We start from the raw sequence: 144,179 nt of genomic DNA, 5'->3' as shown, positions 1-144,179 counted from the left end.
TTGATTCATATCCATGAGAAAGCGAAACTCGGCTTCTTTGGTTTCAACCAAAAGTTGTCTTATTGGCCCTTGACTGGCCTGATATTTTTTAAGTGCTATTTTGGTCAGTTGAGGCTACTATAACATAGTACTTAGACTGGGTAGCTTATAAGCTACAGAAATTTATTTGTCACAGTTCTAGGGACTGAAAGTCTGAAATCCAGGTACCAGCATGATTGCGTTTTGGTGGGAACTCTCTGTTGGGCTGTATCCTCACATGGCAGAAAGAGCTAGTTAGATCTTTGGTCTCTTCTTATAAAATAAAGAAGGCTAATCCTGTTCATGAAGTCTTCATTCTCATGACCCAGTGAACTCCAAGAGGCCCTACCTCCAAATTGAATTGGGATTAGATTTCAATATATGAATTTGGGGGGAGGGTCACATTTATTCCATAATATGTACCTTTTCCTCAACCAATCACTGTGGCCAGGACAGAGGGGCAATACAGAATAGCTTGGGCCAGTCAGGACTCAGTCCTCTTGCTGAGGGTGGGAGCAGTCTCAGCTAAACTGGCAAGAAAAGTCATGGGGATGTTAGGAGAGGCAAAATGGGAACAGGTGTCCCCTAGAGCAAGCAACTTGACCTTTGCTCAAAATTCTGCCTTTGCCTTCAGAATTGATATGGCATTTGATGTGATTTCTCGGATAGATGTTTTGTGCGTTTTTTCTTTTCCCATCTTGAGAGTCCTTCTAATCACTCCTTCTCCACCTCTTTTCTCCTTCTTGGGAGTGTGGCCTCAGAGATGTTATGCCATGTGACCCCACGGCAGGTCACTGCAATAGCTTAGATATTTTAAATGCAAAAATGAACAGTGAGGTGGCCTTCCCTTGCGGCTCAGCTGGTAAAGAATCTGCCTGCAATGCGGGAGACCTGGGTTCAATCCCTCACCTTACTGTTCTTCTGCAACAGTAAGGTGATAATCATGATAGAAACTCTACAGGTTAATAGTGATAGGTGCATTGAAAGTGGCAAAACCATCTAAGCTTGCCTGGGAGATATTCTTATTGATTTTCCTTGGCTTATATATGTGACATTTGTCACAATTTATATCTCCTCCTAGTTTTATCCCTATAGAAGATTTCTGAGAATTATTGGACTTAAAGAAAACTTGGTAATGAGCTAGTCCAAAACTCTCATTTTTCTTGATAGAAATCAGACCCGAATAGGTTATGTGACCTGCCTAAGGTCACACAGCAGTATCCGTGGTTCAGGGTCCTAGTTCTTAGTTCTCTGTTCTCATTGTCCTTGTGGACAGAAAGGTGGTGGGGAGTGTCCAGCAAGTGGAAATCGACACCACAGGTAAGTGTTCTGAGCCCCATGTGCTGTACATGGCCTGACTTTCTTACGGTGGTTACTAAGGCTGTCGTACAGGTTTAGAGCCATTCCATCTCTTTTAAAAGAAAATACATAATTTTATTATTAAAATTAATAAAGGTAAACACCATATTTTTCTAGCAAATTAGAAATATAAGCCAAAAGTACAATCAGACATTTTCTTGCTATTCATTCATTATAATTTATGGCTAAATGAATTCTAGCCATGTTTAGAAATTCTAAAATTTTGGTTTCTAACTTACATTACCATGTGTAAATTAAATAGCCAATGGGAATTTGCTATATGGCTCAGGAAACTCAAAGAGGGGCTCTGTATCAACCTAGAGGGGTGGGATGGGAAGGGAGAGGGGAGGGAGTTTCAGGAGGGAGGAGACGTGTAAATCTATGGCTGATTCATGTTGAGGTTTGACAGAAAACAGCAAAATTCTATAAAACAATTATCCATTAAAAAATAAATAAATTTAGTAAAAAAGAAAAAAACATACACACACAATTTTGGCTTCTACATTACCCTTAGATATCTTTTTTCGAGATTTATAAGATTCTTTGGGACTTTCTTTAACTGATGACATTCAGTCATTCATTCAACAAATGTTTGGTGAGGTTCCTTAAACTAGGAAGTCATTCATGTAAGTGTTTTTGTTATCAGTTTGCCAAAACATCCCCGGGGACATGGATTTTCTTTTTCTTTGAATCCCCAGGCTTCTATTACATGTGACCATAGCTGTCATAGTAATGACAACATACATATGTGTATATGCATGTGTTATGTATATGTGTATATACCACGGGCCAGAATACTAGTGGGTAGCCTTTCCCTTCTCCAGAGGATCTTCCCAACCCAGGGATCGAACCCAGGTCTCCCGCATTGCAGGCAGATTCTTTACCAGCTGAGCCACAAGGGAAGGCCAAGAATACTGGAGTGGGTAGCCCATCCCTTCTCCAGCAGATCTTCCCCACCGACCTAGGAATCGAACTGGGGTCTCCTGCATTGCAGCAAGATTCTTTACCAACTGAGCCCACAACCTTCAGTAAGTATTATTATTATACATATTTTATAGATGGAAAGACAGAAATCCAGAGAGGTTACTTACCTAAGTTCACACATCTGGCAAGTGGTAGAGACGGAGTTTGAATGCAGGCAATCTGGCTCCAGGGTCCAGGCTCTAAATATCTAGAGAAACTCTGTACAGAGACAGTGTGGGACTGCACAATGAAGTGCCTTTTGAATGATTTTTTCTCTAATTAGAAGAGGGCAGTTTTCTACTTTCTTTTAAAGAATAAGACCAACACTGCTATTTCCAGCTTACTCTGGGGAGACTGCTAAAATAACTTAATAAACGGTTGTTTCCAGCTTCTGAATATAGAAGCCTGTGAGCTTCATTTTTTTCTTCTGTCTCTCTTTTTAAAGTGCTTGCTTCTCTCAAAAGGACTATGTCAACAGTTTTTGAATACATCTCCATCCAGATATGGATCCAGCTTATTCTCTCACAGAGCCCCTTTTATCTGGCTATCTGAGAAATATTTCTCTCTCTAGCTCATTCTAATCTTTTTCTCTTCAAGGCAGGCTACATGGAATCACAGAAAGCACTGGGATGAGAACTGAAGCACCAGCTTCGTGACCTGAGGCACATCTCTCGTCTGCTCTTTATTGGTTTAAAATGGTTTCAATTAGTTGATCTCTACAGGTCCATTCCAATTGAAACCTTTTTTAAAAATACTTTTGAGCTGTGGTGCTGGAGAAGATTCTTGACAGTCCCTTGGACAGCAAGGAGATCAAACAAGTCCATGCTAAAGGAAAACAATGCTGAATACTCATTGGAAGGACCGAAGCTGAAGCTCCAATACTTTGGCCACCTGATGTGAAGAGCTGACTCATTGGAAAAGACCCTGGTTCTGGGAAAGATTGAAGGCAGGAGGAGAAGGGGATGACAGAGGATGAGATGGTTGGATGGCATCAGTGACTCGATGGACATGAGTTTGAGCAAACTCCGGGAGACAGTGAAGGACAGGGAAGTCTGGCATGCTGCAGTCTGTGGGGTTGCAAAGACATAACTGAGGAGCTCAACAACAACAGCAACAGGTCCATTCAACTCCAAATGCCCTAAGTCTTGATTACCTTTTATTAGGGTATCCCCCAAATTAACTAGATCTTTAAAAAAAATCTCTTTGGTGGAAGATGATGGAAATCCTGATTCCAGTGGGTTAAATACATGATTTTTTCACACAAGGGCAGGTCCTAGATGGAACAGGATATCCATAGCCAGCATAGATGCTCATGCACTGAACACCGTGCCTTCTTCTGTTTTCTCTCCTTTTCATTCATAGCATGTGGCTTCAGCCTCGTGATTGAAAGATGGTTGCTGTATCTCCAGGAGTTGTGGTCACATTCCTGACAGAAAGAGAAAAGAAGAGCAAGTACTGGTATCAGGAAGATGACACACTTCCCAGAAATCCCCAAGGACTTCTGCATATGCCTCATTGACCAGAACTGGGTTACCTGACTATTAGCTGCGAAGGAGTCTGGGAAGGTTAATGTTTTCAGCTGGGTAAGTTGTAGCTCTGAGCGAAACTGAGGTTTTTGCAGGAAGGAGGAAGTCGAGCGTAGAATGGGGGAACAGCGTGAGGTTCTGGCAAGTGTCATGGTCTCATTCTTTGTTTCTTCCAAACTTAAAAACAGATGAATAAGCAAACAGCACCTTCTTTCATTCCCCATTTTCTTCCTTTCAGGCTGGGGACTACAGTTCTTCTTTGAATGACCTTTAGAAAAATAATGGCATTGTTATTAATAATATGTAATTATTCATAACATTGTTAACCACTAATTTATACACAAAGACATGAGCAATTAGACTAAGGAGTTCCTGACTTTTGTTTGTCAAGAATGGAGGAGAAGCAAGATTTACCCAGTGGAAGGAGGAATGGGGAAAGCAAGCATGAGCTGGACTGGAAGTTCTGACAAATGGGGCAAGGTGTGAGTCTATTTTCAGTTCAGTGTGTGACTTGGGAAATATAACTTCATCTGTGGGTCACAGGTTAGCCTACTTTGTTATATAAAAGTAAATGAGATGATGGACTAACACCATTTGCATACCTTGGCAAAGAGCTACTTACAATAGTCAATACAAGATAAAATGTACAGTCATTAACATAGAGCCTACTGAGGGACCACTAATTTGGAATTTGTCATAACTCAGGCAGAAGCTGGATTTCAGAGGGACTCTTTCATCTTCTTAAGGGAATAAACTGTCTGCAGGCACTGTAGAAGCGCTTTAATTTGCAGAAAGTAAAAGCAATACGGAATGAAAATTTTCTTGACTACTCAGGATTTTCACTTGGCAATACATTGTTACCTTAGGTCTAGCTTTATTTTTTCTTAAAATATAAAAGAAGTGAAAAAAAAAACAAATAAAAAAATAAAAGAAGTGAAAAAGTGAATCTTAAAAGTGAAAAAGATTGTTTTAAAATATTTCATAATTCAGACTTTTTAAATGAATTCAGATAGCTCTCTTTATTTCCATACTTCAGTGTGTTCTTGCTGTATTATTGTACCAGTAGGAAAACCCATCCTAATAACATGTCAGGATCCACTTATGGGTCAGTTGGAAGAATGATGACCTTCTTGAAGGCAGTGACATTTGTTTCCTTTACACTTAGGAAATATTTTGGCATGGTGTGTGAAGTTAGTCCTCAGTAGATGAAAGAGTTGCTGAATTACTCATCGTAACTGCCTATGTTATGAGGTGACATCCATAGTCAGCCCGCCATTGGCAGGTATTGAAGTGTTCGGTAGATGGTAGCTTTATTCGTTGGAAGGCAGATTGTAGGGTGATTAAGGGCACAGGACTTGGAGTCTGACACTCTAAAGACTGGAATACCAGTGCTAATACTTATCAGTTAGGCAACTCACTCCTCTCAGTTTCACATCTGTGTCATCGTGGTAACAGCAATCCCTACTTCGTGGGGTTGCTGTGAGGATTAAATTAGATACTGTAGGTCAGGAGTCTGACTGACTCAGGGTCTGGCACATACTCAGTCCTCAATAAATGATAGTTATTATTTTGGAGAAGGGAACGGCAACCCACTCCAGTATTATTGCCTGGAGAATCCTATGGACAAAGGAGCCTGGTGGGCTACAGTCCATGGGGTCGCAAAGAGTCAGACACGACTGAGCAACTAACACTAACACATCATTATTTTAGATTTTGTTGCCGACATGGGTGTGTGTCTCACCCGGCCTTTGATAGATTCCAATTCATCTGCACAATCCAAGTCTCACCAACATGGGATATGCTCCTCACTGTTCCCAGGCCAGACTTGGGGATGTTGGGAGTCACAAAGCTTAATGCTGAATCCCCCCTCACCATACAGGATGTTGGCTAACACTGACCTAAGGTCATCTGTGTGATTTGCGGTCCAAGGAAGACAGAGAGAAAGGAGCTTTAACTGTTAACTTTCTAACACCAGGTGGCCCAGTTGTCTTGAGAAACCATGACATACATTTTGCAAAAGGCTGTGCCAGGGCCTTTTGCTTGTTCTTGGCCTCTGTATCCCTTCTAGATTTTTGTCTCTGCCCCGTCTCCTTATCGTAAAGAGCACCTATTACCTTATAGGGAGATTGAGTCCTCTTTTGATTATTAACACGGTTTTGAGCAAAGAGACTATGAGTCTTTGCTCATGCTGCTGACGGGGAAAGCACTCTATTCCACCCTGGGAACACGTTATAGATCCTCTATTGATCACCCACACTTTCCCTTCCACATTAGGCAGTCAGCTAGGTGAGCACCACTCCCCATCTGATTGGTGTTTAATGCTGGTATCGCACTTTGTGTTTTTAAAAAGCTTCAAAAATCAATTCCTCATTAACCTGATTGAAAGAGAAGTTATGCCTCCTCTGCTATGTTTTGAAAAGGACATAGACCACTGCAGGTGCTCAGTAAATATGAAGCATTTAATCCTCACCATTCCTCCCATCCAAACAGGCCACTAGAACTCACTTTCTTGGGGATGAGAATCTTCGCTTCTAGACCAATGTTACTTTCTGTAAATCTCAAACTTTGAGAAATTTGAGAACTCTCACGCAGATGATGTAAAACGTGCCTCGTGGTCACCTGGTTCACGAGGTAGTGGGGCTCCTTTTGCTCTCGGCAAGCTCACTAGTAATTTCTGGAATGAAGGCTACTGAGCCCTGAGTTACTTGGAGTTACGTGCGTGCACTACCTGTAGTTCAGCAGCATCTCACCTGAAGGAAGAAGCTTATATTAAGGTGGACGGGATCATAGGAGGTTAGAGGTCTTCCATCGTACTGCTGCCAATGTGTTAAGACCATTCACACACACACACACACACACACACACACACACACACGTGCACACGATGACGCAGACAGGCCCTATCTTGTCTTCCAGATGGAATAACACTTTGAACTTTGGAATATTGTCCTACATAAGGAACTATGATGTTCGTTTTCTTTCTTTGAAGTTTCCAATAATGGGATCTCTCAGGTTGGAACCTCTCAGAAATTTTAACTGCAGAATAAAGATGTGCTTGTGCGTGAGTTTTCCAGGGTCCTGCTCAGTCATATTTTCTGGCCCCCAATCTCCACTTCTCAGGAGTAGGATAAGACGGTGACTGAGGTGGTGATAAGACCCAATCTGGAGGGGGGAAGATACATCTGGATAAGATGACTGCTTCAGGCGTAACTTCTCCGTGGAAATGCAAGAAGCAGTGCTGCTAAGGCGTTTTCCGGCTGCCTCTGTGGTGCCGCCTAAGCAGCATGTAATACGGAATAAGTGCTGTTTGGTTACAGCAAGAACACTGATAAATGTCTGGCCGTTAAGGTCAGACCATGGAGAAGGAAATAGCACAGAGCTCTGAAGCAGCTGGCTTAGAATTTAGCATCAGACAGGGACACTCTCTTACTTTTGGGGTAATGTAGTTTGGACAAAGCTTGACTTCAGCAAATGATATGTTACAGTAAAATATTACAATTTATTTTAAGCCATGTTTTTCTTCACTTGCCACCTGGGTCTACCCACCTGTTTGAAAAGAGTCAGGGGAGGGTAAACATTCTACTCTAGGAGCCCAAGAATATTCTAGATTTTGATAATGACATCATTTCACGATGTAATGTTTTACATGTGAGGTTTTGGAGAACTATCTGAATGATAAGCAGACAATACCCATGAGAGCTTAGAGTTTCTTTTTTATAAAGCAGATGGAAGGAAGAAGGGGCAGGTAACAATGATCAGACTAGTCAGTGGCTCTGGATGTTAGCAATGACTTAGGATCATGACTGCTAGACATCTCTCTCTAAACATCACAGCATAACATGCCATGGGCTGGATATTTGTATCCTTCCCAAAGTTGTATGTTGATGTCCTACCCCTCACCCCATTGTGACAGTAGCAGTAGGTAGGGCTTTGGGGAAGTGATTAGATCATGAGGATAGAGCCCTTATTAAAAACAGAAATTAGAGCTTTCTCATTCTTTCTCAGCCACGTGAAAACAATGAGAAGCTAGCCACCTGCAAACCACAAAGTGGGCTGTCGCCAGACACTGGATCACCAGCACCTTCACCTTGGACTTCCCAGACTCGAGGATGGTGAGCAACCAACGTTGCCACCCAGGCTTATGGTATTCTGTTATAGCAGCCTGAACAGACTGATATCACTCATCTTTGTGTGATTCTTTTGGATCATCCTTTTTCTATACTCTCTTGTATGGGACTCTCATATATTTCATGATAAAGCTGGAGAATTTTTTTTTTAATTTTACCAAAAAACTCATATCTAGAGCCCTTCTTTTACCCACAGGGAACAGATGTTCACGCTGGGTCATTGTATGGAATTAAAATTCTTGGAACCTTGTGTTCTGTTCAGGGCCAAGTCTTTTGGAGCGCAGTAATTGACTCTCTGGGCTTTCCTGGTGATTCAGCAGTAAAGAATCTGCCTGCCAGTGCAAGAGACATGGGTTGGACCCCTGGGTCAGGAAGATCCCCTGGAGAAGGAAATGGCAACCCAATCCAGTATTCTTGCCTGGAAAATTCCACTGATAGAGGGACCTGCCAAGCTACAGTCTATGGGATCCCCAAAGTCGGACACAACTTATTGGCTAAACAACAATTGACTTTCTGGCAGTGACTATGCAGTCACACCTTTGCTCACACTACAACACCTGGCTTAAATGCTATTATTTCTCTCTTCTACTCAGATATTTTACATTCATGAAATTTGTCTCATATTCTTTGTAAAGTCAGGCCCGTGGCCTATATCACCCATACATTTGTCGCTCATCATATCCCAAGACACTTCTTGTCCTGTTGTTTTATATTACCTAATTATAAGACAGGGTGATTAACACAAACTTCTTAGGTATACAGGAAGGATTGAACTAAGTTATGTGGAACTGATGATTGTAATCTGTTTCGAACAGCTTTTGAAGTATTCAGTTTTTAATGAGTAGGGCAGCTCCCCATGATGATCAGAAATTACCAAAGGCAGAAATCCCCTTTTACACTTGGTCTCCTCCAGGGTCTAGTACTGTGTCTCAGAAGAACATATGCTCAAAAACTGTTGGTTGGTTGGTTGATTTTTTTCCCATATTTAAAGTTCTGCCATCTGCTGAACTATTACCAGGCAAATCCCAGGATGCTTTCATGGTTTTTAGAAGACAGGGAGCCCACTGAAGTGTGGATGAATTCTTTCTAAAAGGTTAGATGTTGATTGACTGATTAGCTCCTTGGCAGGGAAAGTATTTCTCTCTCACATCATTATGGATGCACAGTTGTACCTTTCAGGAGTCTGTTTTTGAGAGGTATGGAACAGTTTAAAGTTGTTTCACAGTAGGAAGGCTTTTATTACCATGGAAGACATTTAGTGACTTTGAGGCTCCAGCACACCGTCTTGATACCCAGGTCAGCTGGAAAGGGAGCGCCCATAGAGCCCCCTATGATACTCCTCATCTATGCAAGCCGCCCAGAGTGGGTACCTTCCCCTTCTTTACCAGGAGTTACTTACTTGGGGAGAAGGGGAAATTTTATAGGGCAATTTTTCTCTACATCTGTGTCTCCTTTTTTTTCTTTTTGAAAATCAGGTTATTGAGGTGTAGTTTACATGCAGTAGGACTGCTTATCCCATTTTAGGGCTTACCTTATCAGCTAAAGTATGAGGTGTGGTAGACCAGCTGGCTCCTATATCCCTTCTTCCTAGTCAGTTCTCTCCGCCCATATAGTTTTCTGTGGAATCTCAGGCTTTTGTGAAATTTTAAAGAATATTCATTTCCTTATTTATCTGACTTCCTTGGGCCTTTGTTGTGGCACACAGGATCTTCTTGTCCCTGACATTGCAAGGTGGATTCATAACCACTGGGCCACCAGGAAGTCCCCATGAAGTTTTTATTGATGAAAAAAATAATTGAGTTGACAATATGTCAATCATTCCTCTTCTTCCCGCTCTGGTTCCCCACTGACTCCACAGCTGATCCAAGCTGTTTTAAGGTCACATCACATGGGACAGAGGTACCCCTAAGTTCAAACTTGCCAAAAACATGTAGGGCATTCTACAACTCTGGGGTATGCTCCTTGTCTTTGCTCCATTTCCCTTTTTTCCTCAGGAGTTTTTAAGGCTTTTTCTTGTTATTACTGAGTGTTCTTGGTGATTCCACATTAGAATGATTGGAGATGTTTTAACGAATTGAGTAAATGCGAGGTAACAAGAGAGAGAAATTTTGATTCCTGTAAGAAAAGGTGATTTGCTGGAAATTTGAAGAGCTCATCTCAGGCATCCAAGTGCTCCAATTTCTTTATTGCAAGAATCTTACCTCTCTCTTTCCAGTGTGGTCAAGTCAGGCCCTACCTCACTGCCTTTCCTCTGTCATCCCATTTGGTGGTCGGAATCAACGGTAACTTCATAGAGCATTTTGGATCTCCGAGCAATGGTTCCCTGACAAGAGGCAGAAGTTTCCATTTGCTTACAATCTTTGAAACACCCGGGACCACCTTGTCCTTCCAGCCACTGTTACTGTTGCTTCTTGCCGGTACCCTTGGATATCTTGTGTTACAGAACACTGGAGATTACATTTCAGATGGGGTCATGCCTTTTCTTCTTCTCCTTTAGAAATGTTTCTTGAGTGGGGTGCAGGAGCTTTCAAAGGAAATTCACTGGGGCCTCGCTCTGGACTGTGACCCCATGTAGCAGAATGACGTTGGGCACAATTCAGGCCTGTCGTGGGCCTGTCCTTGGGGGTTAGTGGCTGCACGTATTGTAAGGTCTGAATTACTATGCTTAGCTGCCACTAGCACAGATGGAATGACATTATACAGTGTGGCCCTAAGTTAATGGAGAGTAATTTAAAGAAACAACAGCAGACATAATAGAAGTTGTACGTCTGAATGAGGGTTGTGCCCTTCAAAAGTTGTAGCGTGGAAGGCAAGGCGTTTAATCCATTGATGCTTTCCTGAGCCAAGCATTGTTATAACTTCTGATCTGAAGTTGGGCACATTAAAACTCTATTTACGAAATATTTATTGTGCTTTTTCCCCCTGATTACAAAAGTGATATAGATTTGTTGCAGAAAGTTTGGAAAGTATAGGAAAACACAATTTAAAAAGGAGCTCATCCATAATCTTAGCACCCTAGAAGACCCCTATCAAAACTAATGTATATCTTCCTGGTAATTGTTTATGCACCTGCCTACATGGATATACACACACACACACTGACATATACATGTTTATTCACTGAACTGAGGCAGTAAGCTTTAGACTGTCATTTAGGCTGCTTAAAAATACGTTGTGGCACATTGCTTTGAACATTCTCGGTGGTCCAAATGTTTTTCTTAAAAAGGACGAATTTTATTTTTGGAAACAGCCAGATGTCATTTAGAGCCAAGCCTTGGTAACTCCATTATAAAAACTGGCTAATATGTTTTAGGAGAACCAACCAACTCCTCTGACTATAAAGTAATAAATTTGGTTTTCTTGGATGGATCAATCTGACTTAACATTATATCCAAAAGCAGAGTTCTGCAAATGCGTTAAGACATGAGAAATCATTGGGTTAAGTGTATGGATTTTAAAGGTGAGTTATTTGCAGGAGAGGGGCACTCTTTTTAACATAAAACTTCTGCTTCTATTTTTAAGGGACATGAACCACTCACTACAAAGCAAGGCAGGGAATTTTCTCCCATAAGCTTGGAGCTTATGGTGAACAAGTAGCAGCCTCACTTTTTTTTTTTTTTAATATGAAGGGTACTTTTATTTTACATCACAGGTAGAACAGTAGTATAGAGGACATTTTTCACAGTAAATCAAAACAAACAGCACCAAAAACATGTACACAATGATCTAGCAACTTCACAAAGATGCTCCTTATATCACTGAGTTTAATAACAAAGCCCAAATAAATCATCTGAATAGTCATTAATTGTGTGTTCTCAGTGGCACACCATTGTGGTTATCTGGGCCATGAAGATTCTTTTTGTGTAGTTCTTCTGTGTGTTCTTGCCACCTCTTCCTTCTCTTAGGTCCATACCATTTCTGTCCTTTATCGAGCCCATCTTTGCATGAAATGTTCCCTTGGCATCTCTAATTTTCTTGAAGAGATCTCTAGTCTTTCCCATTCTGTTGTTTTCCTCTATTTCTTTGCATTGATCGCTGAAGAAGGCTTTCTTATCTCTTCTTGCTGTTCTCTGGAACTCTGCATTCAGATGCTTATATCTTTCCTTTTCTCCTTTGCCTTTTGCTTCTCTTCTTTTCACAGCTATTTGTAAGGCTTCCTCGGATAACCATTGTGCCTTTTGGCATTTCTTTTCCATGGGGATGGTCTTGATCACTGCCTCCTGTACAATGTCATGAACCTCCCTCCATAGTTCTTCAGGTACTCTGCCTATCAAATCTAACCCCTTGAATCTATTTCTCACTTCCACTTTATAATTGTTAGTGATTTGATTTAGGTCATACCTGAATGGTCTAGTGGTTTTCCCCACTTTCTTCAATTTCAGTGTGAATTTACCAATAAGGAGTTGATGATCTGAGCTACAGTCAGCTCCTGGTCTTGTTTTCGCTGACTGTATAGAGCTTCTCCATCTTTGGCTGCAAAGAATATAATCAATCTGATTTTGGTGTTGGCCATCTGGTGATGTCCATGTGTAGAGTCTTCTCTTGTGTTGTTGGAAGAGGGTATTTGCTATGACCAGTGTGTTCTCTTGGCAAAACTCTATTAGTCTTTGCCCTGCTTCATTCCGTACTCCAAGGCCAAACTTGCTGTTACTCCAGGTAGCTCTCCTCTGTGGATGAGCGCCGAATTGCTTTAGTCGTGTCTGACTCTGTGACCCTATGGGCTCTAGACTGCCAGTCTCCTCCATCCATGTGATTCTCCAGGCAAGAACATTGGAGCGGGTTGCTGTGCCTTCCTCCAAGGGATCTTCCTGACTCAGGGATTGAACCCGCATCTCTAATGTTTCCTACATTGGCAGGGAGGTTCTTTACCACTATCACCACCTGAGAAGCCCCTAGCTCTCCTCTACTCTATGTAAATGTCTGGTTTTCCTTTGCCTTGGGGCAGTCCAAAAGACGGGCTGAGAGAGATGACAATTTTCAAAATAGCACCAGTTAAATAGATTAGCTTTTATCCATTCTGCAATAATGAATAAATAGGTTCTTAATGGACGTGAGTCTGAGTGAACTCCAGGAGATGGTGATGGACTGGGAGGCCTGGCGTGCTGCGATTCATAGGGTCACAAAGAGTCGGACATGACTGAGTGACTGATCTGAACTGAATAATTCAATGCAATTATGGAAGAAGACCAGATCCGTCAATAATTAGGACCTAGGGTTCATTTTTCCATCACTGTCCACCTCAGGTCTATTCTATTGATGATGGTCTCCTTGCTGGCGTCTGGGACAATTATTGAGATCCTCACAGGCCAGATAAGGCTTTACTAATGCAAACATACTGGCAGCCTCTCATATGTCATGAGTGGTGATTTAGCACCAGAAACTGATATCTTGGTCCCCAATCTGGCCAATCCCTATTTTGTCTCCAGCAGATGTAGATAATAACTTGGGGAAAAGGGAGTTGGGAGCTGGCTTGGTTCTGGAATCCTTCTAGACCAAGAAGACAAGTTACCCTTTCCTAACAGAGCAGTCAGATTCTCTGTAGACTCCTTCAACCAGTTCTCCAGTTCCAAAAACTCCTTTCACTTCTCTTCATGGGGCTCATACTTTGTTGGGATCCAGATTCAACCATTAATATTTATTAAGCCCCTATTACATGGCAGATGGTATAAAAAGCCATTTTACAAGTATTCTTATTTTGCTCCTACATCAATCCAGTTCTACATATGATTATGAGTTGAGGTTCAGAGGGGGTTAGTAATTGGCTCAAGGTCATACCAGTGATTAATGGGGAAATGAGATTTAAATATAAAGATTGTGATTTTAAAGTTATATGCATTTGTTACTTATTTATTACCTGTCTCCTCCCATTAAAATGTAAGCTCTGCAAAGGCAGGAACTTAGTTTTGGTCAAACTGTATTCCCAGCACCTTCAACCATGCCTTGCAAATAGTAGGTGTTCAGTGTGCAGTGGAAAGAGACCACCTGTGTTAACATTCTTGTTTAGCACTCTTTAGCTGTGTGACCCTGAGCAAGTGAATCAGCCTCTCTGTGCCTGTTCTCTCACCTGTAAAATGGCCATAATGAAGTGCCTATTTCACTGGTGGTTGTGAGGATCAAAGTGTTTAGAACTTGGTTCATGTGCTTAAGAAGCGTTAACTATTCTTAATATCTGTTGAAAAAATAAAATGTTTGGGTGCCTGTTACGTGCTAGACCTGGGATACAGCAGGGAATAATATGGGCACGGTCCCAGTTCTCAGGGAGCTTGCAGCCTAGTGAAGGACAGGCTGGAACAGAGAGGTAAGTGCTGTGAGAAGGAAGAGTAGGATGCAGGGGATGCTAATGAGGGAGGTCAAGGATGGCTTCTGGGAGCCAGGATGTCTCTACCGAAACATGAAGGATGAATGAACATCCCAGTGGAGGATGATTGTGGAGGAAAGAGGGCCCAGAGGAAGGAGAAGAGTGCGTACAAAGGCCCTGGAGGTAAAAGCTATCTGGTGTGCCTATCACTTGGAATGCTTTCAGTAGCAAGTAATAGAAAACTCAACTAGAAGCAGTTTTAATAATGAGAAAAATATCATGTCCCTTCCAAGAATAAGAAGTCTAGCTGTAGGCATTCCAGGATTGGTTGATTCTGTGGCTCCAGCGTGTCTCCAGATCTTTTCTCTCCTCCCACCCTACCATCCTTTGTGTCTTGGCTTACCCTGTTGGGTTGGCCTCTCCTCAGGGCCTCAAGATGGCCCCAAGGTGATGTCACATACAGACAGCCATATGCCAGTTTTGGAGACAGAAAGAAAGCTTCACCGAAGGGCAGGCTTTCCCCTCAGGTCGCATTGATCAGAATGATATCACACACCATTACTAGCAAGGGGAGTGGAATTCCCTTGTTGGCGTGAACTGAAATCAAGATCCACTTCCTAGGGCTGGGGCCAGTCTTCCATAAATCTGTGGCTGCCTGATAATGGAACAAAGTTGGGCTTGCTTTAAGAAGGAGGCTGTAAGGTGGGCTGGGAATGCTACTGGATAGGCAACTAGCAGGAATCCCACCATCCTCTTTGTGTTCTGAGCTGCACTGTTTAAGGATCACAAAGGGTACCACTTTGAATCAAGGCAGATGCTGCTGACCTGCAAGAGTCTTATCCCCCAGTAAGGGCCAAAGAATGCTCAGATGGTTATAACTGGGGAAAAGAAGACAGCCTCTGCACCTTCCTTTGGACTATGGACAATTAATAGGATTTTTATTTGAGAGGATACATCCTTGCATGTTAGTGGACTTTTGCATACTTTTGAAGCATTTCCCCTGCATCATCCAACCAATTTCTATTACTAACTTTGACTGTGGATTACAACAAACTGGAAAATTCTTAAAGAGATGGGAATACCAGATCACCTTACCTGCTTCCTGTGAAACCTGAATGCAAGTCAAGAAGCAACAGTTAGAACCGGACATGGAACAATGGACTGGTTCAAAATTGGGAAAGGAGTACATCAAGGCTGTATACTGTCACCCCTGCTTATTTAACTTATATGCAGAGTACGTCATGTGAAATGCAGGGCTGGATGAAGCATAAGCTGAAATCAGGATTGCCAGGAGAAATATCAATAACCTCAGATATGCAGATGACTTTAATGGTAGAAAGCAAAGAAGAACTAAAGAGCCTCTTGATGAAGGTAAAAGAGGAGAGTGAAAAAGCTGGCTTAAAACTCAACATTCAAAAAACAAAAATCATGGCATCCAGTCCCATCACTTCAAGGCAAATAGATGGGGAAACAATGGAAACATTTTATTTTCTTGGGCTCCAAAATCACTGCAGATGGTGACTGCAGCCATGAGAGTAAAAGATGCTTGCTCCTTGGAAGAAAAGCTATGACAACCTAGACAGCAAATTAAAAAGCAGAGATTTCCTTTACAGACAAAGGTCTGTCTAGTCAAAGCTATGGTTTTTCCATTAGTATGGATATGAGAGCTGGACCATAAAGAAAGCTGAGTGCTGAAGAACTAATGTTTTTGAAATGTGGTGTTGGAGAAGACTCTTGAGAGTCCCGTGGACTTCAAGGAGATCAAACCAGTCCATCCTAAAGGAAGTCAGTCCTGCATATTCAGTGGAAGAACTGATGCTGAAGTTGAAGCTCCAACACTTTGGCCACCAGATGTGAAGAGCTGACTCATTAGAAAAGACCCTGATGCTGGAAAAGATTGAAGGCAGGAAGAGAAGAGGCTGACAGAGGTTGAGATGGTTGGAAGGCATCACTGACATGATGGACATGAGTTTGAGCAGGCTCTGGGAGATGGTGAAGGACAGGGAAGCCTGGCTTGCTGCAGTCCATGGGGTCACAGTCAGAGATGACTGAGCAACTGAACAACAAATTGAGCCAATTTCTCTTCCTAACTTGATGACATGTGTAGTTGAGTGTAACTATGTCTATGGGGTGTAGGGTGGGGTATAGGGTGGGTAGGAGGAAGAGAAATGTAATGCAATCATGAGATCTTAGATATTCTTGTGGGATTGCTGCTCCCTTGCTGTAGAATTCTCTGCCACTCAGATGCTACTTGAATATTGCCATAGACAAGGAGCTCAGTCTCATAAAGCATCCTTTCTATTCAGAATTTAATCGTCTATCCCTTTGTTCTCTAGGTTTTCAGTAAGAAAGGTGCTTTCCTGTGCCATGATGCTCATCCTTCCTCTAGACACCTGTAGTCCCTCCGGTACCTACAATCTACAAGTTCACTAATTCACTGGATCCACTGCCCAAACCTGAGAGTCCAGACTTGCTCCTCCCAGTCACCAAGGCCTGCTGAGTCTACTGTGGAAGGCCTGCTACAGCCTTACCTTCTGCTTATTTTAACTGACTTAGCCCATATGCTTGGACCCTAGAGCTTCCCTGGTTTCAGGCTTGGAGCACCACACACCTCTTCAGATCTGTGTTTCTGACCCTCAGCTTGCTTTGATCAGGCTGTGATGACTCTAAGCTTCTCCACTCTGTTCTGCTATCTCCCCACTCTCAGGCCAGGGGAGTTCGCATGCCCCCACTTCATTTAATCCCCTCTATTTAATGAAAGGGGCTTCCCTGGTGACTTAGCGGTAAAGAATCTGCCTGCCAGTCCAGGAGGTGTAGGTTCGATCTCTGGGTCAGGAAAATCCCCTGGAGAAATAAATGGCAACCCACTCCCGTATTCTTGCCTGAAAAATCCCTTGGACAGAGAAGCCTGGCGGGCTACAGTCCATGAGGTTGCAAAGAGCCAGACATGACTTAGCAACTAAAAAACAACAACAACAATTTAATGGAGGAGGATGGCGAGGGAATAGCGTGCATTTCACTCTAACTCCTTTATCAGCTACGGCCCTGAACTGTCTTTCCTGCCTTCCTGTCCTCAGAACTCACTGCAGATTCCATGTTGAACCTTCCTTGGCCCGTGGAGCATAGATGTTGCGGGCCCACCCTCTGGTTTTCCGGTTTTACTCCATCCCCCACCTTTCTGTCTGTCCCCTTCATGGCCAACGATGTGCCTTCCAGAGAGAGTGGGCCAGGGTGACAAGTAGAGTCTGGTCCACAAAACAGAGCCAAGCTTCCACACGTGACCCAGGTCTGCTGCCTTGACTCGCCAGCCCTCAGAGATGAGGTAAAATGCATCCTCCCACCCCACGCACTTTCCTGGGAATATCTGGCGAGTGGCATCTTGGTACGGCATGGCAGTGTCACCAGCTAAGCCAGAGAGGAAAGAGCCCTCCTGCCACAGCCCAGCTTTGTGCCTTGTTTATAGCAATTTTTCATCTCACTGTCTTCTTTTTCCCTGCATTGCTGAAATTTAAATATTTGATGTCATTTCAGTTATTTTTATGGCCATTCTCTTTCCCTTCCAGAAACAGAAAGCGAAAGAGATGCAAAACCCACGGGGGCATCTGTCTCCCACTTTTAATTAGCCCCCACGCCTCTTGCATGGCACTAGCAGTAGTAACGGCAGAGGGTTCAGTCCTAAACGCCCCCATGACAGCCCCTCACTGTTATTTCCTCCCTTACCCAGGGTTCTCTGGTGCCCCCAGCCACCCCTGCATGGTTCTCCTAGGCTACGGTGGTGGTGGGGGGCAAGATTTCAGGGAGGATCCTAAATCCTTCTTTGCATCTGGATGGATGAAAGTCTGGTCCTGTGGCATGAATTTTTATTTTCTGTCTGTTAACTCATGGTAGGCAACCCCATCTGATGATATAGTTTCCCTTTGACGAGAACTGCCTCTAAATACTCCTCTTCAAGACCTAGATTCTAAGGGAAGGAGGCTGGATTAGAGGCCCTGGATCTGGGAGCCCCACCCTTGGTTTTTCCCTCCTGATTCAACAAGCTCTCTGTGTTCATCTGGTCTACGGAGGGAAGGCTGTCTCTGATCCCCACTTCCTGTGGAGATGAGAGACTGCAAGGGGGCAGCTCCGAGCTCTCTGGTGGAAAGAAAGGCAATGACGTTCAGTAAGGTTACTTTGTTCACTATTGCTCTATCAGAGCACATTTCCTCTTCCTCTTTGCTTCGTCTAGTAGAAGGTCTTCTGTTTTCTTTTTCGTTGGTCTGCTTCTACCATACTGCCCGCATCTCCTGAACCTGTGCAAAAAAAACCCCCAAAGCCTAAGTGTCCAAGCCCTGGCTGCTCCCCAGTCCCCAGCTGGGCTGGGCTGAAAAGAAGGTGTTACATTTGCTGGTGGTGGGCCTTGCTTGCTTTCCTATGCCTCAGTGGCCAGGGAAAGCTGAGGTCCTTTCCATGGACTACACCCTGTGTAAGGGCATACAGGCATTCCTTGGAGCTATTGTGGGTGAGTTTCCAGACCACCAAAGTAAAGCAAATATTGCAATAAATCGAGTCATATGGATTCTTTGGTTTCCCGGTGCATGTAAAAAGTTATGTTTACACTCTACTGTAGGCTATGAAGTGTGAAATAGCATTATGTCTAAAAAGCAATGTACATACCTTAATTACAAAATACTTTAATGCAAAAATGCTAACCGTTGTCTGAAGCTTCCGCAAGATGTAATTTATTTTCCGATAGTCACATCCAAGATCACTGGTCACAGGTCATCGTAACAAACATAATAAAAATGAGAAAGTTTGAAATATTGTGAGGATTTTACCAAAATGTGCCACTAAATGAGACGTGAAGTGAGCAAAGCCTGTTGGAAAATAGCGCTGATAGACTTGCTTGACACAGGGCTGCTGAAACCTTCAATTTGTAAAAAATATAACATCTGTGAAACAATAAAACGTAACATGTGTCTTAAGCTAGGATGGTATGTCCTAGTTTTAATGACATTTCCTACAACCTGCCTTACCTTGGTTCTTTCTCACCATAACCCTGTGAAACAGGAATAATAAGCAGAGACATTTAGTTTTCTTTCAGAGAAAATATAATTGAGGTTCTGAGGGGTTAACTGATGTGCTCAGGTCCATGCCTCTAGTTAGTGACTGAACCTGGAGAGACCCAGGACTCTGTCCTCCAGTACAGCCCATGTCTTCACTGCATCCCACTGGCTAACAAGCCCGGAATCTCGAGAGCGGCCCCTGCTGCTTCCTCTGGTGTCTGGTATGGCTTGGCCTTCCTCTCTCCTCATCACCGAAGTTCTGTGTCCCCTATCTTCTCAAGTGTGTGGGGGTAGGGGGTTGGGCGGAGGGGGCAGGGCTTCGGCTGTTCCCTGTGTGGGTGGGAGGAGGCCGAGGAACACATGTTCCATATTAATCTTTATTTCAATGAAGTTGTTTGAGTTCATACTTTATTGCGGTGCTTTAAAAATAATGTGTTTCTAACGGTGCCCCCGGGGGTAGCACTTGCACTTTTGAGATCCTATTGCTGGAGTGGCTCATGAGACCAACCACAATAATAGGAAATGAGGCACCCCCTGGTGCACCATCTGAATTTATAATGGCAATTTCTATGATGCCCCGAGGCCAGCTCTGTTTGTATTTGAGAACACGCGAGAGCTTGGCGTGGAGGAGGGCTCCTCCCTGCCTGCCCTGGTTTGATCAGAGCCCCTCTGTAAGGAAAGGTGCTCCTTCAGCCTCCTGCCTCGGACTCTCGCCGCTGATCGCCAGGGAAGGGGCCAGCCCTGCCCCACTTTGGTTCTGGTGTGGGCAGGGAGGGGGCTTGGTCTCCTCCTATCTCTCAGCCATGTGCCCCCTTCCTCCTGCCTCTCCATCCTGTGTGCAGAGCAGAAAGGCCCTCTGGGTTCTCCCGTGCCTTCACCGTCAGAGCGGTGAAATATGAAATGACAACATAATGAAATGAACTTGGTCTCATTAAGATTCCTAATGGCTGTCTTTTTTTCCCCCCTCCTTTTTCCAATTCAGCCAGAGACCCACACCATGGTGCAGATGGCGGAAGTGGGTCAGGGCTGCAGGGGGTGAGGGGGGTGTGGCAGGAGAGGCCTGGAAGAGGGGCCATCATGGTTTGGGGGTGGGACAGCAGCCCAAGGGACAGACTGGGGGGCTTAATAGCTGAATCGTCCCTCAGAATTTCAGGCTTTGGTTGGTGATGCTGGAAGCATACCCATGCAGCAAGCTTCCGTCGACCCCAGGAGATGGTTTGGGATGGGGGTGGTTGCACAAAGGCAAGGAATCCCCACTTTCTTCTGAACTACTCAGTGATTTCCCTGCAAATACTTGATGTGAAAAACGAGCAACAGCACCCCCTTCCCTTCATTCAATAAAAGTAAAGCCTCTTTTACAGAGTGCATGAACAGTATTTGCACTTTGCTCGTGCATTCTCTGTGGGGTCGTGTATGTCATTTAGCTTCATGACAGAAGCTCATAAAACATCAGTGCTATTCATTCATTGCAAGATATTACTGACGATAGACTGTGTGCCATGCACCGTGAGAGGCCCTGGAGGGTCAAAGACGGAGGTGACATTTTCCCTGCCCTGAGACCCTGGAGCCCTGGCTGTGTGCTCTGTGATCACCACCTCATCCCCTTGCTTGCTTTTCTAGTGCAGACAGAGTCAATTTGTCTGTGAGCTACTCTCCTTCATGGAGGAGTCTTCAGTCACTGGACATTTACTCAGAGGCAAAGTCTAGCCATACAGCTCTCCCCTCTTGCTGCCTGTTAGGATCATCTAGGTTGCTTTTCAAACATACTGATAGTCGGGCCCAGGGCTAGGGTTGACATCCAGCGTGTACGTGCAGGTATGGCATGCTGCCAGCATCTGTCTGCCTGCCTGGGCTCATGCCTTACTGGCCAGTAGATATTTTGATCATGATTCCTACCCTAACCCAGAATAATAAAATGAAATTTTCTGGTGCTGGAAGCTTAGTCGTAAATGGCTCCTTGAAAAGCTTCCCAGGGACTTCTCTGGCGGTCTAGTGGTTAAGAATCTGTCTTTCAATGCAAGGGACGTGGTTTCCATCCTTGGTGGGGGGAGTAAGATTCCACATGCCGTAGAGCCGCTAAGCCCCTGTGCTGCAACTAGAGAGCTGGTGCGCCACAGCTAGAGAGTCCGCGTGCTCCAACGACAGGTGCTGCATGCTGCTGCAGCTAGCCCTGGATGCGCCAAATAAATAAACAATAAATGAAAGCTTCCCGGGTGATACTAATGTGCAGCTAGGGGTGGTTTTGTGGGGGCAAGCTCCCTGTGTAGTATGCATGCTCTAAGGCCTGAGTGCCACCAAAGCCTGGGAGCCGGTGTTGGGGGGGGGCAGCTGAACTCCCACTCTAATGCCCCACCTGGAGTCCCTGGCTGTAAGGTGATGTCATTGCCAATCAGGGTCACACAAAGCAGAGCTGCTGTTTGGCACAAGGTGACTGAAGGAGAAGCTCTCAGCTTTAGACTGAGAGGCTTCAGAAGGAGGAAAAGACCTTATCCTGCCCCCCAACCCCACCCCACCTTTTACCTACAATGAAATAGGTTCAGATGCCTTCATGATTTCTGAGGGTGGATGTTCAACACCTGCTCTAGCACCCTGAGGCAGCCTATTTGAAAATCAGTTTTGCAGCTTGGGAATAAGAGACAAGAAAATTGTAAGAACGAGCTTTTTAGCAAGTGCCTCAAGACGGGGGCATTATCAGGCCAGAAGAAACTCTTAAATCTTGACAGTTCACGAAGGGTGTGAATTATATATATAAATGAATTTCCCCCAACACAATAGTTTTGTTGATGTGGGCTGGCTTTGTTGAGGCCAAGGAAAACCTGTTTCCAGTGGTGCGGTAGCTCTGAGAAGCCTCTAAAGGAGGCCACTCCTGTAACTGCAGGTTGCCAACCTCTCTGGTACTCCTCAGCTCCCCAGCTGGTGTGGCTGGCTCGTGATGCCAGTTCTGTAATGAATTCTTGACATCCTGACCTCATGACCCTCACAACCCTCTTATCTCAGATGGGCCTCTGTGCACCTACCTGCTCTCTCTCCTGCATTCCCTTGGCAGAGGACCTGAGCTCTCTTGAGATGCCTGCTCTTAGAACCTGTCTCCCAGAACCAAGGATTCAGAAGACCTGGGCCTCTTAGCTTTTTTTCCGGTCCCCCAGTGGCCCTCTGCTGCCCCCACCTGCCACAAGTCCACGCTAACCACAGAATCCTTGAGGACTGCCCCATAGGCTTCAGAAACAGATTTTTTTGTCTCATGGGCTAGGCATCATCCCGCATATTGTCACTTCTGCTGCTTGATTTAGTCATCAGAATCCTGGGTTAAGTACGTAGCAGAGGGGGAAACTGAGGCTCAAGATAGGTAGGCCCCAGACCATGAATAAGTAGAGATAAACTCAACCTCAGCATAATACTTCTTCCACTAATATTGGCTGCTTCTTTAACTTCTTTAGCACTGGCAGTAATGGTGGCTACTCGGGGGAGAATAAGTAAGAATCCTGGAGCAGTGGAAAACCTCAGTTTTTAGAAAGCTATCACAGTGAGACAAAAGGATCATTCAGGATGCAGGAATGTTGAGACTACTAGAGCATGGTGTTACGATCACCTTTTCTCCCTTCTCGGCTCAAGCGCCCTGCATCTTCCCCTTCTTGGGCTGTGTTCAGTCACTAAGTCATGTCTGACTCTTTGGGACTCCATGGACTGCAGCACACCAGGCTTCCCTGTCCTTCACTGTCTCCCAGAGTTTGTTCAAACTCATGTCCATTGAGTTGGTGATACCGTCCAACCATCTCATGTTCCTCATCTTGTCAGGGGCAGGAAAAGTAATATTCTTGGACTAACCCAGGAGACACAGCCCACTTATATCTCAAGACTCAAGAAGCGGATAGGTGAAAATCAAAGACACAGACCAGTGGGCTGAGCAAGATGGGAAGGTCATAATCCACCCATCAAGATTCAGCCAAGAAACCTGAAAGGAACTGAGCGAGGTGTGGGGCAGTATGTGAAGAAGCCAGTGATGGGAGACACATGGAGTGGGGGCACTGGGAAGCGGGAAATGAAGCTCAGCACCAGACTCTTCCAAAGGCTGCCAGTGATGAGGTGGTTCTAGCTGAGACTCGACAGCCTTCCCTCCCTCCTCCCTTTGGTCAGACTCAATCCTAGGAGTGCTGGATGTGGAAGACACAGATCCAGAGAACTGAAAATTGCTCCTAGATAGAAGGTTTATGAGTTGTGGCATGCAGGGCTTCCCTTGTGGCTCAGCTGGTAAAGAATCCTCCTGCGACGCGGGAGACCCGGGTTTGATCCCTGAACTGGGAAGATCTCCTTGAGAAGGAAATGATAACCCACTCCAGCCAGTATTCTTGCCTGGTGAATCCCCATGGACAGAGGAGCCTGGCAGGCTACAGTCCATGGGGTTGCAAAGAGTCAGACACGACGGAGTGACTAAGCACACACAGAAGGTTTATGAGAATGCAGGGGAGGCATTTCTCTGACATCAAATTTATCAACATTCTTCCCATGAGGGGTTGAGGAATGCCCTGTTCCAAGTGGGAGTATGCTCCCTCCTTTGTATACTGGCACACAGAGTGATGCTGAGTGTAAACAGCAATACACACACTACTGTGTTTAGTCATGTTCACATCTACACTCACACATGGTTACTCTGAGCTGATGCATCAGCACTCAGCACAGAGGTGCATTGAAGGGTCCAGGACCTGGGGTTTGGTGGGGTAGGAGAGAGTTGGTAGGGAAGAGTATGAATTTTGGGGGGAAAGCTAGAACTTGTAACATCAGAGACTGTAACTGTTAAAAGTCTAGAACTTAAGTTCAGTGAAGTCTGCTAGAATAGGAAATTTCAAGTTAGCACCTTGGGGTTAAAAGTAGTGTCTGACCGTCAGTGGGAGAGATGTCACCAGTCACACAAGTAAGAGTCACCGAGGTGTGCTCCATCCTGTTCACTGTTGGGGACTGTAGATATAGGCCTAGCCAGGCACACTAGAGTCTTCAGGTCAATTCTCCCTGCCTCTCCCAGTCGCTAAGCTGGTTGGGGAAAATCAGTACCTGGAAAGACTCGGCTGTTTCCAAGTTATTTATAGTACAAACATCCAGTAAAAAATGACTGAGGAAGATATTCTGGGTTGTGCTTTATATTGTTAATTTTGTTTAATCATGCATTTACTCAAATGTATTATGTTGTACCTGTGATCAAAAAACAGTAATGTACTGCCATGAATACAATGATAAAAAAGACTCCTGCTCTCAAGGAGTTTACAGTTTAGAGGGGGAGAGAAATATGCAAGAAAATAGCTCTGATATGAGTTTAAAATAGCCTGTTGTGAAGACAAAGGTGAAAAAGTGAACGGTAATTGTGAGAGACAGAGGGGGGTTAGGGTCTTGGAAGAGGTGGCCTTTGATATGGGCCTTGACGTGTGAATATGATTTTAATTGGGTGGGGAGGTAGAGAGGAGAAAGGAGTCAGGAGGGAAGTTTTGGAGGAGGGGACAGCGTGAGTAAAAACATGGAGATGTATACATATGCTGCAAGTCTGAGAAAAGGCAATTGATCCAGTGTGGCTAGAATTTAGGGGGCTGCTAAAGAGATGAGACTGGAAATACTATCCAGGTAATAATATAATCCTCTCGCTTAAACTAGTGAGTGGGTGAGAAACCTAGACAGTTTAGGTCTAGATATAATGCATTATTTAAACACACACATTTGTTTCTATACATTTTCCTTTCCCTCTTCCTCTTGCAGTCATACAACTCTATTCTTTGTGAGAATGCGTGTGCTTTTTTGTGCCTGTAATCTCACATACTATTTCCTTCCCCAAACACCTGTATTCTCTACCTGACCTCCAGTGTGTGTACCTCCTCACAGCAGCATGGTGGAGAATGTAGGGGCGCAAGTGACCATTAAACATCATTGAACGTGGTAGGAGGTAGCGGAAATGGATTGCAAATCAGGTGCAAAGTGATGCATTCTGCAAGTTGGCTAGAATAATTTCAGACCCCAGACCTCCTGCTGAAGTGACAAATGACATTTATAGGAGGGAAACTTAGAATTAATCCTCCAAAATGATAGTAAAGTGAATTCTTTCCTGGCTCTGCTGTGATTGTTCTTCCTCCCATTTCTGTTGCTCCTTATTATTGTAATGCGTTCTGCTCTCCAAAGTGGATAAAGTCACCATTCAGATAAGATCAGTTTTGTCTGGTGCAGCCGCGTTGATCCGATCATAGTTTGGACTGCGGGTTTTGAATTCACCTTGGGCATTTAACTTTGGTGGCGAGAAGGGGGAAAGAGAAATAAAAATGCCGATCTGGCACAAAGTAGCTGCAATCATTAGTCACTTGTCTTCAGGCCCACCCTGAGCCATACCGCTGGATGGTGGATTATTTGGCTATTTCTTCGACTTTGGGGCAATTTTTACCCCAGTCACCTTTTGCCCCATTCCAGTATTTGAACTGCAATGGAGGTGGTTCACTAGGGGTTATCAGTCTGCAATTCCTAGTGGAGTTTTCAGGGACTGTGAAAAGTCAGCTCCCTCACAATGGCTGAACAGCCTGGGAGCTCTCCGTGGTGCTGAGAAACCCGAGGCAGCCTGGAGGGATGCTGTTGGGAGCTCTCCGTGGTGCTGAGAAAACTGAGGCGGCCAGGAGGGATGCTGTTGGGAGCTCTTCGTTGTCCTACGAGTAATATACTTTTGTAAGGGAATTTGAGGAGAAACTGTCCACAAACAGTTCTAATAATGATTGCCCCATGGGAGGACTGAGATAAAACTAGAGTAGCAAGCAGTTGAGGACTTGCTGAACGAATATCTGCCCTAAAAACTAATGACTACTTTCACATTTCTCTTATTTTATGGTGTCAAATGACTGATTTTAGAATGCTTCATTTATTTAGCTTTCTTCCTAGTGGTGGTGAGAAAAGAAACAGATGTTTATAATAATTATAGGGTTTATGTTATTGTCCACCTGAAGCACAAACATGATGAAAGAACCACAATTCACTTATTCCACAAATATTGCGGGTGAACCTTTTATATGCTAGACAATGTGCTAGATGTTGAGCCTAGGACAGACTTATAGATCACACAGGAATTAGGTGAGCTCTGACTCCAGGAAGGCTGCCTACCCCTCTAACGAGTACTTATATCTGGCGACTGACAACTCTGGACTTCAGGTAGTGTTTAAAACCAAGAAGAAACCTGGGGGAAAGTCATGGGAATGTTGGGGCTCCTTTTGTGCTTCTATGAATCACTGTGTGACTTGAGTAGGTTCTAAAGGAATCAGAGGCCTCTACAAGTCTATATGAATCTAAATCTCCATCTCTGACTTTGTTAAAAAAAAAAAAAAAAGAAAATATCTTTAAACTTGAATCAGCTTCCTGCTGGGATCGGAATCCCTCAGTTTGCACAGGGATCTCTATACTGATTGCCCTGATAAGTGTGCAGGGAGAATGCCTGATGCTGACATGTGCATGGGTGTTCATAAAAGGATGCACCTGGCAATATGATGACAATACTTACACAGCACATACTATATTCTGTGATTTGTTATGAGTGCTTTACATATATTAAATTGTTTATCACCACAACATTTTGAAGTAGACACCCTTATTGTAAGTATTTTAAAAATCAGAAAAGTGGAGCACTGCTGCTGCTGCTGCTGCTAAGTCACTTCAGTCGTGTCTGACTCTGTGTGACCCCATAAATGGCAGCCCACCAGGCTCCCCCGTCCCAGGGATTCTCCAGACAAGAACACTGCAGTGGGTTGCCAGGTTGCCATTTCCTTCTCCAATGCATGAAAGTGAAAAGTGAAAGTGAAGTCGCTTAGTCGTGTCCGACTCTTAGCGACCCCATGGACTGCAGCCTACCAGGCTCCCCCATCCATGGGATTTTCCAGGCAAGAGTGCTGGAGTGGGGTGCCATTGCCTTCTCCAGTCCTAGCACTATTAGCACAAAATCCTACTGATTTTGTACTCTCTGGCTTTAACCTCTCTGAGCCTGTTTCCTCATCTGTTAAATGGCGATAACAATAATATCTAAATTACACAATCAATTCAAGGTTAAAAAAAAATAACGTGAAAGTTCTATACCAAGAACAATGATAACTACTGTTTCCTCGACTGCTTTTCTACTGCATCAGGAACAGATGGATGCTTTACAATCAACTCTGATCTACTTTTTTTCCACATGTGTGTCATGTCTCAATAAATATTGCTAAGTCACTTGAGTTTTGTCTGACTCTGTGCGACCCCATAGACGGCAGCCCACCAGGCTCACCCGTCCCTGGGATTCTCCAGGCAAGAATACTGGAGTGGGTTGCCATTAAGTTATATAACATGCTAAAGGTCACACAGATGGTAAATTGCAAGATTTGAGAGTAGTCTGCATCTAGAGTCCATTCTCTTAATCACTGTGCTATAAAAACCTGAAGCTTACAACTTCCTGGGAAGTGGTTACGTGTCCCCTGAGGTCAGAAAAATATTTGGGTGGCTTGATTTTCCCCTGCTCTCATGTCCTTCCTCTAATAAATGCCTCCCACCTCTTTTTATAGATTGACTTCTAAGTATGATGCAACTTAATGTCATTTCTGAAATTTTGCTTACCTTTTAGCTGGAATTTTACCAAGTAATATTTGCCCTAACACCCTGAAAAAAAAAATTCATTCATGATGGAATACTTCTTATCAGTCAAGACTCAGATAAAATTTTTTTCAGAAGAGCCTTTCCTGACCATCCAGTCTAAAACTGTTCTACTTTCCCCTAAACACTTTTATAAAATTCTTTGATTTTACTTTTTTTTTTTTCCCACACTAGTTATCACTCTTTGAAGGGCTTCCCTGGTGGCTCAGATAGTAAAGTGTCTGCCTATAATGCCTAAGACCTGGGTTCGATCTCTGGGTTGGGAAGATCCTCTGGAGAAGAAAATGGCAACCCACTCCAGTACTCTTGCCTGGAAAATCCCATGGATGGAGGAGCCTGATAGGCTACAGTCCATGGGGTCTCTAAGAGTCGGACACAACTGAGCAACTTTACTAACCTATCACTCTTTGAAAGTGTCTCCTGTATTTACGTGCTCTATTATTTTCTATTCCTCATCCCTACTAGAATATAAGGTACATGAAGACAGGAGATTTGTTTGTCTTTCTTAATACTGTATTCTTTCTAATTGGAATATGACATGATCGGTAAACAAATCTATGCCCAAGAATAATATGGTGGCCTCTTGGAGGAGAATCCAGAGAAAGGGAGAGAGTTAATAAAGTCCTGTGGATTAGGAGAAATTTGCAAGAGCAAATTTAAAAGGAAAAAAGTCAACATACAGCTTAAAAAAAGAGACCTAAATGGAGAACCACTTCTGATCAGCAAGGGTCACCAGCTCTTGGGACACAAAGCAAAGAGATGTTGGGAGCTGTATTTGTAAGCCTGGTGTGTCTCACCTTCCAGTAGAATTGTTGTTCATGTTAATTCACACAGAAGATTGGCATGAAGGAAGATGGGGTGTGATTTAGGAGACTGAGGTAGTTAGCTTGACCTATGAGCATTTTTTTTCTTGACTTTTCCAGGAAGTAAAAGGGGTACCTTCTCTCCTCACCCCCCACCAAGATATCTACTGTAGACACCTTTCCCATCCCCACAACATGGTCTTCACGTGCTTCAGACCTAAGTGGTAGTACTAAGAAGAGGTGGGGGTCACCAATTTCTGAAGTGACCTACACTTGTTACACGAATTAGAAGATAAATTAGAGAAAAGGTGATGGAACATGGAAGAGCTAAATGGGGAGTTAATCTTCAAAAACTAAAAATGTGCAGCTATTGGTATATTTCAATGCTTCTGAGGTGATTTACCCGAATTTGGTTGATTTTCTAGACTTTTAATTTTCTTTCCAGTGTTTGGCATTGATAGGGCCAACTTACTATCAGAGGCTGCAAAGCAGAGAGAAGACTTGAACCAGTTAATTCAGAATTTAGAGGCTGACGCATCAGAGCATTTGGAGGGGGGAGAGGTTGATTCCCTGGTCCCCATAGTTACATGCCAAATTTTTACATTTTGAGATTTTCTTAGTCAACAATTACCTAAAATCTATTTTCACCTCCAGTGTGTATAGGGCATTAATCACTGAAATCTGTTTTTCACACTTACCCTTCACACAGGGTTCTGGTTTCCTTCCAGAGAAACCTTTGGTAAAAAACTTTTGTTTCCTAACGCCTGTATTTGCCACACATCCAATAAGGAGTAAAGAGTGGAAAGTGTAGGAAGGTCTTCTCAAGGAGCTGTAGACAGGGAAAGGGAGTGTCAGAGAAGGGAGAACTACTGATTAGAATGGAGAGGAAGAAAGTAGAAAATCTCTATTAAAATGAAGGATCTGGGATTTGGCTCTTTGGGTCGATACCCTTAGGATTGCAGAGAAGAAAGGGAAGTACACAGGTATGGAAACCAGAATGCCCTAGATCAGAATTGCTTCCCTGAACCTCTTTTTCCAGCCTTATAGAAATCCCCCAAATATTAAATGAGATAATAGATACTAAAACAAGTAGAAATCTTTATGGGCTTCATATGCCTAAACTTAAAAAAAATAGTTTATCATGTATTTATTGAGAACTTTAAAATGTTATGTATATGGTTATATAGATGTGATCACTGCCCTCCTTTCCAGTGAGTAAAGGAGCAGCAGTCATCTTCAGAAATATTTCTTAGTGACCTAGTACTATTGCTTTGCATTTAATTAACCCCTAGTGTGTTCCCAGCCCCTAACTGCTTTGTAGGAAGGGAGTATATTTGTAGAAAGAGGGGCAAGAGGGCTTTATGTGATGGTGTTCAAGAACATGGGAGGCCAGGTGGGCACAGAAAGGGTCAGAAAGTAAAAGCCTCATGTACTTATTCATCAGACATATATAGCTTCAAAGCAAATCTTAGCCTAAGCAATGGGCTATGAAGGAATATCTAGGTTAGTGGGGGCTTGACAGGAGAGATCAAGAAAGCAGACTGTAAGCATGCAAGCTCTCAAAGCTGTGGGCTGAAGGGGTGAAGCATGAGTGGATAAAGACTGTGGAAAGAACAGAGAAGGGAAATCACAAGTTGCAAGGAGGGTGGCCCAAGCGGTGGGTTAGAAAACCAAGCAAAGTGCTGGGGGCGGCTGAGTGGTATCAGGAAAGCAGATGGTGATCCTTGAGAAGGAGGGTGCAGATGGCATTAGTGGTGAGGAGGCAGTGTGGGGTGAAGAACAGTCCCAGCTCGGCTACTCCAGGAGGGGAGAGGCTGGAACACGCTCCCTACGCTGGGTGAGCTTGGTGACTCATCTGGCCCCCAATGTGGCATCTGACGGGGGTACCAGGAGGAAAGATGTGGGAGGCTGTGTGATTCTCTTTGATGAGCCTTGGAGGCTAGACATGAACCTCAAACACCCAGGAGCTCCTGGTGAGGAGATTTCTGAAGCCCTCGTACCAAAAAAAGAACACAAGCCCCTTGTTACACTCAAATCCAGTCTCCCAGGTTAAGTTTCCCCTGACTGCTTGATCTTGGGCAAGTCATTCTTGGGCATGGTTTTCTCATCTGTAAAATGAAAAGATTGGGTTAGGTAATAAGTATTATGGGGTTAGGTAAAAGATTTTAAGGAAATACTTTTAAGCTCTAAATTCTGTGATTCTGAGAAATGTTTGAACCTGGACTATAGCAGACAGAAACGACTTATTAGTTTATCACTATTAGAGTTGTGTGTGAAGGATAACTATAAGAAACAAGGATCAAATCCCTGTGCACACTGGTGCTGAAGATAAAATTTAAGCAACTGTTGCTCAAGATGTTGCGAGAAGGAGGATTTGGGCTTAGTTATGTTTCTAAATGGGCTTCCCTGGTGGTTCAGATGGTCGGTAAAGCATCTGCCTGCAAAGAGGGAGACCCGGGTTCGATCCCTGGGTCGGGAAGATCCCCTGGAGAAGAAAATGGCAATCCACTCCAGTATTCTTGCCTGGAAAATCCCATGGATGGAGCCTGATAGGCTACAGTCCATGGGGTTGCAAAGAGTCGGACACAACAGAGCGACTTCCCTTCACTTCACTTCATGTTTCTAAATATAGGAGTCATCCAATGATGAGTTGGGTTGCTTTGTGTATAGTCAGCTGCTTGCTGTGGAAAGTGATCAGTCACAGGTTGATGACATTTGGGGGACTGTTATAAAAGGAAGTCTTCCTCCTGCACCCATCTTCATGAAATACCATGAAATATTATGCTTTCCTGCAGACTGATTGAGCAGGTGATTAAATAGTAAAAGGCAGTGAATCCCAACAAGTATTTCTCTGAATATGATGCTATTCATATTAATAGATCTCCTATATGGAAAAAAAAGGGTTTTGTGGTAAAATAACTTTGGAAAACACTGTATTAAACAACATTAAGCAAGTTTCTTTTCTGTACTACTTTTCAGAGACCTAAATATATTAATGAACATTATGGATTTTCTGATCATATTTGAAAATAGAGTCTTTTTCACAGAGTGTCTGATAGGTATAGCAACCTACTGAAACTACTTGGAGAAATATTGCTTTAAGAGGATGTTTTATATTCTAGGTCCTTTACACCTAGAAAGAAACAATGGAAATTCTTGAAATTCTCTGCTGTCCTTGACTAGGTCTGATGATGAAGCCTAATTTGGAACTTTAAGTCCTAGGGGAGGGCATGGAACTCTAAATGATAGGGTTAGACTGACTCAGCTGGTGACCTTAGATGAGTCCCTCCTTGGGTCTCAGTTTCCTCGTATAAATGGGGAGAAATATTTTGAACCCAACCCTTTTTAGGGTTAAGGTGCTGTGATAGAGTCCAAGGTAGCACCTGTGATACTTGAATTTGAGTTTGATCACCTGAGCATCTTGGTGAAGTACAGATTCTGACTGAGCAGGTCTGCAGGGATTGGAGACAGGGTGGGGACTGAGATTCTCATTCCTGCCACACTCAGAGGCCTCACTGGTGCAGCTGCAATCACACGTAGAGTGGTGAAGGTCCAGGAAGACACGTGGCCTGGCTCATATCAGAATATCTTCTCATGTGGAGCCGCAACAAGCATTCTGGTGTCACCACTTTCCCTGGAGATCTGGTCTGTGTTTTCGAAAGGTTTAATTCAATGGAAAAAGAAACCAGGCATCTGCCCTGTGTCCCCGTGACAAGGTTTGCCTTAGGCCCCTCCGAAGGGAATCCCTTTGCCTCTTCAGCTTCCCCAGCCCCCACTGCCTACAGCTCCCCAGTCGGTTAAGCTATTTTTTGAATTTGAGTTAAAACCATTTCAGACGTATTTTTAACTGCGTCCTGTTTGAAAAGCTGTTAGCATTTGGCAATCATTCCATCTTCAGCTTGAATCCTGGGGAGGGTGTTTCTTTCTTCTTTTTTTTTTCCCTCCACAACCGGGCAAAAGTATATTGTTTAAAAATAGTTCTAGTGCGTGGGTCAGAGAGAATGGTTGCTGGGGATGAAGATGGGGATGGGGCGTGCTTTGGATTCCACAAAATCCTCAGTGTTGGCGCTGCCGCCCCTGCCTGCTCTTAGGCTGAGCCACTGCACAGTTGAAGGGGGCAGGGCTGATATGAACACTGTCCAGGAGAGGGAGATAGGATGGGAAGCAGGGGCTGGGGAAGGACATGAGGCAACAGGCATCAGAACTGGGACCGACTGAACCTCCAGGAATGATATAGCAGAAGGGATATCTTTCCTGCCCACGATCCTGAGATATTCCAGAACCAGCACATCACCAGTGCCATTGTTATGAAGCTTTTATCAAGGGCCTCCTGGGAAGTTAGGGCTCCCAGGTGGCACTAGTGGTAAAGAATCCACCTGCCAATTCAGGAGATGCAGCTTCGATCCCTGGGTGGGGAAGATCCCCTGGAGTAGGAAATGGCAACCTACCCCAGTATTCTTGCCTGGAAAATTCCATGGACAGAGGAGCCTAGTGGAAGCTCCATGGGGTCGCAAAGAATCGGACACAACTGAATGACTAAGCACACACACATTTGTCCCTTGGTAGCTTTGTGATGTGAAACAAGTTATTTATCTTATGAGCTTCCCTGGTGGATCAGTCAGTAAAGAATCCTCTTGCAATGCAGGAGACCTAGCTTTGATCCCTGGTTGGAAAGATCCCCCGGAGAAGGACATGGCAACCCACTCCAGTATTCTTGCCTGGAAAATCCCATGGACAGAGGAGCCGGGTGGGCTACCGTCCATGGGGTCGCAAGAGTTGGACACAACTTAGTGACTGAAGTACCACCTGGGAAGTAGGGCCCATGGGAAGTTGTTTTACTTTTTACTTGATTAACTTTTACATAACCTCTACACCATGACTACCACTGTTTGAGTACTTTAAAAATGTTAGCTCATTTAACCCTCCTGTAGACTCTATGAGGTAGGTCTTATCTTGTTTCTATTATACAGAAGAGGAAAAGGAGGTGCAGAATGGTCAAGCATCTTACCCAGGGTCCTGTAGCTTGCAGGTGGTAGAGCGGGATTCCAGCCTGTGTTGTGTGTAGCTGGAGTTCACACCCTTTGCCACTACACCACGCTGAAATGTGGGTCCTGCCCTCTCGACACTTCATCTAAAAGTGGCTGTGCCAGCTGTCTGCTCATATCTATCTGGTGGGAGGAATGAAGTTTAAAACAGATGAGAACTTCCATCATAAATGGAGCAAATGATGATTTTTTTAAAGCAGCCATCAAGTATTAATAGGTAACTCCCTGCCACTCAAACATTCAAACCCATTAAACACTCCAAATATACCCAGACCATGTTAAAATGTGATCCCCAAGCAGGAAATTCTAGAACTGCTCTGAAAATGATCAGTGTGGGAGGAAAGAGTTTCCTTCTAGTTTTTCTCTTGTAAAGTTTTTGGTGAGATGTTCTGTTGTCATGGGTCTAGACAGGTTGCTGGCTCTGGGGTGCTCAGGGGAGAAAAGGACGCAGCCCAGGTGTGCCGTTCCACATCCCAGCCAGGATCTCCCCAGGCTGGAGCTGGCAGCCCTGTCCCAAGGGTGGGTTTCTCTCAGCTAGCAGTGGGCTGCTGAATTCGGGGAAATGGCTGAGAGGCTTCCATTGCTGCAAGTGCCTGAGAATATTTTATTTCCATGGAATAAGCCGGAAAAGAAAATGAGAGTAGACTGGAGCTGGAAGTTAGAGACTTTTTGCCCTGCTGGGAGCTGGCCTTTCCGGCAGCCTTGTCGGGGCTGGGCTGGCAGGGGTGGCAGTGGCTGACACCTGGAGTCAGGAACATTCCACAGGAACTGGGCCCCTGTGGCCTGAATGCTCAGGCTCCCCGTGGGGCTTGTGTCCTCACGCGCTGTGAACCTCACATTCACGTGCTCTCCCTCCCTCCCACGACAAGTGGTTCTCCGCCCCAGGTGCTCGGCTTTCCGATTTGGGGAGGGTTGCCTGGAGAATCCCAGGGACGGGGGAGCCTGATTGGCTGCTGTCTATGGGGTCGCACAGAGTCAAACACGACTAAAGCGACTTAGCAGGAGCAGCAGCAGCAGCAGCCTCTTGACTCCACCAGACTGTGTGCTGGCCCTGTGTCCTCTTGCTGGGCTGCAGGTTAACCTCTTTCCATATAAGTTCTCTTCTTGGAGATGCTGTGTTACTGTCTGCGCTGCATAACGCATGTCCAATAATACTAATTAATAAGCAGTCACTTATTTGTAACACTGGAAACCTCATCACGTGGGTGACAGAAAGTCAAATAAACTCCAGGAGGCAGCAATGCAGCACAGCTCTTGCAGGAGGAGAGGAGAGAACAGGGCAAGTGAGGTTTGCAAGGGGATGTTGGACAAACTGCTTCGAGCCAATATCATTGGAGGCTGAATTTGAAATCTGCTCAAGAGCAAGGCAAATGGGGACCTGAGACCTGAGACCTTGACGTGCTGGCTGGGGATTAGCAGAAGTGTCTGATGTCCAATTTGTGTGACTTAGTCTTGGCTTGAGAAGCCTTTGGTGTGCCCAGGTTTGGTTAGGGTGGAGCGATGGAGACTCAGAAAGAGAGGATAGTGTTTGTGCCTACCTATCTGATAGATGAAGACACTGAGATCATTGACCAATATCCTTGCTTTCCAAAGACTATTGAGAGAATCATTAGGTAAAAGAAAGAACTATATAATGAAGGCAAACCCCCCCCCAGACAAAGCAACCTGAAATTCCTATGCCAAGAGTCATTAGGGCAGTAGGAAAGTATATGTTAAGTCTTTTACCTATAACTCTGATTTTATAGGCACAGTCTTATTTGTAAATATGCAATTGCATGTATTTCAATAGATAACATAATAAAGCCAACTCGCTGTGAAAATTAAATGAGATAATGCATGCCCAGTGCTCACCTTAGTACCTGGTGGGGTGGAAATAATGCTTCAGGACTGATAGCTGGTAGGTCCTGTTAGGATCAAACCCGTTGCTCCTGGCTGGCCTCTGAGGTGACTGGCTACTGCCATGCCATCTCAGATACTGAGTATTTTAAATCTCACTCTGATGGTGATAACACATACTCTGTGGACCTTCCAAGTGCCATTTACTATGACAGGTGCTTTTGATATAATTGTCACAGGATATGTTTGAGGATGGCATCGTGGTTATTCCCATTTCACAGGTGAGAAAGCTGAGGGTTGAACTGTTAGTAACCCAGCCAAGGTCTCATGGCCAGCCAGTGCTGCAGCTGGGACTCCAAGCCAGGCATGCTCTTTACAGCATCTTGGCATTGGCTTATTGCAGAGCCACGCAGAGGGCCAGACGTGCGGTGGTGACTATTACAGTGTTGTCATTATCATCATTCTATCAACTTGATTCCCCCCGCCCCCCAGAATGTCATGGGCAATTTATTCTTTAGATTGGAGATAAAATTCTCCTTTGTTCCATCCTGAAAGTGTTAGTCTGGGGCATTGGAGAAAAACTGGAAGAGTTCCTGTTCCATTTGGTTCCCCTCCTGAACGGGGAGTCAAGGCAGCAGCCCCACAGCCACATGAAGGGCGATGCAGGGAACCTGGGTTCAATCCCTGGTCAGGGAACTAGATCCCACATGCCGCAACTAAAGATACTTCATGCCCCAACTAAGACTCCTGTGCAGCCAAATAAGTAAGTAAAACTTAAAAAAAAAAATTAGTACCATTGCTGCCACGGCACCATCATGTGGGCAAACACCTGATATTGCTTTTTACCTGTGGTTGTGTTTTATTGTCTGTAGTGCTGTTGTTCTCTGCTCTTTCATATGTATCCATCCTCATAAATCTGGAGCTATCTGAAGGGTTGCTGGATCACTGAGAATGAGCAGAGTGGTAGTTAGCTAAAATGCTGTAGAGGAATGGGACAAAATGAGCCCAAAGATCTCATAATAAAAGGCAGACTAAAAGGATACACCAGAGTAACTGAAAGATAAATAACACTCGAGAAGCCCAAGAAACTACCAAGGGGAATAAAGTGATGATAACAAGTATATTCAAGGTACACAGGGTAAAGTAGGGAAGAAGCAAAAGGGCTAAAAACAAGTAAATGATAGTACCTACGGCCTCCCAGAAGCTAAAATATTAAGCAAGAAATGATGAAATAAGGGAATGCTAACTATAGGGGGCAGTCCAAAGTTAATAATTCCAAGCAGGGGCGAAGGCAGACCCTTGGGCCAAGCAGACCCTTGCTCAGCATTTCTGTGGGACGGGTGTTCTGGGTGTGTTTTGTCACTTAATTCTTGAAACAGTCCTATAAAGAAAGTATAGGCATCATCTGCGTTTGGCAGATGAAGACACTGTGACTTAGGAAAGAAAAAACAATTCACGTCACAAGGTGGTCAAGTTGGGGCTGGAACCCAGTTGTGTGTTCTAACCCTAGTTGTCCTGTGGATGTGCAGTGGACTTCGTGAGGGCGTGTCCTTCCCAAGCTGGTGTTAGCTGGAGGTGTCCTCTGCTGGGCTGAGTTCTCAGGCTCTGCCTTTGGGCTTCTACCCTCATACTCTGCGGGGCCCCTTAGACCTCTTCCTGGTGTTCCCAGGGCTGAGTCTACAGCTGCCCTAGCTGTTTCCAGGGTCCTGCTGGATCATGGTGGTCCCTTTACACTGTTGTTCCCCCAGGCGCTCTAGACAGCTTGCCCAATCCCATGCACTGCGCCTTCTGAAATTCCCTTCCATATTCTTGAAACAAACAAGGTGCAGACCTCAAGGAAGTTCAGGCAAGGGGGAATAGATCAGAGAGGGGGCAGTCCAGGTCTAGCGTAAACTGGTGAAAGGTGAGGGATCATGCATGAACCTAATCGGTTAAGACATGTTTATGTTCCTATTAAGTGCTGGGTTCCATGGAGGTATTGAAGATCAGGGACCCAAAGAAACATAACCAATGAGATTATTATCTGAAAGTTAAAACAGATGGAAATGTAGACCGGTAATGCTGGAATTGCATGTGTCCATTTAAGCCCAGCCCAAAGGTCACTTTAGTCTGTCAAGCTTGCCTTGATAATCTCCATCTCCAAAACAATTTTATCATTTGCTTCTTGACAGCCTCATAGAGCCTACCTTTCCTTGCTTTCATGATTCCTATCTCCCCCTTGCTTTATAAGAATGCACCTCTGTCTTCCACCAAAGCATAGATGACTCCTTGGGGCAGGAGACTTGACCTACTTGTTTGGTTTCCTGTGAGAACAATGCTCAGCACACATACTAGCAAGTTTGCTGGGATAAAGGATGTCCAGGAAAGGGCAGAAGTATAAGAACTTCTACCCTCCATGGAAGGGAGGCTGTGGAAAGTGAGGGTGAGCAGGCAGGCTCTGGAGTCCGTACACCTTCATTTTGGTTATGTCCTGCTTGGTGACCATGGGGGACCCTCTCTAAATATTTGATTTCCTCAACTGTAAGATGGACCTCAACAGTCAACGGGTGCCAACCTCCCTGGACTCAATGAGATGACCCACGTATTGGCACGTGGTGAGTGTTCAACAGCTCTAGCATCTATTCCGGCCATTGGTGCTAGCCTGAAGGACCATGCACTGTGCAGACCTTAGAAAGGGGAGGCTGGAGAAGAGGGGGGTGGCTATTATCCCACTGCCAGGTACCAGGGCCTGATGATGAATGAAACCTTGTGTCTGGGGCTACCGACTGTCATCTCTCCTTTAGGCTCGACTGGGGAAATGTTGCCACAGACACGGCCTAGTTTGGCAAAACTGGTGATGGATACTGAAGGGCACGTGGGTGCTGTGGAAATGTCTAGGCTCTGAGTTCAGGATGCTAGAGGGAGCCACCCTCCTGACCCACCACTGAGGCTGATTCTTCCTGCCCCTATCTCTCTTAGCTTGCTGCCCCTGAGGACGGGGTGGGCTGTGCCTCTGTCTGCCTTGCCAGCAGGAGCCCTTGAAGAGGGGCAAGCCCCATTGGTTCCCTTCTTTTCTCTGTCCCCTGTCCCTCGCTCTATGCCTTGTCCTAAGCAAGCTTTCAGAGGGCTTGCAGGAGGAATGGCTTGGTGTCCTACTTATAGCCCTAACCCCCATCAGAGGCACAGAGGTTGCCGTGATTTTGCAAGGAAGAGGGACTGCTTGGGGGAAACTGAGGCACACTGGTGGGTCAGGGTCTTCTCCACTCCCTCAGTCTGCAGTGAGACCCATGCATCTTCAGCAGTGAGGAAGCGGCTTAGTCTGCTGAAGCTGTAAATGGGGATTAAGCCACAGATGGGGATTTTTGTCTTCAATTCTCACTCCAGCTCTAGTGAAGAACCTCCCTAGGCTGGGATGAGCAGAGACATGAGCTCCTGACACAGCCTTCCCGTTGCAGGGGGCTGCAGAGTGCCCCTCCCTGATGAGATCTTCTCAGCTGTTTGCGAAACAGTCGGGGAGGAGGTGGTGGAGCCCTGAACCAGGCAGCCCGCCTGTCTCTTTAAATGCCGGGGTCTGTGTGGGAGAGGGAGGGGCCGGCTCTGGAGTGCGTGAAATTCCTGGGCTCCTCCGGCAGTCTCAGGCTCAGAGCGCAGCCCTACACATCTCCTCTTGCATGCAACTCACTGAGAGGGAGAGGCGAGCGTGTCCTCCCCTCTCGCAGCCGCCAGCATCTCCAGCCACCAAGGACCTGCTTTTTGCACCTCCAACATCCTCTCCCTTCTTCCCCGGCACTCCCTCCCAGAAAGAGAGAGAGAGAAAGAAAAAAGGAGACAGAAAGATTCCGGAATTTGAGCCTCTCCAAAGAGGAAACATACCCAGCAAACTCAGTTGATTAAACATCAGACAGACAGACAGACAGACCCCAAATCTTCTGTCCAACTGGAAAGGTAAGATCTGGAGGGGAGAGGAAGGCAGGAAGGGTGTGAAACAACTCAAGCTTCTTGTTCGTTCTGGGGAAGAGGTTGCTCCTGAGAGGGTAGAAGTTTTCAGTTGGGAGCGACCAACCTAGATTTTTTTTTTTGAAGGCTGGATTGGAGAGCCTTGGCTGACCATGGGAATGGCTTTTCAACTGCCTTTCTTTTCCTTCAGTTCCTCCTAGAAGTTGGGTCTTTTGGCTCCAGATGTTGAAAAAGTCAGAGAATGTTTTAGATTTTTAATCTTTTGAAAAGTCTTTCTTCTACTTGTGTGGATTGTTAGTCTGAAATGGTGTGTACCTATCACTTCATTTTAGGCAGGTACTTTTTTTTTTTTTTTGCATTTTATAACCACCCCCCCCCCATTTTTTTTTTTTTCTTCTGGGGAAGGGGCTAGATCAAATGAGAAAGAGAAGAAGGGAAGCTCTGAGGATCACAAGAAGACAAAATTGAATTGAGACAGGGATTTCCCTAGCTGTTGAGGAGTTGAAGGGTGTGTGTGTGTGTGTGTGTGTGTGTGTGTGTGTGATATTTTTTGGAAGGGGTGTGAGGAGGTAGATCTTGAGTATGAAGATTCAGGCTGGAGTCCTGTTATTTTGTTGTGGAGGTGGGCATACTCACAGAAGGTGAAATAGGGAGAGAGAGAGTGTGTGTGTGTGTATGTGTGTGTGCACACTCCTGTTTGGATCAGTTACAAGGGAATCTTCCTCCTCTGCCTTCCATTTGTTTATATTAATGATTTAGTAGCAGGCTTGCCTGAAAACTTCCACTCTGTGTAAGCACTGTGGGTTTTGCAAGCTCTCAGTGACCTTAAAGGCTGGTTCGATGTATTTTTCACTAGGCATTGTGTTGTGCCCAGAGTTTTAGGTCTTTCCCTCTCTCTCATTTTTTTAACCAGAAAACTTAGCTGCTCTAGAAACATCATCCTGATGACAAGGGAAAAAAAAATCTGCTCCCCCCCACCCCCTATCCCTTCCTAGGCCAGTGATGTAATACCAACCTATGGGATCGCCTGCTTTGCAGGTGACTTACCCTGTGATTACTTGTTAAAAAAAATAAATTTCTCCCTTCCTCCATTAAATGCATTCTTCTTTGGATTTGGATGTAGAAATATCGTCATGCAGTGAGAAAATTATATTTTTGATAACCATTACTGGGGTTTAGGTAAAGTAGGATTCCTCTTCCCTGATCATTATTTTGAAACAAAAAAAATTTTTTTTCTTTAAATATAAAGGTCAGAGATCACTCAGAGAGACCTAGGCTAGGATGGAGCAAGACAGAGTGGGACCAACTAGGAGAACTGGGAAAAGGGGAACTGTCATTTTCCGTCTTGCTCCGGTCATTCCCGCTTGGGGAGATAGTTTGCTTTTACCCCCATGATCCACCCTAACATTCTTAATTCTTCCTCTGCCCTGGGTCCTGTGGATGGCCCTGGAGGGAGAGCAATGCTCCTTGTCACACCTGGGGGATTGTGTAGTTTTGGGGGTCAGATGACCGTTTGCCTTTGTGATGAAGGTTCCAATGGAAATTTGAACTCCCAGTGCGCTGGGTGACTTAGTACCCAGGATAGTCTATCTGGGGGCACCTGGAGGTTAGGTCTGGGGAGCCTGAAGAACTAGCCCTTTATGAATTTGCCGTTCTGGGTAGAGCCTCCCTTCATCGTCCAAGGGCTTCTGCGTCGCCTTTCAAGTTAAAATGGTCCTGCTGGTTATGATGGGCAAGTTTACCTAAGGGCTACTGGGTACGAGGCTGAAGGATGGAGGAGAGAGAGGGAGAGACATAGCAAGGCTGGCTTTTCTTTTTTTTTTTTTAATCTTCTGGCTTAATCTGCCTAAGTCATATTGGGGCGAACGATATTTCAAGTGGGTGCTGGTTGTGCAGAGACATTTCTATTGTTTGATTTTTCCCCCCCTTGGTTGGGGAGTGGAGAGTAAGGGCTCTTGGCCCATTTTCTGCAGCCTGGGGTTCATCTGGCGAGTCAGTCTTCCTTCTGGAAGAGGGGGAAAAGGCTGGACGCTGGAAGTTCGCTATTAAAGTGAGCAACAGGGCTGGGTTAATTTTTTCTTTTTTTAAACAACTGGACTGTGCGAATGCCCTTTTCTGGAGCTTTCCAGCCCTTTCTAGTGAAATAATAATTTTCCAAAATTGCTTCTTAAAATGAGGGGGGCCAGAAATCAAAGGGATTCTGGATTTTGAGAGACAACTACGTCTTTGCTTCTCTGGTAGCTCCCTGTTATTCATTATTAGGGGGTTGATGGAGGGCTGGCCTCCTTTCCTGGTTGATTTTAATGCTGCGTTTCTACTGAATATGTTGATGATTTGCTGCTTATATAAGGGAAAGGATGTATCGAGGTGGTTTGAGGCTTGGGGTTTTGAGATCGGCTACTGAGATTGGGTGGCGGTCGATGTATTTGTCGATGTGCATGGTAGGAAGGTCTTTCCTTTTGGGTGGTGGGGGATAAGGGGATGGTTGGAAAATGGTAGATGAGATGCTACAGCAAACGGGGACACGAGGAGAGACAGAGGTGAGCTCGGAAGTCACCGGTTGGCAGAATTTCTGTCCTGTATCCCCCTTTCTCTCGCTCCTTGGGGGGAAAAAATCCATTATCTCTAAAAACACATTATTCTTCAATTGGCCTTTTAGAGAAAAAAGGAGAAGGAGGGGAGGGGTTAATTTGGTGAGGGGGCTTGGTTGTAATTAGCCCACTGCTGCAAAACTGAGATACGGAAACCCATCGACATCAGCTTTGGGGGCGCAGAGAGGCAACAGAGGGATGGGGGACGGGTTGTCAGTCTCGGATGCACAGTGGAGCGGTGGGGTTGGTGTTTGGGTATTGTGTGTGTGTGTGTGTGTGTGTCTGTGTCTCTGTGTGCGTGCAATTTTTTCCACCCTACCACCAATGTCCCCCTCCATCCTCCCCCAGGTCTGCCATTCCCTTGCTTCCATCTGCACACACCCGCTCCCCCTACCCCTATTTACCCCCTCCCCCTTTCCTGGAGTCCTTTCTGCCTGGATGAGAAAATTCTGATTCTGATGGCTCTGCGGTTCTTTTCTTTTCTTTTCTTTTTTTTTTGCAAAACAACAGTGGTGCGATGGCCTTTCCTACATGCCACACGGATGCAGCCTTCTGATAGGAGCGCTAAGTCGGCACATCTACACACGCACTTTGCACATGCTCTTGCACACACACACACACACACACACACACACACACACTCTCTCTCTCTCTCCCACAGTCTCAGGCGATCAAGGGCTTGGTTCGGTTTGGGTTTCCAGCTCTCCCCACCCCTACCTCCACCATGGCTCCTCTCCACCAGTCTTCATACGGGAAATGCAGTCGCGGTACCCCCGTCTTCTCCCTACACCGCCCTCTGCTTTCTTCTCGCCATCCTGCTTTCCCCAAAACTGTGGTGTGTCGCAGTTCATGGGATTAGCATGTTGGAGAGACTTTGGGGGAGGGGACTTCATAGGAGGAGGATTGGAATGGGGGTAGATGACATTAATGGGTTTTTTTTTTCCCCTTTTGCTAAATAAGCACCCGGTGATAATGATCCAATTTAACCATCCGTGTAATATATGTTTGCGGCACACTGGAGGAAGGTTACCCGGGGAAAGCGGAGTCTGGACTGGGTTACCTCTGGGGAGATTTGATGCCTGGACAATAGAGACACAGATACCCGCCCCCGCATCTCCACACACACATGTGCATGCTCCCACACACACACCCCAACACACAGCTCTGCTCGGTGGCCTGTGTCAAGCCAGAGGGCACTGCAGAATCTCCCAGGGTTGTCGTGGATCGTTGAGAGGCTGGAGTGATGGCTTTGTCCTACCCAGCTCTCACTCTCCTGGATGATGTCTGATCTTAAATTTCTGGGTGGCCTTTGTGTGGCCTCGCGGTTGGGGTGGGGGTGGGCGGTGCTGGAGGGGTGTTTGTGTTTTGTCAAATGCCCCGTGTGCCTCCAATTGGACAACCTGGATTGTCAACATGGTGCGTGCGCTTGGAGCGGGGGGCTGCCTGCCTGTTTGTGCTGCGTGAGTGTGCTTGTGGGATGCGGACAGTGCGCCTGGCTCTGGGGAGGTGTCGGGGTGACGCTCCCTGACCCTCACTCGTGGGGAGGACGGCAAAGAGCCGAGGTGTTCGGTGGGGGAGACAGGGCGATGGAGTATTCCAGGGAGTTGAGAAGACTGGAGGGGGAGAAGGCGCTCCGTCTCCGGCGGGAAGCCTCGTGAGCCAGCCCGGCTCCCTGGAGCAAGCCCGTGGGTGGGTGTGATCATCGTGGATGACGGGTGGGCGGATGCCGACGGGGTAGGGGGGGCAAGGGACGAGGTGGGCGAAATTGAGGGTTTCCCTCGCCACCTCAGAAGCCCAGGACAGAGCGCAGAGATCGGCCCTGCCCTCCTGGGCACCAGCCACCCTTGGGTGGCTCGGCCTTGTCGGTGGAGGCTGCAGCCCCAAAGAGCTGCAGTCGCCCTCGGCCGGGATGGCATCTGAGCACCCCCGCCCCCACCCCATAGGCTCCTGGGCTCCGGCTGCCTTGACTACCAGACGCCATTTTCCCTTTTCCTTTGGCTAAAGGTGTGTCCCTCTTTATTAGCAATTATATATGAGATGGGAAAACATTTTTCCTAAGACAGAGAAAAAAAAAATCCTTGGAGCAAAATGCTGATTGTCGGGCGTTTCCTATGTCCCCTCTCTCTTGCCAGGGCTGACCTTGAGCCATTAGGGAGAAAGGGTTACGTCATTGCCGGAGAAAGGGGACAAATGAGGGGTAGGATGATGACTCGGGGGTGGATTCTTGGGCCAGACACCCAGAGGAGAAGGCTCTTGGGATCCCCCTGCTGCGTTCCCCTTGTATCAGCCTCGAGTGTAGATGGGAGCCTTGCAAAAGTCAAAGCATCCCTTTCCAAAGCTCACTGCCTAGAAATTCACAGGCCTGATGCCTTGGTTCTTGCTGCTATCAGGCCCGGCCTCCCTCAAGCACGTATCTGCTGGGGGAGGGACCGCCAAGCCTCGCCGCAGCTCTGACCCTGGAGGGCACCCCTGGCTGCTCTGCAGATGGCGAGGTGTGACTGGGCCAGCCACAGGTGGCAGTCCCAGGCCCGGGCAGGGCTCTTCAGAGCTCTGCTCCAGTGAGTCCTCCTCCGAGAGGCCTCGCCTGAGGGGCTGTCTGAAATAACCCCCTCCCCGACTGCCTGGCCCCTTTCCAGCACATTCTTCTGCCTTTAATTCTCATCAGCTACTCACCACCTAACGCTCCAATACCCGCCGAGTGTTAAGGTAATCTTGTCTGTCTCCCCCTGGAAGCAGGCTCCATGGGGTCAGGGTCTTTGCCTCTGGGTTCGTTGCAGTGTTCTCAGTGCCTAGGACATTTTCTGGCATGTCGGAAGTGCTCAGCAAATATTCGTTGATTGGCAGAAAGAACCATATGGATTTGGCGTTGGGGGTTCTAAGCTTGGAACCTGTCTTCTGGGAGAGCCAAACTTTGCCTCTGGCTGTCCCTGCCTGCAAGTCGAGATCTGCTAGAGGGATTGCAAAGTGCAATTCCAAGTCCAACAGAAAGGTCTTCTCCAGGCCTGGCTGACTGCCTCCTTCATGGTCCTACTAATGCTAGTCGATTATTGTCATCAAGCTGTAGGAACAGTAATAGCGGTAATATGGCTACCATATCTGATGTGCTTAATATATACCAAGTTCTGTAAAAGTTTCTTTCTTTCTTTTTTTTACATTCAGTATCTCTGTTAATTTTCTGCACAGCTCAGTGCAGTATGTAGTCGGCCCTCTGTATTCGTGGGCTCTGCATCCTCGGAGATGGAGGGCCAACCACGCTGCATCATTTTATGTAAGAAACTTGATCTTCCGCAGATTTTGGTATCTGAGAGGGATCCTGGAATCAATACCCCGCAGATACTGAGCGATGACTGTACTGTTAAACCCTGCCTTTGACAGAGGAGGAGACTGAGACTCAGATAAAGTAAGAAGGTAAAATGGCAGATCAGGGATTCGAAGTCAAATCTTTCTTATCCCAGAGCCCAAGCTTATGACCCTTCTGTTATACTATTAGAGGTAGAAGGGAGATGAGCCATCATCTCATTCAGAACTCTCCAACTCAGATGAGAAACCTGAGGCCTAGAGAGATTCAGTGGCTTGTCCAGAGGCATATGCCAAGTCTGATGGAGAGACAAAGCTGGAATCCAGGTTTTCTGGCTGTCTGGGCTGTGTTCTTTCTATACCATCGTGCTGGGTCTATGGTACACAGGCTCTTTCTCAAAGAGAATGGTGCTGGAGGCTGCCTGAGATGCCCTCTGAGTTGTCCTTCTTCCTTGGACAGAGTGGGGTGGGCTTTGTGAGGTAGGAGGGAGTAAGTGTGCCTTTAATGGGGGCTGACTATTCCTGCAGAGTGGGAAGGAGACTAGGGGGAGGCTGGGGGCTGTTCTCCAAGGTCATTAGAGTTGCTGGGTGCGGGTCAAGGTCATGCCCTGAGTGTGCTGGAGGAAGAGGCCCCAGTGGGGTACTCCGGGTCCTCAATTTCGTGTAGCTCTGCCCGTTGTGGTCATGCTCAGATGCAGCAGGGGCTCCATTCAAGGTCTAGATCTGAAGACCTGGCAGCTTGTTACCTTCTCCCAGACTGCCTAAGCCCTTGCTTCTCAAGAAAGCGAGGTGTGGGCCCAGACACTAGCCTCGCTGTGTTTCATTTTGTTTCCAGAGGCTGGCTGGAGAGTGTGAGGTCATGGAATAAGGGGAAGGGGTCTTACTAGTCCCTGTGCTCCAGTCCTAGGCTTGGACCTGACCTCGACTCAGAAAGGGGTTAGACGTCCTAGGCTTGCGTGTGTGAGTGTGTGTCTGTCTGTCTGTCTCTCTGTTTGTGTATTCTGGGGCCGGGGAGTGGGAGACCAGAGCAAAGTAGACTCTGAGAAGCTGAGAAGCCTTACCTTCTGCCAGGACCCTGAGATGGGGTAAGAAGCTGTTTTTGTGTGACTCTGAGATGGGGTGACTGGTTGCCCTGCTTTGTAGAGACAGGCCCATTTAGGGCTTGGTCCTAGTGTAATTATTAGCTCTCCAAAGTGTCCTGGTTTGGATGATAAAATATACGGTCATCCTTCTTTGGGATGACATCACCCACTTTCTGTTCTTGAGATAGGGAAATCAAATATTAGGGGGCAAGAAGGTGCCTGGGAGAAGAGCCTTCCCCCAAAGGTACTTCCTCTTGTCCCTCATTTCTAAAGGATTAAGACCTTAATCTCCTGACTACTCCTGCTACCAACATGACGACTACTAACCTAACTCCCTTACTACAACTATTTCTGCTAGCCAGTGTTTGAGTCCTGGCTGTTTGCCAGTTACTATGCTAAGTACTTGACATGCATTGTCCCAGTTAACCTTCCCACCACGTTGTAAGATGGGTACTCTTGACATTTTGGTAAGACAAGCAAAGAAACTGTGCCCTAAAGAAGTTAAATAACGTGGGCAAGGTCATGCAGGAAGGAAGTGACGCTATCACGTTCAAACCCAGTGACCTGCCTCTGATACTCTGATATTCACACTGGGTCACAGCACGTCTGTGGGCCAGTCCTCTGGTCCACCCCCTCAACCCCCCCATGTCTGAGAACTTGAGTCTGGGAGCTGACCTGCTTGCTGGGCTGTTGGATCACAACCCCGGGACTTGCTGAAGATGCTGCTGCTGCTCAGTGGCATGTTAGGCTTAGGGACAGGAGGCTGCTGGGGGTCTTTCTGGTGGCCCTTTAGAGACTCTGTTTCCCGTGGTGACTCAGTTACCTTGCTGAGGAGGGAGGCTGTGTTGTTTGATGTATGATGGTGGTGGGTGGGCAGAAGGCAGAGAACCTGCACCCTGTCTGGCTTTGCTTTGCTCTGTGGCCCTTATCCCTGATGGGCCACACTCGTCCTGGCCCTGGCAGTGGGGCTGGCCCCCAGTGGGAGATTCCGGTGAGTGGACAATTGGCTAGCACTTGCTCTTGGCAGAGCACCGTGGTCTGCCGTATTTCCTGTAATGAGTGGTGTCCTCTTTTGTCTGACAAGGAGGCTGTTGGTCAGGAGGGTTAAATAGCTTGTCTAGGACCACACAGGGAGAAGTCGCAGACCTCTGGCCCAAGCTTGGGTCTGACCCCAGAATCCCTGCTCTTTTGGAGTCCTTGCCCTGCCTGCTACACTGAACCCTGGAGCAGAAGCGGAGCTGGAAGCTCTGAAAAGGGAGGCAGGGGAGGAAATTCAGGTGTTCAGATCAGCCCCTGAGTCTGGGGGCTGAAGAGGGCATCTGGGGCCCATCTCCTGCTCAGCCACCCCTGGGTCTTCTCCCTCCTCCAGCCAGGGGAAGATGACCACTGAACTCTCAGCTGAGTGACTGCTGGTTCTGGTCTGGAGGGAAGGGGAGATGGGCCCTTCCACACCTTGCAGAAGTCCCGAAGGAGGTACCTCCTTCTGTAATCATGTCAGAGGTGTGTCAGTCACTCAGTCATGTCCAACTCTTTGCGATCCCATGGACTGTAGCCCATCAGACTCTCCTGTCCATGGAATTCTCCAGGCAAGAATACTGGAGTGGTTTGCCATTTCCTTCTCCAGGGGATCTTCCCCACCCAGGGATCAAACCTGGGTCTCCTACACTGCAGGCAGATTCTTTACCATCTGAGCCACCTGGGAAGCCTAATATATGCAATGACACCTGGTTCCCCTCCTTCCCCTGTATCAGTGTCTGAGGACCAAGGATAAGATGGGACAGGTGATCTCTCTGCCTAGAGACTGGAAGGGAGGATACACAGTGGCGGGAAGTTGGGATTCCCCAGCTGGAGGACTCCAGGGAGAAAGGGGAATTTTTTTCTTGGTTGAGAAGCAGGGAATAGGAGTAGAGGATTTTTCTCACTCGGGGGATGGTCTGTGGCCCCCAAGCTGAGCTGCATTAGCTTCATTGCAGTCCCGTTGAAGACTGTGTTTATTTTTCCAATAATGTGTTAATTAAACATCGATTTCCGGGTGGAAGAAAGGGAATTGGATTGCCAGAGCTAAATGGAGTGAGGAGGATGGGGAGCCAGTGAGAGGGGCCCAGACTGGAGTCAGCATTCTTCAGCATCACCCCAGGAGGGGTGGCAGGCAGGCAAGGCTGCCTCTTCCCCTGGCCCCACATTTGGAGTTTTCAGCTCCCTGAGAGCCTTTAGGAGACACGTTTTCTTCCCTTTGGCTGCCAGAGCAGATGGAGTTGGCTCTTTGCTGAACCTTGAATTCAAGAGGGGAGAAGCCACCATTCTTCATCTTCTCTAGTATCCTTTTTTTTTCTTTTTTAAGTGATCCTGTGGCAGGCCTTGTGCTTGTCGCTCTATATAGGTTAGCTCATTGGATTTTAAAGTAAACGCAGAAGTAGTATTTCTTTATACCCCCACTTTGGAGATGAAACTGAGGCTCAGAGAAGTTAGGTGGCAAATTCAAGAGCAAAGAGGTGGGCAAGCTTGGCAAGAAAAGGGGGGCCCTAGAAGAGTATCTGAGATCAGCAGAATAGCACCAAGAATCCAAGCCCCTCTAAAGGCAAAAAGGAAAAGAATGAAGTTACAGAGAATGACTTATTTTACCATCAGCTAAGACGGATGGAACTTTTACCATGTGCCAGCAACCATGTTAAATGCTTTGCGTATACAGTTGTGAGGATGCAGTGAGCAAGTGTTAGGTAATGTTATTCCCATTATAGAGAGGAGGAAAGTGGGACTTGAAGAGGTTACCTGACTTGCTGAGGTTGCAGAGCTGGTAAATGGTGGAGCTGGAATAAAAATTGGGTAAAGAGAACTTTGGGACCTCTTTGCAGCTGTGTTCTTTTGACTCGTACACGCTGAGGACACGGATGCCCGCTCAGCAAGTCACCTACAACTTCTGGGAGATAGAGACTTGGGTCTTTTAGGATGGATTCTCTGACCAGATTCCGAGCCTCAGAAATCCCAGTCTTGCAATGTGAACCACACTGTCTGTTTTCTTCTTCACCCATGACCGCTCAGGCTGAGCCTCTGGTGGGTAAAGGCTCTTCTGGGTGCTTGTGGTATTTGGAGTCTGCATTAGTGAACTGGGTGGGAAGGGTAAGTTAGAGCAGTAGTTCTCAGACTTGCCTGCATGTTAGAATTACCATATTAAGATCCTAGATCTATGCAGTCTTAGACTGCAACTCATACCAATTAATTAATCCTTAGGGGTAAGACTCCAGGATCAGTATATTTAGAGCTTCCCAGGTGATCCATCAGACCTGTAAACTGGTGATTGAGAATAGCTGCTGCTGCCAAGCAGCTGTTGGTAGAATAGACCAGTTTCTGTTTCCAGTTAGGTTAGAAGTGCAGAAGTAATTGGTTTCACATACCTAGTATCCAGTGGGGCAGCCTTTATACTGGTCAATATTCTTCTCATTGAAACAGCAGCTTTTGGACTTTGGCACGCATCACAGTGTCTGGGGAGCTCTTACAAAATGCATGTCTTCAGGCCCCACTGCAGATCTGATGGAAAAGTTCTAGGGTGGCCCAGGAATCTGCTTCAGAAGCAAGCACCTTCTGCGGCTGGGTGAGTTCGTGATACCTGGCGCCAGCCCCGGAGTCTCTTTTGTTTCATGCACGTGATGTCTGTGCACATGAAACCCTCTCTCTTTGGAGAGGTGAAAAGGTGAGGACAGGGACTGCTTGTGGTCGCCTGTTGCTCCATGAGGTTTGGTCTCCCGGGCTCAGGGCTGGCTGACGTTGCTAACACGGGAAGGCCTGCTCTCCTGGCTGGGTCCCCGCTACCCAGGTTAGTGTCTTGCATGCAAGCTACCCTGAGGGAGTAGAGAATGGTCCCATCATGGAAACCCTGCAGCCTTCCTTCCTGGGTTTTAACAACAACAACAAAAAAATCAGAGTAAATCTCTGGATGACTTGAGGGTTGGGGAGTCTGTCAGCAAAGTGCCCTGAGTCCTCCCCTAGGGTTGGTGAACAGCTTCTCTGGGGCTCATTTTAAACTTTTCTTCCAAAACTGTCAAAAAATAGAGAATGGTAAGAGACTCTCAGAGCTGGAAGGGACCTTGGTGATTATCCATGCCAACATTAATGTTCTCTTCATTTATTCATCCAGCAGGCATTTATTAAACACCTACTATATCCAGGCACTGTACCAGGTGCTGGGAATACAGCCACATTCAAGAGAGACACTTGGTTTGTCCCTTGTGGAACTTAAACTTGGGTGGAGGGAGCAAATATTAAACAACACAAAGAAATATGTAATTAGAAATGATGAATGCACTGAGAGTTATGGAAACTAATTTAGAATGATGGGATCAAGGGGGGAAATGATAGCTAAAATTTATTGTGTTCACTATATGTAGACCCTGTTGTCGTGGTTTCATATGTATCGCTTAGTCCTCACAATGAGTCTTGGAGGGAGGGAGGTACTGTCATTATTGTTCCCTTGTTATGGATGAGGAAACTAAGCCATGGCGAGGTGTCCAGGCTGGAACTCTCACTGAGGTCTGTCTGACCGTCTGAACCCTCTCTAACACCCCATCTCTGAGTGGGGAGGTGGCTTGGAAAAAGTGATGTCTGCACAGAGAGCTGAAGGATGAGTTGGGAATGAAGAAAAACCAGAGAAGTTAAGGAAATACTGATAATCTTGTCCTCATATGGAACTCTTAGATGCTAAGCACTGTGCAGAATACTTCACGGAAATTATCTCACTGAATGCCTGCAACAGCTTGGAATAGTAGGAATTCTTATTCCCTTCTTTGCAGGCTTGGAAACCAAGGCTTTGAGAGGTCACGTTCACAGATGGTGGACAGTCTGAATCCTGCCCTGTTTGGGCTTCTTGCATCTCACCCGTTGAGTGTGCTAATCGTGAACGGGGGGTGATGAGGGGGATTCATCCAGAGCTCTCAGATCTGCTTGTTCTGGGCCGAGGAGAACCGGAGGAGGAGAACACAGGTCCTGGCTGGGGCCTGGCTGCCCCTCTGTGCCGTGAGCCATCTCCATTTTTCTTCTCTCTGGCAAGAGCCCCAGGCTGGCCTGCTTCTCGGTCTGTGGGTCCAGGAGCCCTCGGCAATGCTTGTCCTCTGTCTCTCTTCCCTCCGCCACCTTCCAGCCCACCTGTTGCTAATTGGTGAGATGCTTGTCACCTGCAGGTCCACCCTTCCTCCTCTGTCTGGTGCCTCCGTGAACGCCCTCCCTGTGTGTTGGCCTGAGGTCCCCTGTGCCCTTGAGTCATGTGGTCCCCTGGGCCATCGTGAGCCGCTCTACACTGGGCAGATGTGAATCGAGGTGGGAAGAAGGACAGGGACTTGGGCCATAAACATGGTCTAGGGCTACGAGAGAAAGAGACAAGGGGACATGAGAAGGAGGTGGGTTAATGGGTCACTGATAAAATATTAAATTCCCGGAAAGCTTGCCAGGACATGAGAGTTCACGTCTTCAGCCTGACCTACAGGTGAGTGAATCTGCACAGGTAGACAAGCACCCCATGAGATGGAGGCTGGACTCACTTCCAGGGATGGCAGGCTGGTTCTGGCAAAGCAGGGGGAACACCAGAAGTGAGCAGGCTAGCTTTTCATCTGCGTTTCTGCTAGCCTTGGAGCAATGGGGCTTGCCTGAATGCTGGGCTCTGACTCTGATGAGGCTAACACTTGAAGGCCATTTCTTGACTCCCCAGATGCCTGGAATCAAGACACAAAAGGGAGGGCAGGGAAGCTTTCTATGAGAAGGAGTGGGATGTATGGGAGGGAAGAAGTTGCCTTGTGTGTAGGTTGCAAGGTTGGATGACAGTCACTCTTCCTTTTTTTGTATATGTGTAGGCCACCCCCCCTTTTTTTTTTTTTACAACAGTTAACTCCTTATAAAAGTGACTTAATGATTTTCTTATTGCAAAATATTGTATGTTCATTAGAGAGCATTTAGAAAATACTGGGGGAAAAGCCCCCTGTAAGTCCCCACTCCAAAAATAACCAATGGGAAGATTTGGACATCTATTTTTCTAGCTTAACGTCTAAGCATCCACAATCTAGAGTGTCCTGTTCTGTTTTTAAAGACATTCATTCATTCATTTAACAAGCACCAATTGAGTGTCCGCTCTGTACCAGGCCCTGAAATCACATTTTGGAGGCTGTCATGCTAGCTCGAGATACACTTAAAGATGCATCGTGAGCACTTTCCCACAACAGTCACTCATGCTGTTGAGCTTCCAGATTTAGATTTGGGGTGTAATGAGGCAGTTGGCAAATTCTGGCATCTCAGGTCTTATGTCTTAAGAAGGAAGGGAAGATTGCTGAGCCTTTATCCTCAGCACAGAAGGCAGGTGCCGTGTTAGGCTCCTTGGGAGAGAGAGTGTTCCTTTATCTAGGCAATAAGGGAGGGACAGAAAAGGTTTGGAGGGTGGGAAAACCCCCAACCCTTTAGTGTTAGAGTCTGGTGTAGGAGCAGAACTCTGGAGGTGGGATGGAGAAGTCTCTGGATTTGGCAGCATTGAGGGCAAGGAGGGCACTGCCTGGCTGATACTGGCTCCTCTGGCCACTGAGCCACATCTATAACGAAGTCCATGTCGGTGCATTGGCTCCATCCCGGCAGGCAGGAGGAGGGGTGGAACAAGAGAGTAACCACAGGGGACGCAGCCAGTCTTCATCTGTCGGCCCTGTGCTCTTACAGACTTTGTCATGTTTCAGAAAGAAGGGGCCAAGAATCTTTTAGGGAAGCTGGAGGGTTGGTGCTGCTTGCAGAATACTTCAGAAGGGCCTGTAGTTTCCCAGGTAGAGCCTGACGTGCAGGAACCGGTGTTCATGTTTTCTGGATTTGAGTTTTTATTCCTTTTGCAGTGTGGACATGCCCGGCGCCTCCAGGATGTTTGACTGATAGTTGTCTTCGCAACGACACCGTTTTCTCAGGGACCTGATGGCTTCAGAGCTGCTGTGCTGGTTCCCATTTGTGTTTAACTGGCCCTTACTGGGCTGTGACTTGCTCTGGACCATGCTTGGAGAATTAATTTGCTTTAAGCCGGAAAAGTCAATAGGATAGTTTCTGTTGCTGTTCCTTGACATGGAGGTAGAAGCCTTTTTACTAGGAGATCCCCCGTGAACTGGCAAAAGGGGACTTTTCTGACTTGGTGATTTTCCTCCAAGTGGTAGCTGAAAATTGAGCTAGAATATGGGGGATAGAAAGAGCAGGCTGGTGAGGGCGTGATGCTCTCGGGATTCAGGATGGTCAAATTGCTCTGAGTTGGCTTTGGGGGGAACCCTAGCCTTGGGGCAGAAGAGCTGTGTGTGAGTATTAGCTTTGTCGTTCATAGCCACATGGCCTTGGAGACGCAGCTCTGATGTTTCAGAGGATGGCTGTGAAGGGCCTCCTGTAGGGCAGGGCTGGCTTGGACGTGTGATTGCTTCTAGATTTGAGGTGGCCCTAAGGTAGCAGGGAGAATGGAGCTCTAGGTCCCTGAGGGGCTGCTTTGTGCTTGCACTGTGTCTAAGCTGCTCTCTTCACGTGCTCTCCAGATCCTCATGACGGCCCCCGAGGCAGGTAGCAGTGTCTTCATCCCATTACTGAGATAAATGGAATCTCAGAGAGGTAAAGACGCTGACCCAAGGCTTCTCGGCAAGTGAACGAGGTGTAAATCCAGTGGTTTCTGACTTCAAAGCCTGCAATGTCCTGAGTATCAACTTGGCAAGGGAAGCATGAGCTTCGGGGTCACGCATGCAGATCTAGGGTCAGTTCAGTTCAGTCACTCAGTCGAGTCCAACCCTTTGCGACCCCATGGACCGCAGCACGCCAGGCTTCCCTGTCCATCACCAGCTCCCAGAGTTTACTCAAACTCATGTCCATTGAGTCAGTGATGCCATCCAACCATCTCATCCTCTGTCGTCCCCTTCTCCTCCCACCTTCAATCTTTCCCAGCATCAGGGTCTTTTCAGGTGAGTCAGTTCTTCATATCAGGTGGCCGAAGTATTGGAGCTTCAGCTTCAGCATCAGTCCTTTCAATGAATATTCAGGACTAGGGTAACTCCCTGCTTGTTGTTCACTAGCTAAGTATATCCTTCACTTCTGGTACTTCACTTGAACTTACAACCCCATCGTGACTGCTACCCCAGGGCTACTTCAGAATGAGAAAATCCACGGGTCCAAGGCAGCCCTGGAGCACAGTAGGTTCTTTATAGTTGTTCTCTGAAGCTTCAGAGCCAAGTGTCCAAGGGCATATGTGTATTGATAATAAAGCTAATATTCAAGTGTCATTATCTATAAGTCAGAGGTAATAATGTCAGATTTATAGCTGGGGATGGCTCAGAATCAAGTGATTTGTCTGAGGTCATCTAGTAGTTGGGAACGTGGTTCAGGCGGGGTTAGAACCCTTGTGGTCTAACCCACACTCTTTCACCCTTTCTTTACACCTTTGTGGTCCTGCCTGGTATAAAGGAGCCGCAGCCACTGTAATAACCGTGGTGATACTCATTATTTTCTGTTGATCAGATTCTGCTAATAGGAAGCTTCTGGTGATGGATCAGAGAGGCAAGGAGGTTTTCTTTTGATCTTTCTCTTTCCCTCCTAATACATCTCCCAGGGTTTTTTCTTGGGGAGTAGGAATTGGTGAAATAAGCCTAGGGCTAAGTGGAAAAGTGAGCTGTTAGCAAATATGGTTTGGGGGCATGTGGGGTAAGTCAAAGCGGGAGGTGAGAGAAATCATCAGATGGTTGGGTAGAACATGCTGGAATCTTTTGTGTGTGCTATGGGTGGAAGCGGAGTCACTAGGAGGTAGTGCTGGGGAACTTGGGCTCACTGTGCACTCGTAGAATTTTCTGAAGTTTGTATTCAGTAAACTAGCATGTCAGGAGCACCCATGTTGTATGACTGTGCTCCTCACACCCTGTGAGGTTGATATTGTCACCCTCAGTTAGGGGTGAAGGGATTAAATTACTCATGACTCCAGGACTTCCCTTGGCTCAGTTGGTAAAGAATCCACCTGCAAATGTGGGAGACCTGGGTTTGATCCCTGGGTTGGGAAGATCCCCTGGAGAAGGGAAAGGCTACCCACCCCAGTATTCTGGCCTGGAGAATTCCATGGACTGTATACTGTGACCATGGGGTCACAAAGAGTTGGACATGACTGAGCGACCTTCACTTTCACCCCACCCAGTAGGCCTCTGAACCAGGATTCAAAAGAGGGCTATAGGATCCAAAGTTTTTTCATTATAGAAAACTTCTATTTGAAAACCTTGCACTTTCTAGATGTTTCACAGACTCTTAAAAGATTCTAGTCTAACCCCACTCTCTGATAGGTGAGGAAACTGAGGCTTAGAGGTCGAATGATTTGACCAAGATCCCACAGTGGGAGGGACCACTTTGAGGTCAAGGTCATGATATCTCCAGGTAATGGTTACTACAAGATAAATAGCAGGCACCTGGAGTGCCTGTCCAGGCAGGAACTGATAAGAGTGATGGGGCATTAGGGCCACAGTGCTGTAGGCTTGTGTTTAGAGCCTGATCTCGGGTCTGTAGGAAGATTTGGGACAAATCAGGAAACTAAGGCAAATGCCATGCATAAGAGCTGTGGATGCTCAGGCAACAGAAACGATTGCAGATCTCCTAAGGGAGGGCTCAGCTTACTGAATCGGGAAGGTGCAGGCTGCCACATGCCTTGAGTTACTGCCCTGTGGTTGTTATGATCTGGATTTCTTAAGGCCTGATCGTCTGGAATCAGACTGACCCACACATGAATGTGAGTGAATCTGTTCTTGAATATAGACTTTGGTCAAGTTACTTCCCTTCTCACAGTCTCAGGTGTGTCATTTATAAAACAAAGTCATAGCCACGCCACTGCTTAGTTGGGAATATTAAGTGAGGAGTTGTGGGTTGACTACTCAGTTTGGGGCTCTCAGAATTAATTATACGTCTGGTCTGGACCTCTCACTTGAGCTCAGACTTGTATACCCACCAGCCTGATCATAAACTACCTATTTCTTTAATACTATTTCAACTCAAATTGATACGCTTTAACATCTTTTGATTATACCTCCTGTCCCCACCTGCTCTTCCCAGTTTTCCTCATTTTAGAAGTGGGCAGCCCCAACCTCTTAGTTGCTCACCCCGACACACTTAGAATTGTTTTTGACTCCTTCCTTGCTCTCTCATCCATGTTCAATCTATTAACCACGCCTGTGGCCTCTCCCTTAAAAACAAGATCCAGAATATATCCAGACTTCTTATCCCAGTGGTCCAAGCCACCAACACCACACTGCCTTACCTGCAGTATTGCAATGAGGAGTCCTGGTGGACTCCTGCTTCCACTCTTGACTCTATACTTTTTTCCTCCCACAGCAGGCAGGAATGATCTTTAAAATGAAAATCTGGTTATGTCATTGCACTCAAAATTCTCTAGTGGCTTCCCGGAGTCCTAAGTTCGACTGGCAAGCCCCACCAGATCTGAGCTCAGCACCTCTCTGCCTTCCTCTCCTCCCACTTTCCTTTACACACACGCTGTTCCAGTCATACTGGTCTCCTTGCTGCTCCTTGGACTCAATAAGCCCAGTCTGGTCTCTACGCTTTTGTTCTGGCTATTTGCTTGCTGTTTCCCTTCCCCAGGTCTCTGTGGAAGTGAACCCCATTGGACAAGCCTTCCCCAGCCACCCTTTCCAGAATGGCCCTTCCCTCTCCTTCTCCTCTCCTCATTACTTAACTTTCACAGCACATGTTACACGTGTGTTTGCTTGGCTCTTTGTCTGTCTGCCCCATTAGGACCTCCTCACCCAAGGGTGGGCTGGAACTTTGTTTTGCTCACAGCTGGCACGTCGCAGGAGGGAAGCACTCAGTGAATGCCCACCGGGTGAATGAGCACCCTCTTTCCTGCTTCCACGGCTCAGGTCTCTCGTTACACTGGGCCACTTCTCGCCTAGTCCTTGAGGGTCAAATGAGAATGATTCATCATCCTTAGTTGTCTTTCATGAACGACCTTTACAGACAAGGCCTGGGACTTTGGGAAGCAACTTGATATTTTTTCTCATTTTAAAAAGGAATACATGTGGCCATGTACATTGTGGTGGGGGTCGGGGGTAGGGGGAAGAAAACAAAAGCAAAATTCAGTAGATGGAGAAAGCCATGAAGAACATGAAGGTCAGCAGAAATCCCTGCTCCCAGAGAGAGCCTCTGTCACGGTCGGGGTACCCACCCCACAGACTGTCCTCCGACGCACAGGTGCTCTTTCTTGGGGAGAGGATTGAACTGGGAGGAGTGGGCGACAAAGGAAGGATATTATTAAGGAAACGGGTAGCAGGATAACAGTGACACCAACAGTGTTGCCTGGTGCAGAGCGGTGAGACTAGGAATTGGCAGGATTCGGCCTCATCAGTGACTCTCTTTCATATAGTAAGAAAGCTTGTTTGTTTCTCATCAGATAAGGGTCTCACACGGGGAAGAGGAAGAGACACCTCAGGAAAGCTACAAGGGAAATTCACTTCCCTTTAATTTGGTTATTTTTCAAAGCGTCTTACTTGGATGGAGCTTTCTTTAAGGCCACAAGAACTGTGTTTCAGGGCCAGCGGCATGCTAACTGGGGTTGGTGGGGCTGGGCTGGAGGCTGGGGACTGCCAGCAGTGAGGTCAGTGCACCCTTTCCAGAACGGCCCTTCCCTCCCCAAACCGCTCCTCCTGCTTATCTTACTTAACTTTCACAGCACATGTTACATGTGTGTTTGCTTGGCTCCTTGTCTGTCTTCCCCGTTAGGACCTGCTCACCTGGGGTCAGGAGCTTTACCTACAGTAGTTACCACACTTCATTCTCATGGCAACCTTGTGCGTGCGGCGAGTTGTGAGTTGCCTTTTATGGATGAGAGCACAGAGGCTTGAAGGGGTGGAGTGACCTCTCCAGGTATACCTCTTGGGAGTGGCTTGTGATCCAAATCCCGGCTGCTGGACTCCAGCGTCTGTGTCAGTAACCACAATGAAACATGCTCCCTGAGCGGTCAGGACAGACAGGCGGGAGGGCCAGCGTGGAAGTGCGTTAGATGGAGCTGTGGGAGGAGGCTGGGGGAATCTGCCTGCCCCCAGAGTTGCTATTCCACGTGGCCAGATGAGGGTCTGGTTCTATGTCTTTGACTGGACCAGACAGCTCCAGTGTTCCGGTCATGACATTGGAAATTTGGAGTTGGTACCACCCATGAGAAATAAAGAGGGCCATCCTGAAATGGGCATGACAGGGGCTCCAGGTGGCCATCCACGTCACTCTGCAGCTCAGGACTGTTGTGGCAAGGGAATCCCTACAGATGAATGTGGAATTCCCGAAATTTAGAGTAAACGGGGATCTTAAATCACCCCTTCTCCTCTCTGAGCTGCGTGTAAACTCTAAGTATCTGGCCCCAGGGATGGGGCCTGGGGATGGGGTTGAAGGTGGGGGTTTGTGTTCTTGAAGAGCACACCAATGTCAGGGAACTGAAGTGCAGAATCTTAAAATCGAGGTGGGGGTGGAACCATGAGGCCCCAGCAGAGGGTCTGAGTTACAACCCTGCCCTCCTCTGTGGCTGGAGCACGGTGTGTCTGTGTGTGTGTGGCCGCGCATGCGTGTGGCTGCAGGGTCTCTTGCTGTTTGGATATTGTTACCCTGCATAAGGGCAGGAGATGGCTCCTGGGAATTAACGCTGCTCAGATGTTAAACTGATACGTCCACTCAGGTCTTATCCACAGAGTGGGGAGATGCCTGTGGTTTCATTGCCACTCCCGAGTCTTGAGACCCGAGCAGGAAGGAGGAGGAGAGGAATTCTTCACTCAGGCGATGGTGCGGGGCTTGAGGTGGGCTGCTTACTTGTGCTTTAGCTGAATAGGAGATACCAAACTGACGGTTGCCCTGCAAAGTAGCCTGTCTCTCAGTTCTGTTTCTCAGGGAAGAAGAAGTCCCCCTGGATCCCATTCATTCAGCAGATCTTTATGGAGCACCTGCTGGGTCTAGACACTTTGCAAGGTGCTGGAGATGGAGAGGGGGCAGTGGTGTGGGCGGCAGCTGGCAGACTTGAGACGTGTTTTGGTGGTGCCACTGACTGGGGTTGATGATGAATTGGATCTTGGATGAGGGAGGGGTCAGTGTGGGGAATGACTCCCAGGGCGCTGATGCGAGTAGCCGTCAGAAGCTTGGCATCAGCGCTCCTCTCCTGGGGAGGGTGGCGTGGCTCCAGATTGCTAGGGAAGACTTCACGTGTTTCAAAAGGGGGAGGGGTAAGAGAGGCCCTGAGAGGTGTCAGCCACGGAGCCTGGACTTCTGCATTTTTCTTTTCCCTATGAGAAGTTGGCACGCACCAGTATTTCCCAGTTCCTCCTCAATCCACCCAATGCCTCCTACCTTCCTGATCTCCCACCTCTATTTGAAATAAGAATATGAAGAGGGGAAATGGACTGACAGAGCGTTTACCCACCTAAGGGAAACTTTGGAGAGTCTGTGCAGCTTGGGACCCAGGAAGGCAAAAATGTTCAGGTTGGATTCTGACAAAATAGGTAACATTATCACAGATGAGTCCAGCAGATGGTCTTTCAAATGACCATGAAATGGTGGAATATTCATGCTAAAATGAAACTCTGAACCTTGTTTAATTTAACGCTGCAGTTTAAGGATACACAAGCTGAGGCTCAAAGAGATTAAGGATAGTGTGAAGTCATATAGCAGCTCGGTATGGCTGGACCTTGGGATACAATATACTTTACGAACCGTAAAGCTAGAGAGAAGAGGTCTGAAAAACAACAAATGAAGTGGTCTGAGAGTCAGGGTGATGTCATTTAGGAACTACAGGCTACTCCAGGAACCCTCTGGAGTGGAAGTTAAGGACCCTTGTCCTGTAAAAGAACTTAGCTTCACCAAGAAACTTGAGTGTCAAGTGAAAATGGGACTGAAAGGGGTCAAGGATACCCCTGAACTGGCTTGAAGACAGAGTTCAAGGTCATCTGTCAGCCTTTGGCCTTGGGAAGCCCCCTCCCCAGGCCTTGTGATGTGTGATGGCTTGACAGCCATGCGTCTGTCTCTCTCTCTAGTGCTTATTTTCTGTAACTAGCCCTCAGGCTAATTCTTTCCTTCTGCCTTTGGATTTTGCCCCAAAGGGATGGAGTGGAGACTCAGCTCATCCTCTGGTCCATGGAGATAATGCAAACTGGGCTTGGGACAGGGGCGTGATGCCCATCCCAGTCTGTCTCCTCCCAGTGGTAAGGGTTTTCTGGGTGAAATGGGCCAAGTGAAATGACAGATGAACCCTGCTGCGACCTTGCTTTGGCATTTTGACAGGCCACGTGGCGTTTGAGTTTAGTGAGGCACAGAGCTTTTCCTTTGGCACTTAAAACGGAGGTTCACACCTGCATTTTTCATTCTCTGGTCCCGCAGAGTTGGGAGAGGGGCAGGGCTGTGAGTTCTGATTGGTATCTAGGGTTTAGGCTCAGCCTGTGGGGAGGGAGTCCCCCTGGGGGGACCGCCCCTGTTGACCTGCCATGTCTTGCCTTTCTGAATTTGGGGGGCAGCTGTAGCTCAGTCACTCAGAATGTAGGTGAGTGTGTGGGCAAGGTGAGGTCCTCGCCACCTTTGGCCCCTGGCAGTCAGAACCTGGCCTGGGGTGGTTGGCTGCATGTGGCAGGGCGTAGGGAGGACAGACACATCCGCCACGCTGGCCTGGGCCCTTGGGCAGAGTGGGGAGACACCCACGCTGGTGGGTTAAGAGCAGGAGGGTGTGAGACGTGCCAGAGGAGCAGAGGGGCTCCAGAGATGGACGGCAGGGGGAGGGGGCCGTAGTTACAGAGCGGGGTGGGGGGGTTCTAGTGTCCTGGAGTGATTCTCAGTTCCCATCCCGGGTGACACCTGACTGGGTCCGCATTTCAGCCCCCAGCCCTCTCGGGGGGCCCAGCCTGGAATCTACACCCTGGCTGACGCTGACCCCTTGGCACTGGTCTGAGAGCCATTTGTCTTTGTGTCTGATGTGCAACGTGTGCAGATATGGTCATGGCTCAATTGATGACCTGTCTTCCGGAGCGCTCAGGGGATCCTGGGAGGCTCGGTTGCTCCGATATTTCAGAGGTGTTAAGAAGCTCTTGGTGGAGATTTGCACGGAGAGGTTAATTATGGCTGCTCCCCCTTCTCTTTTCCACCCCCACCCCCCATCTGGTAACCTTGGCTCAGTTTATGTAAGTTTTAAATCTCGAGCTGAGATAATATTTAAGGACTATAGTTCTCAAAAGCTGAGTTCACAGGAAAAGCAGGGAAAATGAACACAGAGGCTACTGTGAACCAGGCACAGGGCTTGTGTGCATTATCCACTTGTCTTCACAGTGATCCTGGAGGGTGTTCATGGGTTCATTCATTCATTCAGCATTTGTTGAGCACATAATATCTGCAAGGTAGCATTCTAGGCTCTGGTGATACAGCAGAGCTGAGCACAAATCAGGTTTTCAGCTCTCATTGAGCTGAGAGTCTAGTGAGAAGAGTGATAGACAATAAACAGATAAAAATTAGACAATTCAGACCGGAAGTGACTAACAGGGAGGAAATAAAATAGGATAAAGGGCAGATGGGTTTCTTGGAAGGATTGCAGGGGAGATGACATCTGAGCTAAGATCTGAGTGATGAGAGAGCCATGGGAACGCTGTGCAGGGTATGTGTGTGTGCCTGCCCCACACAGAACAGCAAGTACAGGTGTCCTGGATGGGCGGGAGCTCAGCCAGTGAAAGGAGAAACAGATTTGTTTCCTTCCCTTTCCAGATGAGGATGCTGAACCTTAAAACCTAGCTTGTCTGTGAGCAGCCAGCTAACTGGAGTGGCTTTCCCTTCAAGCCTGTAGCCTTTCCACTGTAACTTGCTGCCATCAGTAAATGACTGTGTTCATTTGTACAAAGTCCTTTTCATGTATCATCTTATCTCATCCTTGTAAACTTTTGTTAGCCCTATTTTACAGATGAGCAAACTGAGACTCAAGTCTCTTATCCAAGGTCCCAGCTGAAAATCGGAGAAGCTAGGCCTCAAACTTGGGTCCATACGACTAGCAGCTGTACTTAGTCGCCATAAAACTGGATGGTAGATTTAGTACCTCTGGGCCCAGGGGAAATTTCTTTCACTTTTAGAGATGAGATAACTGCCCACTTGGAAGTTTGATACTTTCTTTATGTCACCCAGCCAGAAAGTATCGGGGTGGGAGGTGGGCTGATACTCAGCTTTCCCACCCCCTGGGTGGGCTCTTTCTGCTCTAAATACTACCTGTGTCCATGCTGGGTGCCCAGGAGGGGCTGCTTTGAAGTGTCATCATCACCTGGGACCTACTTGCCACTGTTTGGCGTAAAGGATTGATTCCTAGTCTTAGGTGTGGGCTCTGTGAAAGGTAAATTTTCTGAAAATAGCTGAGCACCTGTTATGGCTTAGGAATTACACTAAGCACGGTGAGGGAACATGAGGTGAGCTGTTCGGTTCATCTCAGTGATGGGAAATAATCGTCCAAGGGTGCCAGAGACGCTTGACCTCACCCCCCTTCTTGTTGTGCTGGAGAGAAAAGTCAGATGTTGTCCTTGCCCCAGAGGATCGCATAGTCGATCCTTGTACACCAGTAAGCACTATACCAGTAAAATGGTGTAGTAGGACTCACTTATTCATTTACTAAGTCAGTGAACATTGAGTTTCCACATAGGCCAGGTACTGTGGCAGGTGCAGGGGCGGGGGTACAGTGGTGAAAAGGGCCCACAAGTCCACTTCTTCATGGAGCTTACATTGTGGGGCAGGGAGGGAGAGTGAGAAAAGAGGTACTGGAAATTCCAGTACAAACTGGGATAAAGCTATGAAGGAGGGGTACGGGGAGCTGTTTGACCCTAATGGGGGGTTCATCTGTGTTAAGTGCATTGGAGAAGCCTTCCTTCTCCACTGCATTGGAAGAAATGCTTTGAACTGATGGGTGAGTTAGAAGGTTCTGATGGAGGCAGCCACAGGTAATCAGAGGGGCTCCAAGGATGTCACTCACTTAGACTTGGGAGTGATGGTCAGGTGCTGACACTCCACTGGTCCTGAAGGAGTCTGCCCGGAGCGTTGGGCGTGGAGGCTGTGGGCATTGGGAGCTATGTAACCTACACACACATGCATTTTGGCATCACTTTGCGCCATCTCCTTAGAGACCTTTCTGCTCCGCCCACAGGAAGCTGAAGAAGTGTGGCAGTTGGCTTCTGTCTCCAGTGTCTGTTCTCTAGCACTTTCCTTTGAACTCTGCCCACGGCTCTGTGAATGCCAATGTCAGGACATCAATTATCCAGTAGGCCTCGGCCCTTGCCCAGCTGGCCTGTCTGCTCAGTGGCCGCCGTGCATAATCGATACAAGAGGCTGCCACTGCTGTGAGCTGGGGTGCAGGAGAAGGCCTTCTGTTTCCGTGGAGCTCAGCCACACGCCGGGTCCCACTGCCATGCCCCTTCTCCTCACTTGCTCTGCCTTCCACCTAACTCTGCAAGGCTGCATGGCAGGATTTTGCCACGTGTTCCTGCCACGGCCCCAAACCGTCATCTCCAGCAGCTGGGGAGTTTCTTGGCTGTGTCTTGGCTCAAGAACTCCTAGGCCACTGGCCAGCTGCAGCTTTCATGCAGCTCTTCCCCTTGCTGTTTTTGGAACTTCTGGGTCTTCTGACCACTTCTGAAGTGTCTAGGTCTTGACAGACAGGCTGGCAAAGAGATGGTGTGTGTTCCCCTGTTTCCTTCTTGGCTGGGTATTGACCAGGTGGGCCCCGTCTCTAGGTGAGAGGAGCTGGGTTGGCCCTCTCATGCCCCTTTCTGGGGTATCCATGACCCAGTATTATCCCTCTGAGACGTTATTGGGTCATTTCCTTCCCATTGCTTCCTCCTCTCCTGGCCAGGTCAGGGAGGAGAGGGGAGACTTCTGAAACACCTCCAAACAGTGAAAATGTGGTCGTCTCATCGGACCCCTGTTCCCTCCATCCGATTCTATTGTCCATCCCCAAACATCGACTGTAGGGTAGAGAAACATGATCTACCGTACAGCTCCTCCAACCCGGAGGAAAGGACAGTGTCTCCAGCTAAGGAAGAAATATGACTCAGATTCCATCTCTGTCCCACTTTGAAGAGCCCTCAGACCAGGCTCGCTCTCCATACTTAGTGTTTGGCTGCTGTTCTGCCGGTCAGAAATCTAAGGTCTTGGCACAGCTCTGGGTGGGGAGGTGCCGGGCTGGGCAGGTTTCTGCCTGGAACAGGAATTTAGTTATTTTCTACTTTTATTCCCCTCCCTGTTTAACCCCACCTTGTTCTGAGAGAAGCTGCCCTTCCCATCATCCTTGTTTAGTGGACAGAAGTCCAGCTTCGGCTGCCCAGGCACATCCTGGTTTGTAATCTAGAGCTTAAAAAAGATGAGTCAGGCTGAGGGTTCTGTTCCCTCGGGAGTTTGGGCTTGGGATGCTGAGCTGGCGGTGGGGGGTTCCTGAGCTAAAATATCATGATTTCGTCCTAACTGATGTTGGCAGATGGTGGCCAGCAGAGAGGGAAGATGGCGAGTTATGCTGAGCGCAAAGTGGTGGTGCCGGGGAGGGAAGAAAAAGGGAAAGGGGGGCATGTAGCTCCTCCTGTGGCACAGCTTTGTGGTCCTAGACTGCCCTACTCCTTGTATCTTCCCAACAACAATTCATCCTGACCATACTTGGAGAGAGCCTTTGTTTCTTGCAAATCTGTGAAAAGTGTTAGTTAGTCGCTTCGTCGTGGGCCAACTCTTTGCAATCCTATGGACTGTAGCCTGCCAGGCTCCTCTGTCCATTCCCTTCTCCAGGGATCTTCCTGACCCAGGGATTGAACCCACATCTCCGGCATTGCAGGCAGATTCTTTACCATCTATCTGAGCCACCAGGGAAGCCCAGATCTAAGGTTTATTAAGTAGTTCAAGTCCTCGCAGTTTTTCCAGCACTGAGGTCAGGGCAACAGAACAGACTTGCCAATTAGTTGGCTAGGAGCAGGGCTTAAGTAGTGTGTAGGGCTTAAGCAGTGTCGAGTAGCCTCTAGTCTGTCTTTAGACAGCAGCTCATTTGCTGTAGTTTGGGAAGAATTCCTTGAAGATTCTTTAACTGGCTTTATAGCTGGCAGCTTCCTGTCAGGGTCAGGTGATGGATGGGCACCAGTGAAATGGTGACTGAGGGAAAAAACCTCTAACGGATGCCTGGCTGCGGCTTGGAGTTCCTGTCTCCAAGGAGAGTTCTAGTGATGCCAGCAATAGGAGAAGCATTGAGGTCAGCAGAAGTATTCTGTCAGAGCCTGCATTGTGGCTTAAAATGGATGCTTATGAGAGGCCAAGTTGAATTATCTAGAATACTGCCAAAGAGGCCTCGTGTGAGAGGAATAAGTGCACCCCACTGGGGGCCAGTTTCTGGCCAGTGCTGCTGGAGGTGAGTGAGCAACCGGGTGACTGGGAGGCCCCCAGAAAGGTCTGGTTTGTCTACAGGGGCCTGGTTGAATCTGAGGTCACGCTTCCGGTGCCCTTTGTAATGCAGCAGTTGAAGCCAGGTGTCATGCCTTCTGGTTTTCCTTAGTCAAAACAGTATTAAGAGAAGCTAACATTTATTGTGCCAGGTCTGTGCCAGGCTTTAAAAATAATTCCTGTGACCAGAGCTCTAAGGCAGGTACCATCGTTTCCCTGGTTTATAGATGAGGAGACTGGACAGACTTTCTAAGGCCACGTGACTAGCCCGAGGTGAGCGGACCGTGTATCCTGGCTTCAGCCCACACAGCCACGCTCTTAAGCCTACTCTGCTATTTTACTGGTCAACCTCAGTTAGGGTCCCATTTTCTTGCTTTGGCTGTGTCCCACTGAGCAACCCGGTGTCGCAGGGGCCTTGCTGAGCCCTGGAGGCTGGAAGACACCCATTGATAGGAGCAACTGCCTGCCTTGCCCTTTCCAAAGGGGAACCAACCCAACTTCCTCTGAGCCAGGGAGGGACTCAATGCATCATGTAGGAGTGGCTGTCCCCCCGAATGATGTCATCACTTTTGTACCTGTAGCAGGAGAGTGCCTGGAAATGAAGCAAAGCCCTGCAAGTTGAAGACGGATGAAGGAGAACGAGGAGTCACGTGGCCTTGGAAAGTCCCTTCAGTGTCTTCATCTGTTAACCAGGGAAACAATGCTATGTACCTTAGAGCTCTGTTTACAGGAATTGTTTTTAAAGCCTGGCAGAAACCTGGCACAATAAATGTTAGCTTCTCTTAATACTGTTTTGACTAAGGAAAACCAGATGTCATGACACCTGGCTTCAACTGCCGCATTACAAAGGCCACTGGGAGCGTGTCCTCAGATTCAACCGGGCCCCTGTAGACAAACTAGATATTTCTGTGGGCCTCCCGGACACTGACTTGAAGGTCTCCGTCTCTGGACTGTGATAACTCCTGGGTTTCTATGATTCCTGGCAAAGCTGGTGTGATGGGAGCGTTTCAGGAATGACTTGCTGTCGAGATGGTGTCTAAAAACCCCCTCATTGGTTCATCTGCTCTGTCTGGACTGGGGGAACTTGTACAGCACAGTGCAGGCGATCTTGGGAAGGAGGCCAGCCTGAATCTTCAGCCATCTGTTAATGGGGCAATACATTATGTTGTAGCACAAGCGAGTCACCATAATTGGGCAGAACCATCAGATAAGGTTGCAGCCAGGGGAGGCGACTGCGCAAGTGCAGATTATCTGTGAATGTGTAGCTTGGGGGATGGAGTGGGGACTGTGCAACACTCGAGTACATGGTTCTCAAAGTGGGTTGCGGTGTCACCTGGGAATTTATGTGAAATACGTGTTCTTGGGTCTTGCCCTAGAATTCCTGAGTCTGAAACTCTAGGGCCCAGCAAGGTGCAGTTTAGAACACCTTCCAGGAAATTCTGATGCATAGTAACGGTTGAGAATCATAGCCGTAAACTAGGGTGAGAAAACTATAGTGTTCCGGACACAGCCTAGACCTCTGAGACTGAGAAGACCTTGAACTTGCTGGTTTTATATTGTCTAATGAAAAATAAACTTAATAAATCCTCTTTGGATTTAATCTAATTAACAATAGAGGTTCTCCAGTGATTTAAGCAAAGTTCCCCATGGTCTAGCTACTGAACCCACCCTTGTCAGGCAAAACCCTTCACTGGATTTGAGTGGGAGAAAGTCTGTGGTTGCCAGTAGGTGTTTCCTTAAGGTAGTTCAGTGTAGCTGAAGGAAAATCTGCCCTGGGGTTCTTGCCCTACCTGGCATTAATCTCAAGGGCTACGGCGTGGCTCTTCCTGCGTCCTGGTCTCAGGCTTTTCATCTGTGAAGTGAGGATAGGTTGGAACTCTCCAAGTTCCCGAGTGGTGACAGTCCATGGTTCTTAGAGATGTCACAAGGAAAGGATGTGGTTATGTCATGCTGGAAGCAGGGGTGTTGATGCTGTCATAGTTTAAGCATTAATATTGGAGGCGACAGCCTGTTGACCATCTGGAAGAATCTGCCAGGGTGCCAAAGGCCCTGGACCCTGATTTGAGAGCTGCATTTTTAGGACAGGTGCCTCATTAATAGAAATTAATGCCTGAGAATGTAACCAAACAGCCTCCCTGACTTTGAACCAGGCTATATTCGCTGCACTGTCAAGCCTCTTGAGCACAGAGGCCCATGGACACCAAAGGGTCAGCCCCTGAGCCCCAGGTCTCCTTCTATCTGACCCCCTTGGTGGCTTCTGCTAGATAATTGAACAACTATGTGTGCCGAGCTTTGGCGCTCAAGCTTTTTCGGCGCAAGGAAGGCAGTGGGAACGTAGCCTGTGAGCGTCTGTCCTTCCTTGGCTGAAGACACTGTTCAGGCGAGGAGGGCGCTGGTAAAGGATGAGAACGGGAGTGGGAGCCGGGGTGGCCTGCCTCCAGGACGGCTTGCACTCCGGCGGCTTTTGTAGGACTTTGGCGGCAGAGGCAAAGAACGTGTACCAAGCTGACTGTGGACGCCAAACAGCTTTTACGCTTGCTGCCCGAAGGGGCTGCTGACAAGTTGGGCTGGAGGCAGGAGGTGGAGGAGAAGGGAGAAACATACTGCCTCGGAAGAGGAGCTCATGGGCTGGTGGGCAGAGCCAGAATGGCTGTGACGCGCTCAGACACACGGACAGGCTGCCTTCCATCTTCGTCAGAGGATGCACATCTGAAGTGTGACTCTGGGGCTGCAAGAGGAAAATGCGATTTGGACATACTCCACTGAAACCTCTCTCTGAGCAACGCCACCAGGGCAGAAGTGGGTTATAGTGACCAAGGCCGTTTCATCTAAGGTCTGTTTCAGGCTAGGGGCCTCCACCAGGGGGAAGGATGACTGTCTGATTCAGATACAGCTCTGAATGGAGGCAGTAGGAGGGGAGAAACACCCATAGCATTTCCCTTTGGTCCCTCCTGGGCCTTTTTCTCCACCGTGAACTTGGGAGGTGTGATGCTGCCGTGGGTGAGCCTCACCATAGCTTCCAGGACCTGGGAGCAGAGGGCCATCCTGGGTGGAGCAGGAGGGGAAACAAAAGGCTGTGTGATTTAAAATGAGTGTGACTCCATTTCCCTGCCTGAATATGCAGGGAACACCCATTCTTGTCTACAGCCAGAAAAGGTTTGACAGAATTTTTAAATCAAAAAGTGAAATGCAGGAAGTTGAAATCAGCCTCTGCAAGAGGACTTCGTGGCTTCCCTGTTGTTTAAAGATGTTGCCGTGTTATGGTTTCTGTTTCTGGGGATGTCAGGAGTCAAAGGATGTGACATTGGTAAGTGCTTGGGCTCATCATAGCCAGAAAGTCTCACTAGGGATGTGTGTGTGTGCGCTCCTTTGGGAGGTCACCTTTCAGGACTGGAACGTGGGGGACAAGGAGAGTGGTAGGGGAGATTCAACTGGGAAACCTTAAAGTCCCTCCCAACTCTTAATTCTAGGGTTCTTGGGAAAAAATAAATGACAGTACTGGACCTTCTTGTTCTAAATATGTTAATCAAGTGGGTTCAACAGATCTCTTATATCAAGCCCAGTTCCCCTTACTAACCCCCAAAGAGAGAAGTCTTGTGCTGGGGATGGGAAGCATGTCTCCATAAGTCAATATGAATCTCTGGCTTTTCCCAGGGACAAAGGCAGATGAAGGAAATGGAGCCGGTTTCCAAGTGCCATGTGTATTATTCAACTTAATCATCACAGTAACCCACTGGATAGATAGGATTACCCTGTGTTCCAGAAGAGGACATGAGGCCGCAGAGACATCAAAACTCTTGCATATAGTTGTACAGCCAGCAAGTGGAGACCCCAGGACACAGTCCTGGTCGGGGCCGTGCCCTCCCACCCTACCTGCCTGGCTGGGTTGAGTGCTTGTCTCTTTGAAGACACACATGAGGAAGGCATGAGTTTGCACAGCTTCATACCTGAGTCCCTGCGCCTTTCTCTTTACACATGATAATGTCTCCTCCCGTGTCTGTGTCCCCAGAGAGGGCATTCTGAGCAGTGCTGAACTGACTTCCGGAGTGGAGCCTGCCCGGGGAGGGTGCACCGGGGATTGTGAGTTTCAGGGCAGGTGTAGGTGCCAGCCAGGTGTGCTGTGGGAGGCTCGCTTTGTGAGGGAGGCCACTCCTCTTTGTTTCAGTCTCCCCCTGAGTGAAGTGAGGCTGCCTGGGGCCTGGGGAGTATTAATGACTCTGCAGGCATCTTGGAGCCGGGTGAAGTGTTCTCTCGTGTTCCCTTTGCAGGGTTAGACATCAGCAACTCGTAGCGTGGTGTTTGGCTCCGGCTCGCAAGTCGGATCGTTTCTTTGATCCCAGTTTTTCTCCGTGACTTGGCTCAGTTTCACAGCTGGGTGGGAAATGTCCCTGCCTCACTTTCTAGTTGTTGCTTTTCTTCTTTTTCCTCTTGGGTACAGCCAATGGCGGAGAGGTTTGAGAAAGGAGACACGGTGAGTTGAGCTAACTGCCTCAGAGTCTGAAAAGCTGAGTTAGTTTTATTTTCTTCACTGATTTGATAAGTTTTAAATTACCACCTTAACATAGTATTTTATGTAATGTAAATAGGACATGATTAATACTGAAAACTTCAAAAACTTAGAAAAGCACGGAGGCCAAAGCAAAAATCGCTCTTTTCCTACCATATACCATGATCTACTTTTTGATGTAGATTCTCTCAGGTGTGTGTATATGTGAGATACATTTACTTCTTATTTTATTGTTTTTTTTAACAGGAATGAAATAATATATATGGTCTTTTTCCCCCTGCTTTTAGTGTTATAATGTGAGTGTATTAGTGTGTCGAAAATTTCTTAAATCTTTTCATTAAAAGGTTTTAAGGATACGAAATATTCTATTATATAGACATAGCAATTTACTTTGTCCCCTGTTGTTAGATATTTAGGCCCTACATTTTCTATAATTAGAAATATTACTATTTATCCCTCCAAAGTTTAGGCCATATTACATTTTTGCCTGTAGTATGTAAGAACAAACATTTTCTAATACCCTTAAGATACATCTTTGCTGCTCTTTGCCTGACAGGACCAAAAAAAAAAAAAAAAACAACTATTTCATTGTCTCAACCTTAAGTTTTTCTGAGCAAGAATGAGTACATATGTAGATGGATTTGTTGGGGCTGTAAGGGAAAAAGGATGTCGGCCATCTCAGTTTGATTTTGTGTATTTCCTCCTTTGATTTTTCCTTTGCCAGTGTAACACAAAAACACTAGATCCTAAAGAAAGAGGTATATATAAATATCATTTAAAGGGCATTTGTCACAGTTTTATTTATAAAGGCTGAAATAGCCTGAGTGTTTAAAATGAGAAATTAGTTAAATTCATGGTGATAATGGAATACTGTACAATCATTAAAATAATTTAATGGCATAGGGAAAAGTCAGGCTATAAAATAATATGTACATTATGATCTCAATTAAATAACATGTGCATAAAAGAAAGGCTATAAAGGTGAATTTTAGTCATCTCTCAATGATATAACTATATATTTTTCTCTGTGTTTTCAAAAGTTTGTAACAGGTACATGTAACACTATTGAAATCTTACGCAAAACAGATGTTAGCAAGTAAACTCTAAAGTGTTATGCATGGAAAGAGCTCTGAGTAACTGTATTCTGGGTCACTTAGAGTCTCCCAAGGACTTTGTGTGTTAATAAGTCTTTTTACATTTCTTTGAGGGTGTGGGGCTCTTTGGAAGTTTGCAGGACTGCTTATGGCCAGGGCTTCTAATCAAAGTAGGGAGTTGGAGAAGAGCATCCATCTATTCTTCTGTGCATTGTTGGACTTGGTGATACAAGGTGAGGGAGGAGAGAAAGAACCTATCTTTGATGTCCACTGTCCTGGACCACAGAGTACGTAGGACACGGCATCCAAGGCATCAGTGAGTCTCAGAACCATTGGGGTTGGGGTTTGGAAACTGAAAGGCAGGGAATGCCAGAGGATTGATGTCTAAGTGTCATCTGGAGGGACTGATTTGGTTGTATTTGTGTGTTTCTGATAATGACAAGTATACTGGGGGCAGAATCCTATGCTGGTCCCCTTACTCACTGATGAGGAAGTAGAAGCCAGAGGGATTAAGTCACTTGCCCGTGACACGGTCTTTATCCCCATGACAGTGTTCCACTGGGATGGTGCAATATGGCCTGTGTTGCCTGCGTCTAATTGGCTGAGATGATTCACAGCATACTTGGGTGATTCTTAACACATTATCGACTGGGGGATTTTTGCAGAAACTAACGCCTGTGGCTGACAGTTTGTTCTGTAAATGAATATTGAAAGGTCTCTGGTCAATAACATTTGGGTAACAAAGAAAGTATTAATATATCTCTGGTCAATATGAGTTAAGTTCTTGCTTGGTTAGAGTTTGGATGAAAGAGGATCTTTTAACTCTCTAACTAGTAGGACTGGGCACGGGAGAAGGTCAGTGTCAGTCTTTCCCCCTTATAAAATGATAATTATTAAATGACATTCAGAGGAAGAGGAAGTACTGAACTTTGTAATAAAGGGAGGTGAACAGGGAGAGCTGGCAGAGAGATAAGTCAATGATTGAAAGTGTTTATTTTCCTCAGACTCAGGTTTCCATGTGGAGATGCCCTTATTTTCTGAGTTGCAGGCACTCAGTGGCATGGGTTTTCCTCCTATGATGCCTTCCATCCTGGGTGTTTGAGGAGAATTCTGAGAACTGGAGATTTCATTCAGTTTATGACTTAAAGCCCCATGCTGTGTTACTGAGTTCGTCTTTGGCTATCAGTGCCCTGAGTATGAAGACACTGAGTTGACTTTGGGCATCACTCTTTAAGTCTGAGAGTCTGTGCAGGGCGGGCAGTGGTTATGGTGGGAGAGCGGTGGAATTCCTGGGCAGAGTGGAGCTCTGAAAACCAGTGAAGAGTATAGTAGAAGAAGAGGTCATTGAGGGAATGAGCAGGGTGTGGCAGCTGCCTTCCAATACGTGTGAAGCTGTCATAAGGAACAAGGAATAAAACTTGGTCTCTAAAAAAAAAAAAAAAAAACTTGGTCTCTGTGAGTCCTGAGAGCAGAGCTATAACTGATGAAGTCCAAGATATTCTGAGGAGACCCACTTCAGCTCAGTTTAAGGAGGATCTTTCTAGAAAGTAGAGCCTCCCGACAGTGGTCAGTAGAACAAATGTTGAGAGCCAGAGCCTCCAAATGTTGGCCAGAGGAGATTCCTGCACTGGTGGGGAGGATGTTTCTAGATGGCCACCAAGGGTTATCTCAGGCCTGCTCTTCCAAAACTCAGTGTTTCCATGTCTACCTTCTGGCTATACAATCTACTCATTATTCACTGTTTGTTAAGCATTTATTTTACTTCTCATATGTTCTGCTAGGTGTTGGAGATATAATAGTGAACAAGCTGTAAGATCCTTGAGCTTATAGTCAATTAAAGGAGTAAATGGTAGATAGATTATTGCAAATATGTGACCAGTCTAGTCAAGTACAGGGTGCTGTGATCTCACACAGGAAGTGCACCCAGCTTAGCTTGGGGTGAATCATGGAGTCTGCCTGGAAACAATGAGTTGGAAGATCTAAAAAATGGCTGTGATGAGGCCAGAGAGTAAAGAAGAGTATTCCAGGGAGAGGGAACAGCTTGCACAAAGGTAGAGGGACAAGGCGGTGTGTTACAGACACCGGTTGCTGGCGTGGAGGCAAGTGGTGAGGGGGGTGATGATAATGAGGCAGACGGATGATGAAGGCCCTTTTCTGCAGCTCAGAGCTTGGATTTCAGATTGACAGTAACAGGGAGTCATTGAAGAGCTGTAAGGAAAGGAGTTGTGTGATCCGCCTCAACTTTTGGAAAGACCGCTTTGCTTCCAGTATAGAGTAGGTCGGAGAGGACCAGGACTGGCTGTCGGGAGACCAGAGTCTATTTCAGTAACTCTGGTGAGAGATGACAGAGAAATTAATCCACTGTAGTGGCTTTGAGACTAGAGAGTGCTGGGCAGGTGGGAGGGAAGAAACGTATGGAGGAGCTGGGAGGTTGGGGGCACATTCACTAAGCCAGAGGAATGAGAGAGACAGCAGACTGGGGGGCTGGTGGGATGCTCATGAGTCCAGTGTGGGACATGTTGTGTTTAAAGGGCTTATGGAACACAAAAGTAGAGACACCATTTCTTCCCAAATTGTAAGCTACCCTGAAGAGATTCGTGTCTGTCTCCTGATACCATGGAGGGGTTTCTTTATATACAATGGTACTTTTCTTCCAAAACACTTTTGTGGTTACTTCTCACAGATCCTCCCACCATTATTGTCCCATGAAATGATGTCTGTGTGGTCTTAGTATAGAGTTACTTAGCTGGTTTTTGCTCTCTGGTTGGGTCCCTCACATCTCTTCTCTAGTGTGCCTGGACTGGAAGAAACACAAGCTGGAATCAAGATTGCTGGGAGAAATATCAATAACCTCAGATATGCAGATGACACCACCCTTATGGCAGAAAGTGAAGAGGAACTAAAAAGCCTCTTGATAAAAGTGAAAGAGGAGAGTGAAAAAGTTGGCTTAAAGCTCAACATTCAGAAAACTAAGATCATGGTATCTGGTCCCATAACTTCATGGCAAATAGATGGGGAAACAGTGGAAACAGTGAGAGACTTTATTTTTGGGGGCTCCAAAATCACTGCAGATGGTGACTGCAGCCATGAAATTAAAAGACGCTTGCTCCTAGGAAGAAAAACTATGACCGACCTAGACAGCATATTAAAAAGTGCAGACATTACTTTACCAACAAAGGTCCATCTAGTCAAAGTTATGGTTTTTCCAATAGTCACATATGGATGTAAGAGTTGGACTGTAAAGAAAGCTGAGCACTGAAGAATTGATGCTTTTGAACTGTGGTGTTGGAGAAGACTTTTGAGAGTCCCTTGGACAGCAAGGAGATGCAACCAGTCCATCTTAAAGATCAGTCCTGAATGTTCATTGGAAGGACTGATGCTGAAGCTGCAACTCCAATACTTTGGCCACCTGATGCGAAGAACCAACTCATTTGAAAAGACCCTGATGCTGGGAAATATTGAGGGCATGAGAAGAAGGGGATGACAGAGGATGAGATGGTTGGATGGCATCATCAGTGCGATGGATATGAGTTTAAGTAGGCGGCGGGAGTTGGTGAGGGACAGGGAAGCCTGGTGTGCTGCAGTCCATGGGGTCACAAAGAGTCAGACACGACTGAGCGACTGAATTGAACTGACTGAACTGAACTATAAACACCCCTTCTTTTTGATTCATGTCTTCCATGTGGCCCTTCAATGTCTGGATTCTCTAGAGCCATACCACTCACCCTTTTCTCGTACCTCATCCTCTTTCTGTGTGGGCCTTTCTTCTCCTGTGGTTTTCACTGCTACCCAAGGGCGGATGGCTCCCCAGTTGGTACTTCCAGCCTGGAAGCCCCTCCTATGCCTTAGGTCACCAGTCCTGGTCTTCTCCTCTCGTGAGCACATCAAAATTGGCAGCTTATAGACAAAGGGTGTTGGCTTCAGCCCTACATAGGTGACTGACTACTGGTTCTTACAGTGGAGAATCAAAAGTGAGTTGATACATCACTGTACACATCCAAGTCTGTGTGTCATCTTTTCCTGCATGCGTGAGTGGGCAACATCCATGGCTGCCCAGGTATGTGAGCTGGAGAGCTGGGAGCCAGCGACAGTATCCCCTTTCCCCCACCTCATTAGTCATTGCAACCCTTTGGATCTGTCTTTTCAGTGCTCGAGGGCTCTGTCTGCTCCTCTGTGTCTTTCTTGCCAGCGGACAGCCATCAGCCTCCAAGTGGAACACAGTGGTTCATTCTCAGGTGTCTTTTCTTCCTCCATCTTCCCTTCCTCTCCTACATACTGTAGGAAGGATCTAAAGGAAATACAAACCTGATCAAACCCACTCCTTGCATAAAACTTTCTCTCCTCTGTAAAACCTCTTTAGTATACCAAACATAGTGGCTAAGATCCTGGACTCTGTGAATCAGACTGCCTGGGTTTGAATCCCATTGACTAGCTTGAGTTTTCTTGGGCAGATTATGTAAACTTTCTGTTTCTCAATTCCCTCACCTATAAAATCAGAGAATAATATTGGGGCTTCCCGGGTAGCACCAGTGGTAAAGAACTTAAGAGACATGGGTTCAATTCCTGGGTCAAAATAGGTAGATGTAATAATATACCTACTTCATAGTGTTGTTATAAGAATTAAGTGAGTTAATATTTTTGAAGTACTTAAAAAGTGCTTAGCACGTGGTAAGTAGAGTTTGTTAAATAAAATAAACATATAATTGCCTAGCTTGTCATGGGGCCCTTTCAAAATCTGGCTCCTGTTGACCTCTCCAAGCTCAGGTTCTCAATCCTTTAGTTCCTGGCATTGCACCTCCAGCAGTGTTCAACAATTTGCCACTTTTTGTACCGTTATGCTTTTCTTCATGCTTCCTGTTATCCCTGGATTCTTCTCCTTTCTTCTTTCCAATGTCTCTTCTGCATTATAAACCTTCAAATAAATCACTCATCTTTTAAAATTTAGAATGGATGCTTCCTCTCTGAAGCATCCCCATAATCTGGACAAAGATAACCTACCTTCCCCTGAGCTACTTTCATGGGAGGGTATATTTCATTTAGTGGTTAGTCTGGAGGCTCTGGAGCAGGACAGAAATTGTTCCTGTTCTGATTTTCTGTTTTAGCCACTTGTCAACTGTCTGATCTTGGGCAAGTTACTTAACCTCTCTGAGCCTCATCTGTAATATTGGAGTAATAAGTTACCTACTTTATGTTTGTGTCTCTTGTTTAGTTGCCAAGTCATGTCTGACTCTTTTGTGACCCCAAGGACTGTAGCCTGTCAGGCTCCACTGTCCATGGAATTTCCCAGGCAAGAATATTGGAGAGGATTGCCATTTCCTTCTCCAGGGCATCTTCCCAACCCAGGGATCAAACTCACATCTCCTGCTTGGCAGGCGGATTCTTTACCACAGAGCCACTTGTTTCATAGGGTTATTGTAAGAATTACATGGTACCATGCATTCTAAGGGCTTCCCAGGTGACTTGGTGGTTAAGAATCCACCTGCAGTACAGGACACACAGGTTCTATCTCTGGATTGGGAAGATCCCCTGGAGAAGGAAATGGCAAACCTCTCCAGTATTCTTGCCCGGGAAATCCCATGGGCAGAGGACCCTGGTGGGCTTATAGTCCATGGGGTCACAAAGAGTCAGACATGACTTAGTGACTAAGCAGCAGCAACATGCATACTAAGGGCTGGGTCCAGCTCTCAGCACCTGGTTAGCTGACAGCATTATGATGCTATATTTCCATCAATACAGGCATCACATACTATAACTTATAGCTTACATATGTGTCTCCATGAAGGGTGGAACCCTATATACTCAGCTTTATAATTCCAGCATCTCCTTTAGTAGATGATTCTAAATAATACTAATAATTATGGCTATCTGAACCCCACTTGGGATGAAGTTGGTGTCCTGGCCATCATACATTTGGTTTTGTTTTCTTGATGGTCCATCTGAAGGAGATGAGTCTGCACCCGAAAGGTGGCAAGATGTTCTAAACTGAGCGGGTGGTGTGAAGCAAGGTGTGAAGGCTTGCCTAGGTGTGTGTGGGGGGCATAAGCAGAGGGAGGGAGAGGGGAACCTGGAGACCTGGGTGGGTAGGGCTATGCCAGCTGTGGGAAGAAGCAGCAGCAGCAGACCAGGCAAGGAGAATCTGGAGAACTTGGGTGAATGAGCTAGCAGGCAGGATGCATAGATTCTTGGGAGGTAGCTTTGGGGTGGAAGACTGGAGAACTGCTGAGGGAGAATCCAGAGGCCAACTGGGCTGGCTGTCTTGGTGGGTACGATTATCTTACCTACTTTGCTCTCTCTGCTCACATACCTTGCTGAGAAGGGGCCCTTTCCTGAGCCCCTTGTCTTAAATGGCAACCCCTCCCTCCCAAACTTCCAACTCTTCTTTCTCTGCTTCATTTTCTTTTAGAGTACTCATCACCATAGGGCACACTATTTTTTAGATTTATGTATTTGCTTATTATCTGTCTCTCTCTAATAGTGTTGTAGCCATGCTTTCTGGGAAACAAACTCACTCAGAAGGACAATGCAGATAGTGGAGTGCAGTTTATTATGCCAGCGGGCCCAAGGCAGAGTCTCCTCTTAGCCAAGGACCCAGACCAGTTTTTGTGAAAACCTTATATACCCTAAGTGTATGTGCCCAAACCCACCTCCCCAGGTTTTCTGAACTAGTCTGAGCAAAGGAAAAGAAAGATACAATCAAAGTTAACCATGACTTGTATGCCTTAAACCCATGATTCTGATTCGTATACCTTAAGCCTAGGTAGTTAACAGTGGACAATTATCAATAGGCCTGTGGTCGTACACCAATAAGCATAATAGAACGTATGATTCTATTTGGTTACACAGATAATTAGGGTATTCTTTTAGGCAATGGAGAGCCCTGGGGCTCTTCCTTCCAGGGGCCTGGTTTTCCAGTTGGTATGTCATTTCCATAGGTACCAGGCATAGAGCTTAAAGTCCACAGTCTGGCCCAAGATGGAGTCCTGCTTTCAAGATGGAGCCTGTTCTATTTCCTCCTTCAATAGAATTTAAGTTCCACCAAGGCGAGTTCCTTAATCGGTCCACTCTGATAGTTCACCAGCACCTGGAATATTTCCTGAGATCTAATCAGTGCTTCGTATTTGTTGAATGAATGAATATCATCGCACAAGGATAACTACTCTTCATATTTTTGCATTTAGTCACTCAGTATATAAGGTAAATTTTTGTTAGAGGTTTATGTTACGTACAATAAACTATCCATTTGAAGTGTACAGTTCAATGAGTATTGGCAGGTATATATACACCTGTGTAACCAATACCGCAATCAGGATGTAGAAAATTCCCAGCACCCTGGAAGTTTTCTTGTACCTCTTTGTGGTCAATCCCTGGCCCCAGGTAACAACTGATGCAGTTTCTGTCATTATTTATTGGCTTTGCTTTTTCTAAAATTTCATATAAATGGACTCATACTCATGTCTTGTTTTGCTCAGCATAAAGTTTTTAAGATTTATCTGTGTTGAATGTAGCAGTGGTTCATTTGATTTCATTGCTGATCGGTAGAAAATAGTTTCTTATTTTGCTTTGTGGTTTTCGTGGCCATGAGGGAGGGTGGACTCTGGATCCAGGCTGACTTTTGGATTTCTGGCTCTTCCACTTACCAGCTGTGTGGCTTTGGGCAAGATTATTTTCCCTGTGCTTCAGGCCTCTCATCTGTTAAATGGGGTCATAATGGTACCTACCTCAAAGGATTGTTGAGAGAAGCATTAAATGAGTTAAAGTAAACACACAAAGTGGTTAGAATGGGGTCTGGCAGAAGTGCATATTCAATAATTGTTACCTGTTTACTTCCATTTTGCAAATGAAGGAAAAAGCCCTGAGGCACAGAAATGTATGACCAGTGTTATCTGCAATGCAGGAAGGAACCCAAGTCTGTCTGATTTAACCTCTGTGTTCTACCCCTTCCCCAATTCTGGTCCTTCCCCTTCAGGCCAGAATCCTGTGTGTGGTGCACACAGAAGGAGAAGAGTTAGCACTCAGCTCTGGGACATCTGGCTCCCCTGTCTCAGGGTTCACTTAGGCTATCCCCATCTATGTCACCATCTCCGCCCCTGTGAGTAGAGTTTCACTCCCTCCTTTGGCCTGCAAAGGAGGTGGGGTTGGGCCTTCTTGCCCTTTGCTCCTCTCTTGGGCCCTCTCAGGAAGCTGAACTGTGCATCAGGAACACTTCTTACAATCATGCAGCATCAGCCCTGCAAAAAGCTAATTTGATAATCCCCACTCCAGAGCTCACTGAACCTGTCTATAACGATGCTTAATTAAAGTGCAGAAACTTTGAAGAGAGAGCAAGTTACTGCTTAATGTAATACCAGAGTGCCACTATTCTACCATCTGCCTCCCTCTCTGCAGTAATTGCTTCCTGACATTTGTTTATTTTAATTAGGAGAGCAATCTTGATCAAGAGGGAGGGCAGGCTATTGGAGGGGAGGAAGAAAGTGGAGAAGGGGGGCTGTCCTGTAGTGGTCATGGGCTGAAGGGGAGGCATCTTTGTCTTTATGGTGTGAGTGATTCCAACTTCCCACACGATGGACCTGTGAAGCTCTCTCCCAATGGTGAAAGCATAAAGCTGACTCTGGGGTCATATGCTCAGGTTTGGAGTGCATCCTTTAGCGAGCATGGGAGCTGAGCTCCTTGGTTAGAGAATGGAGGCTCCTACATTGTTAGAAGGGAGATTACAGATTCGGCCAGTCAGATCCCAGGTGGTGGTCACTATGACCCAGTGGAGGTACTTCTAGTCCCAACAGGGTCTCAGAGCTGATGGACAGAGAAGTTCATTCTTATCTATTGCTTTGGGTTTTTAGTCATGGCTGTAAAGTCTGCCTGGTTATCTTTGATTGTGTGTTGGTCATTGTACATGAAAACCATTTATAACTATAAAGAACTGAGATGAAAAAGATAGTTTCCTCTAGAGAGAAATTTTACTATTTTTTCTGGCAGAAATTTGAAGGTATTCTAAATCTAGAGCACTCCCCCACCTCTTGAACGAAATTAAAAATTAAGATGCCCTCATCAACAGGGAAATTCAAACCTATTCTACAGATTCTTTTCAGGGCTAGTCAATTTCTGGTTCGTTCTCACCCTGAGGGTCTCAGCTTATTGTGGAAAAGATTAGCTTCTGGTCACCTCATCTTATACAGGTTCTGGGCACTGATTTCTATCTTTCTAACCCTGCCAGGCTTTCAAAGAAGTGAAAGTGAAAGTTGCTCAGTCGTGTCTGACTCTTTGTGACCCTATGGACTATATAGTCCATGGAATTCTCCAGGCCAGAATATTGGAGTTGGTAGCCTTTCCTTTCTCCAGGGGATCTTCCCAACCCAGGGATTGAACCCATGTCTCCCACATTGCAGGCAGATTCTTTACCAACTGAGCTGGTCAGGAAAGCCCAGGAATACTGGAGTGGGAAGATTCTCCCATGAATCTTCCCGACCCAGGAGTGGAACCGGGGTCTCTTGCATTGCAAGTGGATTCTTTACCAACTGAGCTATCAGGGAAGCTCAGGCTTTCAAAACAAAGTTCATATTTGCTAGACTCAGAAAATACTTTCAGGGCAAAAATGATGTCTGTATTTCTCTGGGTTCCCGATTCCTTTCACTGTTAAACTAGTATTTCCTCACTATGTAACCAGGATTCTGACTTTAAAAAGATATATTGCATATTTCATCCAGATTTTTAGTTGTGATAGTGGTTTATAAATTACATATTTTTACCTAGGGCAGCAGAAATTTTTTATCCGCAAATGAAATCATAAATAGAATCTCAATATCAAAAACAAAGCTAAACAACAATAACAAAATGATAAAAGTGTAGCCGTTCTGGTTAGAGTGGGACTAGAGGTTGCCAAGGCCTGCCAACCTGGCCTCTCCTATGCCTCTCCTCTCCTATGTACTCTCACTATAGAGTATCTGCAATACCTGGTATCATGGGTATCATTTGAAAAGTTCTTCTGTAAGGAACCCCTTGGTTTGACTGACTTTGAAAAACCATAGCTTTGGCAAAGCACATCTAATGCTTTTGCAAAATGCTTATTGACATTTTAGAGTGGCTAGGTGGCTCAGATGGTAAAGAATCTGCCTGCAATGTGGGAGACCTGGGTCGATCCCTGGGTTGGAAAGATCCCCTGGAGGAGGGCATGGTAACCCACTCCAGTATTCTTGCCTGGAGAATCCCATGAACATGGTGGGCTACAGTCTATAGGGTCACAAAGAGTCAGACACAACTGAGCAACTAAGCACAGCACAGCATGGGTGCTTAGATATTGGCCAAGATGCTGTAAGAAATGATCGGGTATGCTATCTGAGTTCCAGAAAATCCTTGTGAAAGCAAGACCAGGATCAGTTCAGTTCAGTCGCTCAGTTGTGTCTGACTCTTTGCGACCCCATGAATCGCAGCACGCCAGGCCTCCCTGTCCATCACCAATTCCCGGAGTTCATTCAGACTCGAGTCCATTGAGTCAGTCATGCCATCCAGCCATCTCATCCTCTGTCATCCCCTTCTCCTCCTGCCCCCAGTCCCTCCCAGCATCAGAGACTTTTCTAATGAGTCAAATCTTCGCATGAGGTGTCCAAAGTACTGGAGTTTTCAGCTTTAGCATCATTCCTTCCAAAGAAATCCCAGGGCTGATCTTCACAATGGACTGGTTGGATCTCCTTGTAGTCCAAGGGACTTTCAAGAGTCTTCTCCAACACCACAGTTCAAAAGCATCAATTCTTCAGCGCTCAGCCTTCTCACATCCATACATGACTACTGGAAAAACCATAGCCTTGACTAGACGGACCTTAGTCAGCAAAGTAATGTCTCTGCTTTTGAATCCTATCTAGGTTGGTCATAACTTTTCTTCCAAGGAGTAAGCGTCTCTTAATTTCATGGCTGCAGTCACCATCTGTAGTGATTTTTGGAGACCCCCAAAATAAAGTCTGACACTGTTTCCACTGTTTCCCCATGACCAGGATAGTGAGGATCTCTTCAGTTCTCTTAGGATCACTTGTCTGAAGCGGGGAGGAGGAGAACAAATACGGTGAAGATGGTGGGTGTGTCAGATTGGGTCCTCCCAGAGGCAGGCATCAAGATAGGATTAGATACGCAAGAATTTTATTGGGGGGAATGCTTGTGAAGGATAAAGGAAATGCTGCATCAGACCTTGATGAATATCTGATAATTGTGCTGTGCTTAGTCGCTCAGTCATGTTTGATTCTTTGCCACCCCATGAACTGTAGCCTGCTACACTCCTCTGTCCACAGTGATTCTCTAGGCAAGATTACTGGAGTGGGTTGAAATGCCCTCCTCCAGGGGATCTTTCCAACCTAGGGATCGAACCCAGGTCTCCTGGACTGAAGGTGGATTCCTTACTGTTTGAGCCACCAGAGAAGCCTGGAAAGAATACTAGGATATCCAGTAAGTAGAAATAAAATATGCACAGAAACAAAATAAAAGCAAGCAAGAGAGCTTCCTCCAGAGCTTGGAGTGACTCTCAAGGTCATTGTTTGCTCACCCTCCTTGTCTCACTTTGGAATAGACCAAGCCTAGGCAGTGGGACAGTTCACAAGGCTAGTGGGTTCAAGGGCTGGGGCTTATACCTTAGTCTTTCAAGTCTGAGTCCCCTGCTCCCTTTGCTAAGGGAGGCTGCACGTGGTCGCTTGGCACATGATCTGAAGAGGGATGTCTGGCTTCCATACAGACAGACTGAAGCCACTCTCACCTTTGATCTGAACTTGATGGCTCCTCTTCATCATTAAACTGTTTGGCTCTGTTTCCTCATCTGTAAAAGTGGGGATGATAATGGGTATTTTATTTAATTACTTTATTTACTTTTAAATAAATGTATTTTTTTGAAGTATAGTTGACTTACAATATTTCAGGTACACAGCATGGCGATTCAGTTATACAAATAGATATATATTATTTTTAAAATTATTTTCCATCATAGATTATTATAAGATATTGACTATAGTCCCCTGTGCTAAACAGTAAGCTTTTGTTGCTTGTTGCATATCTGTTTTGGGAGACATGTACACCCATGGCTGATCCATGTCGATGTAAGGCAAAAACCACTACAATATTGTAAAAGTAATTAGCTTCCAATTAAAATAAATAAATTAATAAAAAAATTAGAAATTTAGCATTCTATTCATAGTAAGTCAAACAAGTGGCATCAAAATGGTATAATTTTTTAGTTAGGCAAAAATTCATAAGTTTTCTAAAATATACATATAATACATACTTATATTTATGTATACAAAAGCTTTTCTACTACGCTTGATGAAAGCTTGAGAAAGAACATAAAAAACAGAGAAGTGATAGAGAAATTGGAGACCATAAACTAAATGAAATGGGCGCACTGAAAATGAAATAGAAAAATTGAAACAAACTAGATAAAAGAAAAAGATTGTCATGTGGTCCAGGTGTTTTTAAACATGACTGCTCATTAGAAACACATCTGGAGCTCTGGAGAAAAGGAGCCATACTTGAGCATTTGTGTTTTTTTCAAAAAATTTCAAGATAATTATGATATACATCTGGATTTTAACAAGTGATTACAGGTTTTTCTATTAGATCCTAGTTTTGGTGATACAGAGTTCTATTATTTTTCTGTTGACTAATCATACAATGGTATTAAGCGAATAAGAGTTACATAATCACAATAGTAAAAGATGTTTATCAGTTTTCACAATCAATGCTGCTAAGTCGCTTCAGTCGTGTCCGACTCTGTGCAACCCCATAAACGGCAGCCCACCAGGCTCTGCCATCCCTGGGATTCTCCAGGCAAGTACACTGGAGTGGGTTGCAAAATAAAAGATAATTACAGTTGTAAGCCATAATGGAAACATGATTAACTTAACAATATAAAATAATTACATTCAGTTGGGGGGGTGGTTGTCAAGCAGGGGGCTTCCCTGGTGGTAAAGAATCCTCCTGCAATGCGGGAGAGCTGGGTTAGATCCCTGGGTTGGGACGATCCCCTGGAGGAGGGCATGGCAACTCACTCCAGTATTCTTGCCAGAAGAATCCCCATGGACAAGGGAGCCTTGCAGGCTGTAGTCCATGGGGTTGCAAAGAGTCTGATATGACTGAGCAACGAAGCACAGCATAAGCGGGTTGGCAAGTGGAAGTGCATACGTGCACATGCTTCCATCCACCAGCCAGTCTGTGTCTTTTGCTTGGTGCATTTAATCCATTTACATTTAAGGTAATTCTCGATATGTACGATCCTATTACTGTTTTCTTAATTGTCTTGGGTTTACCTTCTGCAGGTCTTTTCCTTCTCTTTTGTTTCCTGCCTAGAGAAGTTCCTTTCGCATTTGTTGCACAGCTGGTTGGGTGGTGCTTGAATTCTCTTAACTTTGGCTTGTCTGGGAAACTTTTGATTGCTCCATCAGATCTGAAGGGAGAGTCTTGCTGGCTAAGAGTATTCTTGGTTGTAGCTTCTTCCCTTTCATCACTTTAAATATATCATGCCATTCCCTTCTGGCAGGTAGAGGTTCTACTGGGAAATCAGCTGATAGCCTGATGGGAGTTCCTTTGTATGTTATTTGTCATTTTTCCTCTGTTGCTTTTAATATTTTCTCTCTGTCTTTAATTTTTTGTCAGTTTGATTACTGTGTGTCTCGGTGTGTTCCTTCTTGGGTTTATCCTGCTTGGGACTTTCTGTGCTTCCTGGACTTGGTTGACTATTTCCTTTTCTATGTCAGGAAGTTTTGAGCTTTTATCTCTTCAAATATTTTCTCAGGTCCTTTCTTTCTCTCTCTCTTCCTTCTGGGACCCCTGTAATGCAAATGTTGGTGTGTTTAATGCTGCCCCACAGGTCTCTCAGGCTGTCTTCATTTCTTTTCATTCTTTTTTTTTAATATTCTGTTCTGTGGCAGTGATTACTGCCATTCTGTCTTCCAGGTCGTTTATCTGTTCTTCTGCCTCAGTTATTCTGCTGTTGATTCCTGAGAGTGTATTATTCATCTCTGTTTGTTTGTTCTTTAGTTCTTCTAGGTCTTTGGTAAACATTTCTTGCATCTTCTCAAACTTTGCCTCCATTCTTTTCCCAAGATCCTGGATCATATTCACTATCATTATTCTGAATTCTTTTTCTGGAAGATTGCCTATCTCTACAATCCCAGTTGTTTTTCTGGGATTTTATCTTGCCCCTTCATCTGGGACATAACTTTCTGCTTTTTCACCGTGATTAACTTTCTGTAATATGGTCGTTGTTTTAGCTGCTGTGAAACTGTGCTTCTGGGTTCTTCTGTCTGCCTTCCGATGGATGAGGCTTACAGGCTTGTATAAGCTTCTTGATGGGAGGGACTGGCCATGTGAAACACTGGGTCTTGCTCTGGTGGGCAGGCCCTTGCTCAGTAAAGCTTTAATCCAATTATCTGCTGATGGGTGGGGTTGCATTCCTTCTCTGGTAGTTGTTTGGCCTGAGGAGACCCAGCCCTGGGGTCTGCAGACTTTATGGTAGGATTAATGGCAAACCCCAAGAGGGTTTACACCAAAGGGGACCTTCCAGTGCCCCTGTCCCTGTGGTTAGCCTCTGCTGACCCACACCTCCACAGGTGGCCCTCCAACCTGTGGCCCAGCTAGTTTTGGTTCCGTCTCCTTGGGGTCACTGCTCTTCTCTGGGTCTTGGTGCAAGCAAAAGTTTGTTTGTGCCTTCCAAGACTGGAGTCTCTGTCTCCCCCAGTCCTCTGGAAGGCCTATAATCAAATCCCACTGGCCCTCAAGTTCAGTTTCTCTGGGGATTCCCAATCCCTTTGTTAGATTCCCAGGCTGGGAAGCCTGACGTGGGGTTCAGAACCTTCACAATAGTGCGAGAACTTCTTTGGTATCATTGTTCTCCAGTCTGTGGGTTCACCCACCCGGGGGGTGTGGGATTTGATTTTACTGTGAATGCACCCCTCCTACCATCTCACTGTGGCTTCTTCTTTTTGGACATGGAGTATCTTATTTTGGTGCTTCCAGCATCCACCTGTTGATGGTTGTTCAACAGTGAATTGGGATTTTGGTGCTTTTGCAGGAGAAAATGTGCGCATGCTCTTCCACTCTGCCATCTTGAACTGGACTTGATAGTGTGTTTTTTAAATGGAAAATTTTGAAGATTAAATGAGATAATATGGGAAAGAGTGCTTCTTTAAGCTCTAAAATGTTTTATAGATTCTATTCCTATGTCATGTTTTATTTCTGTTTGATAAAAGGAACCTGAAGTCAGCAGTGATGGGGGAGGGTGGGCAGACCACCCAGGCCCAATCACTGCTCATGTTCCTGAGCCCACTCTGGCCCCTTCTTCCATGGATAGGGTATTTTTATGTCTTTCTTCAAAGGAGCTGAACAAGTTAAAATTTTGGAGCGTCAGCTCTATGAAGAGAAGAGTAAGTCTGAGGGATGATCCAGACCAGTTGCCTGGGTCCCTTCAGGGGACAGGAAGGACTGTGGTAACTGATATCTGAAGGTTCCTTTCAATAGGGAGTCCCATAGACCCTCATGAAGGGCAAGGGCTCAAGTCAGGAAGCAGGAGGCTCTTACTGGACTCCCAAACACAGGGCACAGAGCAAGAGTGGATTGGAATGGTTTGAGAGAGTTGTTAAATCCCAGAAAGAACTTTCTGGCACTGGGGGTAGTTAAATGCAGGAAATGGAAAAGGCAAACAGGTGTGCGGGAATTGCTTTCTGGAGGTCTTTGCAAAGAAAGGGCTTTTCCCTTGTGGCTCAGCTGGTAAAGAATCTGCCTGCAATGCAGGAGACCTGGGTTCGATCCCTGGGTTGGGAAGATCCCCTGGAGAATGGAAAGGCTACCCACTCCAGTATTTTGGCCTGGATAATTCCGTGGACTGTATAGTCCATGGGGTCGCAAAAAGTCAGACACGACTGAGCGACTTTCACTTCACTTCACTTCTGCAAAGGAAAGAAAGACCCCATTATAGTCCTGTTGAAACTGGGGAAGCGGACTGGGAAGCACTGAGTGATAGCTAGCCTGCAGATCACTGGCACTGCGTGAGATGCTGTGAAGTTTCAGGGCTGAGATGCCCCTTGCACACTCCTTCCCCTTGTGCACACCTGCTTTCTGCTGTTGCACCTGTGCTCCAGGGTTTATGTACCTGGTGAAAACTCTCTGGGGCCTCCCACCACTGTTTTGACTTCTGAACTTGCAGCTCTTCCTCTCTGTTTACCACTTCCTCCTCCTCGGGTATAAACTTCCAAGAAATGGTGCTGGTGTCAGCAGTTACTCCAGATAATAAAAGCTCAGCATGGTGACCAATAACCACTCTGGGTTTAAGAATAATGTGGGGGAATTTCTCCCAAGATGACCCATGAAATAGGAAATAGAGGTGCAAGGATGATTAAAAACTTTTAGGGAGCAGGCAGGAAAAAATTTTAATTGGTTTTATTTCTGATACTGTTTTCAGCATCTATCTGTCTCCCTTCCTCATCTTTAACCCTCTTGAAACCGGATAGTGATTTCCCAAGCAGGTACAAAAGTAATTATAGTCAAAGACATTTTTTTTCCCCTACAGGTATCAAGATAATTGTCTTTTCTGGGGAAAATTGTCTTTCTTTTGGTCCAGGTGCAGGATGACTGCTTGGAGCTAATAACAGTGTGGCTTTATGTTTTTCACGTACATGGTCTCATTGGGACCTCCTGGGGTCCTGTGCCAGGTAGTTGAGTTGTTCCCGTTTTGCAGATGTACACACTGAGGCCCAGCTTGGCAAGGTTTACAGAACCAGTGGCAGCTCTGCTATCAGCTCTGCCCCTTTCCCACCTACCCTCTCCCAGAGCCGGGACTGGAGGTGGCAGAGCCATAGGGCCCCTTGGACTCTAGCTGACAAAGCCCCTTAAGCTTCTTAGTGGTTGTCAAAGGCAAATTTGGTGAGATAGAATTTTCTCTGCGTGGTGGGAGAATGAGGACCCTTCCAGGAATGCAGGGAGTTTGAAAGGTGATGAGTCTTCCTTTTATGGACTAGTTTCCTTGGACTGCTCTAACAAAGTACCACGGACTGGGTGGCATCAGACAAGAGGAGTTTATTCTTTCGTGGTTCTTGAGGCTAGAAGATCAACATCAAGGTGGTGGCCGGGCCATGCTCCCTCTGCAGACTCTGGGGAAGAGTCTTCCTTGCCTCTTCTTAGCCTCTCATGGCTGCTATCAACTCTTGATGTCCCTTGGCTTGTAGCTGCATCACTCCATCACTCCAGCTTCTGTCCCCATACCCCACAGCCATCTTCCTGTGCTTCTCAGTGTCCAAATCTTTCCGTCCCTCTAAGGATACTGCTGCTTAGTCATTGGATTTAGGACCCAGTGGCTCAGCGGTAAAGAATCCACCTGCCATGCAGTAGATGTGGGTTCCATCCCTGAGTCGGGAAGATTCCCTGGAGAAGGAAATAGCAACCACGTCAGTATTCTTGCCTGGGAAATCCCATCAACAGAGGAGCCTGCTGGGCTACAGTCCATGGGGTTGCAAAAGGGTCAGACATGACTTAGTGACTAAACAACAACAACTGCTCTGGTTTAACCTTCTTTTGACTTGATGACATCTGCAAAGACCCTGTTCCCAAAGAAGGTCACACATTCACAGCTTCCTGGGGTTAGGACTTCAACTTATCTTTTTGAGGGACCCGATTTAACCCACGACACTATGTTTTAGTTGATCCTTTCTGCTTGTTTTTTTTTTTCTCGTTTGATTTTTTAAATGTCATTCTTTTTTATGAAATTATGGTTTTATCAGAGATGGTAGGTTTTTATCTTATAAGTGTTTAATATTCAGAAAGTAAACCTCTCATATTCTTATCACTCAAAAGAATAACAAATGACATGCATTTGATTCAAGAATTTTTTAAGGATAAAAATACAGACATATATTTTAAAATTATTGTTAACCATCTTCTCCTCAGTGACACCCTCTCCTTTGTCTTAGCAAGGTGGTTCTCAACCAGGGCAATTTTAGGGATGATGTTACTAAACATTCTACAATGTATAGGACAGCCCTCATTGCCCTTAACACACAACAAAGTGTTATCTGATCTAAAAAAATGTTAATAGTTCCTAGACTGAGAAACTCTCTTTTAGAGAGAAGCACTACCATGATATTGATATCCTTCTAGAAATGTTTTTCATACTTTTGCATATATTTACAAGCCTGAATAAATAATATGTGGTATTGTATTTTTGTGCCTAAATATTCCTCTAATTTATATAAATAGTATCATAACATATTCTCTGTCTTGCTTTGTTTTCCCCTTCAACATTTTTTTAGATCTAGCCACATTGATAAAAATACATATAATACACATATAAATGTGTCTTATAATTTTTAAACTGATCTATAGTTTGCTGTTTTTAAAAATGCCTTTGTCTGATGAAGAAAATATTGATAACCCTATGTCCCATGTTAGGCTTGCTCTCTTTTGGGGGAAAGATCATGTTTTATTTCTCCATGCTATCTGTAAGTCTGAAAACCCAAGACTATTAGATGCTCCCAGTGCTGGTTGGAAGGCAGGCCCATTATCTGGGATGTTAATTCTCTCCAAGAACTTAATCTTCCTAGAATATACTGTATCAGGTGTCCCAGGAGTTCTTGACCAGCTGGTAGGGAGAATGGAATTGTGTCACAGCTCCAGTTTAAGGTTGGTAGGACCCGAAAGCCCAGGATTAAAATGAGGTCCGCGCAAATTTTGGTTTCCAGAAGAAATTGAATAGGGTGACAAATTTGGAGATAGGAAGCCGCTTTTGAGGAGCTTCATCAGCTATACATGGACTGTGATGCAGCCAAAGTCCAAGTTATTAATTTCAAAGACTGATCACTGAAGGATGCAGTGGAACGCACCCCAATCTGAGTTAGAAGACTTTTGTTTGATCTTAGCTACTTCCTAGCTGTGTGACCTTGAACAAGTTACTTAGCCTTGACATCTCAGTTTTCCTAGTCCCTAAAATTGAAGTACTGACACAGCAGTGGGTTTCTGTAGGAATAAAATGAGAACAGCGCTTGGTATCTGGTAAGATTTCAAAAATGTTAGTTGATCCTGGAGTCTGATTCTAAGGAGATTGGACTCTTTCCTTTTGGCAACAAAGGAGACTTTGGAATTTCTTTAGAAGCATGGGAGTGTTATGTTTAAATGTGAGTTTCAGAAAGTTAATTCTGACTTGGAAGCAGTGTATAAGGAGAGATGGGAGTAGGAAGAAGCTGGAAATACAAAGATCTGTCATTAGGATTGTGAAATAATCCAAATGAGAGAGATAGGCCTGAACTGAGTGAGCGGGGTGGGTGGGTTGGAAGGGAAGGAGGAGAGAAGGATGTAGAAAGAGGATAGGAGAGAGGAGGAAGTGAAGGGTATTTGAGTGATGGCATCAGAACATATGAAGCTTGATGGGATGTGGAGTTGTGACATGGGCTGATGGAATCACACCCAGGTTTCTATCTGTGTCTAGTGAGTGGATGAAGATATAAAGAAAGATAACAAGCCAGGAAGAACTGCTAAGGGAGGATGAGGAGGAGGGAAATAGCATTCAGAATCTGGCTTTAGTTAAGGTATGTCTGTGTTGTCTGGGGGAGATATTCTGGACCATAAGTGGGTAGTTTGTGAAGGGAACTTGGGCTGGAGCACCAGGGGACACTGACATTCAAAGGCGGAGAAAAGCACTGAGAGTGACTTTCAAAGGTGAGGCGGCTTTAAAAGAGTAATTTTCAAAGAAGCGGGTGGAGCGCAGAGCCAGGAGATTCATCAAAGGGGGCTCGACAGGGTCAAAAGCAGCCGAAGTCCCCAGGGGATGGGAGCGGAGAAGAGGCGCGGCTTTGGGTACTTCCTGGGCATACATGCGTGCTCACTCACTCAGCTGTGTCTGGCTTTTTGTGACCCCATGGACTGCAGTCCACTAGGCTCTCTGTCCGAGGAAATTTCCAGGTAAGAATACTGAAGTGAGTTGCTCGTTCCTGCCCCAAGGGATCTTCCTGACCCAGGGGTTGAACTTGCATCTCTTGCATTGGCAGGCAGATTCTTTACCACTACACCGCGTGGGAAATGAAAGTTGCTCAGTTGTGTCTGACTCTTTGAGAACCCATGGACTATAGAGTCTATGGAATTCTCCAGGCCAGAATACTGGAGTTGGTAGCCATTCCCTTCTCCAGGGAATCTTCCCAACCCAGGGGTCGAACCCAGGTCTCCTGTATTGCAGGAGGATTCTTTACCAGCTGAGCCACAAGGGAAGCCCAAGAATACTGCAGTGGGTAGCCTATCTCTTCTCCATTGGCTCTTCCTAACCCAGGAATCGAACCGGGGTCTCCCGCATTGCAGGAGGATTCTTTACCAGCTGAGCCGCAAGGGAAGCCCAAGAATACTGGAGTGGGTAGCCTATCCCTTCTCCAGTGGATCTTCCTGACCCAGGAATCGAACCGGGGTCTCCCGCATTGTAGGTGGATTCTTTACCAGCTGAGCTACCAGGGAAGCCCCATGGGTATTTGCAGAGCCTCCGGTAACCTTGGGGAGAGCTTTGTGAGCTGGGGACACATGGGGAATAGAAGCCAGATTTCAGAGGAGGAGGCTAGGAATGGAGGAATGGAGATTATGAGTTTTAACGGAGAAAAGAATTACTGTGATTGCCTCAAAGGTTGGAGAAAAGGGAAGATTTGTGTTTCATTTTCAGATTACTAGCATGCTGCTAGCAGTGGGTGGTTGGGGAAGGAGTGGAGAGGGTGCGGAAGAGGGGGAAGCGTTGATGGAACAAAGTCCTGGAAGGTGGGACGGCTTGGAGAAAGCACTGAGGATGGGTCATTCTTGGCCGGTTTCCCTCGAGAAGGGAAAGAGGAAAAAGTGGGGAGCTGAAGGGAAGGGAATTACAGGCCTTCATGACTCAAGGCCTCAATTTTTTTCTCAGTAAAATAGAAGCCCCTGTAGCATTTGCTGAGTGGGGAAGGTGAAAATGGCTTAGAAGAGCTGAAGAAGACAGCAGATTGGGGAAAAGTTTAAGGCTTGCTGAGTCACTGAGTGTGAGAGGGACGGAATTATAGTTGTACTCAGTGGCACAGAGGAGCTTTTGATTTCTGGTGCCAATCAGTTGCTCAGGGGCAAGGGGCGTGCATGCTTAGACTTCCTTCAAGGTGGAGGACTATCGGCTGGATTTGGGAGTCCCAGGGGTGAGGGAATGATTGCCCATGAACTTCTAGGTAAGAAGTTCAGCGAAGACAGTGGGGTAGGGACAGCATACTGCAAGAACGGGATGCTGTGGCTCTATCATGTTAAAGAAGAGGATTAGAATGAGACGGGAGATAGAAGCGAGACTTTTCTGAGCCAGGTGTTTGGTAGAGAACTAGTTCTCGGTGAGGTCAAAGTGCAGGTGGGTATGAAGAGAATATGGGTAAAAGTCATGGTTATGGAGCAGAAGAGAACAAGGGCTAGGAAACCAGGGGATCGTGCACACGGGGATTGTACGTGATGGTAGGAGTCAGGGTGCAGTTAAATGTCTCAGGAAGTGTGGCAGAGTAATCTTGAAATGATGTGTTGGTCAGTTTTTGCTACCTAACAAATAACTATAAAAATCTTGATGGGATTTAACATATAGCACATGCTGATTTTGTTCCACATCAGGAGGTAGCATATTTGGGCCAGACTCATCTGGGTAAATCTCTTAATTTCGCATCCGCAGGTTGGATGGGATCTAGTTGATCAAGGTTGGTCCTGGTTGCAGGGGGCTGGCTGGAATGGCTCTGATCACTCACCTCCTGGGACTGGCAGGCTAGCTCAGGCTCCTCTTCAAATAATGAACCAGAGGTGCAAAAGAACAAGCAATTTTCAAGCCTTTGATCACGTCATGCCTGCTAACATTTCTTTGGCCAAAGTCACGGGGTGGGGAAGTAAACGCTCCCCTTGGAGGTAGTTGGGTTGGTAAGCGAATGTTTTCAAACAATAACCTAATCTACCACAAGTAGTAGATAAGCTCTATGAGGATAGAGAGAGGATGGGATTGCAGATGGCACAGGAGCCTTGAATGACAACAGAAGAACAAAGGTGGGAAGAAAGGATGCTGTCCACTCAGCTCCCACCCTGAGAGCCTCCACTAAAGTGTTTGGCAAAGAAACCATCCGATTAGAGAAGATACAGGGTTTTGTGCTATGAGAAGTCAAATACGAACAGCAGGAATTGCAGAGGTTACAGAAGGAAGAGTTCATAAGAGGCTGGAGAGCAATTGCCTGAGTGGGGCAGTCCTAGCCTCGGGGATACATTTTAACACACACACAGAGGCTAGAAGAGCTTGAGTGACCCAAGGTAAACCTTCTGGGAGCCTTATTATTTTGGGAAGGTGTTGTAAAGACCAGCCCCCACATTGCCTTGAATGGGGCTCTGTGTGCTGGCTCTTTCTGACTAACTGAGAAGGGCAGATGCTTCCTGGGAGGAGACGTTTCCATGGAGAGGTAGTCACAGCTCCATACTATACTTGGGATTTCACAATTGCTTTTACTCTGAAGGGGTATTGGGAAATTTTCTTTTTTTGTTTTCTTCCTTCCTTCCTTTTTCTTTTTCTTTTTTTCACTATAAATGAGGAAGTGAGAGGGTGGGTGTAGGAAGGAAACTATTTTAATGGAGATCCAGTAATAAAAATAGCATCCATCCTTAGAAAGAGAGACTCTAGAAGAAAGATGGAGGAGGCTGGAGCACCCCAAACCTACACTTGATCTTTGTGGAGCTTGTTACTACCTTTCAAGGGTTCCTGACCTTCCCTCTCTGACGTAAGCTTATTGAGGGTAAAGCCTGGGCCTCCCTTATTCATGGCTCTTTCCTGCATGCTAGCAGCACACATATAATAGTTGCTCAATAAATATTTTCAAGTGGATGAAGGTGTGAATGATAAAATATTTAAAGCTTATGTATTGTTCTCCACTTAAAAGAACTCCAAACTTGCTCTTGCCCATACCAGTCAGCAAATATTTAGGGACCTCTTGAATATCAAGCTGGTGACCAGGCCCTGGGCATTCATAGAGAATAAGGCATGGTCCTTGCACATGGTTGCTTATCTTCACTTGCAGCTTGGGGAACAGTAACTAACATTGCAGAGCTATAAGGAGATGCTTCAAACCTCAGTTTGCCCATCTTCGAAAGAGGGAGGCTCAACACGATTCATTCACATTTCTTTCCTACAAGGCTTCTTGGAAGCTTTCATATTCTATTGTTCATTGGAAGTCTCTAAAATAGGGAAAAAAAATCTCTAAAACAGGGAAAACAGTTTGATATCTGTCTAAGTCAGCTCAGGCTGCTATAATAAATATACCATGGAGTGGGTGGCTTAAATAGCAAACATTTATTTTTCACAGTTCTGGAGTCTGGGAAGTCTCAGATCAAGGTACAGGCAGATCTGGTGTCTGGGGAAGAACCACTTCCCGGTTTGCAGATGGCTGTCTTCTTGTATCCTCATATGACAGAGAGCAGAGGCAGTGGGGAGCAAGCTGTCTCCTGTCTCTCCTTACTGGGCCCTACTCCCTTCAGGCCCAATCACCTCCCAAAGGCCCTACCTCCTAAAACCAGCACACTGGGGATCAGGCTTCTACACACGAATGTTTGTCAATGAAGATGGACAAACATTTTGTTACTAGCAATGTTTCTGAAATGTATTTGATCATGAAGACTTTTCTTTCCCTTTTTGTTTTTAGAGTATTTCATGGGATTGGTTTTCTAAAGAGCACGCTTTAGGAAATGTGCTACCGCTGCTTACTGCTGCCAAGTCGCTTCAGTCGTGTCTGAATCTCTGCGAACCCGTGGACTACAGCCCGCCAGGCTCCTCTGTCCATGGGATTCTCTAGGCAAGAGTACTGGAGTGGGTTGCCATGCCCTCCTCCAATGGATCTTCCCGACCCAGGGATTGAACCTGGGTCTCCTTCCTTGCAGGCAGATTCTTTACAGCTGAGCCACCAGGCAAGCCCTTAGGAGATGTGGGCTGAGGTTAATTCTGGTGGAATAATCCTTGTAGAATTTCTTCTGAAGGTCATCCCCATCTCACCTTCATAGGGGCACTTGCACCAAACTTCATGGTGTTCTTTTTTTTTTTCTTTTTCTGTGCTCAGGATGGGGTTGGCTACCTGAACCACCCAATGGGTTCAGGCATGTGGTTATCCTTTGTCCCGGTGATGTTGGAGATGAGTTTTCAGGTTTCAGAACTGGGTCGTACCCGCTAAGCTTCTATTTTGGTCCACTATTCCTAGAGCAGCCATGGCTTATCCCTGAGCACCCTGCACCCCAGGGAGGATTTCAGGCATCTAGGATAACTATCTCTGGAGGCCTGGGGACTGAGGCACTGGGTTGTGTAGGCATGTGGCCAGAGGTTGAGAGGTCTGAACATTTCAATATAATCAAGAGTCAGGACTTCTGAAAATCAGGCAGTTCCAAGGGAAAGCACTGAATCTGGAATGGGGCTATTAGCTACCTTCTCCCTCTGTTGGATTATCTACATGGATAGGATGTGGTCTCTGGTGTTGGCGGGCTGTTCAGGTGTGTGGGGAATGGCCATGGACGGTTAAGAACTAGGAATAGGGATCAAGTTCAGGCTCTTTCCGTATCTTCTGGATAAGAGCAATCACATCTTAATTGGTCTCTCTGTGTCCTCATGTCTTCCTTTTAAAACTAGTACCTGTAATGTGCAGACTTTATCTCATTCTCTCTGTTTAAAAATCTCTCAACTTAGCACCTAAGACCTTTGAACTCTGCCTCCAACATGGCTTTTGAGCTTTACATTTTTTCTCCCCTCTTACCTCCTACCCACCCTACATTCCAGCCAAGTAGAACTTGGTATTATTTCCTGAGTATCCCATGATCTTTGACTTCTATCTACCTTTATTCATGCTTTTCCTTCTGCTGGCATACCATCCCCATATGATCTAACAAAAGCCCTCAATTTTTGGAGTGCAGTTCAGAAGTCTTCTTCTATGTCTCGGCTAGTCATTGGCTCCATCTTTTTTGCTCATGTAACAGTCATACATCTTTGTGAAAGTCCATCACCTCCCATTGTGATTGTTGCTTGCATGCTTATCTCCCCTCACTCCCTAAGCTCTGGCTGGGTTTTTTTGAGAGTTCAGGCCCTTATGTGGTTCCTGGTAAGTAGCAGGTGTTTACTGGAGGTTTGTTGAATGCATGAATAAGCATGAGTTGCGTTGAATGAAAAGAAGATGATGGTCTCTTAACTCCCTCTGGTCACCTTCTCTTAGGTTCTCACCTTTCTTGTTATGAAAAGACTTCCTTAGCTTAGAAAAACAAAAGCCCGGTCTGGCTTCGAGAGGTGGAGTATTTTAAAGAAGAGATGTAACTTTGTTATCTTTCAAACATAGCAGATTTTTTAAAGCTAAGCTGTAAATAGGTACTAATAAGTAAAGTGGGAAATTAATGCAAAATTAGAGGTAGTCCCAATCGTGTAATAATGTATCATAAGCAAAAGACCATAAATATTACAGAATTATTCACTGAGCCCTGAAGTTGAAGCCACATTGATAGACTATTTAGAGCCTTGTGTTTGAAAGTAATACTGATTTTTTATTTTAGAAATTTCCAAATATTTTTAAGTTAAACCTAGAACTTTGTAGAGGAGAATGCCACTGAAACTTTCTACCTTTTGAGGATGATGAAAACTGTATCTGAATGATTGCAAATCTTGGATTAGTCCCATAGATGAAAAGTTTGTCATTATGTAGTAACTCATTATCTGTTGTAAGACAAAGTGTGGCATAGATGAGTCCATTTTATGCCATCCAGTGTGTTTAATTACTGCAGGATGAGCCCATAGGTTTCATTTAATAAGGATGTTATAGTTGATGTATGGGTGGATTGTTGGGTTGAGAGGGAGTCTGAGGCTCCATCCTCCTTAATAGAAAGGTTCTGTGATTGTTTAGTGAAGTGTACTGTGGACCTGTGAAGGGGGAATTCATGTAGCCACCTTCTGTATCTAACAAATCCCAGAAATAGTGATTTAATGTTAATCAATGTTACATAATGATAGAAACATAGGACTTACTGTTCGAGGGCCTGAATTTACTGGTTCTATGAACCTTAACAAGGCCACATTCTCTCTCTGAGCTTCAGTTTCTTCCATATATATAAAAGAGAGTTGAAAAAATGGATACCTTACTTGTTGGTATAAAGGTTAGATGAGAGTGTTTTATAAACTCTTAGGTACTTTACACACATTAGTGTGTACTGTTTTTAAACAAGCCTTATGAGATTGCTGTCGGCCTTCCCTGGTGGCTCAGATGGTAAAGAATCCAGCTGTAATGTGGGAGACCTGGGTTTGATCCCTGGGTTGGGAAGATCCCCTGGAGAAGGGAATGTCTACCCACTCCAGTATTCTGGTCTGGAGAATCCCATGGACAGAGAAGCCTGGCAGGCTACAGTCCATGGGGTTGCAAACAGTCGGACACAACTGAGTGACTTTCCCATTCATAGGTACTTAGTGTCTGTATGTTTGGTTCACGCATGTTATGCAAGACAGTGTCCATGCGTATTTCCTGTTTTACATTCTCTGCTCCCAGCATGCAGAAGCTGTGCTGATCCACTGACTTGACATACCACTTAGCTTGGGCGCTCACCAGACACCCACCTTTTTGCTTCTCTGTGGTGATGTCCTTCAGAGAAGGCAGTGACGCTGGAGCTGATGAGGTTGGACCGTATCATGGGCTTCACAGGCTTGGAGGGTCCCTGTTAAGGACTCACAGTAAACTTGGAGCTAAGAACTTGGGCTTTCTTTCTTTAGCTGCCTCAGAACTGGGGCTCTTTGTAATGAATCACTTCTATTTTACATGTCTCATCCTCTAGGAGGTGAGCTCGGGCATGTTCTCATGGCAGAGGAACAAGAGTGAGCAAGAAGAAAATGTAAAACTACTTTCCAAGCCTCTGTTCATGTCATTTTTGCTAACATCCCATCCGGCCAAAGCAAGCCATGTGTCTGAGCTTGGTGTCAGGTGTAGTAATGTTAGATGGCAAAGGGTCTAGAGATAGAGAGGTGAAGTTTGGCCATTAATACTAGAATCGTGTGAATAAGATAGAGAAGTAGCGATGATGGCGCTGGAGCACCTGACAGGTATTGAACACTTTCTGTGGTCCAGTCTCTGCTGGGAGCTTTATGAGCACACACTCTGCCTCCTTCACTGAGCGCTCACAAGACTCGATGTGCACACATTAGTCGCTCAGTCGTGTCCAACTCTATGCGGCCCCATGGATTGTAGCCCACCAGACTCCTCTTCCATGAGATTCTCCAGGCAAGAATACTGGAGTGGGTTGCCAGTTCCTGCTCCAGAGGAAAGTTTGTTTTACAGATGAGAGGACTGAGGTTCACAGGGATTAAGTAATTGCCAAAGTTTACAGAGTTCCTAAGTGGTGAAGCTGGGATAAGAATCTGTTTCTGTGTGACTCTATAGTCTAGCTCTTAGAAAAAATTCCAGAATACCAGAGCGGGGGTGAGGGTGAGGGTGGTGTGTGTGGCTGGGACATCACTTGAAATTTGCTGGAGAGAAACTCAAGACAAATAATAGGCAGCCCTTTCATGCAGAGGTTGGTAACTTGGAGGAATGTGTCCTGTCATGGGTATACTGATGCTAGCCCCTGTGAAGGCTTCAGTAATTATGGTACTTAGTCCCAAGCTAGTATGAATAAGAAGGCAAATCTGCTCCAGAAAAGTTTGTATAAATGATGGCTTCTTTGTGACTTTCTGAGGGGACAGTGGGAGCTCTTAGAGATAGCCCATTATATGTTGAGGTTGATATGGTGCAGTGGTTTTGAAACTGTTCTTTGGGACTCTATAGGTTTTGATGATAAAATCTTGAGAACCACTCCATAAGTCAAGGTGGAGGAAAAGGAGATTTCACCTTCCACTTCTACAGAAGCAACTCTGCATTTCAATGTCATATTTTGGGTTTTGATGTGTTATGTTTTCTTCTTTTGGAAGAAATAAGGATCTTGATGATCTAAGAAGGGAAAGCTGTTGTTCTCATGGAAAGATCCCTGGACAAAGGGTCCAGAGCCCTAGGGTCTAATGCCTCTTCTGCACTGCCCAGTGGTGAGATCTTGGTCACTAGCTTCACCACCCAGGCTCCTCCCTCCCTCCCTTTCTTGTCTACAGAATGAGGGGTTTGAATCAAGTGACTTTCACTGTCTTCTTAAGCTCTGACATTCTTGATCTTCAGTGGGGGGCAGCTGTGCCTGTTACACTGTCAGGAATGAAATACCAGATCTGATCTGCCAGTGGTCTGATCCAGAGGTCTGTCCCTTGAATTGCTCTAATTTCTGTCTGCTTCCTCACCTTAGTTGAGCTAGCAAACATTTAGCTCTGACTGACTCTGTGCCAGGCACCGTACCCACCTTCCTTCAAAGCTCCGAAGCTGCTAATAAGTTGCCCTGATCTGGGAGGGTCCCAAGAGTGCCCTTTAGCTGTGTCTTTTCCTTGCCACTGCCTTCCCTTCATCTCTTTCACCCTCCAGGTGTCCATGTCTCTCTACAGGACAGAGTATGAGGATTGGTAACAATTTGTGTGTGCCCATGTGCTCAGTTGTGTCCAACCCTTTGCAGCCCCATGGACCACCAGGCTCCTCTGTCCAGAGGATTCTCCAGGCAAGAATACTGGAATGGGTTGCCATGTCCTCCTCCAGGGGATCTTCCCAACCCAGGGATTAAACCTTGGTCTCCCGCATTGCAGGCAGACGCTTTACTGTCTGAGCCACCAGGGAAGCCTACTGATACATGTAGTTGCTGCTATTATTATAAGACGTGTGCGCCTGGAGAATAGTGAGCCTTTCCAAACTCATGGGAGGATCAAACTGCCATTTCCTTGGACCTGAACGTACTGATCAGCTCTGCCTTCTTCTGAGAGAGGCTGTCTTCAGCCCGCCCCAGACGTCAGGGCTCAGTGCCCACCCCATTATCATCCTTGCTAGAGAAGGCATTCCCTGTCCCCGCCCTCACGTGCTCCTCCACTCCCCTCCATTGCTTTACATGGCAGGAAGCCGGTCTGCACCCCACACCTCCAAGATGTACCCTACAGGTGGGGCTGTGCCAGGCCCTGCATTTGCCCCCTGATGAAGCTGGGGACCCTCTGGTCTGGGTCTGCACCTCTCAAGTCTGCCCAGAGCCTCTGTGAGTCCTTTCAGCTTTACCCCCGCCAGCTCTGGCCCCACTTGCTTTGTTAATGGAGAATTTGTCAAGTAATGGGAATAATTAGCACCGTGGGGGCCTCACTGTGCCCTGGAAAGAGAACAGAGAAGCGCCGTCCCAGCAGCCCCAGATGTGATTGCCGGGCAGGCTCATTCTCCCTGGTCTGCACCTCTCTCCCCATCTCTTGCATGTGTTTGATTTTTTTTCTCTTTGTGCAGAGAGAGTTGGCTAGAAGAAAAGCCCCATAAATGGCACTCTTGCTGGGCTGGTGCTGCAAAAGCTGGATAAGATTGTCCTCTCGGACTAAGTAATTTTCCTCCCCACCCCTGCCTCTGTTAGGGGAACAAGGTCAGCTGAGCACCCCGCTGATTTCCCCCTCCCTTTCTCTTCACTGTTTCCTCCCCCCATCCCGCCCTCCCCTCTTTCCTTCTCCCTGTCCCCTCATGTAAAGAACTCACTGACTCCCAACTGAGTCCTTTTTCATGGTCCCAAGAGGCAAGGATCTTGAAGGGTGATTATCTTCATTATAAATTATTAACTCTCCCAGCAGCCAGATGGCTTCCGAGCCATGGCTTGGAAAGCCCGCTGGTTGGGAGAGCAGGGGGTGGGGGGAGGGAGGAGGTGAGCAGGGGGAGTGACCACAGCCTCTCGAGGTCCTGGCTGCACGTGGGATGTTGGGGAACCCCTCAGCTCCTTGCAAGGCCTGAGTTCTGTGGTTGGGGGGAAGAGTTTGCTGTGCTTGGGTTTGGCCCGCTAGAAAACTCAGGACTGCCCTGGGGATGGCGCAGAAGTGGTAGGTGGGGAAGAGACTAATGTCATGAGTTACTTTGGGTGCGAACTTTAGAGGAGTGTCCGCATGGTAGGAAGGCACGATTATTACCTTAGGTTGTGTAGCTTTTACTTCCTTGGGTGTTCACACCATCCTGGGAGGTGTATTCATCGTTCCCTCTAATTTAAGAGAAGAAACAAAACCTGGAGAGCTCACAGAGTTTCCCAGAAGGTCACTTGCCCAGTAGTTAGTGGAAAGACAGAGCCTGGATCTGACTCCTGGGCTGGTGTTCTTCTCCACAGCAGACTTCTCTTCAGTTGCCTAAGCCCCGTGTCCTTCAAGTTTCCATGTGAGTCCCCCTCCCTTGAGAATCCTGCCCTGGCCACACTATGCCAGCATCATCTTTTGTTCTTCTGGACTCTGCTGCACCTCATACAAAGATCTAGATCGTACTGGACACGCGACTCCAAAGAGCGTCCCATCTCTTTTGGGACATCTCCAGTGATGGGGTAGTTCGCTTCATCTGGAGGTGGTCTGTGTGTAAGGCAGAGACATAACCACTTTCTCTAGAACTTCCATTCACTGGACAGAGTTCTATCCTTGAGGGCAGTGGGATCTCTCTTCCAATTTAAGACTGCCTCAAACCCTTGGGGCTACTGCTCTTGGTATTGTTGAGTACATCCAAACACTTTGGTACTTCACAGGTTCTTCACACAGAGACTCAGGTGTGACTCTTAACATTGTCTGTGTCATGGGATGAGGTTTAAAAAGACGACCACCAACGGCAGCAGCAGTGGCGACTAGCATGTACTTAGTGCCTACCCATGCCCAGCACTGCTCTGGGGGTTACCCTTATCACATGCCCCACCATGGTAACTCACTATTAAAACTCTGTTTTATAGATGAGGCAACTGTGGTTCAGAGAGGGTAAGTGACTAGCTCTAGGTCACACAGGAAGCAAGTAGTATATCTGAGATTGGAACTCAGGAGGTCTGGCTCCAGAGGCCATGCCTTTAACCTCTGTGAAAGGGGTACTCAGTCTAATACCTGTATTCTGTTTGGACCTTACAGATTGACCTCTGCCTTATCGAGCACATACTAGGCAGATCCAACTTCTCACCTTCGGTCTAGCTCTTTACATCATTTGGTCTCACGTCTCTCCTCTCTGGGCTTCTCTGGTGGCTCAGACAGTAAGGAATCTGCCTACAATGCAGGAGACCTGGGCTTGGGTAGATTTCCTGGAGGAGGGAATTGCAACCCACTCCAGTATTCTTGCCTGGAGAATCCCATGGACAGAGGAGCCTATCCAGTTACAGTCTATGGGCTCACAAAGAGTCAGACATGACTGAGTAACTAATACACACACACACACTTTCCTTTCTACTGGGTATAACAGTACCTTGCAGGGTTTGAGTTATTTACAAAATGTGATATATCTACATCATGGGTACTCCATGATCTTAAAAATTTCAAACAAAATACTTCCTTCCAATTCACTACCCTCTAACTCACCTACAGCTCTCTCAAAAAGTGGAGCTCAGAATTAAAATCTAATGACTAGTACTAAATTGACACAGATATTCCTGTCCTTTTTCTTACAAGTTACATCATAATTAAGGGAGTCTAAAATTGCATTTGGTTATCTGGCAACCACAAAACCTCTTTTCTGTGTCATTCCTCAATTCTTGTCTCCTATATCAGTTCAGTTCAGTTCAGTCGCTCAGTCGTGTCTGACTCTTTGAGACCCCATGAATTGCAGCGTGCCAGGCCTCCCTGTCCATCACCAACTCCCGGAGTTCACTCAGACTCGTGTCCATCGAGTCAGTGATGCCATCCAGCCATCTCATCCTCTGCCGTCCCCTTCTTCTCCTGCCCCCAATCCCTCCCAGCATCAGAGTCTTTTCCAATGAGTCAACTCTTGGCATGAGGTGGCCAAAGTACTGGAGTTTCAGCTTTAGCATCATTCCTTTCAAAGAAATCTCAGGGCTGATCTCCTTCAGAATGGACTGGTTGGATCTCCTTGCAGTCCAAGGGACTCTCAAGAGTCATCTCCAACACCACAGTTCAAAAGCATCAATTCTTCGGCGCTCAGCCTTCTTCACAGTCCAACTCTCACATCCATACATGACCACTGGAAAAACCATATAGCCTTGACAAGACGGACCTTTGTTGGCAAAGTAATGTCTCTGCTTTTGAATATCCTATCTAGGTTGGTCATAACTTTTCTTCCAAGGAGTAAGCGTCTTTTAATTTCATGGCTGCAATCACCATCTGCAGTGGTTTTGGAGCCCCCCAAAATAAAGTCTGACACTGTTTCCACTGTTTCCCCATCTATTTCCCATGAAGTGATGGGACCAGATGCCATGATCTTCGTTTTCTGAATGTTGAGCTTTAAGCTAACTTTTTTACTCTCCTCTTTCACTTTCATCAAGAGGCTTTTTAGTTCCTCTTCACTTTCTGCCATAAGGGTGGTGTCATCTGCATATCTGAGGTTATTGATATTTCTCCCGGCAGTCTTGATTCCAGCTTGTGTTTCTTCCAGTCCAGCGTTTCTCATGATGTACTCTGCATATAAGTTAAATAAGCAGGGTGACAATATACAGCCTTGACGTACTCCTTTTCCTATTTGGAACCAGTCTGTTGTTCCATGTCCAGTTCTAACTGTTGCTTCCTGGCCTGCATACAGATTTCTCAAGAGGCAGGTCAGGTCGTCAGGTATTCCCATCTCTTTCAGAATTTTCCACAGTTTATTGTGATCCACACAGTCAAAGGCTTTGGTATAGTCAATAAAGCAGAAATAGATATTTTTCTGGAACTCTCTTGCTTTTTCCATGATCCAGCGGATGTTGGCAATTTGATCTCTGGTTCCTCTGCCTTTTCTAAAACCAGCTTGAACATCAGGAAGTTCACGGTTCACGTATTGCTGAAGCCTGGCTTGGAGAATTTTGAGCATTGTACTTTCTATCTTCATGGGTTGTTTATTTTGGAGGATCAAGTTGTCTAACTTTCCATTTATCTCCGTTAGACTTCCTCTTGTTAGACACAGGCTGTGCTTCAAGCGTACTGTTACCTCTTGAACCTTTGAAGTACCAAAGTGTTTGGATGTACAGAGCCAACTCAACAACCAGGAGCAGTAGCCTTAGGGGTTTGAGGCAGCCTTCAATTGGAAGCGAGATCCCACATTCTAATTCTCGTGTCAGTTCATTCACAACCATGACCATTTGGGGAGTGGGCTTCTGTCCCCACAGCCCTTCCCTCTTCATCCAGGCTCTTGATGAATATGAATCAAGCCCTTCATCCAGGGCTTGACCTCAGATGAGAGCCTGCCTCCCCAAGCCTTTAACCACCACACCATCTTTGAATGCTGCTCTTTAGCCAGTGACAAGTCTTTGTGGTTCTGTCCACCTTACATCCCTCATAACATGAGAAACTTCCCCAAGATCGGCAGAAGTCCATATACGACTCCATTGTGTCTCTACTGTCATTAATGAGTATTCCCAGAAAAGGAATTTGTTTTAGTCTGATGTGACTCCGTCTTAGTTCTTACAGAAAACTTAGTATCTCAAGAAGTGCTATAGTTCAAAACTTAAAAAAAAAAAAAGTCTCTTCTCTTCCACCCTCTGTTCCCTTTTCAGCACAACATAAACTTTAATGCCCTTGATGGACTGGAATTGAGATCTTCAGACCTTTCCCTGAAGGGCAGGGACAGCAAACCAGGATAGGGTGAGCCTGGTGGCGGAGCTACCTCAAGACCAAAGCAGCTCAGCAGATGTCACAGGAAAGGAGAAGACGTGAGGAGGGATGAGACTCTTAGATGGGAAAAATCGTGAAAGGGAGAACTGGGGCATGAAGTGGCCTGGGGAGAGAGAAGGATGGTGCTCTCCCAGTCTGCCCGTATTTTCCTAGATAAGAGATTGGTGTTAACTTAGGGATTTGTAAGGAAGGAGTTTCAGCCCCCAAATGAAACCAGTAATATGTGTCTTTTAAAACTCTCCTTCAGATGACAAATAAAATAATAAACGAGCATGTTATGTATCAGAAAGCGTATTGTTTTCAGTGAAGTATAACATAGATAGAGGTGAGAGCTCAAGTCATCAATGTACAGCCCTGTTGATGCCTTTTCCCAAACTAAGCACCGTGGGCAACGCCACTCTTATCCAGAAACAGAACTACTTCACCCGCTTTGCCCTCTTCCACTCATTAATTCCCTGAGAGTAACCACTCTTCTGACATATATCAGTAGAGGATGATTGGTTTGCCTCGATTTGTTCTTTGTATAAATGCAACATGTAGGATATACACTCTTCTGTGAGATGCATCCATGTGACTATCTGGACATAGGACCAGGCATTCTCAGGGCTGTATGGCATTTTGCATGAATAGATGACAGTTTACTAATTCATTCTACTGCAGATGAACATGGGGGTTATTTTCTAGGTTTCAGGTATTATGACTAGTGCTGTTATGAAAATTTTTGTGCATGACTTGAGTTGGACATACATAAGCATTTCTGTTGGTATTGGAATTGTGGAGTCCCAGGAGGGGAATTGTGGAGTCATGGAACAAAAATATTTAGCTTTAGTAGCTACTGCCGTGCAATTTTCAGAAAGTAGTTATACTGCTATACATTTTAAAGTTTAATAAAGTCCAAAACTACCCTACAAGATAGGTATTATCATTCTCTCTCCTTCTCTCTCTCTCTGATAAATAAACAAAGACTCAGAGAGTTGCCCAAGGCTAAATAGCTACGGTAATAACAGTCTGAGTTTAAATCCAGCCCTGTCTGGTGCCAAAGCCCATGTTCTTCATCACTACCCTGAATTATGTTCATGTCCTGGAGAGAATTCATGCCTTCACCTCCCCCACTTCCTGAAGTAGAGTCTCTGCTGTAGAATTAAGATTGAGAGTACTAAGTGTGAGGGCTGGCCTAGTGGTGCAGTGTCAAGAGGAACATACTTTGGTTGACAGCGAATCTCTGACGCCATTGTGCAAAAATGAACCTGCAACTCCCTTCAAAGCACCTGGGGATAGAGCATGCCCACATCCTCTGCTTTTGCCAAGGACATGGGCAGGGTGGGTGTAGAACACTGGTGGTAGGGGTGAGAAATCTGACATGTCTCCTAAGTTACAGGGAGTCCTCACAGGCATGGGTGGCCATGTGAAATGGAAGCTTCTCTTGATACGTTGTGATAGATTTTTTAAGGTCTAGCATTGAGTGAGTGAAGTCACTCAGTCGTGTCCAACTCTTTGCGACCCCGTGGACTGTGGCCCACCAGGCTCTTCTGTCCATGGGATTCTCCAGGCAAGAATACTGGAATGGGTTGCCATTTCCTTCTCCAGGGGATCTTCCCAACCCAGGGATTGAACCCAGGTCTCTCTCCCGCATTGCAGGCAGACGCTTTAACCTCTAAGCCACCAGGGAGCCCCAAGGTCTAGCACATGTTATTCAGAACTCCCGGTCACAACCCAACCCAAAATTGCTTAAGCAAAAAAGAAAAAAGAAAGTTTTGGTTTGTGAGATGAAACCAGGATCCTTTGGGCTTCAGGTCTGGCTACATCTAGGTGCTGAAACGTCACTGGAAATACATCTCTATCCATTTCTTGACTCTCCTTCTTTGTTGTCTTCATTTTTAGATAAGATTATCTTGACTAGTAACAGTGCTGTCTCTCATCAATTCTGATGTCACTCTAATCGTTTGACAATGAGGTTAAAAAAAAAAAGGGTCCTTCCCCCAATATTCCAGTAAAAGTTCCAGTGTAAACTCTAATTTGACTCAGTTTGGGCGACAAACCCATCCCTAAACTAATCACTGTGGCAGGAGTTTGGATTGTCTTAATTGGCTAACTGGGTCCCAAGATCTGGGGTTGGGATGAACCCCACCTAAATGACCTGGACCAAGATTGGTGGTGAAAATCATTTTACCTTCAAAGTGGGTCAAAGGGTATGGTGAAAGGGAGGCAAGTAGAACCAACAGAGAGCCATCATCGGGACTTTGTGGTCCTGATGAGGGACTTTCTAGTCCTGATGAGGGACTTTCGAGGGATGCTGATGGGAGGATCCAGAGGAGGAACTGATGAGCCCAGTCTGAGGCTTTAAAGACAGCCTTCATCGCACCTTCCCACTGTCCGTGGTTCTCAACACAGGCCCCACTTTCCTCTGAATCTGTCTCAAGGAAGCAGAGGAACTATAGGGAGGCAGTGGAAGGCCACATGGCAGCCGGATCTTTCGCGTTGTGCCAGTGGTAAATAGCCCATGTGTTGGAGTCGTGTGGGGGCCCTTCTGTCTCCCAAACAGCCGGATCATGAGACATTTGCAAAGATGCTAACCCCACGTAAGAAGTATGCTGTTCGATAATTATGTAGATTAGCTGGCAATTAGATAATGTCACTCACTTTCCCTCTCCTGCTTGGTTCTCAGACAGCAGACAAGCATTTTGAGCTTCTGCACCAGCCTGGGCCTTCCACATAGGCATTGGAGCAAACTCCCTGCCCCTGTGGCTGTCTGGGCCCTCCTGTGGCTCAGGAGAGGGGAGCAGTTGGCTGACCGGTCGAGGGGGCTCCCTGACTCCCATTTCCCCATTTCTCGAGCCTAGCACAGTCCCAGGAGAGGGTTAAAGAAAGTTTAAGGGTGGATGCTTGGGGCAGTTGGCTTGAGGCCTTTGATATTAACTGGAAGGTCATTTCTAGCCTGGGCTACTGCAACAGTTGCCCAGAGGTCACAGGAAGGTCCATGGTCCAAGAAAGCAATACAAGAGCTTTAGGAGAGAATTTTGGTGTCCATAGGGCATCAAGTCTAGGTTAACCTGATTCTGATGCTACCAGTCCTGAAATCAGATTCTGCCTAGCGCCTGTGGAAGGGAAAAAACGCTTGGTTTTCGGTATCTCCAGCGCTGGTCTGGGCAGGAGGGGAGGATGGTCAATCTGATGGATGAGGCTCATCAGGCAGGGTTGAGTGACCACCCCAAAGCAGACGGGGTAAATTCCCATGATCCTCCACACAGGGAGTGGTCCTAGGCAGCCTACTTCCTAACTCATGTGTTACCCCAGATCACTTGGCGTGTGCTGCTTTGTCCTGAGGGGTCATCTGAGCCTGGCATTCAGGGAAGCCTGGAGGTGCAGGATTGCTGTCATTGTATGAAACAGAGAAGTGTAGAGGTCACCGCATGAAACACAAATGATCTTCAGGGACGCTCTTCAGCTTCTTTTATTGTTCATTCTTTATACACATCTGTCTCGAGCTCCCACTCCACGGGAGCCAAGGTCCTGGGCAGCACCAGAGTGAAGCAGTCTGTGCCCCCAGGGAGATTTCATAGCGTGGACTCTTTTATTGTTCTGCTTTTGTCTCTAAAGTACACATTGCCCCACTACTTTGTGATGCCCCTAAGGCAAGGACCATGTCTTCTTCTGCTTACATCCAGGAGCGACTGGATGAATCGGAGCTCAATAAGTAGTTACATTGAACTGAGCAAGTCATTTAATTTCTGCAGACACACAAGTGACTTTCTGAGGCCCAGAGGGTTGACATCTAGTCCAAAAGCTTCTGGGGCCATCCATTTAGAGGGACTCCCATGTGCCTGCTCATCCATGTCATTGGGCCCTCCATCTCCATGTCCTTGCCTTCCACCAAGGGGGTCCCACTGACTGAAGCCACCTGAGCCTGGGCCTTGCCTGAGCTAGACTCCTAGGTCTAAACTGGCAGGAGGGGAAGTAGAGAAGGAGGTGCGGCAGCCAGGGGTAGTGTCCCTGAGAAAACACTTTCCCAAGCCTCTGGAGCTCAGACACCGTGGGCTCCATCCGTGCCATGTGATCTTTACGTTCTCGGCTCATTGATATTTCCCGGCGTGGGATACTTCGTTGGAGAGACCTGGGCTTTTTGCTCGTCATGTCTGCCTTGCTCCCCACTCTTCTAGATCAGATGCATGATGGAGGGAGTGATAGGAAAGCAGCTGTCCTTTGAGCACACTCCCTAAAAGTGGTCCCTTTTCAAAAATTTGATTAAAAAATTCAGGATGGGGAACACATATACACCCATGGCTGATTCATGTCAATGTATGTATGGCAAAACCACTACAATATTGTAAAATAATTAGCCTCCAATTAAAATAAATTAATTTTAAAATTTTTGATTAAAAAATTATGTATACATGGCAGATATCAGGAGCAGAGGAAGCCCTCTTTGGGCACAAGGGTCTCTCTTCTCCCCTGGGATGTTGCACTAGTGCACTAGTGTTTGCACTAGTCCTTCTGGAACCTTCTTCCCAGACATTTACATAGCTAGTTCTCTCATCCTCCTTCAAGGCTTTCCTTAAATCTCATCTTCTCAGATTCTGATTTGTGATGTTTGCCTATTTCTGTGGTGTAAATATTCTAGCTTAGCTGATTTTGTGCTACCAAAGTGTCATCAACCAGCTCAAAAACTTGCTGATTTTTTTTTTTTTTTTTTGTGGGCTCTAGAGCACGTGGGCTCTGTAGTTGCGGCTCACACGCTCCAGAGTGTGGGCTCAGCATTTGCGGTGCACGGGCTTTAGTTGTCTGGAGCTTGTGGAATCTTTCCAGACCAGGGATCCAACCTGCCTCCCCCGTATCCGCAGGCAGATTCTTATCCACTGTACCACCGTGCATGCATGCTAAGTCACCTACAGTCATGGACACCTCTTTGTGACCCTCTGGATGTAGCCTGCCAGGCTTCTCTGTCCGTGGGATTCTCTAGGCAAGAATGCTGGAGTGGGCTGCCATGTCCTCCTCCAGGGGATCTTTCTGACTCAGGGATTGAACTCATGTCTCCTGTAGCACATGCATTGCAGGTGGATTCTTTTACCTGTTGAGTCACCAGGGAAGCCCCAGGGGGGTCCAAAAACTGCTGGCATTTTAAACGTTGGTTTGGCTTGTGCTTGTGCGAAGCCTGCATGTGTTGGCACATGCTATGCTCATGTTCCAGTTAAGACTTCCTCACACGCCTGGAGGCGCCCATGCCACGCTTTGGGAAACACTGTGTGTACAGGACGTTTTATACCACAGAGGCTTTCCTTATCATGGATTTAATCAGCCTCTTTTTGGGTGGGCTGTGTGTTCACTGGAAATAGGTGTTTGTTCCTGCTTAAGGAACAGCGTTTTCCTCTTCAAAGCATGAGTAATAACGAGCTCTGCTAATGCGGCCATCATAAACACAGTCGACAGTGGCCTGACAGCGACCATGGTGAATTGTCAAGCCTGTCGATTAATAAGCAGCAACCTGCATAACTCTTGAAAATTACACTCATTGCTCTCATGCGAACAGAGAAGTCTCCTCTCAGCCTTGTGACCAAAGTCTGCCTTCAGTCGGCCATCCCTTAACTGGGTCCTGGTGCATTTACAATCAGTATAAAACATGCATGATATGCTCTAGGTCTGTGGCATTCCTTAACTATTCATTTGTTGCTCATTCTGTTTTTTTTTTTAATTTAAAAATGTACGTTTTAATATACTGTCCCCCTTTGCAGACATACACTCACACGTACAGACATACACCAGTGATCCTCCCTTCTCATCCTTCCTTACAAATAAGGAAGGAAAGAGGTAGCGTTCATTGCTTCCCTACTGTGGCTATAGTCTCATGCTAGAATCTTCTAATACATGATTGCATCGAATCCTGTCTCCAACTTTGTAAAAAGGCTATTATGTTCTCTACTTTATGAGTGAGAAAATAGAAACTCAAATAAGAAATTTTCTCAAGTTCCATATACAAGAACTAGGATATACTCAGCCTTTTTTTTTTTAAAGGTTCAAAGCCCATTTCCCTGCCGCCCCCCCAACAAGACCTTTTCTCCAACATTTAGTTAAGAGATGAGTGTTTCTTGCTCATTACCCACCTTCTAGTTTATTCTCACTGACTCCTATAAATAATTCCCTCAAAATGTAAAGGTGAGGATCTGTCTTCAGCTGCCTACACCAGACATTGGCTTGGCAAAATGGGAAGGAAAATCTAAAACAAACAAAAAATCACCGTCATGTTCACGTCTTTTAATAGGTAAACAAGTTAAAACTGCATGTGTGTATTTGAGTATCTAAAATGTTAGCACATACCTGAAAAATAAATTTTGGCCACGTGACCCTGTGATATGAACATTGTAAAAATGTGCTGCTATGGCTTGGCGGGTTTGATACTCTTTTTGCACGCGGAAAACCTGAGTGCATCCTTAGGAGCTGAGTTTGGGGTCCTGACATGGCTCTGAAAGACCCTGGGCCTTCCCTGCCACTTAAAGCACCAAGCGCTCTGGGACTCACTAGAGTAGCTGGGCTCACAGTCAGCACTCCATCAATATTTGTGAAATAGGGCGCAGTATTTTCCTGACACGGGGACCTAATCTTTCTTTCCTTCTCCCCCTCTCCGTCCTGCAGGTCTTTTCTCTGGAGTCCTGGGAGGCAGGTTACGGGCCAGACCGCCTCTAGCCCGCACCATGAAGCCTGAGTCCGCTTCCGTTCGGCCCCGGGCCCTGCTCTGCCTGAGCTCTCGACTTCCGGCTGCTCCCCTCCCCGCGGCCCTCTGCTGCTAGGAGGTCGACCTTCAGGGCTGGTCCTGGGCTTGCTTCTGCCTGGCTCACCTGACTGCTGGCTCCTCCTCCATCACGGCCCCCCTGACCCCAGCCCTCTCCCCAGCCTCCCTGGCTGGGCCGTTTGGGGGTCTGCTGCCGGGAGGTGGACATTGCTGAAGGCTTCCACCCGCTGGCCGGCCCGCCGTGTACTTTTTTTCCTGCCCAAATCGAGGCCTCCGGATCCACATTGGATAGCTGAGCTCTTTTCTTGGAGAAAGACACTCTGCTCCCCACTCTGCACCCTCACTGTCCCCCCGCCCGCCTGGCCGACCTCCTCTACTGCTGCCCCGTCCGTCCCCCGCTCCGTCTCTTACTGAACTTCTTGCTCGTGGGTGCCCACCAGGGGCCTTCTGGTTTTCTTTCCTCCTGCCGCATCCTCCTCTGTGTGTGTGTGTGCCTCCTCCCTCTTGTGTGTTCTCTGTCCCCCAGCCATCTCCTCTTCCTCTCTGCCTTCCACTTCAAAGGAGGTGGGGCCGGGGGATTGTCCCCCGAGGGCCGTTGCCCGCCTCCGGGCCCCTGGGGCTTCGCCAGAATGAGCTTCACCACGCACTCGGTGTTCTTCACCTTGAAGGTGAGCCTCCTGCTGGGATCCCTGCTGGGGCTCTGCCTGGGCCTGGAGTTCATGGGCTTCCCCAACCAGTGGGCGCGCTACCTCCGCTGGGATGCCAGCACGCGCAGCGACCTCAGCTTCCAGTTCAAGACCAACGTGTCCGCGGGGCTGCTCCTCTACCTGGACGACGGCGGCGTCTGCGACTTCCTCTGCCTCTCCCTGGTGGACGGCCGTGTGCAGCTGCGCCTCAGCATGGACTGTGCGGAGACCGCCGTGCTGTCCGGCAAGCGGGTGAACGACAGCAGCTGGCACTTCGTCATGGTGAGCCGCGACCGCCTGCGCACCGTGCTGGTGCTCGACGGGGAGGGCCGGTCCGCGGAGCTGCAGCCCCAGCGGCCCTACATGGACGTGGTCAGTGACCTGTTCCTGGGCGGCGTTCCCGCCGACATCCGGCCGTCTGCCCTGACCCTTGATGGGGTGCAGGCCATGCCCAGCTTCAAGGGATTAATCTCGGATCTCAAGTACGGCAACTCAGAGCCCCGGCTTCTGGGAAGCCAGGGTGTCCAGTTGGATGCCGAGGGGCCCTGCGGTGAGCGTCCCTGTGAAAATGGCGGCATCTGCTTTCTCCTGGATGGACACCCCACCTGTGACTGTTCTACCACCGGCTATGGCGGCAAGCTGTGCTCAGAAGGTAAGGATCCTCTTCTCTACCCCTCTGAGGCTCGAGCCCACCCCTGACAGCTTGGGTAAGGATCAAGATCCCCTGGAGGGAAACCAGTTCTATCATTGACCCGCCTCCTTAGCTGCCTGTTAGATAATTGGGTCTCCTTCCCCGAGGGTGTGGTAGAAATCCTTGGCTTTCTCTCAATGGAAAAATCCATCAGATCTCAGCAGGAGAGAATCCTGACTACTCGACCATGGGCTCCTTCCTTACACAAATGTTTGGCTCTGCTCAAAAAGCTGGATAGAGTCGAGTATAGCATCTGAGCCCCAGCTCAGCTCTTTCCACCGCGGTGAAGCTTTGAAGGATCAGTACAAGGCCAGAAGTCAGATAGAAAGGGGCAAAGTGGCTGTTGAAGGATCAGTACAAGGCCAGAAGTCATATAGAAAGGGGCAAAGTGGCTGTCTATGGCCCTCCTGATCCCTTGAGAATTGGGCCCTTGTGAATAGACGGGACACTCCGCTTCACTTTCTCCTTATCGTCCCTAATATAAGGAATGCCTGTGCAAAGAAGAATGAGGGTTGATAGACTGTGGGTCCACACCCAGGCTTGCTGTCAACCCAGTCCTGCAGCTGTGCCCCTCCTCCCACAGTTGTCTGGAAGGTGTCTGATGGGTAGACAGGGCATTTTGGGGGGGACTTCTCGCCTCCTCCTCCTAACACCCCCAGGTGATTCCATTGTGCAGCTAAAGTTGGGAACCAACAGGTCAAGGGAGGTCAGGTAGGTGGGTCCAGGTGAGAGTCTTAGCATAGACTCCCACAATCCCTTCATTCAGGTGATTCCCTACTGCCTTGGGATTTGTAATTAAAAATAGTGTCTGCAGATGTTCCTTACGCTTTCCCTGAAACCACCCAACTCCGAAAGCAGGCTGTGGTTGATACGAACGTTATCTACTAGCAGGTATTAAAACATTTCTTTAAATCAAAACAGAGTCTATTTCACAGGTGCTGTATGCTGGAGACAGGACGCTCTGGGGACCTTCTCGGGAGCCTCCTTGTAGGTCAAGTATGGGCTTTCGCAAGAGTGCTCCTTTCCTCTTCTGGGCCTGCCATCACACCTCCCTTCTTGTGGGTGGGTTGCCAGAGAGGGAGATGCAAGATGTACAAGAAGTCCTTTTCTGACCTCTGTTATTCCTCACGGAGGCCACTGGAGGAGGGATGGGGCAAGAGGGGTGGAGGCAGCCCCAGCCCACAGAGTCATCTGGGGACACTTACCACAAGCAGGTCCCCCTGGAGCCGACTGCTGTTCCAGAGCTTCTGGGCTTTGGAGAAAGTTCTTCCTGAAAGCTGACATGAACACTTGTTTTCTCCTTCACCCAAAGGATCTGTTCTGTTCTCAGAACTGGCATTGGAAGCTGGCATTCTTCCTTTCTAGGGACCATAGTGTTTGCAAGTGTGTTGTTAACTTGCTGATTATCCCTGATTGCATTTTTTGTGTTTAAAAAGAACTCATTTCCTCTGGGCAGGTTTGGATCAGCACTTTTCTGCAGGAGGAAATCTCTATACTGTATATGTATACAATTTCTTCTCTCTGTTACTTTTTTTTTTTTTTTGGTTTGGGTGTGTGTGTATGTTTGTTTGAGGTCTCCAGAGGAGTTTCTTCAGAGTAGATGATAAGCAGTCAATTTTTTAATAGCTAAATACAATATATATATTTTAATGATGGTTTTTTTTCTATAGGGTTCAGGTCATCTCGTGGCTATGGACTGATGCCTCTATCTGTAGAAGGCAAACAGCATATTTCATTATTCTCATGGTACATAATACAGTAAACAAACTTAGTATTAACTACACTCCACTAACTACTAACACTTGGTTGGTTTGGATCAGTGTAATGGCTGAGGTGAGGCTGGATGTTGGAGGTACCAGCATTTACTGTTGGTGACTTGAAGCCTGTTGCTCCTGGTAATTGCCATTATGTCTAATCAATCACAAAGATGCATATCAGGCTTTTAGGAAATATCCGTTCTCTCCACACAGTTAATTTTTAGAGTAAGCAGGGGGAAAACTCACCTGTAAAATATGAAGGGGGAAAAAAAACACCCACAGCAGCTGCTGAGTGTCGAGCCGATCTGCATAAAACAAGACAAACAGCCTAAACAAATAACTGCCCGTTTTCGTAAAGACAGTGTAAAGCAGGCAGTGAGGGTGCCTCTCTCACCCGCTTTAAATTGCAAATGTCACAGAACTGAAACCCCCGGGACTGGGTCCCAGCAGTGGGTCCTGTGTACCAAGCCTCTGATCATCCCACTTTGCAGGATGGGCCGTGATGTTTGATCGTGTGAGGGCTTCATGCTTTAGCAGTTCAAGGGCAGGAAGAGCTGGGAGGGTTCCTGCAGCTTCAGATGGATGTGGTCGGGGCCTGTTGGAGGCGCTCTCTGCGGTCCATTAGCTTCTAGCATGCTGGTGGTATTGATGTTTGCTTGGCCTGTCTGGCTTTCCATGCCTCAGTGGCTTGGAAATGTCTCCATCCTGCACCCCAGGAAGAACGCATGACTGGGCCCATCTTTTCTATTTTGCTTTGGGCGGTTTTGACCTCCCATTGGTAACTTTTCTAGGTAAGATCCACAAGACCCCGGAGATAGTTGCTGTGGGAGAGTTGGGTTTGCAGGGGACAAGTTCTGGACACAGTTATCTTCTGTTTCCTGTGGCAAAAGACTTTGGCTGCAGACTGAACCCCACACAGTCTACTTGGGGAACCTTCATCCCAAGACTCCCAAACCAGCTAATGGTCTCATTGAACATTCTGGCACATGCTGGAGAGAGAGGGGGTGGCCCTGGGCTTTTTTTTTTTTTTTTCTAGGTTGTTATGTTTATAAATCAAATGTTTGGGTTTTCAACTTCAGATTTGTTCAAGATGACTTTTAATCTTGCCTCAAAATAGCTTTAAAATTATGAATATCTGGTTTGGAATATAATCCCTCTGTGGTGGGAGATACTTACCTGGCTTTTTCTGTTTAGCCCAGTATGTCCTGTTTTGGGGCATCTCTGAAGCTCACTGGACAATAAAGAGGTACTCCCAGCAGCCTCCAGACAGCAGCCCTCTCATTGGTTACTGGGGGCTTGTCATCACCTTGACATGAGTTTAGCTTGATTGTTTTTAAAACATTCTCAATTGTGAATGTGCAGGTATTGAATTTCTCAACAAGCTTATAGCCATGATGAATTGGTTCACTGCCAAGGTGTCTCCGTTTCAGTACCAGTTTCCCTGAAGCGTTCATTTAGCCTGAAACCAGCCTGCTGCAGCTGGGGTGGAGCCAAGGAAAGGTGGGGAAGTTTCCACAGGTTGATCTCTGTGATCAGATCTTAATCCATGGGTCTACCTGTGTCAAAGATCATTTGTGCATCCGTGTTTTTAGGTTAATTTCAGTGAGGTGACATGAGGTCCTGTTGAGTCAGCAAAAAGAAAAATCGGTTCATTGCTATCTTTTCCTGCTAACTTAAGCAGGTGCCCAGGGCAAAAGCGGCTTGTTTTGAGTCTCAGCTGTTTTCAGGGGTGGGGATCCCCCAGTGAGGTACAGCTATGGGTGCAGGTAATAGGGGCCAGAGTCTGAATACAAGCGCACGGTAGTATGGGCTCCACTAGCCTCCCATCCATCCCCCATCCCTCCCGCTGTCTGAAGCTGACATCCTACTCAGGTTGGTTTGATGGATGGCTTAGTACCACTGTATGGCCTTGGTGTGCCTTCCCGAAAGTGCATTTCAATTAGTTTTCTTTTTTATGAGAATGTTCCGTTTCTTCTCCCATTTCTCAAAGCCAGAACTAAGATGGAAAGGTATTCCAAGAAGAGGTGCTTACCCCCGAGGCTTTACCAAGAGCCAGAGACATGATGCTATAGCGAAGGTCCCAGTGATTGCCATGGCTCCTCCCGTTTGGGGCATTTGTATAAAAATACCACCATTTCTTCTTCCCCTTGCCCTTGCCCCTCCTGCCTGAATAGTAACATGGCTTTGTACCTAATCTCAGTCAATCCTTATGGCCTAGGAGCGGGGTGGGCAGCGGTGAGTCATCAAGAGCCAAGTCTAGCTCCTTTTCAGAATCCTTCCCTCTGGGGGGTGGAGACAAGCCCAGAAGCAGGGAGGACTCGATTTCCCACCCAGCATTCGGGCTTAGGACCAGCCCCACTCTCCCCCGGCCAGCCAGCCAGCCAGCCAGCCAGCGGGGGCTGTCGCTAAACGAGCCTGAATAGGGGTCTGATTGCTCTTTCTCATCCTCTCCTCCTGATTACCCAGCGAGATTTCCTGGGTATGCTGCATGCTAAATGACAGAGCCGCCGCCTGCCACTTGCTCCAATTATCCTCCTTTTAACTGCGAGGGAAGAGCAATTTTTTTTTTAACTGCTCCCCCCAACCCCTCCTCACAATAGCATCTCTGCCTCCTTGTAAAGACAGAAGACCCTTCTTCCTTGTACCCCCTTCTCTGTGGGTGTGAGAGCAGCCTTCTCCTTCCACCCCAGCCTGTACTCCAGCTGTGGGCTGCAGAGAGGGTGGGCCTTGGGTAAGGCTTGGTCCAGGTTCAACAGGGTTGAGGGGCGGGCGGGCATTCTGCCAGAAGCCTTCCAGGAGCCCTGAACTTGTATTTGCATCTGGTGATGAGACACCACAGGCCCAGCGCTGGGGGGCTAATCATCTTAATTATCTTTGAGTCCCCTATCTCCCTTCACAGGCTGTCCCAGAGCAGCTGCCGTCAGCTCAGTTCCCTGTTCACGGGACAGAAGAGGTGGGGTGTGGGCTATGTGTTGGGAGGATGGAGCTAACATGCCTTCCCCATTGCCTCCTACTCCCCTGGGGTAACTGGCTGTAAGTCAAGGGTAGGGTGTGGAAATGGAGTGAGAGAGGCTTTGAAACAAGGCTCCAGAGATCAAGCAGCCTTCCTTAGAAAAAGTAATAGTGATGTTATTTACTATTTTTGAGCCTGAATCCTAGGTGCTTCCTACGCATGGTCTCATCTAATTCTCACAACACTCCTATGCAGTTGATACCATTAACTAGCCCCATTTCACAGATGAGGAAACTGAGGAGCAGAGAAGTCAAAAACTTGATCAAGGTTTGGTGCTGTGCTTAAGAGTACAGCTTCTGGACTTACGTAAAGGCTTGTCCACTTACATGCCATCTTTGGAGATGGTTTTGGAAGCTTCAGCATCCTCAACAATAATAACAACAACAATAATAAGAGCAGCTGACAGTCACAGGGCACTCACTCCAGGTCTGCTCTGTATTAGCTCCTCTGACCCTCACAACCACTCTTGACACACTATTGTTATTCTAATTTTGTAGATAAGGAAGTTGAGGGACAAAGGCTAAGTAACTACCCCCAGGGAGAGACTGGAATGGAGTATATATCTCAGGGGTCGGCTTCAGAGCCCACGCTCTTAACCACTGTGCTGTCCTGCCTTGCAGCAAAGCAGGGATAACAAGAAATCGCATGTTAGGGAATTGAGAGCACAGAATGAGACGAAACATATAAAATGATCAGCACAGTCTCTGGGAAAGAAGGAGTCCTAACTCTGGGCTGTTGGCTGCCTGGTGGGTGTAAGGATGAATTTTGTGTCAGTTTGGTTTCATGGAAGGTTTGAAGCTTCCCTTTGAGTTACCCCCACCTCTGTCATTTTCCTTCATCCTTGTTAGAGAGGCAGCAGAAAGAAAAGGAGGGGAATTTTGGGAGCATCTAGAATCCAATTTCATTACCATTTTACCCCTGCCTAAGAGCTTGGGTCACTGACAGTGGTTGTGCCTGCTGGACTGGATTCAGAGCTCTTTGCCCCATAATTGTGGTGTTCCGGTCCACAAGTCATCCCATCGAGGTGGGCAGCACAGGCCTTACCGTCCCACAGAATAGGTAAGGAGATCCAAACTCAGAGTGCCATTCATCTTGCAGGTAGACAGCGTGAGGGCAAGCTTAGATGCTGCCTGTTTGTCAGGTGGCCCTGCGACTCGAGAGCCCAGATCCTCAACCTAGCATTTTATATCTGCTCCTAGGCTGCCTTCATTAACACAAATGGCCCGTGTCTCCATTGTGAAATGGAGCATTGCCTCCCTGGTTGCTGATGATAAGCAAAATGTCAAACTCCCGGTGCAGGAGGTTATCAGCGTGGCCAGTCCCGGGAGATCTGCTCCTCCCAGTCGGAAAGAAAGAGAGGCGATGAGAGAATGAGAGAGAATGAATGAATCCGAGTATTCAGTTCCCACCCTGGTTTGAAATGAAGTGCCTGGGAATGGACCCATGGGTCCCGAGGCAGTTACAGCACGGCTTCTCCACGCTAGAGCATCACTGGCTGGACCGCACGACCTCTTCAGACTCGCCTTTGATTTCCCAGGTACCAGGAAGTGGCCAGCAGCCCACCCAGGGCTGGCGGTCAAAGACGGAGCTCCAGGATTCATCCTTCGCACTTCTTGCTTTCCTGCTGTCTTCTGACTCTCTTCCCAGATAGCAAAACCGAACTCCCTTCCTCTGTGTTTATTCCTCCCTTTTCCTTTGTGTGTGTGGAAGGGGAGTTTATTACAGAGGCGGATTTGCCACAAAACTAAACCTTTGGCCTATCTTCACTTGCACGGTCCCTTTTCAAGGCCCTGTGTGTATTATTGTACTTGTGATTTTTGTTCTTTTTTCTTAAGGCATGCCTGACATCACGAGCTTCTGGTTCCCCCTCTATGGATCCGCCTCTGTTAAGAAGGCTTGTTGCTGTCCAGCGACAGCAATGTTGGCTCTGGGTGTATGAGTGATTCCCCAGTGACCCCTGACCCTTCATCACAGACGCATTTCCCTTCCCATGACAACAGGGCAGGAGGAGCCACGGAGATGGAGTGCGGGAGGATGAAGGCAGAGAGGAACACGGTTTGGGGAGGCGTGGTGGGGAGCAGGGGACATCTAGGACAAGCAGTGTGTAATGAGGATGTGTTCAGAAATGTTTGCTGTAAATTTCGAGGAACAAGCTAGTGTTTAAGCAGGGGACGCATCCGGGGCCCTCCTGAGGTTCCGCAGCTGAGGTTGGGATGCTTGGTTTGCGCGGCTCAGCGCGGGGCCATGTTACAGGTGGCAGGCTGCGGCTGACAGAGGAGAGGGACAAAGCGTGGCTCGGCAGGCCTGCCTCTGTGATCTATTTGGGAACTGACAGTGCCAGTGGGTTGTCATTACTGCTGTTGTTCTCCAGAAATTGATGTCTTTGGATGACCTATTTAAAAGCAATATGGGGCCCCTTTAAATGTGTCGTCATCTGGGTCTGCGCTTAAACCTCCATGGCTAGCCACGATATTCCAACATAATGTATTTTCAAAAAAAAATTTATTTTAACATCTAGGAACCAGTACCAGCAGCTTTTAAAAACAAATTCATCTCATCGTCATCTAGCCCAACTCTACTTACTTGCCATGTGGACCTAAAAATCACGAATGCTCTCAGCTCTTCAAGGGAGGGAGGGGGATGCAGTTTTCTGGAAGTTTGTGCAAGGTCCTAAAGAGGCTGAGGATAAAAGAAAGGCAGGGATGCAGGCTGTGGGCAATGGGAAGCTCTTGGTTTAAGCTGTGAAATGCATTTATATCCTTTTTGGTTTTACCGAGGCTCTTGTTTAAGTACAGTATCTTTGCAGCTAAGAAGGTGGCTTGGGGGAGATTTTCCTTTATGTTTCTCCAGGGAACTGTATGTATCCAAGCCTTCTCTGAAAGTTTTTCCTCTTGCCTGTGGATTTAGTTCTCCTGAAGTGGTCCTGTTTGCTGATGTAAAGTCCTTAGAGGCCAATGTCTTGATAAACCCATGGTTGTCAGCAATGTTAGGGTTGGTGTCTCCACGCTGGCAGGTGGAGGATTCCAGGCAACCCCATAACCTTTCCTCCAGGCATGACTGGAATAGAAAAAGTGCAGTGAGAGAGTGTACAGCTTGTTTACCTGATAGGTTGCTTTCAAATAAAAATGAGCACCCATTGCCAGGAGGGATGAGCAAGGTTGACATTGCTTCTCTGTGATCCACACGGTGGGAAAGGGCTCACCCAGCACTCATGGTCTCTGCCTTCCTCCTCATTCTCTCAGGCTTCTCTCCAGAAGGGGTCCTGTCTCTCGCATGATTAGCCTTAGATGGCTAAAGGAATGAGGAAGAGCAGGCTGGGGGCTGTTAAGCCTCTCATCTGTGGGATTCTGAGAGGCTAATGATCGTCTTGCAGCATATTTGCTTGATCTCGGTCAGGAAAGGCAAGTCTGGAGCTCAGGCTGAGGCAGTGTGCTGTGAGTCTCCTCTTATAAGTAGTCACACTGAAACATCAGAGGGGTGCTCTGGTGCCATGGGAGAAATCGTCTGTAAGGGATGCCCCACAGCTCCTGTGACCCGTGTAGAGGTCAGGAAGACATTTATACTGCCTTCTAGTCATGGCTTTGCCTGTGTGATGCACTGAAAACCAAGGTGTTCAAAAACAAACACAAAAATCCACCCCTCCCCCAAAACCAAAAACCAAGATGCTTGTTAACAATCATGGGCTGATACATTTGGAGGGAACTTTTTTTTTAAATTAAGGCATAATTGACATACTAAATTAGTTTCAGATGTGTAACATAATTTCAAATTCAATATTTGTCTGTATTGCAAAATGATCACCACAATAAGCCTACTTAACATCCATCACCCTACATAGTTCAGTTCAGTTGCTCAGTTGTGTCTGACTCTCTGCGACCCCATGGACTGCAGCATGCCAGGTTTCCCTGTTCATCACTAACTCCCGGAGCCTACTCAAGCTCACGTCTGTCGCTTTGGTGATGCCATCCAACCATGTCATCCTCTGTCGTCCCCCTCTCCCCAGTCTTTCCCAGCTTCAGAGTCTTTTCCAGTGAGTCAGTTCTTCACATCAGGTGGCCAAAGTATTGGAGTTTCAGCTTCAGCACCAGTCCTTTCAATGAATATTCAGGACTGATTTCCTTTAGGATTGACAGGTTTGATCTCCTTGCAGTCCAACCGACTCTCAGGAGTCTTCTCCAACACCACACTTCAAAAGCATTAATTCTTCGGCTCTCAGCTTTCTTTACAGTCCAACTCTCACATCCATACATAACTGCTTGAAAAACCATAGCTTTGACTAGACAGATCTTTGTTGGCAAAGTAATGTCTCTACTTTTTAATATGCTACATAGTTACAACATGCTTTTTCTTATTATGAGAACTTTTAAGATCAGCTCTCTTAGCAACTTTTAAACATGCAATACTGTATTATTAATAGTATAGTTACCATGGGCTGTACGTTACTGGAGGGTTCTATAAAGGTCATTGGGTCTAATTATTCATTTCACATCCTCTTCTCAACTGTGTAAGACATCTCTCCCTGACTAAAATCCCGGGCAGTGGCAACGGCAGGGGCTTGGTACTTTCCAAGGCATCCTGATGTATCTCTGATTACAGAGTATCATGGAGCTCTTCCTTCATCAGGCTGAAGTCTGCTTCTCAGACACTTCCTCAATGGTTCTCATTTTAATTAAAGGAATCTGACCTTTACGATTTGCCATGTGGGTGGGGCGGATGGGTAGGTCATAACAGTTCTGGATGATGCTTTGGAGGAATTAACCCTTGCACAAAGTAGAATTCATAAGGGATTCTCTAATATAGCACTAACAGTATACACACCACTGAGTTATTTAGAATTAACTGCTTGTGATTAATCTTAAACGGCATGGGAGGGATTGACGTGGGAAGAAATTCTGATGTAAGCAGGTGATTCATGCTCCAGTCATTTCGTTCCTGGGGAGCTTGTACTCTGAAGGATTCATGCTTAGCCCCATCCCTGGCTCTATTATCTGTGCCTAATTTGATCCCCCCCTAAGATGTCCCATCTTCCTCCATATTCAGCCAGCTTTTCAGCATCTCTGAATTTCAAAGGAGCCCCCTGGAAATATCTAATGGCTCAGAAATAAGAGGAGAAGTTCCAGAATGCTATGGAGTAGAGGAAAATGGAATTGGATTGGACTTGCTTGACAAGTCTATTGTGGCAGCCAGGATCAGACGCCCCAACACACATCAAGATTTTGCTTAAAAGCCTAGTAGGATGCTTTAGGAAAAAAAAAAAAAAAGACAAGGGTATGAGACGATGTAGCATTGAGTAGCTATTCCTGGAAACTGGCCTTGGAAGCATATGCCCTATTCAGAAATGTTTCCTACTCTGCCAGGTTGCCTTGGGTGTCCCATGTTTTTGGCACTCTTGGGAAGAAGTCTCCCAGGGAGAGGATTAGGCAGGGCTAGAAGATGTTGCTCCCACATTGGCACGGACTGGAAACCTGCCAAGCAAATCCCCTCCTGCACCCTAAAGGGGATGAGGCTAGTCTTGGCTTTCAGCCACCTCCCCATTGACAGTCACTTTACTGACACTGCAGCAAAGATAGGAGAATTTGTCTCATAATTCATGGTTTAAAATAGTTTGCTTTTAAGAGCAAAGCCCACAGACATCCTTTTGACTCAGAGCATGAAAATGTACTCAGAGTCACTGACTTCTACTGTGGCAGTCCCCATTGTCCAGCCCGTTTCCACCAACCGCAGCCCAGGGAAGGAAATGGGCATCTCACACAGTCAAGTGGTAATTGCTACGTGGGAAGAAGATGATTGGGTTTTAGTTGCTGTGGGAATTTTGTTGTTTGCTCCTCCTGATACTGCCCTGGAGAAGGCAATGGCAATGCACTCCAGTGTTCTTGCCTGGAAAATCCCATGGACAGAGGAGCCTAGGGGGCTACAGTCCATGGGGTTGCAAAGAGTCAACGACTGAGCAACTAAACCACCACCATCCTGATACTGAGTTTTCAGCCTTGTGTTAATGCAGATTGGGGCTAATTTTTTTTTTCCTTTTTGCTGTGTAGAATATATAACCACTGGCTATGTTTTAATGTGTCTCTCAGCTCTCTTTGGTTTTCACATCCTTAATGCAAGTTGTAGTAGTAGCTCCGTTGGGTTTCCTGATTCCCGTTACAGGAGTATACACGAGGAGGAACTCTCGTTGAGAATTCTAAGACATGAAGCCAAGGGAAGACCCTGTTTCCTTTTGCGAATTAACACTACAGGCTTGAAGGCTAAATGGCATGTCTCTGGTATCTGACAAAAAGCAGGTGGTCAACAAATGTCTGTGGCCTTAATGAAGCCTACTCTGAGTGTATGTGTGTGCCTGCATTCATGTTTTACATGCATACCTATGTGTGTGCTCACTCATGTGTGATGGATGGATGCAGGTTCCCAAGAACGTGAGCTTAATGTCTGTTTAATACATTGATTACAGCTGTGGCTTGGACCACTGTAGAGTGGGCCACCTTTAGAAATGCCTCCTTTTAATAAGGAAAGTGGTATGGTTGCTGTGGGGTGGTTTTCGTAGAATCTGAGTCACACACACGTACATTCCACTTGGCTTGCTCTAGCTGAGGATGAACTAGAAAGACTTTGTTTGTTTACAAATCAATGGTTTCCTGTAACAATTATAGACAGCAGCCAGCCTGGGACCATGTAAATGCGTGTGGAATGGCTGTTGGAGGCAGGCGCTGTGTTGTCACTGGAGATGGAGAGGCCCCATCAGCTTGTGTGGATTCCCCGGAGAAGGGGAGGCTCACTGGGGACTAGATAAGTGTCCTTGGATATGGGAAGAGCTGCCACGTGGATGGAGGAGGGGGAGGATATTGGGCTGGAGGGTGGAAACGATCAGAGCTACAGAGGAGGAATTCTGATGCTTGGAGCTGCGGGACCATGGAAGGCACAGCATGGCCTTGTCTTACTGCCGGGTGGGGTGTGTTGTGCTGGAGCGACACCTGTGCTGATGTGCATGTGCCTGTGAACCAAGGACTCCACGGTCCTGGGGTTTCATCACGTACATCCTCTGCAGTTCAGGGAGATGGGAAGATATTCCTTAGGTCCGTGGGCTTCAGAAAGGGACACATTGGGAATTCCCTGGTCGTCCAGTGGTTAGGACTCTGAGCTCTCACTGTCCAGGGCAAGTCCAATCCCTGGTGGGAGAACTAAAATCCCACTAGCTGTGTGACATGGCCAAAAAAGCGGGGTAAGTGCAAAGACCATTTAAGGGGATACAGGTAGGAAATAGTGAAAGTGTAAAGTTAACCTGTATACAAATTATTTATAAGTACATGTAATATACATCTCTCAGGAGAATATAGTAAAATGACTTTTCCTAGTGGGGAGTTGGTCCAGAAAGCTTTGGAGGTCATTGGTCAAGACTCAGATCTATGTTTATGTCTACATCTCTAGTTGAATCTCTAGTTGGCAATAGTTACTCACTATCCCCACCCCGACTGCTGCTTGCAGATTTCGGGTGGAGACTGATACCCAACGTGGCCCCGATGCCAGTGGGATGTGCGTTGGGCTCCTCAACTCTGTCTTCAGCTCTGTGTGTGGTGGTCTTGGTTGACCTGGCCAGGTGGCTTTGGAGGGCCCCATAGGAAGCTACTCCAGTCACATCTTCCACTTACAGAAGCCTCAGTGTTTAGAATGACTAATATTATCTGCTATTGCAGAGTTTTTTTGCATTAAAAAATCATAGTGTTTGCCGGGGCAACTTTACATTGTGTAAGAGAACAGAGTCTTTAAAGTATGTTCAAACATTTGCAAAGCAATCCTTGATGTATAATCATCTGTATGTTGAAATATCCCATCTCTTTACTGGAATAAGTTCATTTTCTGACATTCACTGAGCGAGTGCCTATTGTGTACCAGCTTGGGCCCTGCCCTTGAGGAGCTCATGGTCCAGTTGGAAAGCCTATTGGGCAAAGAGGTGTTGTGTACATTAGAGCTGCTAAAATACCACGTGGGATGTTTGTGGAGAAGCTCAAAAGGCAGCGTTCCACCTGCTTGTGGTGTGTGTGTGTGTTCATGGTGGGAGTCGGGCTGGAGGGCATTTCACAGTGGGAACCCTCAGGTTGGACTTGAAAGCTTTAATTAGTAGACGGGGGGAAAAAGACATTCAGGGGACCCTATGAAACAGCAAGATGCTCTTGCTAGGAGTTTGCTGTTGTTAATGTGGCTGGATTAAAGGGTTGAGGGCCATGGAGTAGGAATATGGGAGGACTCAGCCAGTGTGAGTCTTAAATGTTTGCATGTATTTGGGACATTATATTTTCCTGCCCTTGGGAGCCACTGGAAACTTTTCAACTGAGCAGTGACTATCAGATATGAATTTTAGAAAGACACAGCATTGTCAATCAACTATATTGCAATGAAATTTTACTTTTTTAAAAAAGAAAGGTGGCTCTAGGAGCAGTTTGTGTGATGGAATGGTTGGTGATTGGGAGGGGGAAAGCTGGGGGTCCAGGTAGAGGCTATTGAGTGACTTTGGTGAGAGAAGAGTCTCTCCTGGGAGGGTAGTGATGGAAGAAGGGCCAACTGCAGAGATGTTAAAAAGAGGCACTTCATACTCCAAAAGGCAATGAGCTTTAGTGGGTTTGGACTTAGACCTTGACTCTGACACACACTAGTTGTGTAAACTTGGGCAAAAGATTTAACTTTTCTGTGTTGCAATTCCACTGTTTGTGAAATGAGTGTAATGACAGTGCCCACCATTTCAGATTGCTTTGAACTTTGAGATCTCACACGTAGCATACTTAGAACAACGCTTGGCATGCAGTCAGCATTTAGTGAATGTTAGCCATTATTACTAATTATTAATGATGATGATAATTGCAAAGGGGGAAGAAGAGCTTTGATCACATGTTCTTTTGGTCGTAGGGGTAACTAGGAAAGTCAGTGGGAGGAGCAGATTTGGGGTAAAGGTGAGAGAAGGGTGATGATAAATGATTGTGTGTATCTTACCCACTTTCTCTTGAGAACCTATAGGACACCTACGGGGAGATGTGCAAAGGCAGGTCGGGGCAAGAGTCATGCTAGGGAGGAGGATAGGCCTGGACAGAGGTCAGGGTGGTGGTGGTTGTTGTAGGGGTAAGGTGCAGGAGTGAGGTTGTCCAGGTAAGGAGTCTAATTGAGAGGTAAAGGAGGATAAACTCAGAACCTTTCAGAACCTTAATATACAGGGTAGCAGAAGACAGGAAATCCATGAGACAGAGTAAAGCAAATGATTGGAGATGTAGAAGGGAAACTAGGAACAAAGGAAAGTTCCTTAAAATTGTTCACTGGGCACTCAATGAAAGAGTATGCCTTCTCGATCTGGTTTAAGTTGGGGCATGCATTTGAATATAATAAAACAGCATTGAAAGATTATATAATTTAGCTTCAAAAAACCATTCACATTAACTCTCTGTCTTCCTTTGGAGAGGTCTGTTCATTTGAAAAAATGTCTACATGTAGAAACTTAAGTCTCATTTAGAGATTATGATTCTGAGGGTTTTGGATGTTCTGCTCATAAACATAATACAATTTCTGACTCCTAGAACATTAGAATCTCATGGGAATCAAGAGCTCAGTGATTCAAAAGAAACAAACCCAGAGGAGTGAAGTGACTTGCCCAAGATCAGTGAGTTGGCATTCTGATTTGTACTTTGTGTTTCTTTGAGAACTTGTGCTGCTGCTGCTGCTAAGTCGCTTCAGTCGTGTCTGACTGTGTGACCCTATAGACAGCAGCCCACCAGGCTCCCCTGTCCCTGGGATTCTCCAGGTAAGAAGACTGGAGTGGGTTGCCATTTCTTTCTCCAGTGCATGAAAGTGAAAAGTGAAGACGAAGTCACTCAGTTGTGTCTGACATTCATGACCCCGTGGACTGCAGCCTACCAGGCTCCTCTGTCCATGGGATTTTCCAGGCAAGAGTACTGGAGTGGGGTGCCATTGCCTTCTCCTTAGGACTTGTGAGCTAAACATAAAATGCTTGCAGTTCAGTTCAGTTCAGTTACTCAGTTGTGTTTGACTCTTTGCGACCCCATGGACTGCAGCACAGCAGGCTTCCCTGTCCATCACCAACTCCCGGAGCCAGCTCAAACTCATGTCCATCCAGTTGGTGATGCCATCCAACCATCTTATCCTCTGTCATCCCCTTCTCCTCCTGCCTTCAATCTTTCCCAGCATCAGGGTCATTTCCAAGGAGTCAGTTCATTGCATTAGGTGGCCAAAGTATTGGAGTTTTAGCTTCAGCATCATTCCTTCAATGAATATTCAGGACTGATTTCCTTTAGGATAGACTGGTTTGATCTCCTTGCAGTCCAAGAGACTCTCCAGAGTCTTTTCCAACACCACAATTCAAAAACATCAGTTCTTTGGCTCTCAGCTTTCTTTATAGTCCAACTCTCACATCCATACATGACTGCTAGAAAAACCATAGCTGTGACTAGACAGACCTTTGTTGGCAAAGTAATGTCTCTGTCTCTTAATATGCTGTCTAGGTTGGTCATAGCTTTTCTTCGAAGGAGCAAACGTCTTTTAATTTCATGGCTGCAGTCATCATCTGTAGTGATTTTGGAGCCCCCAGAAATAAAGTCTGTCATTGTTTCAATTGTTTCCCTACCTATTTGCCATGAAATGATGGGACTGGATGCCATGATCTTAGTTTTTTGAAGGTTGAGTTTTAAGCCAACATTTTCACTCTCCTCCTTTACTTTCATCAAGAGGCTCTTTAGTTCTTTGCTTTCTTCCATAAGGGTGGTGTCATCTGCGTATCTGTGGTTATTGATATTTGTCCTGGAAATCTTGATTCCAGCTTGTGCTTCATCCTGCCCAACATTTCACATGATGTACTCTGTATATAAGTTAAATAAGCAGTGACAATATACAGCCTTGAGGTACTCCTTTCCCAATTTGGAACCAGTCTGTTGTTCCATGTCTGGTTCTAACTGTTGCTTCTTGACCTGCATACAGATTTCTCAGGAGGCAGGTCAGGTGGTCTAGTATTCACATCTCTTGAAGAATTTTCCACAGTTTGTTGTGATCTACACAGTCAAAGGCTTTGGCATAGTCAATAAAGCAGAAGTAGATGTTTTTCTGGTATTCTCTTGCTTTTTCTATGATCCAGTAGATGTTGGCTATTTGATCTCTGGTTCCTCTGCCTTTTCTAAATGCAGCTTGAACATCTGGAATTTCATGGTTTACATACTGTTGAAGCTTGGCTTGGAGAATTTTGAGCATTACTTTGCTAGTGTGTGAGATGAGTGCAATTGTGTGGTAGTTTGGACATTCTTTGACATTGCCTTTCTTTGGGATTGGAATGAAAACTGACCTTTTCCAGTTCTGTGACCACTGCTGAGTTTTCCAAATTTGCTGGTATATTGAGTGCAGTACTTTCACAGCATCATCTTTTAGGACTTGAAATAGCTTGACTGGAATCCCATCACCTCCACTAGCTTTGTTGGTAGTATTAATGCTTCCTAAGACCCACTTGACTTTGCATTCCAGGATGTCTGGCTCTGGGTGAGTGATTGCACCATCATGGTTATCTGGGTCATGAAGATCTTTTGTGTACAGTTCTTCTATGTATTCTTGCCACCTCTTCTTAATATCTTCTGCTTCTGTTAGGTCCATACTATTTCTGTCCTTTATTGTACACATCTTTGCATGAAATGTTCCCTTGGTATCTCTAACTTTCTTGAAGAGATCTCTAGTCTTTCCCATTCTATTGTTTTCCTCTATTTCTTTGAACTGATCACTGAGGAAGGCTTTCTTACCTCTCCTTGCTATTCTCTGGAACTCTGCATTCAGATGGATACACTTTTCCTTTTCTCCTTTGCCTTTTGCTTTTCTTATTTTCTCAGCTATTTGTAAGGCCTCCTCGACAGCCATTTTGCCTTTTTGCATTTCTTTTCCTAGGTATAGTCTTGATCACTGCCTCTTGTACAATGTCATGAACCTCTGTCCATAGTTCTTCAGACACTCTATCAGATCTAATTCCTTCAATCTATTTGTCATTTCCACTGTATAATCGTAAGGGATTTGATTTAGGTCATACCTGAGTGGTCTAGTGGTCTCTACTTTTTTCAATTTAAGTCTGAACTTGGCAATAAGGAGTTCATAATCTGAGCCACAGTCAGCTCCCAGTCTTGTTTTTGCTGACTGTATAGAGCTTCTCCATCTTTTGCCGCAAAGAATATAATCAATCTGATTTCGGTGTTGACCATCTGGTGATGGCCATGTGTAGAGTCTTCTCTTGTGTTGTTGGAAGAAGGTGTTTGCTATGACCAGTGCGTTCTCTTGGCAAAACTCTGTTGCCTCTGCCCTGCTTCATTTTGTACTCCAAGGCCAAATTTGCCTGTTACTCCAGGTATCTCTTGACTTCCTACTTTTCTCATTCCAGTTCCCTATAGTGTAAAGGACATCTTTTTTGGGTGTTAGTTTTGGAAGGTCTTGTAGGTCTTCCTAGAACCGTTCAACTTCAGCTTCTTCAGCATTACTGGTCAGAGCATAGGCCTGGATTACTGTGATATTGAATGGCTTCCCTTGGAAACAAACAGAGATCATTTGTCATTTTTGAGATTGCCCCCAAGTACTTCATTTCAGACTCTTTTGTTGACCAGGACAGCTACTCCCTTTCTTCTAAGGGATTCTTGCCCACAGTTGTAGATATAATGGTCATTGGAATTAAATTCGCCTATTCCAGTCCATTTTTGTTCACTGATTCCTAAAATGTCATTGTTCACTCTTGCCATCTCCCGTTTGACCACTTCCAATTTGTCTTGATTCATAGACCTAACATTCCAGGTTCCTATGCAATATTGCTCTTTATAGCGTCAGACTTTACTTGCATCACCAGTCATATCCACAACTGGGCGCTGTTTTTGCTTTGGCTCCATCTCTTCATTTTTTTCTGGAGTTATTCCTCCACTCTTCTCCAGTAATATATTGGTCACCTACCAACCTTGGGAGTTCATCTTTCAGTGTCATATCTTTTTGCCTTTTCATCCTGTTCACTTGGCCATTTTTTTTTCTTGGAGGTGGGCATTGAGCTCACAGGGTACTAGCAGTCACACTCAGCCCAAAACTATTGACCTTTTCCTGGGCTTGGGGAAGAGATGTTTCTCATTCTGGCTCTTGTGAGCTGAAGGACAAAGATCCCCCCAAACTGGAGATGCTAGAAGCCCCTGGCTCACCAGCCAGTGATGGAAGTGCTGGCAATTAATTCACTGTGGTTTCTCTCTCTCTGCCCAGGGTGGGGCCCTTGGAAAGGAGTCAGAATACTTTCAGGAAGTCAAGGCTCCGTCCCAGTTGCTTGACGCCGCCTTCCTTCCGTCTCTGACTCTGGGCCTGGGGGTAGGGATCCTGGGTCCATGCTCCAAACGCTTGCTGTGCATCATGGTTTTCCAGGAATTTCAGGACACAGGAATTTTCGCCCAGCTGTGTTGTATATTGCTGTTCAGCAATCTGAAGTTGCTTATCTAGCGTAAGTCAGAATGGGGTGCCTAGGGAGGAAGGAGAACGCCTTTGAACATTTTTCAAAGCACAAGAAATTGAGGTGTTAGGGGCCCAGCTGGCATGTGATGAGAACCAAGAAATGGAGCCTACGTGAGCATGCATGCTCACATGAAATCTCTTACTGAAATCCAGGGATGTTATTTGAAAGGAACTTCTTGCCACCTCGTGTGACAACACACGCTTACTGAGGGCCCACCGTGTGTTAGGGGAAGTGCTGAGGGTAGAGTGATGAACAAGACAGTTGTGCCTTCAAGCTGTTTAATTAACCAAGCAATTATCAAGTGATGGATGCTTTGACAGGAGAAGCATAGTGTAGCAGTGGTCTCTGTGCTTCCACTGATCCCTCTTCAACCCTGAGCAAAGACTCTGTGAAGTTCAGGGTGTGATTAAGACACTCCAAGGAATTACAGGAGCTCCAGGGCTTTTTCTGGACCCAGTGGTCAGGCAGGCTGGTGTAGCCTGAGTCTGGCCAGGAATTGCAGTTGAAGCAAGTGGATTTAGGGCTGAGTTTAGCTTTGTGCCCAGTTCTAATCATTTTTGCTAAGTATCATTTTTACTAATATCATGGAGATCTTATGATTTATCAGTTGTCTATGGGTTTCCCCGATGGCTCAGTGGTAAAAGACTCTGCCTGCAATGCTGAGACCCACAAGGTGGGGGTTTGATCCCTGGGTTGGGGAGATCCCCTGGAGGAAGAAATGGCTACCCATTCCAGTATTCTTGCCTGAAAAATCTCATGGACAGAGTAGCCTGATGGGTTCCAGTCCATAGCATCGCAAAGAGTTGGACACGACTGAGCACACACTCACAAATTTAATAACAGTGGTGATGATGAACTAATTCTCATGAAATGCTTTCTATGTGCCAGATACTGGTCTATGCCTGGGCTCTCAGTCACTCAGTCATGTCCAATTCTTTGAGACCCCATGGACTGTAGCCCCCTAGGCTCCTCTGTCCATGGAACTTTCCAGGCAAGAATACTAGAGTGGGTTGCCATTTCCTACTCCAGGGGATCTTCCTAACCCAGGGATCAAACCCGTGTTTCTTGTGTTTCCATTGGCAGGCGGATTCTTTAGCACTGTGCCACCTGGGAGGTCCTCAGACACTGGGCTAAGTGCTTTCAAATGTGACTTCCTTTGATTCTCCCAACCACCCTCATCAGGGAGGTTCTGTTGTTTCTCTGGTTTTATAAATGAGGGATTCATATAGAAAACAGAAAGCAATCTATCTGCCTGAGACATGAGTCTGGCAGTTGGCTGATCTGGAGTTTGAGTTCCCATCGCCTCACTCTGTCCCCCTTTCAATCTGAACCGGAATGATGGCTTCTTTGACCATTGAAGACCCAGTCCTATGTTCTGCTGGCCTACCTGGGGCGCCTCTAGCATGGAGGGGGACTGCCTTTCTCCTCCTCACTCACCTGTCTTCCGACTTCTCTGCCTCCTGCACTTGACTTTCATCCCGATTCAGGCACAAACAAGTTGTCCTAGAACTCCTCCCCACCACCCACCCTTTATCCGTGGTGTCTTGTTCCATCCTGTGGGCTGTAAGTGAACCAGGAACCACTTGAGCTGGAATCCTGTATCTTCTGTCTTTTATAACCATGATCTCCAAGTCATTTCGTTGTTGTTCACATAGTCTTACTATCCAAGAGGTCTTTGGTCAAGTTTCGGTGGAAATCTTTTGCTTGGATCAAGTTGTAAGATGACTATTGTTACGATTTGCATATGTACCCCGGACACATACATTTTATCACCCCTTCCCCACCTTGAACATCACAATCCAACCTTCTTCTTAAATGAAAATGTGACCTGGAGAGGCAAAGTAACTTACAGTAGGCCAGCAAGTGGCCATGGGACTGGAACTAGAGGATCCCTGGATCCTCACTCTCACTCTAGCATACATTCCCCGACATCGTGCTGAGGAAAGAGAATTGATTCAAAAGAACATTGATTTCCAAGCATAAACCATGGAAATCAAAACAGCTGTGGCGCCTGTCTGCGTGGAGCTTACACATAAGAGCTGTGGACAACATAAACCCATAAATGTACGATTACGATTGTGATGAGTGCTATAGGTGGAAAGAATAAGGTGGGGGGGGGTCTAATGAGAAAAGGGAGGATCAGGGAAGCCCCTCTGAGGACTGATAGCTAAAGATGAGGACGAACAAGGAAAAAGCAGTGGAGAGGGGCTGCCTATATGTGTGGTCACTTATTGGGTCCAAGGACAAGGTGAATCAGTCTAAAATTCTTGGCAGGAACTATGTCTTTGCTTTTACGTATCTCTTTGGGATATGGTTGATGGGTAATACTGGTGGAAGGATGGATGAAGAATTGTCTGGGGCTGGAGAGAGGCTTTCAGCGTGATAGCATCAGGGTGCTGATCTCGTCTCATAAGCGGCATAAACGTGGACATCTCCACCCGGAGTTCAGAATCCTACAGCGGAGAACTGGGGAACAGAATCTCTAGCTGAAGGAAGCTCTGTGCGGAGAAGGTGAAGGTGAGAGGCTGCTGGAACAAGAAAGCCACAGCAAGTGTCATTCCCGCCAACCTTAAGAGACTTGTTCCCCAAATAGCCGCACAGCGGGAGTCCCGCCCACAGTCCAGAGATTTTATTCCCATTTTATGGATGAGGAGGCTGAGCTGCAGAGCGACTGCCCATCTGCCCTCCACTCAGTAGGGCAAAAGACACCCAAAAGAGAACGGAATTTCATCTTTCTTCAGGAAAATGAGAAAATTAAACATCATGTAGAAGTTTACTGTAAAGATGCATTCCGATTTTTTTTTTTTAATTCTGAAATTACGCCCTTTTATTTTTAGGGTGTTAAAATGCCATTTTCTTTTTAAGAAACTATGATTATACAAAGTGTCATTCTCAGGTTTTTGTTCTTTCTTGGAAAAATTAAAATATAGTTATCCATTGTTAGTTTCTAAAATTGCTTTAAATTGCTTAAAGTATAAATAAATAAAATCTATTAGTGTGAGAATCATTCTTGCAGGAAAGCTGGTTCTCATGCTATCATCTTCCTAGTAAATTATTTGTATAATTTTGTTCACATTCTATTCTGATCTTTTATTGGGGAAAAAATTGCAACTGGATAGGACCACTGAGATAAATATTTTTCTTCAGTATTTATCAAGATGTTTTGATTATGCAATTTGACCCTGAAACATTTTAACTCCACATCAGTATAATCAGGATTATACAAACACTAAAACAGTTTTATTAAGGGAGTGTTTTTTAGAAGTAAATGAGTTTGTGCAATTCTTTTTTTTTTTCCTTCAGCCTAGTTAAACCATTTCTTAATTTTCCAAATCATTATTTCACTGAACTATTTCTTACAAGATCAGTTCTGCTCCACGTGTCTTCTGCAGCGAAGATTTGATTCATCGATCAGTTACTTTTTTGTGTGCCTATCGAATTTTGCCCATGTAGCTCCGACCACTGTGAACACTCTTTAATGGTAATCATTTCTACCATACCCAGTTTTCTCACATCAGATCTGCTGGTTTAAATTTTGTCAAGAATGTTTGATTCTTTCTTCAGTTTTTCAGTCAATAACCAATTTTGCCACGTGCATTGTTAGCCGCTGTCAGTTCCATTTTGTGTGGATTTTTTTCTGACAGGTCTAATTTCTTTCCAGGTCAATTTTTCCAGTTCAAAGTACTGTATCTTCTTCCTACAACTAAAGTCAGTCTCTCTCCTGACAGGTTTTTTTTTTTTTTTTTTAGCAGTTGCACAACATACTTGAGGGATCATAACACCCGGGTCAAAATATCCTGTGTCATTCATTGAGACCACTGACCTAGAATTAAGAAACTTACCCCAAATCATATATAAGGCAGAGTTCTACTGGCCCATTTTAGAATATATAGCACCTCTAGTTCAGTAAAGGGCAGAGTAAGAATGTAAAATTGGAGTGACCTTGATGGTGTCCCTCTCTCCTTCCACCTCCCATTCCCCCACCCTTCTGAGGTTCTCAGACTTCCTGTGACCCTCCGCCTTGAGGAACAGCAGCTGGGACCACCGTTCGAAGCTTCTTGGCGTCTCCAGGCTTCCTAGCCAGGCCCCGCCTTAAGCTGTGTGTGCACTGGGGTGGCATGATTTACAAACAAGCAGGACCAAAAAGGAAAAAATCCTCTCGTGGAGAATTAGGTCAGTGGCAGGGCTGGGTAGGGGAGGGAACGCAGACCTTCAGTTCTCCCATCCTTCAGTTCGCTCCACTTGCCTGAAGCGACTGGGGCAGAAGCCAGAGGCGGTGTTGGGAGGAGACATCTGGGCGTGGGGGCGGGCAGGCTGTGCGCGCGCACGTGCTCTCACGTGGACGCTCGTGCACGTGAAAGCCTGCTGCTCTCGAGCCCCTCGGGGCTCCCCCCGCCCCTGCTCTCTCGATGTCTTTGCCTGGATTACTTGAAGGGGGCTATTAGTGTTGTCTAATAACGGCCTCGGATTTATCAAGGGATTTGTGTGATTAATTCCCAAGCAAAGTGCAGCAGAAAGCTTGGCGATCAGCCTCCGCGGAGGGTCTACACTATTCTCTGCCCTTTCTAATGGGTTTTGGCGGAGGCATTCCTCTGTCGTCTTCATCGCCCTGACCGTGGACGGCTCTAGTGTCCCAGCGCTCACCTGAAGGTAGCTGAAGCATCTTCCACCGCTGCCATGCGTGAGGGAGTGTCTGGGAAGACAGCGAAGTCTGCAGGCTCCCCGCTCTTGTTCTGTGAAAGCTGCAGAGATGAGGCCACTTGCTTCTCTGCCCCAGCTTCCCCCCACCATACTCTTAGTCCTGGATCCTTCTCCGAGACTTCTGTCAGGGCACTGGTCCCCCCGCTGTGGCCCGATGGGGACCACGGTGACGGGGGAGGCAGATGACCTGAATTCAGGCTTCAGCTTCAACACTGTCTAGCTGAGCGGACATGGCAGATCTCCTATCTTGGGTCTCCTCTCATCTGAGCATCAAAGGATCCCTAAGGATCCTAATTACGGCACTGATCATAATGATAATTAAATAGCTAAATGTTTATTTGGTTATTTGTGGCCAATCTCCCCTCCTAGACTTTAAGAGTGCAAGACCCACATCTCTTTTGTTCCCCAGCCGTCACCCCAGTGCCTAGCACAGTTCCTTGGCCATGGATATGTGCAGTGAACACATGTCAGTGGAATGAACTTGTAAAATGACAGGGATGGATCTACTTGACATCCTGGAACTCTTCCACTTCTGAAATTTAGTGTGGCTCCTTTACGCTGTTCTCTCTGAAACCATCAGATTTTAATGTTTTTACTGTTTTTTATTTTTTAAACTGTAGTACCACAGAAGTTACAAGATAAAAATGGTGATTAATAATAATTATAACACAAGTGTTTTATCGATATGTAACATGTGAATTTCCCTCTAGGGGCTCCCTCTGTTCTTGATCTGTCTCTGTATCTCCTGGCAGTCGCCCCTTTACCTAGGTTTCTGAGTTCCCTCTTAAGTGACCTGCACAATCCTGCTGAGCTCTTTAGAAGGGGACTGGTACTCATTAGTAGACTATGTGCATGTTTTTCAGACTCAAAAAAATTTTTAGGTTCAGAGCAAATACTGTACTAGTTTCACATCACAGCACACCCTTGCTTTACATAGGCAAGAGATCAACCTTGGTCATCTTCTGAAAATGAAAGAGAATGAAGGATATATGGGAAAGCAGAGGAGCTGACAGGGGCTAACAGTGAGAAAGCCTTCTGTGAGGGCTGCTTGCTTTCTTCTGAGGTCCCCCAGGTTGTTAGAAACTCATTTTTGAGGGCAAGGACCCTTGGGAAAGCACTCAGTTGAAAGTCTCCAGCTAACCTGAGCCAATTTGTGACCCCCTCTTTCTCAAGTCAATGGCAAAAATTGCTAATCAGTCATGACCCTCTTTTCTCTCTAAGCGCGTATGCAGCCTCAGACTCTTTCTTAACACATTACTCCAGGATGTCACCAATCGAACGAAACGGAGCTAAGCACTGTGCCAGGCAGGTCATGAGGCGTTGTATTATTACATACAATCGCCTCTTTTGATCTTCTTCACAACTCTGAAATTGATGTACCGATCCCCATCTTACAGATGACATGTAAGTAACCTATCCAAGGTCACATAATAAATAGCAAAATTGGAATTTTAGCTCAACACTTCCGGTCTTTTCAGAGGACTGTATGCCTTACAGGGAGCCCATCCCTCAGGGATGTCAACCTGACCAATGGCTAGTTTTGGTAAAATGTTCTTACAAGATTTCTCTCCACTTAATTGTTACTGTTTATCCTCTGAGGGCCACTTCAGGGTTTCTCCAGCACAAACCTTTGAAGCATTCTCTGTCAACCCTTAATCCCCCATTAATGTGAAGTTCGATAATAGATGGCCGGGTATGGCCACACTACCATGCTTATACACTCTCTTGGCTTATTAGATTTACTATAACTGCAGCCCCGACAGTTATTTTGAGTCTCTAGTGCCTAAGTCGGTGTCTGGCATGTAGTAAGTGGTCGATAAATGTTAGCTATTTCAAACGGAACCAGATACAAAGGCTCACGATGGGGACGAAAATGGTGAGGATAAAGGCTTGTGATGAATTGAGAGGCTTTCCAGCTGTTCTGAAAGCTGCAAAGCCAGCCTTTCTCAAACTGTGTTCTGTGACATGTTCCCAGGTCTTTTATAGAAGGAAACGTGTCCAGTCTACCCAAAACATTGGGAAACCTGTGTACAATATCCCCTCTCAGACTTCACAGTAGTGTAGGTTAGGCTTTCTGAAGTCTTGCTGTTGAGATATTTGATTACCTTTCTTTATCTCACTGTTTTCTATATTTATTTAACCACAGATTGGCTTTTTATTTTTTATTTTTTTTGGCAAGGAACTCCTATTTGCATCTCACTGGTTGTTGTATTTTTATGGAACTCAGTTTTGGATATATTGCCCCAATTCATATTTCTTTCTCTGAAATATGGGTCCTGAGATCTTGCCCAGCAACAGAGAGTGTATGCAGTCAGCAGTTTCCATCATTTTTCCACACTAATTTCTTGAAATTTGCCCCCATGTCTTATAGGGTGATAGATTTGAGTGGTCAGATCAGTGGGGGAAGAAATAATGGGGGATGCATGGATGGTACTGTGGGGAGAAAAAGGGCTTTAAATTCAGAGAAATCTGAGTTCTCATGGCTACGACTGATGGCTTAAGTGGACTTGAGGATATTAACTTCTCTGGGCTTTGGTTTCCTTGTCTGTAAGTGGGGATAACCACAAGATCCACAGGAGGACTAAATGAAGTCCAATACATACAATGCTGCCGCAGGTGCCTGACGCGTAGGAGGCCTTCAGTAAATAGCAAGGATTATAATGAGAGACCCAGCTTCGATCCCTGGGTCGGGAAGATCCCCTGGAGGAGGGAATGGGTACCCACTCCAGTATTCTTGTTTGGAGAATTCCATGGACAGAGGAGCCTAGTGGGCTACAGCCCATGGGGTGGTAGAGGGTCGGACACAACTGAGCGACTTTCATCATTTCATTTCATCATCATAATGAACAATGATTCCTGCATTTGTCTTTTGTTTTTAATTTCTGGCATAGAAATTAAAAGACGCTTACTCTTTGGAAGGAACCTAGATAGCATATTCAAAAGCAGAGACGTTACTTTGCCAACAAAGGTCTGTCTAGTCAAGGCTATGGTTTTTCCAGTAGTCATGTATGGATGTGAGAGTTAGACTGTGAAGAAAGCTGAGCGCCAAAGAATTGATGCTTTTGAACTGTGATGTTGGAGAAGACTCTTGAAAGTCCCTTGGACTGCAAGGAGATCCAACCAGTCCATTCTAAAGGAGATCAGCCCTGAGTGTTCTTTGGAAGGAATGATGCTAAAGCTGAAACTCCAGTACTTTGGCCACCTCATGCGAAGAGTTGACTCATTGGAAAAGACTCTGATGCTGGGAGGGATTGGGGGCAGGAGGAGAAGGGGACGACAGAGGATAAGATGGCTGGATGGCATCACTGACTCAATGGACGTGAGTCTGAGTGAACTCCGGGAGTTGGTGATGGACAGGGAGGCCTGGCGTGCTGCGATTCATGGGGTTGCAAAGAGTTGGACATGACTGAGCAACTGAACTGAACTGAACCGAGTATCACTGTGAACAGGGACTCTACTTAATCTTCTTTTTGATACCAGAATCTAGATTAGGGGCTAGTAAGGAATTGCCATTTAACTAATGTTTCTGGAGAGACTAGATGAATGGCATAGTACTTTATTGTTTACAAAATGCTTCCCCATTTAGGTCACATTAGGTCAACCTCACTGCAACCTAGTCACATAATTGGCGTCATTATTCCTGCATGTTATACATGGGAAAGCTGAGGCTTGGAGAGGCTGTGAGCTGCCCAGGATCATACAGCTGGTAGTAGGCTGGAAACTCAGGGCTTAAAACCAGGGCTTCTAAGCAAAATATGTTGTACAGTAAGTTGTCCCCCCTTACCCACAGTTTTGCCTTCCATGGTTTTAGTTGCTCGTGATCAACCATGGTCAAAAAATGTGAAATGGAAAATTCATAAAACATAAGTGTTAAATTGTGTGTTGTTCTAAGTAGTATCTGCCGTCCTGCTCTGTCCCACCTGTAATCCCCAGCCATTGATATCATCTGATCCTGACATCCAGCCATCCACGTCATCAATGATCTAGGATCATCCAAAGCAGATGATCCTCCTGACATATCATCAGAGGGTCAGAGGTAGCCCAATGCTGCATCACAGTGCCTGCATCATCCACCTCACTTCAGCTCATCATGTAGGCATTTTATCATCTTACTCCATAACCAGTAAGATTTTGGGAGAAAGAGAGAAACATCACAGTCACATGACTTGTATCACAATATAATTGTCCTATTTTATTATTACTTATTGTTAATTTCTTACTGTGCCTAATTTATACTTTCAACTTTATCATAGGTATGTACATACGTATAGGAAAAAAACCTAATATAAATAGGGTTTAGTACTATTTGCAGTTTTGAGCATCCTCTTGGGGTTCTTGATAGTTGCCCGCATTGATAAGGGGGGAACTGCGGTATACAATGTATTTTTACATTGTTACAATGCAGTAAACAAAGTATTCTTCAATCTTTGAAAGGAAGGAGATTCTGACAAGTGCCACACGGATGAAGCTTGAGGACAGGGTACCAAGTGAAATAACCCAGTGATAAGAGAACAAATACTGCATGGTTCCACTCATATGAAGTTACTAGGATAGTCAGATTCCTAAAGACAGAAAGTGGAATGGTGTTGCCAGGGGATGGGGTAGGAAGAACGGATGATTATTTAATGGGTAAAAGCTTTCAGTTCTGCAAGATGACAAGTTCTGGAAATGGGAGGCGGTTGCACAGTATGAATATACCTTGTCCCTGAACTATGTGCTTAAAGATGGTTAAGCTGGTAACTTATGTGTATTTTATTACAGTTAAAAAATTAGGAAAACAAAACAAAAAACCAAAAAACGTGCTGATTCTAAACACGGGGCTCTTTCCTGCATTCTACACAGCGACCCCTACAAGAGCTTACAGAGCCCCCTTGCAAGGGTCTTTGAATTGCAGAGTTTGCAGAACTCACCTCCACTGAAACCCTTGCTTCTTCTAGACAGTTTTTTTCAGTTTGGCATATGCCCCAAGGAGTTAGTCTTTCCAGAGAGCAAGGAATTCTGGGAAAGAGGGCAAATCCTGTCTCATGGAAATTGCCATTGTGAGGAAATGTAGTAATTATGATTAACCAGGACTGATTAGTATTTCCTCAGTGCCAGACACCCCGTCAGTGATTTTGCATACATTCTCTCCTTATAACCCTAATATCAGTCCTACAAGATAAATAGGTTGTCCCCATTTGATAGGTAGGGAAATTGAGGCTCAGGTTTAGTTAACATGCCTGACCTCATATACGTGGTGTGTGGAGGAGCCAGGATTTTCAGTCAAGTCTTCCTGGCACTAGGAAAGTGAAAGTGTTAGTCACTCAGTCGTGTCTGACTCTTTGCGACCCCATGGACCATAGCCCACCAGGCTCCTCTGTCCACAGAGTTCTCCAGGCAAGAATGCTGGAATGGGGTCCTTCTAAAGGGGAACTTCCCAGCCCAGGGATCGAACCCGGGTCCCCTGCACTGCAGGCAGATTCTTTACTGTCTGAGCCACCTGGCAAGCCCCCTGGCTCTGCTGCTGCTAAGTCGCTCCAGTCATGTCTGACTCTGTGCGACCACGTAGACTGCAGCCCACCAGGCTCCCCCATCCCCGGGATTCTCTAGGCAAGAATACTGGAGTTGCCGTTTCCTTCTCCAAAGCATGAAAGTGAAAAGTCAAAGTGAAGTCACTCAGTTGTGTCCGACTCTTAGTGACCCCATGGACTGCAGCCCATCAGGCTCCTCCCCGTGGTGGGATTTTCCAGGCAAGAGTACTGGAGTGGGGTGCCATTGCCTTCTCCACCCCTGGCTCTAGAACCTGCCTTTTAACTCCTCTCCTCTCTGCAGGAGGCAGGAGATTGAAAATGTCTGCACATAGGTTGTTTTTCTAACGTGAGAATTGACTAATTTCTTCCCCTCCTGGATCCACTCTTTATCCTACCAGATGATGGGCTATCCTTTCATGTGGGTCATCAAAGTTACTCCTTTGATTTCCTGGTGTTCTCAGAGACCCAAGTGGGTACTCTTCTCCCTGTGGGTCTTGCTCATTTGGGGAGGACACAACAGTTTCTTTACCTAAGAAAATGGCATTTGGATCCTATCCCTAGCAGCGTCCATCTGATATGAGGACTTTTCGAAAATGCATGTCTTGTTAGGTGGGAGCCTACTGCAGGTGCCAGCTTCCTGATCTCAGCTGGGGAGTAGGAATTAGCTAGAGATGCCCTTTGTTGCAAGACTGACTGGATAGATGCTTGATCTTATACTTTCAGTTTACCAGGGGAGGTATCAACAAGCCCTCAGGGACATGAGTAACAATAGTTTCAGTGTTTATTGAATGTTTACTCTGTGCCTGGCATTGTGCTGTTGTGCTGAGCATTTTGTATGGATCATCTCATTTGGTCTTCATAACAGTCATTTAAATTAAGTACAGTCAGTTCTGCTATAATGCTTGTTTTGAAAATGCAAATTTGTTCCAATGCGATTGATATATTAGGGAACGATTTGAGCATAATAATTTTGCTTTTGCTTATGCATGATTTTGCCTATGAGAAACTCGAGGTGAAGGCAGAAAACTGCAGCCCACTGAACTGAGTTGTGTAGGAATGCAAACACCTCAGTGCGTGCCAGCTGCTTCAGTTACCAGGAGTGTTATGAGCCATGCCCCTCCACATCTGGGGTTACAACTTCCTGTCCAATCTGAGGTGACCCTTCTGGCATTACTTCAAAGCAACTTTCAAGCTTCCCATTTCCAGAAAGCAACCCCAGGTCTTTTCCAAATGCTATACTCGCTGTATTATTTACGTATTCCTTAACCATTTAACACATGTAAAGCGGGTCCCTATCCTTCTTTATGTGTCGCTGATGAAGTTTGGGGGCAGTGGGCCCTAACCCTACTTTCCCTATAAGCTCTGTGGTTCCTCACTGCGTGGTCTTGCATAGCATGTGACTTCTAGGCATGCATGCGTGCTTCTAGCAGAACTGAGTTGACTGCCATTATTCTCACGTGGCTGAAGAGGAAGGTACAGTAAGAAACTGAACAAACATATTTGGAATAACAGATAGCAAAGACAGGATCTAAACCCCAGATGGCGTTACCCCCATGTCTGCACTCAGAATCTTTAAAGCATTAAAAGACACACACACACGCATAAAGAACAAACCTCCCTTTGATCTCCCATTGTCTCTATAACAAGGGAATTCCCTCTCTTCCCACCTGTCAGTCAAGCCTGGGCTCCTCGAGCCGCAGCCTCTACATGGTGTGGCGGCCCCTAAGGTGTTCGGGCGCAGCGGTGACCTGGCCCACGGGAGGACCCTCCTCCCTTCCTGCCTCACATCCTCCTCCTCCCTTCCTGCCTCACATCCTCCTCCTCTCCCTGCCTCTGCCTTCCCAGGCAGGCTAGCATCTGACCCAGCAGCTACCCCTGCGCTCCATCTTGCAATCTGGAGTTATTAGCAGCAAAGAACAAAAGCAAACAGCACCAGGGCTTGGGAGGGCTCCGTCTTCTACAAAGGCGCATAAGTGGGCACTGTGTCGGGGATGAAGCTAACACCACCTGGCCTTTTGTGGAAAGACAACTCTTCCTGTGTTTGAAGAGCTCAGACACTGAGAGCCGGAAAGAGCCCCAGGACGCAGGAAACCCAGCCTCTTCGCTGCTGGAAGTTTGCTTTAGCTCTTAACTTAAACACAAAAAACAAAAAAACCTTCTGTATATTATTCCTGAAATGGAGGGAAGACGCTTATGCTCATTCTCTCCAGGGGCAAGAAAAGATAGGCTATTGGGGAGATGGTGTCTTTACCTTAACATTTTTTTTTTCTCCTAATGTTAAGTTGGTTGTAATCCTGAGTTGAAAACCTGCCCAGTGTTGGTGGGCCTGGGATAAGAATACACATAGAGACCCAGTGGTCAGCCTCCCTTCTCTCCACTGCCAGCACTGCA

At 46.3% G+C, this 144,179-nt stretch overlaps 1 protein-coding gene across 1 annotated transcript; it reads left to right on the top strand.

The window, feature by feature from the left end:
- Positions 1-39,273: 39,273 nt before the first annotated feature.
- Positions 39,274-113,328, top strand: LOC120852657 (neurexin-3-like). Its single transcript, XM_040225991.1, has 2 exons — positions 39,274-39,569; positions 111,839-113,328. Exon 2 carries the CDS (start codon positions 112,565-112,567, stop codon positions 113,318-113,320), a length of 756 nt encoding a protein of 251 aa, XP_040081925.1. The 5' UTR covers positions 39,274-39,569; positions 111,839-112,564; the 3' UTR covers positions 113,321-113,328.
- The last annotated feature ends 30,851 nt before the right edge of the window (positions 113,329-144,179 follow it).

The sequence above is a fragment of the Oryx dammah genome, unplaced genomic scaffold (assembly GCF_014754425.2).
Source record: "Oryx dammah isolate SB20612 unplaced genomic scaffold, SCBI_Odam_1.1 HiC_scaffold_26, whole genome shotgun sequence".
Taxonomy (NCBI): domain Eukaryota; kingdom Metazoa; phylum Chordata; class Mammalia; order Artiodactyla; family Bovidae; genus Oryx; species Oryx dammah.
Note: the sequence above shows the minus strand (reverse complement) of the source record. Positions and strands in the feature narration are given on the sequence as shown.

Coding starts and splice junctions, on each gene's coding strand:
- LOC120852657 (XM_040225991.1), top strand. CDS start 112,565: ATGAGCTTCACCACGCACTCGGTGTTCTTCACCTTGAAGGTGAGCCTC.